The sequence below is a fragment of the Schistocerca americana genome, chromosome X (assembly GCF_021461395.2).
Source record: "Schistocerca americana isolate TAMUIC-IGC-003095 chromosome X, iqSchAmer2.1, whole genome shotgun sequence".
Taxonomy (NCBI): Eukaryota; Metazoa; Arthropoda; class Insecta; order Orthoptera; family Acrididae; genus Schistocerca; species Schistocerca americana.
The window spans coordinates 96,636,548-96,780,726 of record NC_060130.1 but is presented as its reverse complement, the minus strand read 5'-3'; the positions used below and the strand labels follow the sequence as shown (position 1 = coordinate 96,780,726).

Genomic DNA, 144,179 nt, shown 5'->3' with positions numbered 1-144,179 from the left:
TCAGGTACCATGGTATACAGAAGACATTCAATTGCAAAAATCTTTGACAGGGCCGAAACAGTGACCACCACGGACATGGATGGACAATGTGCCATATAGGGGAAACTTCGAATAGGCAGCAACTACAATAAGCCAATACTGATTTAGGAAGGTCCCAGCAAAACTGACATGTAGATGCACCCAAGGGTGTTGTGGTATTGACCAGAGGGAAGATGCCCCACAGTACCACCTCATGCTCAACAAAGTGAGTGCAACTGGGGATAAGCTGCGTAATGTCCCCATCTATGCCCAGTCAATACACATGCCAGCAGGCCAAAGCTTTGATGTGAGAGGTCCCCCAATGATAGACATGCAAAAGCCGCAGTACATTATGGTATAAGGAAGCAGAAATCACAACCTGGGGAGCTGCGTCCTCCATAGCTAACAATATAACCCCATGAAACACATAAAGGTGGGAGAAGTAATTATGCAAGGGATAACAGGAGAGGAAGAGAGCTGACTGGTGCAAACAATGTCCTAACTTGTCCATCACAGAAGCTGAGGGGCTAAAAACAGCAACCAACAGCTTGTGATGCTTGATTAAATGAACTTAGAACCATACAAGAATGCGTGAAATTTCTTGAGGGAGAACACAATCACTAAAGTCTGCTTTTCAGTCTGAGAATACCACTACTGAGAAGGAGTTAGTTTTAGCAGCATAAGCAATGTGCCATTCACACCCATTGACATATTTGTGTGCCAACACTGCGCTGAGAGGCATCTGTAGCCAACACAAGATGTTCATCTGACTGAAAAGCGGCCAGACACAGGGAAAATTGAAGCTTAAGTTTAAGCAAACTGAATGCTTGGTCAGAAGCTAGGGACTAGAAAAACTGCACATTTTTACACAAGAGCATGTGCAGTGGCTGAGCAACAGTTGATGCATCTGGTAAAAACTTATGGTAGTTCACAACTTTACCTAGAAATGCTTCTAGTTCCTTAACAAAGGTTGGCTAAGGCAAAGCCACAATTGCAATGATGTGGTGACACAATGGCTTGACCCCTGTGCAAGAAACCTCAAAAATCTAGGTATTCAATTCATGGCTGAAATAACTAAGATTTTGCAAGGTTGCACTTGAGACCCACAGAGTGCAAAACAGAAAATCCAATTGGATATTGCAAAGGTGGTCTTCATTGGAAGAACCTTAAACAATGATATTATCAAGGTAATTGATGCAGTAGGTACAGAGGCTGTCAGCTGTTCTGAAAAATGCTGGAAAAATGCTGAAAAATTGTGGGCACACTAGTGATGCCAAAAGGCAAGCTTTAAGGTTGGTATAGGATGAAAAGTGTGTTGCCTCATCCAAGGCAAGCTGGAGGTACGCTTACAACAAATTGGTCCTGGAAAAGTAGTGGCCACCTGACTGTTTTGCATGCAAGTCATCAGGTTGAGGCAAAGGGTATGTATCTATTACAGACTGTACATTAATTGTGACACTGAAGTCACCTGAAGTCGCTACAGAGGTGAAGCTTACCCATCGGCTTCTTAATGATGACCAATGATGTAACCCATTCACTGGAAGAAGTTGACTGAATGACATCAAATGATGTCAAATGGTCTACTTTGGCCTTGACAGTCCTGCAACATGACAGGCACCTGCTGTCCCCCCCCCCCCACCCCCCCCCTCCCCACCCCTCCAAAAAAAAAAAAAAAAAAAAAAAAAAAAAAAAATTGCAGAATTTGAGATGACACTAAATTTACCTCATTGGCAATGGAGAAAATGAAAGCATTAAACACATCTAACAGGAACAGGTCTGCAGTATGGGAATGATTCACAACAAGGAAGGTGAGAGGGTGAGCAACAGATTTGTGAGAGGCAGGAGCAGAGAACTGACGTAGGATTAGAATCTGTTATTTACTGTAGCTAGCCAACTTCTGTGAGTTAGGGGGGAGAGGGGAAACCAAGTCCATGTACATTTGAGTGTTTACTAAAGTCACTGCAGCTCCTGTGTCCACTTGCATTTTTAGCAGTTTATTAAACACAGGCAAGTCAATAGACAATTTGTTTGGGGAAACAGTCATTGTAAAGATATACACTGAAGAGCCAAACAAGTTGATACACCTGCCTAATATTGTGTTGGGTGCCCTTGAGCACACAGAAGTGCCGCAGCACAATGTGGCATGGACCCAACTAATATCTGAAGTAATGTTGTAGGGAATTTACACCATGAATCCTGCAGGGCTGTCCATGAATCCATAAGAGTACAAGGGGGTGAAGATCTCTTCTGAACAGTACATTGCAAGGCATCCCAGTTATGCTGAATAATATTCACTTCTGGGGAGTTTGGTGGCTAGTGGAAGTGTTTAAACTTAGAAAGGTGTTCCTTGAGCCACTCTGTAGCAATTCTGGATATGTGGGGTGTCTCATTGCTCTGCTGGAACTGCCCAAGTCCATTGGAATGCACAAAGGACATGAATGGATGCAGGTGATCAGACGGGATGCTTATGTATGTGTCACCTGTCAGAGTCATATCTAGATGTATCAGAGGTCTCATATCACTCCAACTGCACATGTCCCACACCATTAGAGTGTCTTCACCAGCTTGAACAGTCGTCTGCTGACATGAAGGGTCCATGGATTTGTGAGGTTGTCTCCACAACCATATATGTTCATCCACTTGATACAAATTGAAATGAGACTCGGCTGACCAGGCAACATGTTTCCAGTCATCAACAGTCCAATTTCGGTGTTGACACACCAAGGCAAGATGTAAAGCTTTGTGTCATGCAGTTATCAAGGGTACACGAGTTGGCCTTCAGCTCCAAATGCCTATACTGATGATGTTTTGTTAAGTGATATGCACACTGACACTTGTTAATGGGAAGCACTGAAATCTTCAGCAATCTGTGGAGGGGTCGCGCTTCTGTCATGTTGAACGATTCGTTTCAGTTGTCTTTGGTCCCGTTCTTGCAAGATCTTTTTCCTGCCACAGCAATGTCAGAGATTTGATATTTTACTGGATTCCTGATATTTACGGTACACTCATGAAATGGTTGTATGGGGAAATCTCCACTTCTGTGCCCCATCACAGCCGACTATAACATCACATTCAAACTCACTTAAATCTTGATAGCCTGCCATTGTAGCAGCAGTAACTGATCTAACATCTGTGCCAGACACTTGTTGTCTTATATAGATGATGCCTGTTTATATATCTCTGTATTTGAATATGCATGGCTATACCTGTTTCTTTGGCACTTCAGTGTAGTTTATGTCCATTGGTACTACAGTGTCTGCCACATTTGAAGAGGAGTTAAACACCAATGCAATGTGGCCTTTCTTTCGATGCTTGTAGCAAACCATCAAATGCTTAGGACATGCAGCACACTCATATTTTACAAAGCAGTATGAGCAAGGTGGAAGGGGGCCACATGGCTGCTGCTGTGACGTGGCTTGTGCCGCTGTGGTCATAACTGATGCTGCCCCATACAATGCTGAGTTGAAGGCTGTACTGGTGCAATGCCTTCCCTGTCATCCTCAACACTTGAAGCATGTTAAACAGGGGCTGACTGAGCAACTTCTGATACCTCTCGCCAAGCAGCAATCTGATCGCCTGCAGCCCGTGTACTGTGCTATATTGAGCAAATCCGTAAGCATCAGATTCTCACTCTGAAGTGCTTTTTCGCAGACTTCCCTATCTGGGGACAGAAAAATAATATCAAGTACATGTGATTAACATAGGATTTGTGATGGGTACGTAATTTATTTGCTATACATTATCCAACTTCTGGAAAATTATTCTTTTACAGAATTATAAAATTCTACTTTTAATGTTATTTATCCTTTGTTACATTTGAAGATTAGGTGATGACACTAAGCTTATGTTGAAACAGTGTCTGTGAAGTAATATTTAGCAGTCTTGGCCTCAGAAGAAATTTCTTTCCATTAAAACCACTTGAATTTCACATAAAAAAATGGACAATGGGTAGTTTGGTGAAGCACATTGTTTAAATAAAGTTTCTATCAGCAGTCTTCTGTGATAGTCATGATTTTTTGTATATCTACAAGCTGTGGGGCACAACCTCCTAAAAACATATTGGCATCTGCCTTGCCAAGCAAAAGGTGCCATCCTAGTATACCAACAGACAACAATTTTTCAGTTTGGTACACAGGAAGTTGATGATGCTCAGTTGACCGAAACTTGTTGTTTAAATAAAGACATAATCAGCAGTGCAAGGTGGTAGTCATAACTTTTTTTTTTTCAAATTTCTATGAGCTGTGGAGCACCACTTCCAGAAAAGCAAAATTTGCTTTGCAAGAATATCAACGGACAAAGCATTTGAATTTGACATACAGCAGCCACGTACAGCAACCAGATGATTTTGAGTGGAGCAAAGAGGTTTGTTTAAATAATGATTTTATCAGCAGCTCAAGGTGGTAGGCATGACATTTTTAATACATTTACAAGGTGTGGGGCACCACCTCTGAAAAACATATTGGGGTCTGCCTAGTGTGATGCAATCCCTTACTTAATGTCCAAATATTATGAACAATTTCAATATTTATTCTCACATTCTATCAATTGTCTCACAGTTTAGACAAAGTTTAAATTACTTGTAAGACAAAGTGCATTTTATTTGCAGATAAATAGTACTTAATTTGCAAAGTTGATCTCACCGGCAGGGTCTTCCTTTGTTTCTGTATAACCTATCATGAAAAGTTTGTACAGCTTTCATTTAAATGACAAGTCACTGAAATGTTCTGTTGCTGTTAACAATTTTCTTCTTTTATTTACATATTCTTGAAACACATTTCATAATCACATAATTAACGCTTCTTCAAAAGCTCATTGTGCAACTCACTTATGCGATACAAAGAACATAGTCAGAGAGTAGCATGTGTCAAACTCTACAAGTTCTAGTCCCACTCTGACGCATTAGACACAAAAAAATTGTATATATATTACTAACCCAGCTTCCAGTACCTTCTACAACAGGAAAGAGTCCAAATTAGCATTGACATGATTGTCTCAAATGAAATTTATTTTTCAGATTTAATTTAAGAATTGTTTTCTGAAAATAATTACTTAAGTAAAGGTCTGTAGGACTATTGAGTAATAACAAAGGTATCAGATTTTGACAATATGAAACATGGGAACTTTCTGTTAATTTTAGAAGACTGATTACATCATTGAAAGTAAAATTAGAATTTTTTTAAAGAAAACTAAAACATAAAACACTGTCACAGAAGAAGCTGAAGAGCATCATGGTTTAGTGGTTATGATACTAAACTGTTGCATCGAGGGTCATGAGTTCAAAACTCACCCGGACTGTACAGTTTTAATTTATATATTCAGTTCGAATACATTCTAGAAGTATCCACAAATATCAGTATTCATTGTAATGGAATGTTATGTAGCTTTATATATACTGTATGTGTTCTGGCCAGAGGCAGTTTCCTCCGCACTCTTGTACATGCAAGTGCTGAATAAACCTCCGTTAAGTGAAGTTAGTGTTTGTCATTCATCCAATTACATCTTCTTCTACGTGACATTATTCTGGTGGAGGCGCTGGGTATTGGAACTTGTAATGGTGCACATTATCGATGACACATTGGCTCCCATCAGGCCACGACAGAGGCGCCGTTTATGTGGCGAGAAACCAGAGTTCGAGCCATATTCAGCAGATCACAATCTATTGGAAACAGGAGCAGATGAGGATGTTACAATGACAGCAACTGTGTGCCATCATATGCGACATCCTTCCGGGTGATCTGGTGATGATGGCCAAGATCCAAAAAGTGGCTGAAGGTATATGAGCGCACAGCCAAATTTAACAAATGGGATGACACCGTGTGCTTAGCTAATGTATTTTTCTCCTTGGAGGTCACTGCCAAGCAGTGGTATGAGAACAATGAGGAGTTCACAAGCTGGGAAGTATTCCAGGTGGATCTGCACAAGTATATCGGCGACACCCAATGACAGAAGTGCAAGGTTGAAGATAAATTAAAGTGCAGGGCACAGTGTCCAGTAGAAACTACAGCATCCTACATTCAAGACATCTTGGAGAGGTGTAAAATAGTGGATCCTAGAATGAAGGAGGAAGATAAGGTGGCACATCTCATGAAGGGTGTTGCTGAGGACATGTATCAAGCCATACTCCCGAAGGAGGTTTCGACAGCAGACGACTTCATAAAATGGCGCCAGTATATCAAGACAATGCATCAAAAAAGAATTACACGCAAGAAGTTTGAATGGCTTCCAAACATCGTATTGATGTCTGTGATGGATGAAGCAACTGATTTCACAAGTGTTCTTCATCAGATAGTGAGAGAGGAAGCTCAGATGGCACTTGGATTGGATGGCGAGCAAAAATCTGAGACACTTCAACAGGTCATAAGGGAGGAAGTCGAACAGACATTGAACCCAGTCTCTTGTCCTTAATTTCCCTTTAAAACAGTGAAAAAGTTGAGACCCAGGAGGAGTTACATTCCTACAATGCCGCATAAGGAACCTGTTTGGGCACCAAGGAAGACTGACATCTGGAGGATCCAGGATAACCAACCAGTATGTTTCCACTGTGGACAACCAGGACATGTGGTGCACTATTGTCAAGAAAGGTGACCCCCGCGCCACAAGACAGCAGACCGGTCTTAGCCGACGCCAACTCCGGGACGACGAAGATGAACAAGAAGATGTGGGTGCAGGACGACATAGGTCACCATCACCACAAGCTAGCCGCTGGAGAGGATGCTCCCTGACATGCTGATCAAGGTCTCCATCACAGTTTAGAAGCTACAGCTGATCACCTAGTCGCTGCAACCTGGGAAACTAAAGGATGCGACCTTCCTCGGAGGTGAGACCGCCGAAGAGGATTGCCGACCAGTCCAAGCTCTTGTGGAGTCTGGAGCATCATATTCAGTCATTTCGGAGAAGTACCATTGCCAGTTGCAGAAAACCATATTCGTTGACAACAAAACATCTCTGCTGAAGGTGGCTAATGGGAAATATGTAAAAACTACAGGAAGATGTACCATTCGTATGGTTATAAGTGGTCATACACAGCCCTTAGAATTCATCGTCTTACAAGAGTGTACTCATGACATCATTCTCAGATGGGACTTTTTGAAAGCTTCTCAGGCAATTATAGATTGTGGTCGCTCGAAGATTCTGTTACATGAGATGAGATACTGTGGACAGGAAGATACGTATCCGAGTGTGTGGAGACTATGTGTGCTGGATGAAGTGATCATTCCTGCAGTCAGCACTAGAAAGGTAACTGTCACATGTCATGCCATGCAACAACCCATTGATCTTGTAGTGGAATGTAAGAGAAGCATACCACTGAAGAATAATTTGGTCATCCCAGCTTCTGTCATCTCATTTGAGAATGGATTCGGTGAACTGTGGATGCCATTCTAGTATACCAACAGACAAGTCTGCTCCAGTTCGATATACAGGAACCTGATGATGGTTAGTCACCTGAAACTGGATGTTTAAATTAAAATTTTATCAGATCTCAAAGTGGTGCTCCTGACATTTTTGAAACACCTGTGAGCTATGAGCACAACATCCTAGCCAAGCAAAATGTGCTGTCCTAGAATACCAACTGGCAAAACTGTTTCAGTTTGGTATACATTACACTGATGGTAGGTCAGCTGACTGAAACTTGTTGTTTAAATCAATATTTTATCAGCTGCTCAAGGTCAAAGGCATGACAATTTCTAAATAGCCATGAGCTGTGGGACACCATCTCTGAAAATGTACTGTGACATGCCTAGCCAAGCAAAACATGCCATTCAAGTATACTAAAGGACAACACTGTTTCATTTGATAAACAGGAACTTGATTATGGTTAGTCAACTGAAATTGTTTATTTGAACAGAGAGTTTAACAGCACCTCACAGGTGTAGTCATGACATTTTTTAAATATGTAGGTGCTGTGAGGCACTGCATCCTGAAAATATATAGGGCTCTGCATAGCCAAGTAAAGTGTGTCATCCTCATATACCAACAGATAAAATTATTTCATTTTACTATGTAAGATCTGTATGATGCGCAGTCATCTCAAAATGGTTGTTGAAATGAAGATTTAAGCGGCATCTCAAGGTGATAGTGGTGACAATCATCTAATGTCCACTTGCTGTGGGGCACCAATACCTGAAAATATATCAGGATGTGCATAGTCAAGCAAAACTTTCTGTCCTAGGATAAACGAATTCTTCACCAGGACATGGAGGTCCAAGGGATGTGCTCCAGCTGCCGTGTCATCATCCACCTATCGACATCATGGGGATGCAATCATCTAGTATACTAACAGCCAAAACTATTTTATTTTGGTATAAAGGAAATTGGAGATGACAGTTTGACCAAAACCAGTTGTTTAAATCAAGGTCAGAAGTTAAATGTGGTACTCACGATAAATTTCAAAAATCTATGAGCTATGGGGCACCATATCTGAAAATATATTGGGATTTGTCTAGCCAAGCAAAACATGCCATTGTCGTACACCAAAGGATGTAACTATTTTACTTTTGTATAAAGGAACTTGATGATTGTCAGTTGACTGAAAGTGGTTGTTTAAATAGCCAGTTTATCAGTAGCTCTAGGCATTTTTCAAATATCTATGAACTGTGGAGAACAATGACATGAAAATATGTTGGGATCTGAATGGCCATAGCTCCCTTGTATGCTCCAACAGCCTCAGTGCTTTCCGGTAACATATGGGAATGAGTGTATCGGTGGAGTTTGCAATTCTTCCTGCTTGTGACACCGTACCTGCTTTCCAGGCATTCCTGGGCTGTGGCATTGTTAGTGTCAAAATCACATGTGGTTGTGTAGGCCGTGATTAGTGGTTATGTAATATATAATTTGCTAGATTTATTGTGTTTGGAGATTATTGCCTAACTGCTGTTATCTTTTAATGAAATTAAGGAATACATAAAGCATATAATCTGGAAAATATTCTTGTAGTTCACACTAAAATTGTATGGGTTGCTGGCAATGTGGAATATTTGTGCTAAAAGTACATTGGTACTGTGTTTCTGCATGATACAGTAGTCTGAAATACTCTCATTATTCCTCATAGATGCCTCACTGCTGTGTGTTTTTCTGTAAGAATGAGAAAAGAAAAACTAGTGGCATAAGCTACCATGAATTTCTGGTTGATAATGACCTAAGAAATGTGCAGTTATGAGTGATTCCTTGAGAGAGCTCCAGGCCGAACATGCTGTCAAATTCATCAGCAGTTATCTGTCAACAGTTTACTGGGGCAGATTATAAATCTGATTCCAAGGCAAAGATGCTGAAAACAGGCATCATTCCCAGCAGGTTTTCAGAGTATCCTCTCCATACAATTCCAATTGTAGTAATATTAGGTGGCAAACTAAAAAGCAACTTCCCAATAATGTGGTTTGTCATAAACATAAAAGAAGTGGAAGCCCTATGCAAGAAACCCACACAAATGTTCCATTAAATACATTCATGGAAGCTTGAGGTCAAACAGAAAACAAAATGCTTTCCAAAGTCAATGCCATATAAAAAGATCTAAGGTCACAAAAAACTAAAACATTCACATACAAAACCATTACCACTTCAAAGCAAAGGAGAAAACAATGAGAAAATACAGTTTTCTGCTTGTATTGTCAACATACTAGCAGCTATGTGTGAAATGCAATGTAATTCTGTGTGTGTATAATACTTTTGGCTTATACACCTAATAGTATTGATGATGATTGGATTGTGGGGCGCTCAACTGCACAGTCATCAGCGCCCATACAAACTCCCAATATTTTCACAGTTCAATCCAGCCACTGTCACGAATAATGATGGTGATGATGAAACGATGAAGATAACACAAACACCCAATCCCTGGGCAGAAAAAATCTCCAACCCGCTGGGAATCGAACCTGGGTCCCCACTACACCCACTAGTATTAAAATAATCTCATATTAACTTCTTGGAAATGTAAAATTTAAATTTTCCTCAAATAATTAACTTTTTAATAATAATTAAGAATGGATAAACTTAATTTGAAAATGTTAGGCTAAGCATGATCATAAAGAGTTTTTTTTTTCAGATACACAGCTTAATACTATTAAGCTTTCATCATTGACCTGTGTTAGTAGATATGTTGTAATCGAAGTAATGAAGGAAATGTCCTGTTCAACCTGCAAACATCTTATTTCAACCAATTTGCATAAATTTCCATTAATGACTGTGATATATTCCTATGACATCACAGGAAACAGTGTGTGTTACCTGTCAATATCCTTCATGAATTTATTCAATGCAGTGGCAGATTTTGTGCCAAGCTCTTTCCTGTGTTTGCAAACTTATGCTGTAAGAAAATAGTTGGAAATGTGTTTGGTCACAGAGCTAGAAAAGACAGCATGTTTTTGTTGTACTAGTGGAAAAACCATATATCTTGAAAATTCATCTGCCTTGCCAAGCCAAACATGCCATACAACCACACCATCGTACAAAACTATTTTGGTTCGGTATAGAGCACCCTGATTATGGTTAGTCAACCAAAACTGGTTGTTTAAATAATGATTTTGCCTGAGCTCAAAGTGGTAGTTACAACATTTTTCAAATGTATATGAGCCATGGGGCACCACATCCTGAAGCTATATTTAGATCTGTCTAGCCAAGCAAAATGTGTTCTCCTATTATACTAATCAACAAAGCCATTTTAGTGTGGTATACAGTGATGTGATGATGCTCAGTAGAGCAAAACAGGTTTTTGAGATAAAAATTTGATCAGCAGTGACATGTTGTAGTCATAACACTTTTGAAATATTTATGAACTGTGAGGCACCTAATATACCAATGAACAAAATAATTGACAGTCACCTCAAATTGGTTCAAATGGCTCTGAGCACTATGCGACTTAACTTCCGAGCTCATCAGTCACCTAAAACTTAGAACTAATTAAAACTAACTAACCTAAGGACATCACACACATCCATGCCCGAGGCAGGATTCGAACCTGCGACCGTAGCGGTCACTCGGCTCCAGACTGTAGCACCTAGAACCGCAGGGCCACTCCGGCCGGCTTAGTCACCTCAAACAGGTTGTTTAAATAAATATCTCATCAGCAGCTCAAGGTGGTAGTCATGGTGTTTCTCATATATCTATGAACTTTGGGGTAACGCCTGAAAATTGATTGGGATTTGCCTAGCCAAGCAAAACATGCCGTTTTAGTATACCAATGTACAAAACCATTTGAGTTTGATATAGAGGAACCTCATGGTGGAGAGTCGGGGGAAACATGTTGCTTAAATAAAGATTTTATCAGCAGCTGAAGGTGGTGGTCATGAATTTTTTTCATATATCTAGGAGCTGTGGGGCACCACCTTTGAAAATAAATTGTCATCTTTCTTGCCAAGCAAAACAAGCCATCCAAGTATACCAACAGACAAAACTTTGGTATACAGGAAAGTGATGATGGCCAGTTGACCAGAATTTGTTGTTCAAATGAAGATGTGATCTGAGCTGAAAGTGATAATTGTGACAGTTTTTCAATATCTATGATCTGGGTGCACAACCTATTGAAACTGTATTGGGATCTGACTAGACAAGAAACCCTAGGATACTAGTGGGCAAACTACTTGCAAATTCTATCGACGTGAGTACACCAAAAATAGTACACCATAGTTATTTTGAATCAGTCATTAGGTATGGTATACTTTTCTGGGGAAGTTCAAGTAGAGTATCTCGTATACTGAAACTTCAGAAAAAAATTATCAGATACATGTGTACCGCACAGAAAACAGAATCTTGTCACCCATTATTTCAACAACTGCAAATCCTAACTGTACTCTCCATATACATTTATGAAATTATTATCTTCCTACACAGCAGGCAAAAATTATTTGAGGAAAATCATTTTAACCACACATACAACACAAGAAATAAAAAAATAATTTTATGATTCCCACAAACAAATTGAAATTGTATGAATGGTCTCCACAGTATATGGAAATGACAATACATAACAAATTAATGGGCAAAAATATATTTAACATTAAGCCAGAGACCCTAAAAATATGGCTACATCAGATTCTGGGGGAAAAATGCTAGTATTTGATACAAGAATTTTTAGAGGATGACATGATAATTTGAGCTACGGTAATTTAGTGATAGATTTTTAGACACTATTTTCATTATTGTTATTATTATTATCTCTGCCTTTTGTGTATATAAAACAAAATGGTATTATTATTATGATGCTGTATGTAAACATCAGCTTCCTCTGTTTACGGTAAATTTTACCAAACTTTTGACGTGTCTCCCGTACCTGAACCAAATGATTTTTACTATGTATGTTATGAGACTAATGAACCACAATTCACAATTCACTATTTTAATTTGGTATGCACCAACCAAATGATTTATCAGTGGACAAAAACTGGTTCTTTAAAGAAAGATTTTATCAGCAGCTTTATGTGGTAGTCATGACATTTTTTGGGTATCTAAGAGCTGTGAGGTATCACCTCTATAAAATATACTGCATTCTGCTTAGCTGAACAAAAGATACCTTCCTAGTATACACGCACAGAACCACATGAGCTTGATATGCAGCAACCACATGATGGTCAGTGAACCAAAACTGGTAGTTTAAATAAAGATTTTATCAGCAGCTCAAGATGTAACTCATGACATTTTTCAAATACCTATGAACTGTGGTTCCCACCTCCCAAAATTATATCAGGATCCGCCTAGCCAAGCAAAATGTGCCATCCTAGTATATCAACAGAAAAAGCATTTGAATTTGGTACACAGGATGATGGTTGATTGACCAAAACATTTTGTTTAAATAAAATTTTTTATTAGCAACCTAATATGGTAGGCATGATATTTTTAAGATAAGTATGAGCTTGGGGCACCACATCCTGAAAATACATTGTGATTTTCCAATCCAAGCAAAATGTGCAATCCTAGTATACCAATGGATATAACTATTTCAGTTTGGAATACATGAATAGATGATGGGGCAACCAGCCAAAACAGGTTGTTTAAAAAAAGATTTTATCAGCTGCTCGAGGTAGTAGTCTCGTCTTTTTTCATATATCTAAGGGCTTGGTGACTCTACTTCCTGAAAGAACAAAAAAATAAATTGCAACCCTACTGTATGAACAAAGAAAACCATTTGGCTGTGGTATGCAGGAACTTGACGATAACCACCATCTGAAACATGCTGTTTAAATAAAGTTTTATCAGCAGCTCAAGGCAGTTGTCAGGATTTTTTTCGCACATCTATGAAGTGTGGGACACTACCTCTTGAAAATTCATTGGGATCTGGCTAGCAAAGCAGAATATGCCAATATAGTATGCCAATAGGCAAAGCATATGAATTTGACATAAAAGAACCAGATGATGGTCCATTAACCAAAACTGGTTACATAAATGAAGATTTTATTTGCAGCTAAAGATGGTATTCATGACAATTTGCAATATTTATGATCTGTGGGGCACCACCTCTGACAATATATTGGCATATTCCTTGCCAAATAAAATATGCCATCCAAATATACCAACAGACAAAACTATTTCAGTCTGGTATAGAGGAACATGATGATAGTCAATCAACTGGAACTGGTTGTTTAAATGAAGGTTAATCCAAGTTCAAAGCTGTAGTCATGACAATTTTGAAATATCTACAATCAGGGGTCACCACCTCTTGAAGCTGTATTGGGATCTGGCTAATCAAGGAGCATGTACCATCCTAGTATAATCTCAGAAAAAACAGTGAGTTGGCTATTGTTAAAAACCTATACTTTGGTGACACGTATCCATTAGATGATACTGATGCAGCTGCACCCATAAAATCCTGCAGCTATATTTATTGAACATCTCGATACAACACTCGTCCTAGTGATATTTCTTAGAATTTACAAAACATATTTTCTCATTGTGTGCTTGCAGATCTGTTTTGATATTTTGAGACCCATATTTGAAAACAAACACACACACACACACACACACACACACACACACACACACACACACACACACACACACACACACACAAGCAGACATATGTAAGGGCAAAGAGTTTGGCCCCTGAAGACGGAGTGCTTAGCCAAGCAAAACGTTCCATTTACTATACCAACAGACAAAACTGTTTCAGTTTGTTACACCAGAACCTGATGATAATCAGCTGACCGAAACTGCTTGTCTGAATAAAAATTTTATCAGCAGCTCAAGGTTGTAGTCTTGACATTTTTGATATACCTATGAGATGTGGTACACCACTACCTCAAAATATATTGGGGTCTGCCTAACCAAACAAAATTTGCCATCACATACATCAATGGGAAAAATAGTTTCTGTTAAGTATATGAGAGCACGCTAAAAAGTAGTATCTCTGAATTCTCAATGAGAAAACTCTTGAAGCTTTTTAAATGAAACAAATGTTGTTAACATTCAACAGCTTTATTGTTGATATCTACATATTTAATTCTCACATTGGTCACCATGGCAATGAACACATTTCTCCCAACAAGAGGCCAATTTGTTGATAGCATCACCGTAGAATATTTGACATTGCTGATGGAGCCACAACCTCATATCCACTTGCACCACTCATCACTATGAGCAAGAATTCCTTGAAGGTATACTTTAAGTATTAGAAACAGCTGAAAATTGGATGAGCCAAACTGAGATTGTACAGAGGATGATTGATGACAGTGAACACAAGGCTACAGACTGTTGCAGCTGTCACAGCTTTTGTGTGTGGTCTAATATTGTTATACTGAAGGAAACGAACTCTTCAAATTCAAAACCTGATTCCAGCACACTGTTTCCCACAGACCAACATAGTTATGCTATACACATGTGACACAGCAAAATTTAGATTCCTCTAGAAGCAGAGGGCTGCAATTATGCAGACATGAAGAATGAAGATTTAGAACTTTAATAACACCTATTTATTTTAAAAGTCTCATGAGTTCTCTCATAAAAAATTGAGAGCCATAACTTTTCAGTACACACCTGCCTGCATTAACCAGATGGTGATCAGTCAACAGAAACTGGTTGTTTAAATAAAGATGTCAAGATAGCAGTCATGACATTCTTCAAATATCTATAGACTATAGGGTGCCAACTCCTGGAAATACATTGGGATCTGCCTAACCCAGCAAAAAGTGGCCTCCTAGTATAGGAACAGACAAAACTATTTTAATTTTGTATACAGGAACTGATGATGGTCAGCTGACTGAATCTAGTTGCCTAAACAAAGATTTTATCAGCAGCTCAAGGTGGTAGTCATGACTTCTTCAAAATCCACAAGGTGTGGGGTTGCACTTCTGAAAATACATTGAGATGTGCTTAGCCCAGAAAAATGTGTCATCCTAGTATACCAATGGACAAAACTATTGCAGTTTGGTAACAGGGACCTGATGATGGACAGTTGACTGAATCCAGTTGTTTAAATAATAATTTTATCAGTAGCTCGAGGAGGTGGTCATGATTTTTTAAGATATCTATGAGCTGGCAAAACATGTCATCCCAGTATAGCAATGGACAAAATTATTTCAGTTTGGTACACAGGAACCTGATGATGGTCATTTGGCTGAAATTGGGTGTTTAAATAAACTTCTTGTTGGCATTTAAAAATGGTAGTCATGACATCTTTCAAACATCTATGAGCTGTGGGACATTGTATACTGAAAATGTACTGAGATCTGCTAAGCCAAGTAAAATGTGCCATTTAGTGTAATGGCACTACATTGGCAGTGCCAAAGATATTTCATTGCACAACGTACATCAGAGCTATCAGGCAAGAGAAATGAAGGGGAAAAGAATGAGAAGGCAGGAAACAACATGGAAGGTGTGTTCCACTGAAGCACTGACAAAACAAGGGGAAAGATTTTCAGAGACATGAAGTAAGATCTACAAGATGCATAGAGAGAGCCCATCTACAGTTTTGCTCAGGGTGTTTAGATGATAGGTTCAATGAAGGGATAACTCATTTTAAATGGAGGGCAGAGTGCTAGTGTTAATTTGTGAATCATCATGTTGAAACCTGAACTGTTTTGAACTGATGAATATTTTGTGTACTGTTATCATGAAATGGACTTAGTTTTTGGGCATCTTTGATGACTGTTTAGTTTGGGGATTTTGCTACCATTCTCATAATGCTCTCAACATTACTTTACTGAATTTGATAAGTGTATTTTCTGTTTGTGTTTTAACTGAACGCCATAGGACCACTTCCCATTTATTTGAGATGTACTTTCTTAAAAAAAAAAAAAAAAAATATTGGACATAATTCTCTGTTGCCTATATCAATTACAAACATTAGAGTAGAACTCTTGTTATTAAATTATTCATTTAACTTTTACTTTATATTTCTGTGTATTTTATTAATTCACAATTCTATCCAATGCATACACTATTTGATTGCAGGAACATGGCTACAAGTTATAATTTGCAGTGAATTAGCTGCAGGACACGAAAGTAGATGTGCATGGCTCAGCCTGACTACAGTGAGCTATTCTTTTTAAACAGAGCTATGCATAGTCCCAATACCTAAAGTATGAGTAACCACAGATAAAGACGCAACTGGTTTGCTCATATGGGATGTTTTTTGGAAGAGCAACTTCTCAAGCACTAACCGTTAGGTACAGTTGCACTCCACAGGTGGGACTGACAGTTGATGGTGCATATTATCTGTGCTCTATGGCTTTAAGTGCTACAGAATACCCCCTCATTACAAATGCAGTTATGCATTGTACGCCATAAAAGTGAAAGACACAGTGTCCAGAGATTTGGAGGTCAGGATAACTCCCACCTAGGACACCGAAACAGCGATCACATATGTGGATGCAATATGCACCATCAATATGAGGAATCAGTGCTCTGGGTCTCTTCGAAAATGGAACACAAAGACATCTCCTACCCCATCACTGTGGAAGATGAGATTAAATGTAGAACTCATCACCTTCGTATAGCTGTTTGGAAATGCTCCACATTGCTGCAAACTCTTCAGTTTCCATATATTCAGATGTCTTCCATATTTTTGTCAATAATAAACACCACCTCTGTCTTTTAGGTCAACCATTCTGTGTGTTGGGGGAGCAGTTTAGTTTATACCATGTAATGTTCAGCTTTCTGTGAGAATCAATGGATCAAAATATGTTAATGGTTTTTTAGTACCTGAAACAGACCTCAGAGTCATGATAGAAAAATAAAATGTATGGCTGTGTACACTTCTTCATTGTATTACAGCAAAAAAAATTTACACAGGTGCATGCAAGCAACTTTGATCACTGGCCACTTACTCCAATGGACTTCAGAGGCCATTGTTAGATTTGCAGAAGTCTTCAACAGCAAACTGTGTAAGACACTGTGTCTGTTTCATGTTTATGAGAAAGAACTGATCTGCAGTATTAAAGTACAAAAACTGTTATTTGCAGCTTCTTAATCTGGCTGTGATGTGGCCAGAGGAATGGGAGAATATGGATTGTTTTGTATTGAACTCTGTGAACCCTGAAAGTCATATAACATGTCATACTAACTGTGCTTACACATAATGTGAGTGATTGCTTTATTTTTGTAAGTTGAAACTGAATGCCTTATATTTTAGGCTTCTGCTGTAGCTTTTCTTCCGTCTTGTTCAAATCCCCTAGTTTCTCACACACTTGAGGCCCGTCACAAGTAGAGAGCACTCATGTTGTATGGGGGTCACTCCAAATGAACTGCACACTATTTTTGTAAAAATACAGTTTTCATTCTGCATGTGTGAAAGTTTTACAGTGTGTAGATACATCCTTCCCGCTTGTTTTAAAACTTAGTTCAACCTGCTCCTGTGAGTGGTGCCATTACAGCATGTCTTCAAGATGACTGCTACACTTGATGTTCGTCAGAAGCAATGTGCTGTCATAGAATTCCTGTGCTGTGAAAATGAGACAGTGGGAAACATCCACAAGAGGTTGAAAAAGGTGTATGCAGATGCTGGTGTCAATCGCAATACAGTTAGTCAGTGAGCAAGTTACGTTATAAAAGTGGGCACGGTAATATTGGGGATTTTCCTTGCAGCAGCAAGCCTCGTACTGCACACACTCCAGACAATGTGAAGAGAGTTAACAAATTGGTGACTGCTGACAGATGCATCACAGTGAATGAATTGTCATGCTACATTGGGATAGGGGAAGGAAGTGTTTGCAGAATACTGAAAGTGTTGGTGTTAAAAAAGGTTTGTGCCAGGTGGGTTCCCAGGATGTTGACAGTGGTTCACAAAGAAAAAAGGAAAACGGTATGCAGTGAACTTTTGGAACAATACGAGAATGGTGGAGATGAATTTCTTGGAAGAATTGTGACAGGTGATGAAACATGGCTCCATCATTTTTCACCAGAGACGAAGAGGCAATCAATGGAGCGGCATAATACATAGTCACCCAAGAAAAAAAATTAAAAACCACATCTTCAGCTGGAAAAGTTATGGCTACGGTATTCTTCAATTCTGAAGAACTCTTGCTTGTGGACATCATGCCAAGTGGAACCACCATAAATTCTGCTGCATATGTGACGACACTGAAGAAACTTCAAGCTCGACTGAGTCGTATTCGACCACATCGGCAAAAGCAGGATGTTTTGCTGTTGCACGACAATGCACGGCCACATGTCAGTCAAAAAACCATGGAAGCGATCACAAAACTCGGATGGACAACACTGAAACACCTGCCTTGCAGTCCTGACCTGGCTCCACGTGACTATCATCTCTTTGGGAAACTGAAAGACTCTCTTCATGGAACAAGGTTTGAAGATGATGACTCCCTTGTGCACGCTGCCAAACAGTGGCTCCAACAGATTGGTCCAGAATTTTATCTTGCGGGTACACAGGCGCTGGTTCCAAGATGGCGTAAGGCAGTTGAGAGGGATGGAAATTATGTGTAGAAATGAAAATATTGTTCCTAAAGGATGTATCCACACACTGTAAAACTTTCAAACATATAGAATAAAAGAAGGATTTTTAAAAAAATAGTGTGCATTTCTTTTGGGGTGGCCCTCGTAAAAACATAGGCAGTAATCCACACAAATGTTGGCTGTAGTGATGGGCACCAAACATTTAAGGATTGCCACAGGGTTTGTATTACTTGGCTTCCATGTGCTACTGATAAATTGGGCAATTGTGACAGATAGTGACGTGGCTTCCATTGCAATGCAAACATCTGAGTTCTCCACTTTTTTAGCAGCACGAAGTCTCATGGGCTCCTGTGCATTTGACGCAATGAGCACTACTATCATGTTGTGTACTTAAATGGAAATACCTAAAACAACTGTGGCATTGCACAAATGACTGGACATATGGTGCAACCATGCAATGCATAATGAGCAATTGTATATTTTGGGAAGTTGTTGAGATTTACATGTTATGATGCGTATAGGTGTGAGAAGGACTTTCACCTCTCTATCTTCAGTTACTTTTTTGTGAAGCTTCTTATGTTGGCTACTAAAAATTCAGTTATCATTTCTGTAAGGATGTCTTTATTAGGTAATGCAATTTCAACATTGTGAATAGCTCCATACTCCTTTGTTAGAAAATCAGGGATGTAGGCCTCTATACTTTTCTGCCAAAAGACCTGAAGCAACATTAACCCATTTGCTGACTGACCTGTTTTCTTTTCAATTTTGTACCTGTTTCTGCCAACAGCAGAAATATTAAAAAATGCATTTCTTAGGGTGTTACTTCCTTTTAAAAAAATTCTTCCCAGGGCCATTGGATGTAACTTTCCCACATTACCATGTGCACCCTCTACATATACTACATATGAAACCATGTCTGTTAATTGTTGTGTGTTATCTTTGCTAGCATGTTTCCTGTTGCTAGGAAATGTGTTACTGCTTGCAAAAGCATCCAAGTCCTTAATAGCCAACTGTTGGGGAGTCGTCTGCCCATTTCACTGGTGATTTACTGAATTAGCATGCAAATTATAGTCTTTGGCTGCAACTTCCACAGTGTAGGTGACATTTGCAGCATCCATTATATTCACATCTGTTACAACATTACTACTAAGCATTTCACTTCGCTTCACCTGCTTCGGCACATTTGTGCCAGCAGCTGATACCTGTTGTGATGATACTGACTAGTGTCTTGACTTTTGTCACTGTTGATGCTTATCAGAGACTGAACCAAGACAGTTGTATGCAATAAACGCTTTTCCACTTCCATCTGGTAATTCTGAGGGCAGCAATCTTGAAAGCACATTTCAGTGGTGCCAGTCTGTAATTTGCACTGTTGATGGAAATTGCATCACGACTGACTCGATGGTATGGCCCAATGGCTGCACAGTGTATGACTCCTAGCCAGAGTTGACAGGGATCACTTCATTAGTTTTCATTTCAGCTATAGCTACTGAGAGTAATCTCCCAGTGAAGTTATGTAAACAGTTGCTGTGAATGATTCGTGGGCCACAAAGAGAATGTGTCACCAACACTTAAACCTAATGGTGTTAAGTACTTGAAGACTCACTCCATTAATGTTGACAATGATCTTTCTCCATGCTACCCAAGGTGCTGGTTGGTGAAAGATATGCATTTTACTAGCATTCAGATTGAGAATAATCTTTTTGTATCTGGCAATGTATTTACATATTCACTGCCATGTCTAGGGAAGTGAAAGAAATGTTCATATTTTCTTGTGATAATACACAATGGTAGTAAAAAAAATTCTCCCAGTCAGGAAATTTCTCCTGTGGATGCACCATAATAATAGGACTTATCCCCTACATATTATTCTGCATTTATTACTATGTAATTAAGGGATAGGATCAATTTAATGATGTTAAAATTCTTGCTTGAAGAATTAAAGTCTCAATCATAAAGTTCATTGGACTTTAGAGTATTTGGCACAAATATAGTTTAAATCCTCTGTGCAGAACAAAACCTACTGATAATCACCAAGCCTGACTCTGGTAGCAGAAAAAACTGAAACATTAAAAACATGATAGCACTTCATGGTTACCAACAAATTATTTCAGTCCTATTTTTTTCTTTTGAGAAACTACAATATCAGAGTGTAAAATATCCTCATACTTCATTTATTTGAAATACTAAGTTATTGATGTATTGTCTCCTTTAGATAGTGAGAGTTTAGGAACTCTTTCAATTTTCTGAGTATATATCCAAATTGGTGGTGGCCATTTGTTACAGGAAAGTAGCGGGGTCAACAATTTTGTTGTTGTTGAATTTATGGGTTTTTCCTGTGAAATATTCCTTTCATGACTCACTTAGTTCTTCACAAGAATTTAAACAATATTTCCACAAACACTAGATATGAAGGTCTTACAGGGTGCCCTAAAAGAGATACTGTATAAGCTCTCATATTTTTTTAATGGCAACAAACCTTAATGAATTTAACTTAATCTAATCATTTTAGAACACTGAGTATCATTTTGGACAAGGTGTATTAAAAAATAAAAAATAAAACTTATCAGTAGTTACCATTTCATACATATGAACTTCACTTTTCCACTTAATCACAGTTTAGTTCTAAGAAATTTGTGAAACATTATACTAACTTCTTCACTACCTAACTTCTTCAACACCTCTTGCATAGATGTTCTCCACTTGGGGACTGAACCAGTTGACAATAGTGGTCTTGAGTTCCTTGTCATCTGCAAATTGTTGTTGTGTTATTATAAGTTCAAGAAGTGGTAACAGGGCAAATCATCTCCATCTGGTCCATGTCAGTCCCAGAATGCTTGATTTTTAATGCTCTTTGTGTTAGTTGGTAAGTATTTTTGGTACCTTCCTCACTCAAAATTTATGATTTTTGATATTAATGGTGAGTCCAGCACAAGAAAATTCATTAGCCAAAGAACTAATCATTGATTGCTAATCAGTTCAAAGTGTTTGGTCCACTTGTTACACAATTTCATTAATGTAGATTCTGGGCATATCATTCCACTACACATCGCACACATTTGTGTGGCACTTGCAAAGTTTCTGCCTCAGTGTCTAACCTTTCCTTCACCCATTACTGTAGGTCCATTCAAAGTCAGAACTCATGGTGAATGTGAGGAGCTGTAGGTCCCTTGGCACATAAAAATCAAATTAAGGCATGCACTTTGCAACTGGCAGGTGCAACGACGTTTGGAGCAGCTGTTGGTTATCTTCATGAACTCAAAAACTACTGGACCAAAGCAATGACTTGTGCACTTTCACAAACAACAAAATGGGGCTACATTTATGTAACTTTGTTATGAACATCAAACATTTAAATATTAGCAAATGTTCCTACTTTTCAAATATGCCCCACATATTTTAAGAAACATTTTCTTACCTTCTGTCCACATTTGTTGTAGTAAACGTGTTATCCTGGGCTACTTTTGTAATCAAGTGAACTGCATGCATCAAGATTTTGTAATGTTAGAAAAAATAGGACAATTCTCAACTGAAATATTCTGCAAGATCATAAAATGGATTATATAAAGTGGCATACTGTATAGCTAGTACAGTTATAAATGTTGTAGGAAAGTTCAAGTAGAATGTAAGTACTTTGGGATTAAAGGAGACCACTCACCAAAAAGCAGAATCATTCTCGATAGACACAAACAAAGCAAACTTGCTAGCTTTTGGACTTTTCCTTTGATGAGTAAGAGTAGGCTACACAAAGACACACACACATGCATACACACACCTATGCCACTACATGGTGCCAGCTTAACTAACAGTACTAATGCTGTTTTGCAGCAGGTGGATTGATTTTAGTTGGGGTGGTGTCAGGTGGGGTAGGTAGAGTAAGAAGGAAGCAGGAGCCAGGAAGAGGGACTGGGGATGGGTGGTTAGTGGCTCGGAGGGAGGCGTCTGGTTTGCTAGATAGGAATGAAGGAGGGACGGATGGTAGATGTATGGGTTGACAATTTTAGTGGCCAGCGGGAAGCAGTAAATCCTGAAGATGAGGTGAGGACATGAATTGGGAGGAGGCAACAGGAGAGAGGAAGGGGTAACTGATGGGTGGAGGGTGCAGGGACAGTGGGTTACTTGAGATCCAGGGCAGAACAATTACAGGAGTGGAGAATGTGTTGTAAGACTATCTCCTTTCTGTGTAGTTCAGAGAAGCTGGTGGTGGCTGGAAGGATCCAGACTGCCTAGGTTGTAAAGCAGCCATTAAAGTTGATCATGTTGTACTCAGTTGCCTGTTGTGCCACAGGTTGGTAAAATTCATTCTCGACTGCAGTTTGGCGGTGGCCATTCGTCCTGGTGTACAGCTGGTTGGTAGTCATACCAATATAAAAGAGTGTGCACTGTTTGCTGCAGAGTTGGTATGTGACCCTGGTGCTTTCACAGGTACCCCAGCCTCAGATGGAGTAGGATAAACCTGTGACAGGACTGGAATAGGAGGTGCTGGGTGGGTGGATTGGGCAGGTCTTGCACCTTGGTATATGATTCTGTGGCAAGGGGTTGGGTGAGGTAGTAGCATAGGGATGGACTAGGATGTTGTAGAGGTTGGGTGGGTGACAGAACACCACGTTAGGATGGGCGGGTAGAATCTTTGGTAGGATGCTCCTCACTTCAGAGCAGGATGAGAGATAATCAAATCCCTGCCAAAGGATATGGTTCTGATATTCCAGTTGAGGGTGATATTGGGTGATGGGGAGGAGGGGGGGGGCACCCCTCTGTAGCTGATTTTTGGGGATGACGGGAGGACTGGCTATGTGTGAGGATATGAGATGGGAAATCTGTTTGCGAACTACATTTGACGGGTACTGCCAGGTTTTGAAGTCATACTGGGAAAGGGACTTCCTGTCACTACAGGTACATCGTCCATGGGTGAGTGGGATGTATGGGAGGGATTTTTTTGTGTGGAAAGGGTAGCAGCTATCAAAATGCAGGTACTTTTGGACTAAGTTGGCATGGGAGGGTGCCATATGAGTGCCCATGGATATGGCACAGATTGGTTTGTAAACCTTCCCTTCAAAGGAAAAGTAGTTGTGGATCAGCATATTGTTGGTAAGGTGTATTAGGAATGAAGTGGTGGGTTTGGAGTCTGAAGGGTGTTGGGAGAGGTAGTGTTCACTCGCAGCAAGGTCATGGACATGAGGGATATTAGTGTATAGGGAGATGGCATCAGCAGTGATGAGTAGGGCTCCAGGAGGTAAATGCTTGGGGGTGGTGGAAGGTCTGTGAAGGAAGTGGTTATTATCTTTGATGTGGGAGACTAGGTTTTGGGCACTTGGTTGGAGGTGTTGGTCAACAACAGTGAGAATCTTGCGGTGGGAGCACAATAGCCAGCTACAATGGGGCATCTGGGATTGTTGGGCTTGTGGATTTTGGGGAGCATGTAGAAGGTGGGTGTGTGGCGTGTTGTTGGGGTGAGAGGGAAGATGGACTAAGGTGAGAAGTTCTGGGCAGGGCCTATGGATTTTAGGAAATGTTGGACTTAGGGATGGGATCACTCTGGCAGAACCTGCAGCTGGAGTAGTCATACTGTTGGTGGAGGCCTTCCATCAAATAGTCACTACAACTCATCACAATAGTGGTGGAGGTTTTGTCTGCATGGAGAATGATTAGGTCTGGATCTGTTTTCATATTGTGTATGGCTGTATTTTCCTCTGCAGAAGTGTAATGCTGTAATGAGAACTGCACAGTAAAAGTAGCTTGTGGAGGGAATTGAGGTGGTTCTGGGGTGTCTGTGCCATGGAGAGGTGTTCTTGCACTACCACGTTCAAGAGGCATAGGGACTGGAAGAATCTGAAAAGCTGAAGGTCATTGTGAAAGAGGGGTGGGGACCAGAGAAGAGAATTTTTATGGTTAGGCTGTTGGAGAGGTGGGGGATTCCATTTGTCAGACAGCGTTTAAGGAACAGGATGTGACACTGTGTTTTAGCAAGGGAAAGGAATATTTTTCCAAACTGATGATGGAAGATAAACAAAGGGTCCATTGGGGTAGGGATCATGTTAGGAAATGGGAAATAATGCAGGAAACGGGTGAGCTTTCAGGAATTCTTTACCTGCAACTTGACCTCATCATTCTTCCCCAGGTCCCTTCCTAAGAACACTAAATCACAGTAGAAGAAAGGATAGCCACTCACAATTTGAAAATAGATCCAGACCTAATTGTTCTCCCTGCTGACAAAGGTTCAAACATCACTGTTTTGATGAGTCACAGTGACTACTTGATGTAAAGTCTCTGCCAACTGTCTGACTGCTCCACCTACAAGCTCTGTCAGAGTGATCCTATCCTCAAAGCCCAATATAAACTCTGGTCCCTACTGAATCCATATGCCTTTCTCGGAACCTGTCACCTGAGTCCATCTTCCTCTTCAGCCTAACAACACCGCATACATCCACCTTCTACATGCTCCCCAAAATCCACAACCCAACAAACCCAACGCACCCCACTGTACCATTGCAAGAATTTCTGCTCTTGTTGACCAGCATCTCCAATGAATTGTCCAAAACCTAGCCTCCCTCATCAAAGATACTAACCACTTCCTTCACAGACTTGTGACCATCCCTAAGCCTTTACTTCCTGGATCCCTACTCATCACTGTTGATGCCACCTCCCTATACAATAATATCCCTCATACTTAAGGCCTTTCCAATAGTGAACACTACCTCTCCCAACACCCTTCAGACTCCAAACCCACCACTTCACTTCTTGTACACCTTACCAATAACATGCTGACCCATAACTGCTTTTCCTTTAACAGCAAGGCTTACAAACAAATCTGTGGCATAGTCATGAGCACCCACATGGCACCCTCCTATGCCAACCTAAAATCAGCCATTTAGAGGAAACCTTCCTAGCCTCCCAAAACTCCCGACCTCTAGCCTGGTTCAGGTCCACTGATGATACATTCATGATCTGGACTCAGAGCCAAGATATCCTATCCACATTCCTCCAAAACCTCGGCACCCCTTCTCACATCCATTTCACCTGGACCTCCCCTACCCAACTTTTCTGCATGTTGACCTCCTTCTCCCTGACAGCTTAATCCACACCTCTGTCCACATTAAACCTACTAACCACCAACAGTACCTGCATTTTGATAGCCGCTATCCCATCCACACCAAAAAAATCCTTTCCATACAGCCTAGCCACCCACGAATGACTTATCTGCAGTGACAAGAACTGCCTTGCTCAGTATGCTGAAGGCCTCACAAAGGCCTTTGCAGACAGACAATACCCCCCAAACCTAGTCCACAAACAAATTTCCCATGTCATATCCTCACACACTGACAATCCTCCAACAACCCAAAAGAACGCCCACCTTGTCACCCAATATCAGCCGGGATTGGAACAACAGATCTATATCCTTTTCCAGGGATTTGATTGTCTATCATTGTACCCAAGATCTTTCCCACCCCTCCTAAAGAGGTGTTTTGAGCCCACCCAGTCTACAAAACATCTCAGTCATCTCTATGCCACTCCCACTCCCACCTCTTGCCACAAGGTTCATATCCTTGTGGCAGACCAAGATGCAAGACATGCCCAATCCACCCACCCAGCACCTCCTACTCCAGTCCTGTCACAGGCTTATTCTACTCTATCAGAGAGAACGCCATCTGTCAAAGTACCCATGTCATATACCAACTCTGCTGTAAACAGTGCACAGCCTTTTATATTGGTATGACTACCAACCATTTGTACACCAGGATAAATGGCCACTGCCAAATTGTTGTTAAGAACAAGAAGGCAGCTACAGTAAAAAACACACACACAAACACACACACACACACACACACACACACACACACACACACACACACACACACACACAAAACCAGTCTTGCTGCAATAGCATTGGCACTGCTAGCCTAGCTGGCACCACGTAAGGGGGTTTTGTGTGTGTGTGTGTGTGTGTGTGTGTGTGTGTGTGTGTGTGTGTGTGTATTTTACTGTAGCATGTCAAAGGTTAAGTCCAAAAGCTACTAAGTTTGCCTTTCTTTTGTGTGGGCCTATTGACAATTCAACACTTCTTCTTATCAGTTAGTGGTCTCCTTTAACTGTGGAATATTTATATTGTATACTTAATGAAGTATGAGCAGAGTTTTTGTTGATTACATTCAGATTATGAACAACAATAATATACCATAGCACAAAAATTTCAAATCTAAAGAATTTGTTGTAAAAAGTGCAAATTTTGTGATTAAGTATCCTTCAGTTCCAGATTCTTAAATTATGTTGGTGTTCAGTGCACTTGCACTATTGGTGTATTACTAATGATCTAGGTAAACATTAAAGGTTGCTGTATGTGAATTTCACAAGTGCTGCTGAAAACCACATCTTCAACACAGTCTGTCACATGTAACACCAAAGTGCCAATAGTTTTATGAATAATGTGACTTATGGTGTGTGTACTATCATGAGCAGGCATATGCATTAACACTACTGGGGTTAACACCAATTACTTCACTGTGAAAAAAAGAAAAAGAAAACCATTTTACATAAACCATTCTAAAAATATTTTCCAGTAATGACACACTAGATGACGTTAAGATTCAAAGGTTTTCAATAAAGTGACAGTACACTCCAAGTACATATTTTTCAACTCTTTCTATTACTTTGTGCAAGTAAAGTCAGCCAGTGGAACAAAATATTTTCTACAACACAATAATTTTTGCTTTGCTTTGAATGTTATTATGTTAAAAGAACAAAAGAGAATAGAAATATAACGAGCATAAAACAATAAGGTTCATTCTTATGTAAACAATAACTTTTGACTTATGTCTTTTGATTATTCAAAAGTAACCAAATATTACTGATCAAAGAGCACTGAAACAAAAAAAAAGGTCAGCACTGGAAGAAAATGACTGAAATAAATGCCTAGTATACTTTCAAAAAATCAAAAGTTTATTTTGAAATCCGCCAACCAAACATTCAGAATGCAGTCACTGAAGTATACAGGAATTACTCAGTAAGATTTAAGGTGCCTAGAGCCAAATGAATGCAAGTGCAGTTTTGAGTGTAAGGAACTGAGTGAAACACTGAATGGAATTTATGGTTCTCTGTCAGGCGCGGACCGTGGTTTCTATACGGGGGAAGGCTGTGGCATTTATTGATCAGAGCCAACATAGACCTCGGGTTACGCTACAGATTAGTCTGACGTAAACAACTAAGAATTCAGGGGGAGGGGGTGGGCAGATCACGCTCTACCCATAATTTTACGTACTGTATCTTCTATAATCAGGTATTAAATATCATTAGAAGCTAACTTTGTGTTAAAATCTTTGGTTAGTGTTTTTATACGTCATTATTGCATTTTCTGACACTTTGCAGCAAATCATATGAAAAGACGCGTTTCGGAGAGATCTTTAATGCGGGTCTGGAAGCACCAAGTTCTTTCACTTTCATCCTATGGCCGTGTTCCAAGTTTTTACCTATTAATTTGCACACTGAATTCATATTGCGCTTGTTTCACACTCGCGGTATGTTGCAGGTATTCACCAGCAAGTAAAACTCACTAAAATCCTGCAAAATATACTCCGAAAAAGAAACTTGCTAATATCACACGGTATCAACAAAAGCAGTCAGCATCAGCAAGCAAGGAAGGTAAAGTAACGGGACAAATTTCGCGCGTTTTGTCCTCTAACCCAGGCGCGGCTCGTGGTTTCTATACGGGGGAAGGCTGTGGCATTTATTGATCAGAGCCAACATAGACCTCGGGTTACGCTACAGATTAGTCTGACGTAAACAACTAAGAATTCAGGGGGAGGGGGTGGGCAGATCACGCTCTACCCATAATTTTACGTACTGTATCTTCTATAATCAGGTATTAAATATCATTAGAAGCAAACTTTGTGTTAAAATCTTTGGTTAGTGTTTTTATACGTCATTATTGCATTTTCTGACACTTTGCAGCAAATCATATGAAAAGACGCGTTTCGGAGAGATCTTTAATGCGGGTCTGGAAGCACCAAGTTCTTTCACTTTCATCCTATGGCCGTGTTCCAAGTTTTTACCTATTAATTTGCACACTGAATTCATATTGCACTTGTTTCACACTCGCGGTATGTTGCAGGTATTCACCAGCAAGTAAAACTCACTAAAATCCTGCAAAATATACTCCGAAAAAGAAACTTGCTAATATCACACGGTAGCAACAAAAGCAGTCAGCATCAGCAAGCAAGGAAGGTAAAGTAACGGGACAAATTTCGCGCGTTTTGTCCTCTAACCACTTATGAAACTCTCGCTAGATGGCAGTACTGTTACGTTACTGTAGTGTAGTGCACTCTGGCGGGATATTTGCAAACTTATTCTAAATGTGGATAAAATAGCCAATAGCAGAAACAAAACAACTATGTAAAACATTATCAAAACAATAATACTAAATGTCGATTAATGACGCATCGAAGCGTAGTAGAGATATGCAGAGACAGAGATTGGATAGCGAAGTTTCGGCCACTCTACATTCCTTTATTACATCGATAGTGGAACCTGAAAAATATGTGGTGGTTGGTACGACACCCTTAGGCTGCAAGCTCTGAGCCTTCGGGTCGCCCATAAAGAGCAGTACTTTGTAGAAGCCACGCCCCCAAACCGCTACTACATGCAGCTTACGGACGTTTCAAGGTGCAGCCTAAACACTACTAACCATTCGGAAAACATCTATCGATACAAACAGTTCCAAAAATGTTGACCGTCGTTATTTTAATCGGAACGGGAAATATGCGAAATTCGTCCTGATAATTTAAATTATGTAATACGTTCTTGCGAAATTTACTTTAACATATATTTTGGGGCGGCTCCGCCTCAGAGCCTTTAATTACGAGCCGCGCCTGCTCTAACCACTTATGAAACTCTCGCTAGATGGCAGTACTGTTACGTTACTGTAGTGTAGTGCACTCTGGCGGGATATTTGCAAACTTATTCTAAATGTGGATAAAATAGCCAATAGCAGAAACAAAACAACTATGTAAAACATTATCAAAACAATAATACTAAATGTCGATTAATGACGCATCGAAGCGTAGTAGAGATATGCAGAGACAGAGATTGGATAGCGAAGTTTCGGCCACTCTACATTCCTTTATTACATCGATAGTGGAACCTGAAAAATATGTGGTGGTTGGTACGACACCCTTAGGCTGCAAGCTCTGAGCCTTCGGGTCGCCCATAAAGAGCAGTACTTTGTAGAAGCCACGCCCCCAAACCGCTACTACATGCAGCTTACGGACGTTTCAAGGCGCAGCCTAAACACTACTAACCATTCGGAAAACATCTATCGATACAAACAGTTCCAAAAATGTTGACCGTCGTTATTTTAATCGGAACGGGAAATATGTGAAATTCGTCCTGATAATTTAAATTATGTAATACGTTCTTGCGAAATTTACTTTAACATATATTTTGGGGCGGCTCCGCCTCAGAGCCTTTAATTACGAGCCGCGCCTGTTCTCTGTTGAGATAAAATTAAGGTATTCTGAAAGTCCAGCAGCTGCTGAGACCTAGCAACAGATAAAAGTACTAGCTCTGATTTCTGATGTATTACTTAGAGACCAAATGAGATAACTCCACAGACCAATTATTCTGCAATTGCTGTCCCTCTCAGACTGTACCATGATTAAGTGATAAATGTGGGTGCTGATATGGATTCTAAATTTGAAAATGTTTTAGATGGTAAGATTTTCAAGTATAATTGTGGGGAAAATCACAAACAGTATTAGGTAGTAGTGTAGTACCCACAGAAAATTGCCAAGTCATGTGACATAACAAAGCAAAAGTTATGAGACAAGAGATATTGGTCACCTGGATTTTGGAACTGGGTTACATAAAATGCCAGAGGCTCCTAAACACATCAGGGAACACAGACCAGAGGCACCAGGGTGGTGATGGTCAAGTATAGTGATAACACTATAAGCTGTAAAAACAAGAGTGATATAACTGCAGACAAGCAGAAAGGGTAAGAAAGGGATAAAGGAAGAGTGTCTTTGGAAGGGGCACATATATTTCGTGAAGAGCCTACAGCAGGACTAAGACATGATTTAATGACAGATGCCTCACTCCTCCCACTCAGTCTCTGAAGCATAGTGCACAATTAGAAGCAATGAGATGGTGAGGCCCTTTGAAATCATGCCATGGTGGTGGTGGTGGTGGTGGTGGTGGTGGGAGGGGGGAGGGGGGGTGAAGGGGGGGGGGGGGGTCTGAATAAAACTCGGAAGCAGGACACTTTGAGAGGTCTGTTGCAATCAGAGTAGGAAGTTGAAGGCAGTATCAGCTAGGGCAGGTTGAGAGAGTTATCTGCAGTAGTTGCAACACAGATGATGGTATCCTAGTCACTAAGCTAGGGACTTCTGATTGTCATGTCATGAGATCTCATGTCATGGGTGCATGTTCATTTAGCAGTGATGGTTTCATTTAAAGAAGATGGAACAGCACTTGTAGGTCACAATCTCTGTGTAAAGACTTGGTCTTTTCATGGGTACAGTTCCTCTAGAGCAAGTTTATTGTAAGGTGAAACTCTTTTCTGAATAAAGTCAGAACTTGTAACCTTGAAACCTTACCTACTGTAATAAGGGAATTTTAACAACATAGTCAGATCAAGAATCCCTCTCACTTAGGCCAACTGATTACTTCGCTTCTTCCAAAAAGGGTTACTCTATCCGAAGTAACACTTACATTCGGAACATGATGGTGGGGATTAAGGACACGAATGAGCTTCATTATCACCAACAAGAAGTAATTTCTTTGTCACAGAAGTTCCTGCAAACATCACCTTCCACCTTCTGGTGTGAAGTACACTGAAGCATTTAGTGGTAAATGTGGTAGGGAAACAAGAAAAACATCATCATTGTAAAGTTCTGCCATTGTAGTCCAGTCAACAAAAAAAATAAAAGGGAAAAAATTCATGTAGTCACAAATTTTTGTACAGCGTACAGCAGGAGGAGGAGGGGGGGGGGGGGGGTGTCAAGAACAACATACTAAAAAAGCTAACTGGTGGGGTCTCAGTGTGGGGGTAGAGAGGTGTTTAAAGTTCACCTCTTTCTGTTATTCTTGAATATCTTGACAACAGTTGCTTCTAGTCAAAAATTTTTCTATACAAAATTAAACTACATTAAATTTTTGTACAAAAAAAGTTCTATCCTCTTTCTTTGGGAATAACAGTCTCCATGCTGCAAGGGACATAAAAAATGCAGGTTATTGAAAGTAGTGTTTTTGTGGTACAAAAATAACATGTATTTATTAAATGAAGTGGTTTAAGAACAAATATTAAATGTGTGTACCACAGCTAAAAACAGTACAGCTGTATTAATGGCTTTAATGAATAAATTGTGTTCTGGGGGTGTAACAGGGTGGTAAGGGGTGGGTAAGATGGAGGTTAGAAACATAAGGGAAGGCTGGACACTGGATTGTGGTCATGCACTTCCTTCTGTCACAGGTCTGGAAACTGAAGAGCGAGTAGGTTATTTGCCTTTCTCTCTACTGGATCATGCCACAAAAAGCAACTGCAGGATATTCCACAAAGCTATACCGACCCCTCCACAGCTTGCCTCATGAATCATTGGCAATGCAGTGTGCAGACATGATGGGAGTGTTTATTTTGCACTAAGTGCATTAACATTACATGGAATACACATATGAATTACTAACAATACTCACACAAGAAACACATATGGGCACAATCTAAGTAAATCTCTGCACACTGTTCTGCACTGTTAGAGGGAAATTGATTCTTAGTCATCTTTTATGGCAGCTGTGACATCTTCCAGGAAAGGTAACATTCCTCACCATGAGCACTGCTCACTTATCAGCTTACAGACAAACCATACCTCCCCAGCATTTCCTGTTCACTTCTCTGATGTAAGTAAACAAAAGAACTTCCCTGAGCTTGTGTTTATATAGTGGAGTTATTTTCAGTTTACTAAGTGAGTATTTATTTGCAGCTGTTAATTAGCTACTAAGAGCCATATAATACCTCTAGTACAGCTAATTATCTGCTCTGTAAAAACACTCCACAGCTGGAGCTGTCAACTATCGCATTGAAGAATTCATCCTAAGTGTAACATGCTGGCAATATGTTTTCAGTAATGTTGATTTCACTGTGTCCACTATCAGCAGCTGGAATACTTTTCACAGGATGAGTAGTACTGAATGCATCACCTCGCCTAGGCTCTCTCAACATCTGAAGATGTTCAAAGGCTCAAATTTGCTGTCTCTGCACTAGAAGTAGGTTATCTAGGTGTTATGGAACTTCGGATATACCAACATAAGTCAAGAAAATCATTACAGCAGATTACTGATCTCAATTTGAACACAATTAGTCACATTCCATCAGAGATATTGACACACCCACCTTGCAAGATATACTGTGGATGTGTGGTAAGTGGCTCCACTCAGAGCAGCTCACTCTACAAGGGCCAGCAATTCCTTAATGGAAGAAATTTATGCAGTCTATCTTTAACACAAGTAATAGTGACAGAAGTGCAGTGACTTTCTCATCATTCATTAACTCACCACCAAGTGACTAAAATATGTTTACATGATTTTACAATAGGCCACTGACAGAAAGCAGTCAGTCACCATATTTACCAATACAATCCCTTTTCCATGAACACTTATCATCTTTCCTGGAGGAACACTACAACAGCTGTACATGATAACTAAGAATCAATTTCCCCTCTAGTAGTGCTCATAGATTTACATAAAATGTGTCCTTATGTTTTTCTTGTGTCCGTATTATTAGAAACTCAGGTGTGTATTCAGTGTAGTGTTAACACACTTTGTGGAAATGAACACCCCCCCCCCCCTTGGGATTACATTCAGCTGTGGAAGGGTCAAAATAACTTTGTGAAATACCCTGCAGTGGATTTTTGTGACGTAATGGGGTAGAGAGAGAGTGGGGACTTACCTGCTCGCCAGCCGTTGTGGCCGAGCGGTTCTAGGCGCTTCGGTCCAGAACCGCGCGATTGCTACGATTGCAGGTTCAAATCCTGCCTCGGGCATGGATGTGTGTCATGTCCTTAGGTTAGTTAGGTTTAATTAGTTCTACGTTCTAGGGGTCTGATGACCTCAGATGTTATGTCCCATAGTGCTCAGAGCCATTTGAACCATTTGAACTTACCTGCTCACTCTTCAGTTCACAGATCTACAAAAGAGGGAAGTGCATATCATAGTGAAATATGAATTTCATAAACAAGATAATTTCAAATGTACACACCTTTTGTAGGCACAATTCTGACTGTGTGTTTGACATTTCTAAAATTTTTGTTATTTATTTCATAATAGAGGGACAAAGTTTCCAAGCTTTTTCAAAAGTCGATAAATGCACAGATGGAAGTTAAATGTTTTGTTAATATACATGTACACCCCCTCAGATGTGTAGTCAGGATTGGAAACCGGTGTGGGCTTGTAATTAATACATGGTGCTCAGGTTTAGAAAAAGAAACCATATCGGTTTATATGCTCATGGGGATACCATGGTGACGATTGCCAGGAGGATGACAGAAGATAACGCCTATAGCCCCACACCCCTCTCGAAGGAGAAGGGAAAATTCAAAGATGAAGGAACTAAACCATTTAGCATCTACTTTAAGCAGTAGCTTGGAACAGAAAAGAGAGATTTTTTTGGTTGCAGCTCCAAGAGCTGTCAGTCTCACCATTCAGGTGATATGGCAACATAATTTTATTGGCAAGGTTGCTTTGCTGATGATGATTCAACCTATATCAACATGAAACATTCAATTGTTGTCGCGTCAGCTGTAAGGTGATGGATGAAATAGGCAGACACTTTGTAAAATTTAAATAATAGAAATCACTCATGTTCAGGCATGGGGCACCTTGTACATCTCCTCCCCTCTCCCTGAAAGCATCAACCTTGGGTGAACCCTACAGTCTCAGGGGGGCTGTAAATATACAGGATAAAAATATCTGATTTTCATTTAACAATGTAATATTTTAATTTCATTTAACAATTCATACTTGGACTGTGAGAATAATTGTTATGTCACTGTGCAATGTCTACATTTGCCAACAAAGGACTGTGACTGTGGCAATGTTACAAACATAACTGAACGTGGTTTCAGACACACCTTTGAGAAGTACAAGCAACTAAAAGACTTGTATGACAACGTTTAGGATACAATGTAAAAATAATCAATACATTTTTACAGGTTGAGTTTTTAAATTTTTTTTTGCTTTTATTTATTAATGAAGGAAGTGAATGATTGATTTCTAGCATTATTAGAGAAGGTAACACACCCATCGTAGTTTGTAATAGAATAATAGCCACATGATTTTAAGTCAAATTTATTTTAAGTTTGGTACCACCACTGATTATGTCATCTAAGTGACATTGTAACTATCTAATTGAGCCAGTAAACAAACTAAAAATATACTCAATAGAGGGAAACATTCCACGTGGGAAAAATATACCTAAAAACAAAGATGATGTGACTTACCAAACAAAAGCGCTGGCAGGTCGATAGACACACAAACAAACACAAACAAACACACAAAATTCAAGCTTTCGCAACCCACGGTTGCTTCATCAGGAAAGAGGGAAGGAGAGGGAAAGATGAAAGGATGTGGGTTTTAAGGGAGAGGGTGAGGAGTCATTCCAATCCCGGGAGCGGAAAGACTTACCTTAGGGGGAAAAAAGGCCAGGTATACACTCGCACATACACCCATATCCAACCGCACATACCATACTATATGGTACAATGGCAAAAACTATGTGGTGGCAATGTCTCAGCATAGTAAAATAATGTAGACATATGACAAAATCATTCAATAGTAGAGGCAGATACTAAAATATAGAGGAATACGTAAAAGAGTGAAATGAGGCTGGAAAGGGGATACCAGTTAATTTTGGGATAACAGAGAGCGTGTAACATACAAATGTAAAAGTAGTGACACATTAGTTGCACAGGGCTTGCAAGTCATGTGGAACTGAAGTACAACTACATTAGAACACATGGTGACACAGCAGACAAAAGCTGTGTAGCTGGCATTGTTTGATGAAATCCAGATGTCCATAATGGACAGTCTGTTGTCCATAACAACAGTCCAGTGGGAAAGAAGTGTTGTATAGACAGTAGTAATGTTAAACTAACAAGTTTAAAAAATTATAAGGCACAGATGCAACTTTACAAGAACGGCACAAATGCAACACTTAAGCAAAATATTCAAGCTACCAGGGACTGACTGAGGTGAAAAACCAGTCATCATCAACACGGATAAACAATAGACTGACATAGAAAATACTAACTCTACTCCCACCTAAGACATACAATAAAATTTATTCTCAGTCCCTAGACCATAAGTTGTATGGAGAGGTAAAACGTAAATAATAGCGATATGAACTCATTGGTTGCTGTGTAACAGTTTTATTGTCCATTGACTTTTGTGCTGAACAGTTCTTTCTGAGCTTTGATGGGTCCATAACAAGAGATGATATATTGCTATCTTTATATTTGGGTAAGCAATCAAAATAAACCACAATCTTTTGATCTGGGAGCTGTAACTTGGCATTGACAAATGACATGAAACGCATTAGCTGAAATGGTCCATTTCAGAGGCACATAAATTTCTTTGATCTGCCAGGTTTCACAACAGTTTGTCATAACATTATATGATCTCCTATATGGTATAGCAGCATACTAGCATTCTTTTGACAACAGAGCTTGTTGCCTCTGTATCATGGTTGCACTGTTCTGCTAAACTCTCTTCCAAATAAACTTTAATCTTTTAGCCAGGTGCTTCACTTTGCTGGAATTTATTGTAGGCAGCAACTTCTCTATCTCCACTGGGGAGCACATTCTGCAGTGATAAACAATCTCAAAGGGACTCATCCCTGTTGCTTTGCATATCATGATGATGTGCAATGAAATTACATATGCCAATAGCCTAACCAAATATGTGGGTGGGCAATTCATGTGATAAGACAATATTTTTACATGTGTTTGGTGATTGCATTAAATCCTGGCATTACTCTCAGGGTCAAATTGTGTGGTTTCACACTTCTTTACTGTAAGTAGTTGACACACCTGCACCATAACATTGGACATAAAATTTGCTCCTTAGTCTGTTATAGAACCCTCTGTACTTCCAAATGGTGGAACTAAATGACTAACAAAACGCTTTCAGCAACTGTCTCAGCAGTAATTTCTTCAATAGGTATCATAAAATATCAAGAGTAATTCTCTGTGACAGATAAAACATATCTGCTATTTTTGGGTGTGATGGGAAATAGTCTGATTAAATTGAGTGATAGGATCTGGAAAGGCCCTACAACCTCAGGCAAAGTTAGAAGAGCTATTTTTGGTCTTGATGCTTGCACTCTCTTAGCACAGAGACAATTTTGAATGTATTCTTCAACATCTTTATTTCACTCTGGCCACCAATAATGACTTTCGATGTGCACTTACATAGCGCTTTTCCCATTTTGCATGCCTGCCCTATGTTATCAAGACACTGTTGCAGTATGTGTTTACAAATAGCCTTTGGCACATCTATCCACTCTTCAAGAGGTGTTTTCTTATATAAAATGTAATCTCTTGTAAAAAAAAAAAAAAATCTGGTGAGGTAGCCCATTTCTTACACTCAGCATCAGACTTTTGTGACCTTTTTAATTCCTCAACAAGCACCTCATCCACTTGCAGGATCTTAATTTTCCTACTCAAGGAATCTGCAATCTGATTTAACTTGCCAGGCTTGCGTTTGACTATGTAGGCATATTCACTAATTTTAAGGCCCATGTAACAAGTCTGCTGCTGGGATTCTTTAACATCAAAAGTAATGAGTGCCAAAGACAAGTTACAGAACTTCTTTTTCAGTAGTGCAGTAATTTTGTTCAGCTTGATTCAGCTGATGTGATGTGCAACCAATCAGTTTTTCTTTACCATCTTGTATTTGGCACAAAATGCTGCCAACAGCTACATTGCTAGCATCACACGACAAAATGAAAGGTAGTGCAAAATCCAGATAAGCCAAGATAGGTGAACTTGTAAGAGCTTCTTTACGTTTAAAAATGTCATCCTCACGATCGACTGGCCAAACAGAAGAGGTTCCCTTCTTTAGTAATTTTGAGAGTGGTTTTGTGGTGACTGCACTGTTTTCCACAAAACAACAATAGTAATTTGTCAATCTGAGAAATGGTTGCATTTCTTTAACATTCCTTGGCGCTGGAAAATTGTTCACTGCATTTATTAACGGCGGATCTGATCATACACCATCTAGTGCAATTATGTTACCTAGACAACACACTTGTTACTATACGAAACAGCACTTTCATAATTTAAAATTTAGATTAGCTACATTGACACAAGTTAGCAATTTTTTCAGTCGTTCTGCATGTTCTATCACGCTTGAAAAGACAGATATGTCAGCCAAGTACTGTATATTAGACACACGATCAGTTTTAAACTTCATAAAAATAAATCAGCAAAATGCTGAAATGGAGCAGGAGCATTTTGGAGGCCAAAGGGCATCCTTAGGTTCTCACAATACCCGAAGAGCACCCAAAACTGTCTTTCCCCAATCTTTTGGAGATATATGAATTTGATTGTAGCCAGAGGTGCTGGTGAATTTGCATTTGCCAAGGTGATCCAAAGTGTCATCAGTCCTTGGAAAGGGACAAGTGTCCAGTTTTGTGGCCTTGTTGACCACTCACTTATCTACAAAATTGCAACAGGCCTTTTCTTCATTACTGGTTTTCTTTGGTACAATCACTACAGGTGAAGACCAGGTGCTGAAAGAAGGTTAAATTACTCCCGCTTCTAGGAAATGTGAAATATTTTTCTCTGCTATGGGCTGCATGCAAGTGATAAGGGTTCTGAGCTATAGACCTAGCATCAGCTGTAGGAATCTCATGGCATTTTAAGGAGGTTGCCAGAATTTCTTTCTTTTGTTGAAACAAACCTGCAGATTTGTCTAGAATGGAGTACAATACATACTGATCTTCTTTACCCAAGTGTTCAAGTTCCTTTTCAATTTCCACTTATACAGGTGATGCAACTGACATAGAGTTTATGTAAACTGTTCTTTCAGGCTGTTTATTTTCTTGATATGCTGTTATCTGATCAGTATTTACTTCATGCACTTTGGCAAGTATGGTACCCTGGGGAATTTTTTACATCTGCTTCCAAAATTAACTAGGCTCACTGGCAAAAATGTACACTCTTCAGCCGTATTCATTCGAGACAAGCTGCAATTCAATTCACATGCATGCATTTATCATCTAAAACTACAGTTCTTGTTACTGGACCCATCAAGAAAATATCTCCTCTTAAAACATTTTCATTCTCTTCTATCCAAACAGTTTTACCAATTTAACTTCAGTGATGTGGTACGTGGTTCAAGGGGTTGTTGGAATGTGCTCATTCAGTCTGGACTACCTCACATTCTTATAGCGGGAACATTGCCAAAATAGTGGACATTTCCCCCACTTTGGACTTCTTGTTTTCTGAAGTTAATACACCTTGAAAATGGTGCAGGAAATCATTGCCTAAAATAGCATCAAGCTCATGGCCATGCTTCCAAACCACTTCAAATATGAACTGATACTTCCGTCCACCTATTTCCATTTCCCCATATTGAAAACATATTGGATAAATAACCTTTTTTCCCAATCCCCTCGGTCCACAATGCGGCAGTTTTAATTCTCAACCATGAGTAGATTTGACAAACAAAACACTTACATGTGCATCTGTATCTATAATAAAGGTAGACTGTTTACCATTGATTTTACCTTGCAAGGGTACATTTGCCACCTCAGTGAGTCCTACCTCTCTTACTAGATTCTCTTTGTAGAAGACAAGTGGCAGTGGCAGAACCACTCCCATATGAATTTCCCATATTCACATTCCTTTGTGCATCTCTGTAACCTATCTGATCAGCTGAGCAATGCTTTTAAGATCAACAGTTTGCTCTCATGTGTCCAGTCTTTCTACAATAGGTGCATACTGGTGCCAAACACTCAGGAGGCTTGTGACCTGGGCATTTTCAATGAGCGCAGCGCACTTCAGCTATGAATGCATGTTTAGCAAGGTTTATCCTGGTGAGAGACTGGACAAATTGCCATGATTCCTCACATAAAAGTGCAAGTCATACAGCCTTACTTAGTGTGCTCTGCAAAGCACACTTTACCTCAGCACCTATCGGTGGGCCAATCCCACGAATAAGTACATCTACACTGCAACCTTCAGCTTCACTTAATAGTACATCATTCCTTTTATTACTTGCCCCCTAGTACATGTGTATAACATCACACAGCTCATATTTGGTCAGCAAAGTGGACTATATTTGTAAAACTGGATCTAATGAGCATTCCTAGCATATACATCTATGAAACTCTCACTTTCACGAAAAGAAACCCACAACTTTTTGAGGGCAACTTCTTCTTGCATCAATATGATACAAGACATAGAACGAGCTACATGTTACCTACCCACCGTTTAAAATCATATGAAAAAACCCTATACTATATGGGCACGAAATTTGTAAATAAAATATGGAAAGATATGGATGACCCAAATGTAAAAGGCACCAAAAGAGACCTGGAAAAATATCTGAAAGATAAATGTTACTATAGTGTAGAAGATTTCATGAATGGTAACAATGCATTATAATTGTAATTAAAATACCTCTTTGAAGATGTTACACCACGTATATTATTAGTTTATTGTATTTTTCGTATTGTTATATATAGTGTAAAAACTGACAAGTCACCTACGTCACAATCTTTGATTGTATAAGGCATGTTATGTGATAATAAAAATTGAATTGAATTGAATTGAATTGAATCCTCTCTGGAGTTTTGGTATTGGGTGGAAAGTTGGTTGACTGATTGGTTGAGATGGGTTATGGGGCCAAATGACAAGGTCATAACGATAATTAAAAACACACAGTAAAGGCATAAAAGATGAGACCAAATCTAAAAAAAAAAATTGGAAAAAAGGGGGCCATCATGGGACACAGACCGAGAAGACTGTAAAAGAAGTCCCAACCACAACCAACCTGTCCCTGCTCCAAGACTAAAGTAGAACCTTATACCTGGAAACAAAAACCACTTTCACTGAGGGCCAGTTCAACCATCCATGGATCATCTGCTAATATTAAATTTAATGAATTGGGAAGACTATACTTACCACGAAGGGCCAAAAAAAGGGGACATTCCACCAATATGTGAGATATCGTCAGTCTGGCTCCACAACCACATAGTGGAGGTGGGTCATTACATAGGCGGAAACAATGGCTGAGCCGGGTATGACCAATGCATAAACGGCATAAAACAGTGGACTTCTTCTGAGAGGAGTGGAAGGAAGAGCGCAAAACTGCAGTAGACCCCTTGATTTTGCAGAGTTTATTACTATGAGCAGTAGTGCTCCAGATGGCATTCCACTTTTGGGCAAAGAGAGATTTGACTTAGATACGCATATCCGTGGCATGAAAGGAAATGGGGGGGCAAGTATCTGCTTCTCTAGCCACACGGTCAGTCAGTTCATTCCCTGGGATGCCCACATGACTTGGGGCCCAGAGGAAGACAACTGAACAAGCGGCATGCTCAAGGGCAGAGAGAAGGTCATGGATAGCAGAGACCAAAGGGTGATGAGAGTAGCATTGGTCGATAGCCTGCAGGCTGCTCGTGGAGTCTGAACAAATTAAAATACTGTGGAGGGAGAAACAAAAAGAGGGGCCCTGTGAATGGCTAGAAGCTCTACTGTGAACATATTACATGATCCCAGCAATATATGGTGTTCAGTCAATAGGAAATGTGAAAGCGTATCTCACCTCATCGATTGTCTTAGAACCATCAGTGTAAAAGATGGTGGCACCCTGGAACTCTGCAAAGATGGCACATACAAGACCCTGGTAAACCATAGGAGCGACAGAGACCTTAGGACCCTGGAGTAGGTCGGTCCTAATCTGAGGTCTAGGCACCATCCAAGGGGGTGGGGTAATGGGAACAGAGTTCAAGGGTGCCACCATCTTTTACACTGATGGTTCTAAGATACTCAAGAAGGTGGGATGCGCTTTCACATTTATTGCAGTCCAATGAGTGGAGATGGACATCCCAGCAGAGGGAAGAGAGATGCGTGTCAACTGACAATCCCACACGTGCGGGTGTTAGGAGGGAGACACTCCTCATGGGCGAAGACCACAGGGAACAGAGAATGGTCAGGGAACTGGCAAACGGCGATTGCATAAGAAACAAGGAAGTGGCTCCGTCGGATGTTTCGAGGGGGAATCCCTGCTTCTGTGAGGAGACTATCAACACAACTAGTGTGAAAGGCACCAGTAGCCAGACGCATCCCACAATGATGGACAGGGTCAAGGAGTTTCAAAGTGGAAGGAGCTGCTGAGCCATAAACCTGACTACCGTAATCTAGTCTGGACAAGACCAGAGCATGGTAAAGATGGAGAAGAGTGGAACGATCTGCACCCCAAGATGCGGAGAGCATTAAGCTTCCGTATACACGTAGTCTTTAGGTGGCGAATGTGGGGCATCCATGTCAGCTTGTTATAAAAAATAAGGCCCAAGAAACAGGACTGTGCTACAACATCAAGGAGCTGGTTGCCTAAATAAAATTCTGGATCAGGATGTACTGTGGGTCAATGACAATGGGAGAAAAGTGGAAGCCATGGGCAGTGGCCCACTCATACGCCCATTGTATGGTGCCTTGGAGCTGGTGCTCAGCAGATGCTACCGAGTGCGAGCTGCACCAGATGCAAAAATCGTCAATGTACAATGCCGGGGTAAGCAGAGGCCCAACAGAGGTCACAATCCCATTGACGACAATGAGGAACACTTAGCACAGAACCCTGTGGGGTACCATTCTTGTGAGTCTGAGGGTCGCTGAGTGAAATGCCAATTCGATCACAGAAGAGCCAGTGAGATAAAAACTTGTGGATAAAAATCAAAAGGGGACTAGGGAAGCCCCAGACATGGAGAGTAACTAAAATGTGATGGCACCATGCGATGTCATACTCCTTATGTAGGTCAAAGAAGACCGTGACCAGGTGGCGGCGGTGAAAGCCTGTCAGATGGCTGATTCCAATCAGAGTAAATGGTCAGTTGGAGTTCGCCCTGCCTAGAAGCCACAATGATATGGGGACAAGAGGCCCCGAGATTCGAGTACCAAACATAATCTGAAGCTGACCATCCTTTTGAGCAATCTACCAAGTACATTCATCAGGCAAATTGGGTGGCTGCTGTCTAGAGACATTGGGTTTTTCCTGGGCTTAAGGACAGTGATCACTACACCATCTCGCCGTTGTGACAGAAAAGCACCCGTGAGCCAAATGTGGTTGAAGACCCTGAGGAGCAGTTGCCTCTGGAGACTGTCTAAGTGTTGGATCATCTGGTTGTGGATGGAATCTGGGCCTGGGGCTATGTCTCATGAAGAGCTAAGTGCCTGCACCAACTCCCATTCAGTGAAGGGTGCATTATAGGGCTCAACATGGTGTGGGATGAAACAGTGAGGGGTCTGTTCAACTATGTGTTTCTGCTGGAGAAAGGTAGTGGGGTAGGAAAAGGATGACGATGCCATCGCAAAGTGTGTCACGAGGTGTTCTGCGAGGACCAATGGATCAGTGCACAGAGCACCTTGGAGGTTCAGACCCTCGAGAGTTGACTATCACTGGTCGCCCAGAAGGCTAGTGAGCTTGGACCAAACCTGCGATGAACATGCATGTGTCCCCATGGAGGAAACATATCTATCCCAGTGTTCCTTTTTACTCTGCTTAATAAGGTAAAGAGAATTAGTACAGAGACACTTAAAAGAGAGGAGGTAGGTCTGTGAAGAGTGTCGCTTAAATCACTGCAGTGCCCGTTGGCAGTCCTGGACAGCAACTGGAACATCCTTGGTCCACCACAGTACCAGTCAATGATGAGGGGGATCTGTGGATAGCGGGACAGCAGTGCCAGCAGCATGAAGAATAGTGGCAGAGATGCCTTGCATGACTACATCAATGGAACTCAAGAGGGAGGTGTCAAAGTTCACAGCAGACGTAAATAAAGGCCTATTGGCCCTGTGGAGTGCCCAACGTGGGGGCCTGTCTGTCTGGCAGCAGCAGGGGAACAATAGAATCACTGGAAAGTGGTCACTGTCACAAAGGTCATCATGGAATGACCAATGTAGGGAAGCCACGAGAGCAGGGGAGGAGATTGTGAGATCGATGGTAGAGAAGGTGCCATGACTGGCACTGAATGGGTAGGGGAATGATCATTGAGGAGACACAAATCGAGGTCCATGATAAAGCTGGTCAATTAGGATACCCCTACCCATTGAAGTGACACTCCCCCACAGTGGATGAAAAGCATGAAGTCTCCAAGGAGGAGAAATGGAGGAGGGAGTTGCTGGATTGAGGTAGACAGTGCAACGTAAGGAAGTGGGCTACCTGGAGGGAGGAAGACATTGCAAATGGTGATTGCTGGAGTCATTTGCACTCGAACCACTATCACTTCCAAGTTGGTACATAGGAGGATCCAGTCACTAATGACATCGGAGCAAACCAAAGTGCAGACCCCACCAGATGCTACCCCAGGGCCAGCATGGTTCTGACTGAATGCACGATAACCACGAAATGTTGGAGAGTGGTCATCATGGAAATGTGTTTCTTGAAGAACAAAATAGAACACAGAATAGGAGGAGACAAGACGTTGCATTTGTGGTAGGTGACGATTGTATCCATTGCAATTCCACTGGATGATCATGTGGCGATAGTTCAAGGTAGACATGAAGAAGCCAAGGAGGTGGTCAGGTCACTCGGTCAGTAGTCATCAGTGAAAAGGATAAGGTGACATCCATAAATAAGATGTCAGACTCAGGTTGGGAGGGGGCAGAGGGCACCTTCGGGGGCACCAGGGGTGCCTTGTCTTGGGATTTATGTTTCTTCTTCTTATTTTTCTGAGGTGGAGGAGGGTAGAGCAGGGCACAGGGGGAGTATAGGTGTCTGCAAGATCTGGAATTGAAAGATAGTGGGCGACTTTGGGGTTACGTTCTTTCTAATCCAATACTACAATCATTGACTATTTATAAAATAGTTTGCTGGTTCTCATTTCTGGAACAGCATCTACTGCATGCTGTCCATACCTTTCATTGTGTTTCAGTGGTGCAACTGTTTTGGAGTCTGTATTTTACATCTCTACCACAGTACACCTTTTGGAAACTTTGGTAGCTACCTGCTGTCACCGTTCTTGGACACAAATTTCTCTGCGACAATGTTCAATTTTCTCAGTGACGCCGAAATCTTAAGCTCACTCATTGAAGGAATGTCCACTTAGCAAGTATTTCTGTTAACTGTTTGTATCCCTGTGTTGTTCACAACTCACTAGCCCAATAAACAAAGGGCAAAAAAACATCAGAGAAGAGAGAAAATTTGTGGGGTCACAATTTTATTTTACAGTAGTAAGGATGTATGTCACAAAGAGTTGTGACCAGTGGAGCGTGAGAAGAGGAGGGGAGGGGAGGGGAGGGGAGGGGAGGGGAGGGGAGGGGAGGGGAGGGGAGGGGAGGGGAGGGGAGTGGAGGGGGTTAAAAGTCACTTCTTTATGTTTTTCTTTAACATCTCCAAAACTGCAGCTTCTGGCAAAAATGTTCCCCAGTACTAAATTAAACTACATTAAATTTCCAGCAAAAAGAAGACCTATTCATTTTTTCTCTAAGACTAACAGTTGTTGCAGAGGATGGAAAAGCCACAATTATTAAAAATAGCATTTCAATAGCATAACATTGATGTTTGTTGTTAAATGAAGTGGTTAAGAACAAATGATGGGCATTTCTTCAAAAGTCGATAAATGCTCAATTGTTCAAAATTCATATTGTTATGGGGCACCTCCCACATACCAAAATTTCACAAGTTCTACAGATTCTCCTAGCAGATGACACTCCCCTTCCAGTTGCACCTGGATGCTCTCAAAAGCACCTGCACAATAGTGGACGCCTACTGACAGGAATATCTTTCCCCCACTTTTAAAATCTACTTACCAGCACTTCTGTCTGTGTGCGAGGCAGGCATTCTCAGGCATGTGCTAGTAGTGAACAGTCAATGCAGCATCTGCACAAATACTACTACTTTAATTGTGGACTGGGGCTTCCAATGAGGACCCCAGGGTCGCTGCATGATGACTATTCGAGAAGAAATCAGGAGAGTTGGCCCTGTGCATTGCTTAGGCAGACAGCTTGCGAGTGCCACAGTTTTCCGAGCCAGACCAGTACAAACCAGCAGTTTATTGCTCATGTACCGCATCCCGATTTATGGAGGATGTTAATTCCACATGCAGCAACACACGTAAATGTCCTTTATGTTGTACTGCTTTGTACCAGTGCCAAGTGTCGACGTGGAGTGTCCCATTCAGTTCACATAGTTTTTGATCTTCCTTCACACACAACAGTGCCTAGTCACTGTGTGTCTTTTACTTTAATTCATCATTTCTGGTGTCCTCTGCTTGGGACAAACTTTCAATGATTATGCTGAACTTTATAACTTGTGTAAATCTTAGTAAAGGCTCCCACCTACGAAAGTAACATGTTTGTGTTTCTGTACCATAGGTTATGAACTGAGAACCTTTGCTGGGCAAATTACACCTCAATTGTGTACAGATATCTTTCCTTTTATGATATTGTTAAATAATATGTAGTGGCTTGTCTACCTTGATAAATAGTTTTTGTTGTTGTTGTTGTTGTTGTTTTCAGTCCTGAGACTTGTTTGATGCAGCTCTCCATGCTACTCTATCCTGTGCAAGCTTCTTCATCTCCCAGTACCTACTGCAGCCTACATCCTTCTGAATCTGCTTAGTGTATTCATCTCTTTGTCTCCCTCTACGATTTTTACCCTCCACGCTGCCCTCCAGTACCAAATTGGTGATCCCTTGATGCCTCAGAACATGCCCTACCAACCGATCCATTCTTCTAGTCAAGTTGTGCCACAAACTCCTCCCCAATTCTATTTAATACCTCCTCATTAGTTATGTGATCTACCCATCTAATCTTCAACATTCTTCTGTAGCACCACATTTCGAAAGCTTCTATTCTCTTCTTGTCTAAACTATTTATCATCCATGTTTCACTTCCATACATGGCTACACTCCATACAAATACCGGGTGATCAAAAAGTCAGTATAAATTTGAAAACTTAATAAACCACAGAATAATGTAGATAGAGAGGTAAAAATTGACACACATGCTTAGAATGACGTGGGGTTTTATTAGGAAAAAAAACACAAAGTTCACAAAATGTCCGACAGATGGCGCTGGACAGCAAAACGTCAGTGACTGTGCATGACAATTGTGTATAAAAGGAGCTGTAATGAGAGAGAGAATCAGATGCGCCAGCACTCACAGCATGTTGATGTTACCTGAAAAGGCGCTTTTAGTGAAGCTGTATTATCAGAATGGGGAATGTGCTAGTTCAGCGTTACGATCCTATCGCCATAGAAAGGGGATTTGAATGGGTAAAGGTCCGTTGACAAATGCAGCTGTGGTGAGAATGATTTAGAAGTTCGAAGCCAGGGTTGTTTAGACGATAGACCCCGTAGTGGCCAACCGAGCACAATGTGCAATGCTGCTTCGACAGTTCAGGAAGAAATGAAGACTGTAGCGCGTTCGTCTATGCACAGGGAAGTCAGCGTTCGTGCAGTCGCACATCGCACTGGCATTCCATACACTACTGTTTGGTTGGCACTGAGGCATACCCTTCGATGCTATCCGTACAAAATCCATCGGCGTCATGAACTGTTACCTGGCGATTTAGTGAAGCGGAGGGCACTTGCGTTGTGGGTGTTTCAAAAGATGGCGGAAGATGACGATTGGTTGAGGAACGTGTTGTGGACCGACTAAGCTCATTTCACACTCCGAGGGTCTGTCGACGCCCACAACTGCAGAATTTGGACTACCAAAAATCTTACAACTGTCGTGGAAACTCCATTGCACGACGAGAAAGTCACAGTATGGGTTGGATTTACCACATCTACCATTATCGGGCCTTTTTTCTTTGAGGAAATTCGTGATTCTGGTTTTGTAACTGCTACTGTGACGGGTGAGAGGTACGCCGATATGTTACAGAATCGCACCATCCCCAGCCTGGCTGATAAGCACCTGCTGGAACGTATGATGTTTATGCAGGATGGCGCTCCACCCCATATTGCTAGACGCGTGAAAGGTCTCTTGCGCGCGTCGTTTGGTGATGATCGTGTGTCCAGCCGCCACTTTCATCATGGTTGGCTTCCCAGGTCCCCGAGACCTCAGTCCGTGCGATTATTGGCTTTGGGGTTACCTGACGTCGCAAGTGTATCGTGATCAACCGACATCTCTAGGGATGCTGAAAGACAACATCCGACACCAATGCCTCCAGACATGCTTTACAGTGCTGTTCACATTATTATTCTTCGACTACAGCTACTGTTGAGGAATGATGGTAGTCATATTGAGCATTTCCTGTAAAGAACATCATCTTTGCTTTGTCTTACTATGTTATAATTGCTATTCTGATCAGATGAAGCGCCATCTGTCGGACATTTTTTGAACATTTGTATTTTTTTGGTTCTAATAAAACCCCATGTCATTCCAAGCATGTGTGCCAATTTGTACTTCTCTATCTAAATTATTCCGTGATTTATTCAGTTTTCAAATTTATACTGACTTTTTGATCACCAGTACTTTCAGAAACGAATTCCTGACACTTAAATCAATACTCGATGTTAACAAATTTCTCTTCTTCAGAAACGCTTTCCTTGCCATTGCCAGTCTACATTTTATATACTCTCTACTTCGCCCATCATCAGTTACTTTGCTCCCCAAATAGCAAAACTCCTTTACTACTTTGGTAAGTGTCTCATTTCCTAATCTAATTCCCTCAGCATCACCCGATTTAATTCGACTACATTCGATTATCCTCGTTTTGCTTTTGTTGATGTTCATCTTATACCCTCCTTTCAAGACACTGTCCATTCCGTTCAACTGCTCTTCCAAGTCCTTTGCTGTCTCTGGCAGAATTACAATGTCATCGGCAAACCTCAAAGTTTTTATTTCTTCTCCATGGATTTTAATACCTACTCCGAACTTTTCTTTGTTTCCTTTACTGCTTGCTCAACATACACATTGAATAGTATCGGTGAGAGGCTGCAACCCTGTCTCACTCCCTTCCCAACCACTGCTTCCCTTTCATACCCCTCGACTCTTACAACTGCCATCTGGTTTCTGTACAAATTGTAAATAGCCTTTCGCTCCCTGTATTTTACCCCTGCCACCTTCAGAATTTGAAAGAGAGTACTCCAGTCAACTTTGTCAAAAGCTTTCTCTAAGTCTACAAATGCTAGAAACGTAGGTTTGCCTTTCCTTAATCTTTCTTCTAAGATAAGTCACAAGGTCAGTATTGCCTCACATGTTCCAACATTTTTACGGAATCCAAACTGATCTTCCCCGAGGTCGACTTCTACCAGTTTTTCCATTCGTCTGGAAAGAATTCGCATTAGTATTTTGCAGCTGCGACTGGTAATTTTCACATCTGTCAACACCTGCTTTCTTTGGGATTGGAATTACTATATTCTTCTTCAAGTCTGAGGGAATTTCGTCTGTCTCATACATCTTGCTCACCAGATGGTAGAGTTTTGTTAGGCCTGGCTCTCCTAAGGCTGTCAGTAGTTCTGATGGAATGTTGTCTACTCCGGGGCCTTGTTTTGACTCAGGTCTTTCAGTGCTCTGTCAAACTCTTCACGCAGTATCATATCTCCCATTTCATCTTCATCTACCTCCTCTTCCATTTCCATAATATTGTCCTCAAGAACATCGCCCCTGTATAGACCCTCTATATACTCCTTCCACCTATCTGCTTTCCCTTCTTTGCTTAGAACTGGGTTTCCATCTGAGCTCTTGATATTCATTCAAGTGGTTCTCTTTTCTCCAAAGGTCTCTTTAATTTTCCTGTAGGCAGTATCTATCTTACCCTAGTGATATATGCCTCTACATCTTTACATTTGCCCTCTAGCCATCCCTGCTTAGCCATTTTGCACTTCCTGTCGATCTCATTTTTGAGACGTTTGTATTCCTTTTTACCTGCTTCACTTACTGCATTTTTGTATTTTCTCCTTTCATCAATTAAATTCAGTATCTATTCTATTACCCAAGGATTTCTACTAGCCCTAGTCTTTTTAACCACTTGATCCTCTGCTGCCTTCACTATTTCATTCCCCAAAGCTACCCATTCTTCTTCTACTGTATTTCTTTCCCCCATTCCTGTCAATTGTTCTATTATGCTCTCCCTGAAACTCTGTACAACCTCTGGTTCTTTCAGTTTATCCAGGTCCCATCTCCTTAAATTCCGACCTTTTTGCAGTTTCTTCAATTTTAATCTACAGTTCATAACCAATAGATTGTGGTCAGAGTCCACATCTGCCCCTGGAAATGTCTTACAATTTAAAATCTGGTTCCTAAATCTGTCTTACCATTATATAATCCATCTGAAACCTTTTAGTATCTCCAGCGTTCTTCCATGTATACAACCTTCTTTCACGATTCTTGAACCAAGTGTTAGCTATAATTAAGTTATGCTCTGTGCAAAATTCTACCAGGCAGCTTCCTCTTTCATTTCTTAGCCCGAATCGATATTCACCTACCACGTTTCCTACTCTTCCTTTTCCTACTGTCGAATTCCAGTCACCCATGACTATTAAATTTTCGTCTCCCTTCACTACCTGAATAATTTCTTTTATCTCATCATACATTTCATCAATTTCTTGATCATCATCTGCAGCGCTAGTGGGCATATAAACTTGTACTACTGTAGTAGGTGTGGGCTTTGTGTATCTTGGCCACAATAATGCGTTCACTATGCTGTTTGTAGTAGCTTACCCACACTCCTATTTTTTTATTCATTATTAAACCTACTCCCGCATTACCTCTATTTGATTTTGTATTTATAACCCTGTGTTCACCTGACCAAAAGTCTTGTTCCTCCTGCCACCGAACTTGACTAATTCCCACTATATCTAACTTTAAAGTATCCATTTCCCTTTTTAAATTTTCTAACCTACCTGCCCGATTAAGGGATCTGACATTCCACGCTCCAATCCGTAGAACACCAGTTTTCTTTCTCTTGATAACGACGTCCTCTTGAGTAGTCCCCACCTGGAGATCCGAATGGGGGACTATTTTACCTCCGGAATATTTTACCCAAGAGGACGCCATCATCATTGAATCATACAGTAAAGCTGCATGCCCTCGGGTAAAATTATGGCTGTAGTTTCCCCTTGCTTTCAGCTGTTCGCAGTACCACAACAGCAAGGCCGTTTTGGTTAGTGTTACAGGGCCAGATCAATCATCCAGACTGTTGCCCCTGCAACTACTGAAAAGGCTGCTGCCCCTCTTCAGGAACCACACATTTGTCTGCCCTCTCAACAAATACCCCTCCATTGTGGCTGCACCTACGGCACGGCTATCTGTATTGCTGAGGCACGCAAGCCTCCCCGCCAACAGCAAGGTCCATGGTTCATGGGGGGGGGGGGGATAAATAGCTTATCTTGCTGAGAAACTGCCCCCTCACCTTTATGTTGCTTCAATGGAACACTTTCGCATGATGTGTCACTGACAAGAAACATACCTCAATAAAACTTTGACCATACATAGGAGGAACTGCTACAGTGTAGTACAGAAGGCAACTAAAGAAATATATAATGAGATGAACAGAAATAATACTTTTATTCAAAGACAATAATTACACTGAAGTCATGGCTATAATTGATGGCCCACTGGATATTACAAAAATACGGGACATGGTCCTTAATAGCGTTTGTGAACACCATGAATGGCAATGCATGCTCTGCAATGTGTCCAAATACTGGCCACAGGATTGGTATGAAGTTCTTTGGTAGAGCATTCCATTCCTCCAACAGCACAGTTGAAAACTGCTTCATGCTACTTTGTGCATTTGTACAATTTGCAATGTCTTCCCCAAAGCATCCACACATGCTTGATGGGATTTCAGCTGGGGGAACAAGGTCATCCCATTCACTGAATATCCTCTCATCCCTAGAGCTTCTCCACCTACGCCGTTTGATATGGTTGTGCATTTGTCATTCATGAAACTGAAGTAATGCCAAATCCATTCCAGAAGAGATGCATGTGGGGAAGGTGTACAGTGTCACACTAATGTTGACCAACTTCTGTACCATGATTAAAGATTTGAAGGTCAGTAGGCCCACGTAACATTGTGCTTCTGCAAATTATAACACCTGGACCACCAAAGCAATCATGTTCAACAATGCTTCTGGGTGCATTACACACCCATATACAGTGAGAGGTAGGAATACGTAATGCACCCAAAAACACTGTCAAAGAAGATCTTTTTGGTGCTCTAAGTGTTATGGTGTATGGAGCTAAAGTTGCATGGCTGTACTGACCTCCAAATCTTTCGACATGGGACACTCACCACTCAACATTATTGAGAGACTGTACTCCTTCTCCATGTCTGTCTTTTCGGGGGTCCATTCAGCCCTGACTGCACCTCTGTGGATGACAATGCGTGACTGCATCAAAAATGTGCAGGTGGAGCTGCCCTTGGAACAAGAGGATATTCCATGAATGGACAAGATTGCCCATCCCCCCCTTCCCCACCCACCTCCAACAACGCCCATACAGCACATGTGGGATGGGTTGGGAATATGTATTGCAGCATGCTCACATGGACTAACAACAATCCAGCAGCTGTCTGTCACAATGGTGGAGGTACAGAACAGCCTACCACAAAAACTTCTTACAAACCTTGTGGTCAGCAAGGGAGTGTGCTGGAGAGCACGCATTGCCATCCATGATGATCACACACACTATTAAAAATCATGTCCCACCTTTTGTGATGTCCAGGGAACATCGAATTTCACAGTAACTTTAGTGTAATTTTTTTCTTTGGATAAAGCCAATTTCTGTTCATCTGTCTCATTGTGTGTTTATGTCATTTGTGAAACCGTTCATAATTATATAAATCAAACTGCTTCTGAGCTTGTGCACTATAAACACAGATACTGTGTCACAGTGCGATTTTCCACGTCATAGTGATTTATTGTGCAAATGATTCCTGGGTCATGAAACTAACTAGCTGAGTGTCACTGTCTTCTGCAAATGTATTACTCACAGGCATGTCGTATCAAGCCTTACCCTATACTTCAGTTACATATGGCATATTACACACTACAGTTTATCTCATCTCATGGTGAGGAAGAAATCTGAAGAGTAAGACATTTTTCCTCCAAAGCAAAATTCATCAAGAAATGGCCATTCTGCTTAATGACTGAAAAGCATAAAGAATCTGTCATTATCAACAAGAAACTATGGGGGTTGAGGCTGGGCACTGCTGTAATCTATCATTTTTTTAAGGAGTTGTTTCTTAAGAAGAATTGCAATTAACTTTTATGTGAAGGCTAAGAGGCAGCAAAGACATCACGTGATGAATAATAGCACTGTTTCTTATTTAATGCGACAAGTAACTGATACAGGAGTACCCCCTAATGACTGGAAATGTCTATATGCGCACAAAGTGTGATAAAATAGCACAACAGCCAAAGACTTCCACTCCTTCATGCTATGCACAACAGTGTGCCATAAAGTGAATGGAAAAAGCAATATTAATAGACTGCACTGTAACACAAATTGTTTACTGGTTAAGAAAATCTATGCATTGCTGGTGGTACTTTGTACAGTTTCCCATTCCCTTGAGCTACTAGAACAGTCCCAAACAGTTAAATGCACAGAATGTGAAAACAGCATAGAGAAAGTAGCTCCATCCACGGACGGCACGTCCAACAGAAATCACTATGTTTGAAAACTAAACTTTTTCATCTACACTGGCTTTTCTTGTACTGTGCCCGAAAATAAGAAGTATCTGAAAAAAGGCGAATGCCTATGATGATAATTGCCAGCCTGCATTTTACATCTCCTTTACTATGATCATCATGTTATTTTCCTGCCCAGATAGCAAAATTCTACATTTTCATCTATTTCCTTAATCTAATCCCCTGGTGTCACCTCATGTAAGTAGACTAGATCCCATTACCCTTGTTTTACTTTTGTTAGTGTTCATCTTATAACCGCTCTTCCTATCTTTATGCGGTTTCTTCAGTTGTAATCTGTAGTTCATAACTATGCATCTATCACAGAAAAAGTGAAGTAGGTCTTTCCAGCAGAGTATTGAAACTTTCTAGTTAAAAGCAACAACAATTTTTTTTATATACATGGCATTGTATTGCACCTGTAATAGCAGTTAAGTTTTATTAGCATATAGAATAAGGAATTCCACACCATGACACTCCTTGATTTGAAGTTTTGCTGCAATATTCTGAAACACGTAGTTTTCCTGATACACATAAGCATACCTGCGTGTAGTTTTTCTGGGCTGTAAGGTACACATTACACTTATATCACATCAACAGAAAAACTGAAGAAAAATTCTGCCGTATGTAAGACACCATTTTGTAGTTTTGTTATTATCCAAAGATGTTTCAGCGCTTATTGTGCTATACTCTTGGTATATTAGTTTATGTTCTTTCAGAAAAATTATTTTACATCTTAACCTCTTGTGTAGGTTTTATAGATTTTGGGTGAATGGTATTCACACGTATTAAGAATGACAATTAGGTGTCAAATAACTTACATTATTTGACACCTACTTAAAACTCCTTTAGGAATGGAAATACCTTTTAACCAACATTCATAACCTACACAATAGGTGGTGGTGGTTGTGGTTTGATGCAGCTCTCCATGCCACTCTATCCTGTGCAAGCTGCTGCTTCTCCCAATACCTACTGCAACCCACATCCTTCTGAATCTGCTTAGTGTATTCATCTCTTGGTCTCCCTCTGTGATTTTTACCCTTCACACTGCCCTCCAATACTAAATTGGTGATCCCTTCATGCCTCTGAACATGTTCTACCAACCGATCCCTTCTAGTCAAGTTGTGCCACAAACTCCTCCCCAATTCAATACAGTACCTCATCATTAGTTACATGATCTACCTACCTAATCTTCAGCATTCTTCTGTAGCACCACATTTTGAAAGCTTCTATTCTTTTCTTGTCTAAACTATTTATTTTCCATGTTTCACTTCCATACATGGCTACACTTCACACATATACTTTCAGAAAAGACTTCCCGACACTCAAATCTATACTCGATGTTAAACTTCTCTTCTTCAGAAACGCTTCCCTTGCCATTGCCAGTTTACATTTTATATCCTCTCTACTTTGACCATCATCAGTTAGTTTGCTCCCCAAATAGCAAAACTCATCAACTACTTTAAGGGTATCATTTCCTAATCTAATTCCCGCAGCATCACCTGATTTAATTCGACTACATTCCATTGTCCTCATTTTGCTTTTGTTGATGCTCATCTTATATCTTCCTTTAAAGACACTGTTCATTGTGTTCAACTGCTCTTCCAATTCCTTTGCTGTCTCTGGCAGAATTACAATGTCATCAGCAAACCTCAAAGTTTTTATTTCCTCACGATGGATTTTAACTCCTACTCTGAATTTTTCTTTCATTTTCTTTACTGCTTGCTCAATATATAGATTTAATAACATCAGGGATAGGTTACAACCCTGTCTCACTCCCTTCCCAACTACTGCTTCCCTTTCATGCCCCTCCACTCATAACTGCCATCTAGTTTCTGCACAAATTGGAAACAGCCTTTCACTCCCTGTATTTGATCCCTGCCATCTCCAGAATTTGAAAGAGTATTCCAGTCAACACTGTCAAAAGCTTTCTCTACATCTACAGATGCCAGAAACATAGTTTTGCCTTAATTTATCTTCTAAGATAAGTCGTAGGATCAGTAAATGTTCCAACATTTCAACGGAATCCAAACTGATCTTCCCCAAGGTTGGCTTCTATCAGTTTTTCCATTTGTCTGTAAAGAATTCATGTTAATATTTTGCAGTCGTGACTTATTAAACTGATAGTTCGGTAATTTTCACACCTGTTGACACCTGATTTCTTTGGGATAGGAATTATTACATTCTTCTTGAAGTCTTAGGATATTTAGCCTGTCTCATACATCTTGCTCACCAGATGGTAGAGTTTTGTCATGGCTGGCTCTCCCAAGGCTATCAGCAGCTCTGATGGAATGATGTCTACTCCCGGGGCCTTGTTTCAACTTTGGTTTTTCAGTGCTCTGTCAAACTCTTCACGCAGTATCATATCTCCCATTTCATCTTCATCTACATCCTCTTCCGTTTCCATAATATTGTCCTCAAGTACATCGCCCTTGTATAGGCCCTTTATATACTCCTTCCACCTTTCTGCTTTCCCTTCTTTGCTTAGAACTGGGTTTCCATCTGAGCTCTTAATATTCATGCAAGTGGTTCTCTTCTCTCCAAAGGTCTCTTTAATTTTCCTGTAGGCAGTATATCTTACCCTTGGGGTTTATGCTTCTACATCCTTACATTTATCCTCTAGCCATCCCTGTGCTTAGCCATTTTGCATTTCCTGTCTATGTCACTTGATACGCTTGTATTCCTTTTTGCCTGCTTCTTTTACTGCATTTTTATGTTTTCTCCTTTCATCAATTAAAACTAATATCTCTGCTGTTACCCAAGGATTTCTACTAGTCATCTTTTTTACCTACTTGAACCTCTGCTGCCTTCACTATTTCATCTCTGAAAGCTACCCTTTCTTCTGCTACTATGTTTCTTTCCCCTGTTCTTTCAGTTAATCGAGGTCCCATCTTAAATTCCTACCTTTTTGCAGTTTCTTCAGTTTTAATCTACAGTTCATAACCAATAGATTGTGGTCAGAGTCCACATCTGTCCCTGGAAATGTCTTACAATTTAAAATCTGGTTCCTAAATCTCTGTCTTACCATTATATATTGAATCTGAAACCTTCCAGAGTCTCCAGACCTATTTCACATATACAACCTTCTTTCACGATTCTTAAACCAAGTGTTAGCTAAGATTAAGTTATGCTCTGTGCAAAATTCTACCAGGCGGCTTCCTCTTGCATTCCCTTATAACAATGTCCTCCTGAGTAGTCCCTGCCCAGAGATCCAAATGGGGGACTATTTTACCTCTAGAATGAGGACGCCATCATCATTTAACCATACAGTAAATCTGCATGCCCTCGCGAAAAATTATGGCTGTAGTTTCCCCTTGCTTTCAGCCGTTTGCGGTACCATCACAGCAATGCCATTTTGATTGATGTTACAAGGCCAGATCAGTCAATCGTAAAGACTGTTGCCCCTGCAACTACTGAAAAGGTTGCTGCCCCTCTTCAGGAACCACACGTTTGTCTGGCCTCCCAACGAATACCCCTCCATTGTGGTTGCACCTACGGTACGGCTATCTGTATTGCTGAGGCACGCAAGCCTCCCCACCAACGGCAAGGTCAATGGTTCATGGGAGAGGGCAAGGGGGGAGAAGGGGGGGGGGGGGGACAATAGGTTTACATGTAAAATAATATTTCAGATGGAAAATAAACAAAAGACAGAAGATAACAGCAAGTGCTGAAACATGCTTGGGTAATAACAAAACCATAAACGGTGCCTTGCACAAGGTGGATTTTCTCTCCAGTTTTTCTCAGCAAGCACATTCAATAAGAAGAGCTGAACATTAAAAGATGAATAATAACACTGAAATAAATTTAAGTTTTAAGTCTGATGTTAGTTGTAGTCCCATTTCATTTTGCTGTAATTTTTACAATGTGCTTCACACAAAACCAGTCTCTATAAACATACTTCAAAATTATCTTCGTCATCAGTGTGATAACATTTACGTAGTTAGAACATTCTACATTCTGCCAAAGATTCCCTTTATACGAATACCATTTCCTGGAAGCATGTAGACTGCAAAGCAGTGACCCATTCATAATTATTAAAATGTGTGTGTCTTTCCCACCACGGATTCCCATTTGAGTTCACAAAGGATATCCGCAATACTCGTGTATTGATCGAATCTATGAGTAAGAAATCTGGCAGCACACTTGTGAAATGCTTCAATGTCTTCCTTTAATATGACCTGATGGGAATTGAAAAGCAGTTCTCAAAACTGGGTCAAACTCATGTTCTATACACTGTCTCCTTTATGGATGAGCTACATTTTCCTAAATTCTTTCATGAAATAGAAGTGGGCTTTCCCTTTTCTTACTACTGTCCTTATGTGCCGATTCCATTTCATATCGTTTTGCAATTTTATGCCTAAATAGTTAATAGCCATGACTGTGTCAAGCAGGACACTACTGATGCTGTATTTGAATATTCGGTTATTGCTTTTGTTATTCATCTGCATTAACTTACATTTTTCTACATTTAGACCAAGCTGCCATTCATCACGCCAAATTGAAATTTTGTCCTACTCATTTAGTATCCTCCTAGTTGTGCAACGACTTTACCTGACCGTACAACACAGCATCAGCAGCAAACAGCCACAGAATGTGGCTCATCCTGTCCATAAGCTCGTTTATGTACGTAGACAATAAGAGTGGTCCTATTACATTTCCTTGGTGCACTCCTGGTTATACCCTCATCTTTGACGAACACTTGCCATCCAGCACAACACAATGGATTTCATTACTTAAGAAGTCTTCAAGTCTTATCTGGGAACCTAATCTCTATCCTTGAACCAGAAATTTAGGAATATGGAAATGTATTACTTTCTTGCCTCAGAGAATTTAAATCCACAGCAATTTAAGTACTACACACTGACAGTCCTAGTTACTAATAATGCTACCTTTAAAGTTATTGGCAATGTGAACAGTTTTATCTTGGTAACTAATGTTCTTTCCATACGAATGAAATGGGAGAGGATAAAAACAGAATTTCTTTGGTGATTTAATGAAAAAAAAATTTGTATACCATAAGAGTTCATTGCTTCCTTTCATGATCTGATGCGACAGTGGTGTATCTGTATGTCTTTATAGGGTTTGAAATTGTGGGTGGTTAACAGCAACATTAATTTAAAATTGTTAGCAAGAAAATGTTACGCAAAGTTCCACACATACATAGAGTTTTCAGCTTTAAATTCAGGTACTATGTTAGTACATTATACAGATTTTAGTTTTGTCAACTACTTTAATTTTCAGATTAAAAAGAGTCATAAATGAACATCAACAATGGAAGAGTGAAAATAAAATTGCCGTGTCCACAGACGAAAGCACCTGTTAGTCTTGTGCGTGTGCTCTTATGACAGCACCCTTACATCCTTTCAGTATTTATACAGAATTCAAAACTGACTCATGAGAAATTTATGCATATCTTCTCCCTTCAATGTTGTTCTGTTCACTTCTTATACAGAGCACAACAGCGCCAAGAGCTGGACAGCCTCTGTCGCACATGAAGTATAATTTTGTCACTTACTTAACAAAACCTTGTATACATTCTCCAAATAATTTCTTTTTGTGTAGAGAAATTGTGGAAGTTCTAAGAGACAAAAGTGTCAAGATGTAAGAGGAAATATGTCTTTATTTCCAGTAATGATTATTATTTTTACACATTTAGATGTATAAGCATATTCACCACAATTTGTCAGCAACAGTTTTTGGTTCTCAGACGGTTACAATATTAATTACCAAAGAAATGTGAGGGGATCTATACTTTTTCATTTTTCATTACAGTGCATTAAAACTTATTACATGAAATACTTTTCTGTAAGACATAGGTGCTGAGTATTCTTCACATATAAGAACAGATGATTTTTACAATGCTAAAGGAACATATAACACACAATATTACTATGAAACAAACAGTTACCACTTATACAATTTTGTACATCACTGAGGCACAGCAACTGTATCAGAATACAGCAGTCAATAGCATCAAAGAAATATATTACATAAAATATCCACAAACAAATGTTTTACAATTTAACAAATCTACTGGATACTGGGTTTAACTAATGCTGGGCAACAGCTACATGAATTGACAATCTTAAGAAAAGAGCTGTGCTTCAGTATCTCTTAGAACATTCTACCAAAAGGAAAAACCTAGAGGATCATAAGACACACACATCTAAACTTTCAGCTTTTCCCAGGCCAGTGCCATCACATCAGTGGACTGCTGCCAAAATACTGAGAGTTGGGTTGCTGCAACTACCTGGCAACATGCCCTGCTGGCATTCAAGAAGCCTCTTTCCCGGGAAAACACACACAACCACCAGAAGGAATACAACTTAAGCCAGAGGGTACTACTGTTATTTCACAAGAGAAACAGGATATATTATGTTACAGCAAATGGCAACTGGAATGTTTAATGATGAAATAGCTGCCAGATGTTCACAACAAATGAGCAAGGAGACAACAATTAATCACACTGAAACTACTACTCATTAAACAGTCAATTGTGCAGGCAGCAGCAAATATACAATCTGTTTAAATGTTATATTAAGCTTCAGTGGCACCCAGTATTAGTCAGACACAGTCTGTCACTATAATGCAGTCAACATGGGCATAACAAAAAGACTGGAATAGCAATATAAAATAAATCAAGTGTTTTAAGAATAAACACGAAGCAAGTAATTATCAATGTAATTTTAATTGTGCTGAACTTCTGTGGTGGTATCTACCATATACAGGGTGTTAGGGGTGTAAGTACAGATATTTCTGTTAATTACTGAGGACAGTGTACTGAACATTACATCAGTATTTACTTAATTTGCAAACTAATAATTGTATATATTGTGAGTAGAGCATTTTTAGGTTGGTTAGCACCACCAATTACTCCAGTTACTTGTGGCACAAGAAAGCCATTACTGTTTCTTTTCCCCTGGGTAGCAGGTTGGGTACTGAAGTGTGGACACAAAATAGATAGCCTATACTGACATGTGTACTCCACTTCACAGTGTGGTTATCGTGCAGAATAGAGTCCTGCATGACCGAGTAAGCGAGCACAAAATACGAGATGGGGCGAGCACACCCTAACTGGATAGGCTGCCCGCACTAGTTCTAGTGACCGAGCATAGAAGCTGTGACCAAATACGTAGCACGTAACTTCAAACACATTACACGTGTCATTATCCGTGTGAGACCGCAGCCAGTACGGGCTTCTCATTTGTGGTGTGTCTCTCTCTCTGTAATCATGCAGTGCGAGGAAGCCAGTGCAGTAAGACGTAAGATTGAAACCAATGTTTACACATTGAAGAGACGGGAAGGTCTAAAAAGCCAAGTATGGAGCATATTTTTGTTGGTTGTAGACGAAAACAGTGCGTCTACTGGGTACGTATCGTGCATAAACGGCTCCACATTATTGTGTTTCCAATCGGGAACCACTCATTTAAAGAAACACAGTTGCAATAAACCTCACAAAGATACAGCTCCTTCAGGAATACCGGCAATAATAAAAAATAGTATTATAGCAAAGTGTGTTGCAATGTGTGCTAAAGATATGAGACCTTTTAATGCTGTTTCTGGTGGTTTCAGAGAACTAGGCCAAGAATTAATACATCTAGGTGCCCATTATGGAGAAGTTAACGTGGCAGATGTCATGCCATATCCCTCTACAATAAGCAGACATGTCAAAGAACAAGCTGATGCAATACAAAACAACATAATGCCTTCTGTTATTGCGGAGGTTATTAAATGGTTCAAATGGCTCTGAGCTCTATGTGACTTAACTTCTAGGGTCATCAGTACCCTAGAACTTAGAACTACTTAAACCTAACCAACCTAAGGATATCACACACATCCATGCCCGGGGCAGGATTTGAACCTGCAACCGTAACGGTCGCACGGTTCCAGACTGTAGCGCCTAGAACAGCTCGGCCACACCGGCCGGCGGAAATTATTAATAAAACATTTGCTGCGAAAGTTGATATGTGGACTGATTCGCATAATCAGATGCACTATATGACGCTTACAACACATTACATTAACACAGATTGGTCTCTTGTGATCACCGAGCGAGGTGGCGCAGTGGTTAGCACACTGGACTCGCATTCGGGAGGACGACGGTTCAATCCCGGGTCCGGTCATCCTGATTTAGGTTTTCCGTGATTTCCCTAAATCGCTTCAGGCAAATGCCGGGATGGTTCCTTAGAAAGGGCACGGCCGATTTCCTTCCCCATCCTTCCCTAATCCGAGCTTGTGCTCCGTCTCTAATGACCTCGTTGTCGACGGGACGTTAAACAGTAATCTCCTCCTCCTCCTCTCTTGTGATCAATGTTTTATTTACAACAAAATTCCCGGACGTTAGGTTGGTTGGTTGTTTTGGGGAAGGAGACCAGACAGCGAAGTCATCGGTCTCATCGGATTAGGGACGGACGGGGAAGGAAGTCGGCCGTGCCCATTGAAAGGAACCATCCCGGCATTTGCCTGGAGTGATTTAAGGAAATCATGGAAAACCTAAATCAGGATGGCCGGACGTTAGGAAGACGGGAGTAAATATTATAAAAGAAAGTGCTCTACGAATTTAGCTGTGTTACGTACCCCTTCTTGGAAACGTTACTTTTGTATTAAAAAGAGAGAGAGAGAGACAGAGATAAATACATTGTGTGTGTGTGTGTGTGTGTGTGTGTGTGTGTGTGTGTGTGTGTGAGAGAGAGAGAGAGAGAGAGAGAGAGAGAGAGTGAGAGAGGCGTTGGATTTGTACAGTACAGTGCAGCAAGCCGGGGCAAGGCGAGGTGAGACGTCAGCGGTGACAAGTCATGCTCGGTTATCCGCGTGTCCGGAATCCGGACAACAGACATGGAGCGAGTACGTGACCGAGCCGAGTCGTGTGGGGCCGGACACGAGCGGCTCGGTCCCCCCGTCAACAGGCGAGCCGCGACCGGTCAAACAGTGAGCGTTGCAGCACTCTAGTGCAGAATACGTCAGGTTGACATAAGGTAGTAAATTATGTAATGTGTTTGTTGGAAAACAGACACAGAAAAAACAACTAACACACTGAAGTGGCTAAATATTAAGGTCCCAACCATCAAAACATATGTACGTACATCCCTAAATCCCTAACACCCTGTATAACGATGGAGTAAAGCACAAACAGGCCAACTGTATAAAATTTCTCAGTTATTCAAAACTTAACAGGTTTCGGGCACCTATGCCCAACATTGCTTGCTTCAAAGCACATAGCCTCAAATTTTTTATAAATTATGAAGTGTTCACATGCATAGGGGAGAGGGGGAAGGGGATAGTCAAAAACTGGTATGCACATCAGAAGTCAGTGTACCACTTCAACTTTTCTTGCCTGCCAATAAGTAACCTTCCACATAAACCATTCTCTTTGCTTTAATTTCAGCATGGAGAGTAACATTAATCACTAAGATGTTTCACACAGTACAGCATGAGATTACATCTGTTAACAGAAGAGACTAACAGCCATGAATGTAATCTGCTAATGTGGACATAGATACACGAAACTGGTTACTACTTCCAAAAGAAAGTTACACCAGACACTGTTTCAAATAAAATTTCACCATAACATAATAATGCACGTAACATAAAAATTCTGATTAGACTGTTGAACAAGAAGACAGCTGCTACACAAATTATAAATGTAAAATCTCAGTGGCTCCAAAAGATCAGGTATGTGTTAATAATGGATCCAAACTGTTCACAGTTTATACAATTACTACACTGTGTAACAAATGGAGAGCTGAAGTCACAGTAAATGCCATTAGTATACCAACATCACTCCTTCATTAAGCTGGTACGATTTGCTGTATCTTTTCAATACCTTGTTGTAGTAACAAGCTTGAAATGATCCTATATCTGTTTTCTGCACAAATTAGTACCAATGAAAAATGTGTAATAATTTTTACACTTAGTCTTGGAATACTGAAGAAAAACTGTCACGGAGTTCATTCAAACAATGAGTAATGGTTGTTACATTTAGTGAAAATTTTCTATTTAAAAATGTTATTTTTAACACACTTTAGGTAAGTGTGGACAGATAATGTTTGTAGTTACCCATGCCAATTAAAACCTTTCTCAGTAGGTATTTACACTTTATGGCTTATGAATACTTCTCATGGGAAACATAATATGTAAGGTTTACTATATAAACATTTTACTGTCATGTAAAATGCCCCACAAAAAGTCTTTATGCCATTACCTCTACATGCATATGTCTTATACAAGATAAGAAAGAACATGTGATGAAGGTGGTTGTCAAAGAATGAAGAAAGTAAGAGGTAGAAAGCTATCTAACACTAGATTAAGTATAGCAATACAACTGGATTTTATGCTGTATATTATGTCACACACATTCACATTTACTTCAAATTATTATACATTAAAATTGCTAACTAGTATGTGTTTACAAAATTCAGTGGTGTCAGATACAAAAATTCAGTTATCACTGCTAGTAAAGAAGATAAGACTTCTTTCATTCTACTCTCTGCCACATACTTGACACTTAACCACTCGAACATTACCATAAACTGTTCAAGCTATAGTCTGATTGAAATTACTTCTTAGATGAAAACTTCATGACTTGAAACCAAGTTCCTCCAGTCAGACCTCTCACCACCACCTGCAAACTGTCTGCTGATGCCTATGTGCCACAACAAAACTCCAGATCACTTGCAATGTTCAAAAAGTGCAAAGTACATGAGCTGTACATTATTGAGGCCTGCCCACAGTCTGTCACCAACCACAGCTGACAACAATCCATTCTGCAAATGCTGCAAGCTCACTCGCTGTTTAAATTAGGGTCAAAGGACAGCTGCTGTGGCAATGTCGCATAGGGCATGTGACAGGCATCAACAGCAATTAAGACTATAATTTGGTTTCTTGAATCTGTCACCAGTGCCAAAATTTTTAAATACAATGAATGAATCAATATGTATTTGGATCTAACTTCAATTCATCAGTTATTTATTGGGAAGGAATTTGTCTATATTTGCAAAAATACAAATAATTCATGATTTCTTTACCCACTGGATCCTCAACCACCGTCTTCTTCTTCTTCTTCTTCTTCTTCTTCCTCCTCCTCCTCCTCCTCTCCCCCTTCATTTCACTCTCCCACTTCAGTTTTCTCTGCCTCCTAATAACTTTTATTTCTCTTTGTTGATATCTATCTACTGTTCTGTAATTGGAAATTTCTACAAAGGGCAATCACAAAAGTTCGACAGGCAACTATTGTGCAAGGAAGGGGAGTACAAAGGAGCTGTGGCTAACTGGAGGAATACTTAAATTGATTGATGCAAAAAGGAAGTACAAAAATGTCCATGATAAAATAGAACTACAGCAATATTTCTCACTTAAAATGCAATACTTAAGAGGTTCTGGGAAACTAAGCTGAAATGGCTGCATGTAAAATGTGAATAAACAAAGAGAAATGGTCATCAGGGCAGATTCAGCACACAGAAAAGTCATTCGGTGAAATTAGAAGCAAAGGAGTCAGCATTAAGAGTGCAAGAAGAATTCTACTGTTACAAGCAGAAGTGAGAGCCAATAAGTGGAAAGAATACACTGAAAGCTTCTAAGAGGTGGCGGCATGATAGAAGAAGAATAGGAAGTCAATGTGGATGAAACAGACGGTAAAGTATTACGGTCCCTTCGGAATTTCTGAAATCATTGGGGTAAGTGGCAAGCAAATGACTATTCAAGTTGGTGTATAAGAATATGACACTGGACACATACCATCAAACTTAAGAAAACTATCATCTACACAATCCAAAGATACCAAAGACAGATAAGTGGGAAAACTATCATACAATCAGCTTAACAGCTCATGCATCAAAGCTGGTGACAATAATAATTTATAGAAGAATAATAAAGAAAATTACGGATCTATTACATGACTAACAGTTTGGCTATAGGGAAGGTAAAGGTTCCAGAGAGGCAGTTCTGACATTGTGCTCGATTATCGACGCACGATCTTCATAGAATTTGTTGACAAAAAAAAATTGTTCAACAATGTGAAGTGATGTAAGATGTTTGAAATTCTCAGAAAATTCGGCGTAAGCTATAAGGAAAGATGGATAATACACAATATCTACAAGACTGAAGAAGGAACACTAAGAATGAGACACCAATAATGAAGTGCTCTGATTAAAAAGTGTGTAAGACAATGATGCAGCCACGCCCACTGGCTGTTCAATCTGTACATTGACAATGCACTGATGGAAATTAAAGGAGTGTTTACGAATGGAATTAAAACTTAGGGCGAAAGAAGATCAATGATAGAATTTGCTGACGGCATTGCTGTTCTCACTGTAAGCTAGAAAGAATTACAGGACACACTGAATGAAATGAACAGTCTACTGCTCACAGAATACAGAGTAAACTGAAAAACGACTAAAGTGGTTAAGCATAGCAGAAATCAGATTAGTGATCAAATTAACATCAATTATGGGGACTAAAAAGTAGAGGAAGTAGCGGAATTTTGTTGCCAATGTAGCTACCTTGCTGCCTTGGCAGCAAAACTGCCCACGGTGGACAAAGCCAGGACATAAAAGCAGACTAGTACAGGTGAAGAGAGCACTGCCGGATAAAAGAAGGCTCCTAATATCCAACAGTGATCTTAATTTGAGGGAGAAATTTCTGAGACTAGGTCTGGCACACAGCACTGTACAGAAGTTAATCATGGACTGTGAAGGAAGCTGAGAAGAAGAGAATCCGAGTGTTTGAGGTACGCTACCGAATGATGCTAAAAATCAGATGGACTGATAAGAAATCAGGAGGTTCCACACAGAACTGACGTAAGGATAGGAACATGCGGAAAACACCGACAAGAAGGAGGAAGCATGATAAGGCATGTGTTAAGATACCTGGGGATAACTTCCATGGTACTACAGGGAGCTGGAGAGGGTAAAAACTGTAGAGGAAGGTTGTGATTTGAATATATTAACAAATAATTAAAGAATTTGGGTATACGTGCTACTTTGAGATTAAGAGGCTGGCACAGCGACAATGTCATGGCAGGCCACATCAGATCACTCAGACAACTGATGACACGACCAAAAATATTTTGCATTACTTTGTGTAAGTGGTGCTCCACAGCTTCAGAGTATTTGAAAAAGAAAGAATGGCTGCTAAGAAGCTGCTATACAACTATCCATTCAATGACTTGTTTTGATAGCTTGAACTTCATATGTTCAATGTAATCAGTCATGCTGGCTTTGTAGGATGAGCCTTTGTCATTACATGCCATGAATCTTTAAACATCACAAGCATTTATAAACATACTGCCGCCACTGGCACAGTTCAGTAATAACAGATCATATGATATGAACTAATCATTGAATAAGTAGTCACTGACTATGTAGCCACACTGCAGCTTCTACGTGGTCATGTCTTCCTATTCTAGATCATAATACTCTTTTCACTTCTCATTATTTCCTCTCCTAATCCATCTTAATTTTCCTCTATCCATAACTTTCCTCGTCTCTGAACTTAAGCTGGAACAGCAATTACTAGTGTACTATCTTTGGCCACTTGCCCACCTTTTTCCTCACATTTTCATCACACAAATATGGAAGCTAGGAAGGAATATTAGTGTTGAACATCCTGTCAACAATATCATCAGCACAAACTCAGATTACGGAAGAAAATCAGCCATAATCTTTACTAAATCTGGATGGCTGAACAGGGATTTGAACGTCATTATATAGGCTGCATTCCTCTTAGTGTATGTTGCGAGTGACATACCCACCCCCTCCACCCCATACCAAACCTCCCACCAAATGAATAACTTTTTCCTGCCAGAACAAACATCTATTTCCTAAAGCTAGGAGTGCTGTCATCTAGTTTTGTAAATTTCAATTGAAAATAATAGGAGTTGTACATCCCTAAGATAAGTAGTGCCTTGTCTTTGTATCTCTCTTATTCGTATTTCAACTTTATTATAGAAAATAAAATAAAAATTCACCCCAATCACCACACACGTGGTGAACACGTTTAGGTAAAGAAATCAAGAAAATGTGTTCATCCATAAAAATGATAAGATCCCATTCTAATCATTAAAAGCTGCTAACACAGTTAGTGAAGAGTGCTACAAACAAAGGGATGTAAAAATGCATGTCTTGTTAAGCAATGACTTGTATTTTAAAGTTAACAGTTGACAGGCTGAATTTTCTGGGTAATGCCTAATGGTATAAGAAGAAAAATTCCATTCAGAAGTGACAGATGGTGTAAGCAGTACTTACCTTTAGGAAGCTCAACTCCTAAAGCAGTTACAAGAGAGGTACAAAAATTAATCATGACAGTATTCCTTGCTCAAATGCAGAAAAGAGAACGTGGTTGGGGGGAGAGGGGAAATAGGTCACCAAGAATCTTGCTTACTCAGTAATTCAGTGCTGAATGCCTCCAAGGCAAACTGTTTGCCCGAGTGTATTCGTGTTTTTTAATCGTACTTTACAACACGACTCAGGATACCCGAGTGGCTCTTTTACAGCATCGGCCATTTGGATCTCCTCACTCAACACCAATTTAAATGAAGTCTGGAATAACAAATTACTCAAACACGCTCTCTCACACTACCACCTCTCCCTCCATTAGTGCTTATTAAAATTTATATATCTAATTTCTCTCCTTCCCAGCCCTATTTTACTCTTTTTTTTTTCTCTCTCACCTGCTGATTTTCTTTTCTCATCTCTATTCACCTTTACTTATGGCACCATCATTCCCTTGTCTCACAACTAAACTGAAGGTAGCACAATGTCTATTGTTAACATCATCAGTCCCCCTTTCCGACATATGGTTCTTCATCTTTGCCTCCCTTTCTCTGGGGTGGGTCTGTCTCTCAACCTTCATTCTTATTTATACCTACCCACTCTTCTAGCTCGTACTACTTCTTCTTCCCTGCACTGAAGAAGGAATCTGTGGTTGTGACAGCTAAGAAACACTATTTTCATCTGACAAGGGTGCTGGGAGTTATGCCTCATGAAGATAAGTGCTAGCCAACATATTTGCATCCCTGTGGATTTGATGTTAGTAAATTTTCTTTCATGCTTTGTGACAGCTGACAATGGTGAAAGATTGTTTCCACAACAGAAGAGAGAGCACAGATATATAAAGAAGCAGCAACGAAGACTCCAAAATATTGAACAGTGGGTTATTAATATGAAGTCACAATTCAGGGTAACATATGCTACAAATCAGTTTTATCAATAATTAGCAGTCTCCCAATTATAGTTGGTTAAAATAATATTTAACCAATGCTTTAGTCTTAAGAATATCTTACACACACACACACACACACACACACACACACACACACACACACACACACCACTTCTAATCCTGTGGGAACTTAAAATAGGCCCACTTTCCAGACACTCAAAACCACTACACGAGATTTGCAAGTTCAGAAATTTTTTTCCCACAAAAAGACGTCAACATTTGTTACTTTAGATTCATTTACTTAATGTCATTACTCATAACTGTGCCACACACTACTACTGCACTGCTCATTTCTAAGAATATCAGCCTTCCTCTTCATGCTCTGTGCTACCAAATACTTAAGCCACACACATCTTTCAAAAAGAATAGTTAAAAGCTTATAACTGGGTGGCTATACGTTTCCATGGTCTACTGCCTGTGAAATTACACTTAACATAACTTGTAAAATTCACATTCACACTCTTACCCAATCTCTCCAATCACAGCATATGGCTACAGCTACAATTCCAACACTCTCCAGCCAAATGTGTAGCACCAAAAATACTAAGTTTCAAGTAGGAGAAGACAGTTTATTTTCCTTTTTAGTTCTTCATTAGTACTCAACGATGAACAAATGTAGTCCTATGTTTCCTTGTCTGTCAAATTTTCATTGATCTTTGGCTACTTTGGAATACCAAATGTACCCAAGATAGATTCACTGTGCAGTCACTTCTTGACCTTTACTTTCTTCCTTAGTCTTTCTTCTTCTAGCCCTGCTTGTGCGTTTGGTACTACCTGCTGAATTCAGTTTTTTGTTTGGCACACTTCCTCCTTTATTGATGTCAGTGCACATATCCTGCGAAGAAACAGAAGGAACTTCATTTTCAGTACGCTGTTTGCTATCACCTGTGTTTCCCACAGTAGTCTCAGTGCCAGTAATGAAGCATTTCCCATTTCCTTGTGAGCTTATTCCTACATCTGAAGTTGATATTGCCTGTGGTGCACCCTTCATTTCTTTGTGAAAGTTTACACCTTTGGGACCGACCACAGTTTTCTGTCCTTTCTTTGGACTACCTTTATTTGTTCCATTGTCAACAATTTGAGAACTATTTTTCTGAAGAACTACTGCTCCTTTCATTTTCCCCTGTTGGCAACCTTTGTTTAGTTCAAAAACTGCAGCATGTCTAGCACACAGAGAGTTAACATCTCCATGAAATTTATCAGTAGTTTCTTCACACCTGTCATGAGATGTACCTTTGATATTATTATCTGATTTTGGCACTTTCTTTTCATTAGCCATTGTACTTTTCTCTTTTGTGGTTTTGCAGGATTTACTTAATGTTTTACTAGTTTTAACTGAGCATGTAGTAGGTACTTGGCTGGTTTCCGACTTCCGTGAGGCCTGTGAAACACTGTTAGAGATATTTTCTGTACTGTTGTTAGGATCAAAACCTTGTTTGTTAATATGTGCTGAACAAGCATCAGATGGGCTTTTTACTTTTCCTGGCTGACAGCATTTGCCCCCTTTGCCATTTAAAGGACTCTTTCCTCCAACTTTACATAAGTTTACAGGGGATTTCGTTTCACCCTCCTTTTGATTTTTACTTGTGCTGCAGCTACCTGACTTAAAAGCTTTAATTTGGTCGTCCATTTCTGTCATAGTGCTTTTATCTTTTGCTACTTTATAAGATGAACTAGAAGGTGTAACAGTTTTCAAAGTGAGTGAAGAAGGTGCCTGATCACATTCAGATTTCTTGGAAGAAAGTGGAACATTGTTTGTAACATTTTCTGTGGCACTGCTATAGCAAAATTTGTAACTGTTAAGAGCTGGATAATGGTTCTTCAGAAGAACCCCGGGTGGGCGTTTTGCTTTTCCACACTGACTGCATTTACTTCCTTTACCTGAATTGTTCTCTCTTCCTTCTTGGTAAAATGGATTTGGATATATTTTATTTTCTTTGCGAGTTTTGCTGCAGTTACCTTGCGTATAACATTTTGATTTCAATGCTCTTTTTTCATCCATTTCTCTAAACAGATTCTGTGTCTGTGCGAACAGCTGCCCTCTAGTTGATCTACCATGTGTTTTGCCATTTCTGGTCGGTTTAACACTGTTAAATGAGGATGTGGTAGCCTGATTGTATTCAGATTTTTGCAAAGGCTGTAAAATGTTCTCAGCAGATATATCTGTATTAGTTCTAGATGCTAGTTTACCTTCTGCAGCAACACTAGCAGCATGCTTACAAGCTGCTTTTATGGTGTTCAGTCTGCAATAGGTTATGGGAGCCTTTTTAAAATGAGATAGTAACTGAGCTTCTACAGCTTCCAATTCATCAGTTTTATCGCCATTATAATCTGCACACGACGTTTTTATAAGCAAATTCAGAAGATTTGCAACAGCTGAAGTTTCTTTCTGCTCCATTCGTGGAGTAGCACTGCTTCGTGAGTCCTTTGTGCTCGAATTTGAACCATTATCTTTACTAGCTGCACTTCCTGTTGCTCGAGCCATGGGAATTCTCTTTGCTTTTGTATAATTAGCATTCAGTGTGTTACGAAATATGTCTTTCACATCTGTACCACGTGACAGCTTATGTTCTCTCTCACTGGGTCTTCTCTGTAGGTTCTGTGACAGAAAGCTGTCACTAGAAACATTTGTTCTTGAGGCATTTTTGAAAACATGTGCCCCATTAAATTCAGCAGTTGTATACCCTGGATGTTGACTTTTGTTTTCACAAAGCAAAGCCTGAGTGTTTTGTGATATGCTGTGACTGCCACATGTAGCAAAGTTCAAATTTTTACAAGCATCTGGAGCACCATATAAACATTTATTCCATGGCTTAGAAGATAACAAAAGTTCTTTTTGTCGTCTTACTGTCTCAAGTTTCTGCTCAATACTTTGTTCAGACAGTGATTCAGCCTGGAAATCTGAAACACTGGATTCTTGTTTTTTACCACACTTAAAATGCAGCATGTGTTCTAAATCAAAATCAGGACTAATTTCATCACACTTGTATTTTGCATTAAGTTTTTCTGATATTATGTCATCAATGTCTGCAACATCTGATTCATCCTCAACAGCATCAAGGTCATGCAGACTGCTGCTTAAATCTTTCTCCATCACTTCTTTATCTTGTACTTCTGAATCATCACCCTTGCGAATCTCTAAGCATTCCAACAAGACCTCCTCTGGTTGTTGATCAAATGAGATAACATCTTGGAAATCACCTACATTTAAATCATTCAAAAATTTCTCAAAATCATTTCCAAGAAGTTCTTCCAATGTGATCCGATCAGAACACAAATCTTTAGCTTCAGTGAGACAGCTAGTTGATACTGGCTCCTCAGGTAATTTACAAGAATGCTGTGCAGTTCCAACATTTGGCTGTCTCGATTTTCCAGTACTCTGTGCACCACAAGGCAGTGCTGCTTTGTTCTCCACATCGTTGTTATGCAGTAAAACACTTTCCATAGCATTGACAGATGGCTGCAGCTGTTCTGGGCTGATATCAGTTTGTTTCATTTTCTCCAAGTCTTGCTCCCCAGAACACTCTGGTAATTTGTTATTACCTACCACCTTGATGGTGGGCTGTTCTGAGCCTAGCTCTGGTGTATTAAGTTTGTCAAAGGATTGTGCTTCAAAGTATTGTGGTGCTGAAGATCCATTTACTTGTATTTTCTGATTACTTTGAGTTTTTCCTGCGTTCCTGCAGCTCATTAGTTCTTCATCTGCAGTTGCACAAGCAACTTCTAATGACTGTATCATTTTAATAAGTTCTTGTTCCTCAAAGTCTAAAGAGCCAAGATCCAATCCTTCAATGTCAAACACATCAGCATTCCTTGTAGCTGCTCCATCTCTCGAGGCATTTTCTGGAAAATGAACTACACCATTAAAACTGTCATACATAACTGTGTTATGTAAGTTACATTTCTAGCACAAGTAGAGTATGAATTACATTCATTCATAGTACTCCATTAGTTTTCATACCTGAATTTTCCAGTAATCGTGGACCACGAGGAGTAATGGCTGAGGCAGAGCCACATGAGGCAAGAAAATCTACATCTGAAAACAAAAATACACCAAAGACTCAGTCGCTCAAACTGACAGAAACAAGATTATTACAAACTATTAATAAAATGAAGTGAAATGTTTTAATGAAATCCACACAAGGCTGTAGTCCTATCTTTTACTTATAGTATACAGAAACTTTATCATGGCAGCTTAAAGTGCAGGATGTTTCGATCTGTGGCTGTGTAAGACACTGTTAATCATCAGGCCTGAAATACCACATGTTAAAACAACAACCAACACTGTCAACCAATGCAAACAACTGGTGCTGTAGCACTAGTGAATGCTTTGTGTACTCTTGCTGTTCTCTATGGATGTTGCTTGTTATTTTATTTTCTTACACTGAAATTAGTAGACTAGTCCTGGTCTAGGACAGTATGACCCTTACAAGAACAGAAGGCACTGGTGATTCCTATGTCCATTAGGTCTGTTCTGCTTTTGCAAGAACAGAAAACTTTGTTTTGCTCAAATCTGACAGCCACGTTATAGGTTAGTTGGTTGGTTGGTTTAAAAGAGGGGGGACGGGACCAAACTACGAGGTCAGTGGTCCCTTGTTCCTAATAAAACAATGCGACAAGTGAAAGACTAAAACAGACGAGACATATAACACAGAATGGAAAGAAAGGAAAAACCACACGAATGAAGGAAAGGTAATAAACACTAAAAGGAACAAAAGAGGACAAGAAAACATCAGAGTAGAACAAGAAAGCAGAATACAGTGGCTGGCCGACCACAAGCCTCTCTGCAACACATTAAAACCTCCACCGTAAAAGCACTAGGGTGGAGGACACAGAGGGACAAAGGACACACTTAGATCAAATGATAAAACCCACCCTCATGAATAAAACGTAAAACTAAATCAGCCAATGAGGCGTTGTCAGATAAAATTAGCGGCAATGAGTACGGTAAACCAAGATTTCGTCGCTGGGCAGTCAAAGCGGGACAGTGCACCAGAATATGGGCCACTGTCAACCGGGCACCACACCAACACTGAGACGGGTCTTCACGGCGCAAGAGGTAACTGTGGGTCGCCCCAGCAAGGCCAATGCTGAGCCAGCAGAGGACAACTGATTCCCTGCGAGAGGCCCGTATGGAAGACTTCCACACATTCGTAGTCTCCTTAATGACACACAGTTTGTTGTGCGTACTGTTATGCCATACCGTCTCCCAAAGCCAAAAAACCGTAAGTCAGAACGCAGGTCAGGTTCAGAGATGCCCATCTCCAGAAGCGGTTTCCGCGTAGCCTGTTTCGCCAGCCCATCGGCAAGTTTGTTGCCTGGGATGCTGATGTGTCCTGGGATCCACACAAACACCACTGAACTACGGGACCAGTCCAGGGCAGAGATGGACTCCTGGATGGACGCCACCAAAGGATGGAGAGGGTAGCACTGGTCGATAGCTTGTAGGCTGCTCAAGGAGTCAGTCCACAGAAGAAAAGATTCCTCGGGGCATCAACGGATATACTGAAGTGCTCGAGATATGGCCACCAGCCCTGCAGTGAATACATTGCAGCCATTGGGCAAGGAATGCTGTTCAATATAGCCTCTGTGGACAAAGTCAAAGCCAACATTACCATCAGTCATCAAACTGTTGGTGTAAACTACTTCAGAGCCCCAGAACACTTCAACAATCGAGAGGAAGTGACAGCGGAGAGTCGCAGGGTTAACGGAGTCCTTAGGGCCACAGGAAAGGTCCAGGTGAAGCTCTGGCCTACAGCTACACTGCAGAGGTGTACATGAATGGACTTCAAGGAGAGGTGGTGAAGGGAAGGACTCCAGTTCAGACAGAAGCAATCGCACGTGAACCGAAATCATTAGCCCTGACGTGGGCCACCTATGCAGGGGTGAACCGCCATGGCTGGGAAAAGAAGATGGTAATTAGGACGTTCAGGAGAGCTACGAATGTGTGCAATGTAACTGTCGAGCACTTGCGCACGTCTGATCTTCTATAAAGGGACTGCAACCTTCACCAGTACACTTGTCACCGTACTCAACCTATAAGCTGCTGTCGGTAGACGAACTCCGCAATGGTGCAATGGGTCGAACAAACACAATGCTGAGGGCGCTGCCAAACCATAAATCACACTCCCATAGTCAAGGCGGGAGTCAACAAGGGCTCCGTAGAGCTGCAGCAGCATGGAGCAATCTGCACCCCAATTGGTGTTGCTCAGGCAGCGGAGGGCATTGAGGTGCTGCCAACACTTGGGTTTAAGCTGACGAAGATGAGGAAAGCAAAGTCAAACGAGTGTCGAAAACCAGACCTAAGAATCGATATGTCTCCACTACAGTGAGTGGATCGTCATTAAGGTAAAGTGCTGGTTCCGGATAAATGGTATGACACAACAGAAATGCACGAACACGTCTTCATGGCGGAAAACTGTAATCCACGGGCTAGAGCCCATGACTGCACCTTGTGGATGGCTCCCTGGAGGTGAAGCTCAGCAACACTAGTACTATAGCAGCAGTATGAAATGCAGAAGTCGTCTGTATACAGAGAAGGTGAGACGGAGGTGCCAACAGCTGCTGCTAGACCGTTAATGGCAACTAAAAATAGAGATACACTCAATACAGAGCCCTGCAGGACTCCATTCTCCTGGATATGAATAGAACTATGTGAGTCACCAGCTTGGACACGGAAATTATGGAACGACTGGAAGTTTTGGATAAGAATGGGGAGCGGGCCCATGAGACCCCACTCACACAATGTGGCACGGATATGACGTCTCCAGGTCATGTTGTATGCTTTACGTAAGTCAAAAAAGATGGCAACCAAGTGTTGGTGTCTGGAAAAGACTGCTTGGATGGCAGACTCCAGGGACACAAGATTATCCGTGGTAGAGCAACCCTGGCAAAAGCCACCATGACATGGAGCCAGTAGGGCATGTGACTCCAGAACCCAACCCAACCCAACTGCTGACACATCATACATTCCAACAGCTTACAAAGAACGTCGGCGAGGCTGATGGGCCGATAGCTATCCACACCAAGCGGGTTTTTACTGGGTATGAGCCCGGAATGATGGTGCTCTCCTGCCATTGCGGTGGAAAGACACCATTGCACCAGGTCCAGTTGAGGATGATGAGGATATTGTCACTTGTAGTCAGATGAGAGATGTTTAATCATCTAACTGTGGAGCCAATCAGAACCAGGAGCTGTGTTGGGGCAATGTGCAAGGGCACCGAGGAGCTCCCACTCTGTAAATGAGGCGTTATAGGATTCACAGTGGCATGTAGTGAATGAGAGGACTATCCCTTCCAGCCGCCATTTGATAGTGCGAAAGGCTGGGGTAATTCTCCAACACAGGTGCTCGGCAAAGTGCTCGGCAATCATGTTTGCGTCGCTTGATAGCATTCCAGTTATGGTAACACTGGGAACACCTGTTGGGGTCTGGTACCTGAAAACATTTTTGATCTTTGTCCAGACTTGGGAAGGTGATGTATGGCACCTAACGGTCAAGACGTATCTCTCCCAACACTCCTGCTTCTGTCATTTGATAAGTTCGCGAATTCAGGCACAGAACCATTTAAAGGCTATGAGGTGGTCCAGGTAAGGGTGCCGCTTATGCCACTGTAAAGCTTGCCAATGCTCCTTAACAGCTTCAGCGACTTCTGACAATCAACCAAGGGACTGCCTTACACCGGGGTAACCCTAAAGAGCGAGGGATCGCATTTTCTGCCACAGAAACAATTGTTGTAGTCACTTGCTCGACCATCACATCGATGTTACCGTTTGTGGAGATTCAATGGTTACAGCAGAGGTGAAAGTTTCCCAGTCCGCCTCGTTTAAAGCCCAACGGGGCAGGTGCCCGTGGGCCTGATGCCGGGGCAGTGACAGGAAGATGGGGAAGTGGTCACTACCACACAGGTCGTCATGTGCTCTCCAATGGATAGATGGGAGAAGTCCTGGACTGCAAATTGATAAATCAATGGTCGAGTAACTATCATGGGTCACACTGAAATTTGTGGCGACCCCAGTATTTAAGAGGCAGAGGGCAAACTAAGACAGTAAAGTTTCGACATCTCTGCCTCGGCCAGTAAACATGGTGCCACCCCACAAGAGGTTATGGGTGATAAAATCTCCTAGAAGCAGGAAAGGTTTAGGGGATTGGTCAATCAGTGCAGCTAATACATTCAGGGGGTACTGCATCATCTGGAGGAAGATATATATTGCAGACAGTTATACCTATGCGGTCCTTATTCTGCCAGCCACAGCTACAAGAGGGGTTTGACGGGGCACAGTGTCACTACAGACTGAGTTTAGGACATTAACGCAAACTTCACCTGACACCCGATCATAGTCGCTACGGTTCCTGTAATACGCCTTATAGCCGTGGAGGGCATGGGTATGCATTGCTGGGAACCAGGTTTTCTGGAGGTCGATGCAGACAGCACGTGTAAAGCTGAACAGTTGCCATAGCTCAGCCATGTGGCGCAATTCCACTGGAGGATGATGTCATCATGAGACTGGGAATGCATGGAACATTGAATGAGGCAGTTTACACCTCAGAGTCACCTGCTGCCACCGACTTACTGCCTGAGCAGTCTATAGCCATCGCGTCTGAGGGTCTGGCAAGATCTAGGTCCTAAGCAGATGCCAGAATCTCCACCCCATCCTTAGACGCAGAGCTTGTAGGTATCGGTGGTGTGGGTCCACCGCAATTTCCTTGGTCTTAGGGGTCTCCTTTTTGGATTTCCCTCGGTGCTCCTTGGGTTTCCCTGGCTGGGAGGAGTTCACTAGCTCAGTCTCCGGGACTGAGGATGAGTGTGAGGCCCTACAACCAGTTGCTTTTGAGCTCTTCAACCACTGATGGGTGTCATCTTTCCCACTAGCAGAAACCGGGGAAGGGAGTTACCCACAGGACCCCATCCTAGCGAGAGAAGCTGAAGAAGACTTACGCTTCTCCGGTGGTTTAGAAGTGGGGACAGACGACCCCAATGGTTGGGGGGGGGGGGGGGGGGGGGGAGTTGGGGGGGGGGGGTTGGGGGGGGGGGGGGCGTGTTGCTCCCGAAGTACGTGGTGCGGGAGCAACAGACAGGGAAACACCCCCCACCATCAAGGGGGCAGGTGTAGTCTTCAGCTCTGAGAGGTGACGGGTTGGCAGAGCTGATGGTACCAAACCTGTTGTAGCGACGGTGTACGACAATGTCATACGTACAGGATGCAGCCATTCAAATTTTCTCTTAGCCTCAGTGTAGGTCAGTCAGTCCAGGGTCTCGTACTCCATGACTTTCCTTTCTTTCTGGAGAATTCTGCAGGCTGGCGAGCAAGGCAAATGGTGCTCTCCACAGCCGACACAGATGGGAGGCAGGGCACATTGAGTATTGGGATGTGATGGGTGTCTGCAATCTCAACATGTGACGCTGAAATTACAGTGGGAAGACATATGGCCGAACTTCCAGCACTTAAAGCACTGCATCAGGGAGGGATATGGGGCTTTCCATCATAGCTTTAGACCATCACCTTGAACTTCTCGGGCAATGTGTCACCCTCGAAGGAATAGATGAAGGCGCTGGTGGCAACCTGTTTATTCCTTGGAACCCAGTGGACACGCAGGACGAAATTTACACCTCACCGCTCTAAATTGGCGCACAACTCATTGTCATATTGCAAAAGAAGGTCCCTGTGAAATGTGATACCCTGCACCATATTTAAGCTCTTATGGGGTGCATGATTGTTACAGAAACATCCCCCAGCTTGTCACAAGCGAGTAACATCCATGACTAGGCAGAGGATGCTGTTTTGATAAAGACTGACCCAGATCTCATTTTGGAAAACCCCTCCACCTCCCCAAACTTGTCCTCTAAATGCTCAACAAAAAAAACTGAGGTTACTGGAAGATTCCCATCAGCTCTCGAACATACAAGGTACTGGGGCAAATAAGATCCGCTGCCATCCTTAGCCTGATGTTCCTCCCATGGTGTGGCCAGGGAGGGAAACGATTTGGGGTCGTACTTCTGTGTGTTGAATTCAGCTTGTGAATGCTTAGGGACTGCTGGTGTTTCACCACCAGCAAGAGATGATTGACTACACTTCATCACGTGTCATCAACCCTGATGCCACCCACTCCAACCAGGGGCCCTCCCCACGGGCGCCACCCAGCCGCAGCAAAGGCCACCTGGCAGGATGGCCATTGCCGGGAGTCCTGATGCCCCAGGGGGATGGGCATCTACCTCTTGGCATATGTGTGGAGTTAATGCCGCAGGCATAAGCAGAGCGATCCCTGTGTGGTCAGGGGGCTCCACCATAATGGACTGGTTACTGTGCTGGATATCAGGTGCAAAGAAGTCCATGGTCATCGTTGACGCAGAAATCGACACTGCACAGTGCATGGTGGAAAATGCACCCAGGAAGGTGTCCTCACCCAAGAGATGGAGAATAGGCAGGACTGCAATGCGACGACGAGAAAGTGGGCTAAAGATCTCGATGAACGACGGATATGATGCACCTTGTAAAGCGCCCTTCCCCAATTGGCTCGCTCTTCGGGAAAATTTGAAGAATGGAGATCAAACCCTACAGGGGACCACCACATATAAAGGCTAAAACGTGTGAAACTCCCTTTAGGCATCTCGTACGACAGGCAGGAATACCTCGGGCCTATTCTAATCCCCGGACCTGCAGGGGGCTTGAATAATTTGCTGTGATCACTTACTGTACCTTCTAATGACTGAAAAAACTGTGTGCTGAACACTGTCATCAAATGCTAGAAAAATTCAGTTACATTTGGTAAATGCAGTGTTTAGGATTGTAATTGGTGGTGAAAGAAGCTGTATGTATTTGTAGCTTTTCAGATGAGACTCTTCCCCCAAAAATGGAAGAGAGTTACGTATGGCAAAAAGAATGGTCTCCACAGCCTATGCATGTAGTGGCCGTATCACTACTACTATTGTGAATTAGGGCAAGTGTGACTGTCCTAAAAATCTGTACAACCAACTCATTCAGTGTCATGTAAAAATATCTTGAAACTGTAACACTCCCAAAAATCCCTTCCTACTACAATCATCCAAATCTTCATAAAAACTTGTCAGTTTCAGTCTCTGGAACATCTAATGCTATCAGGTAAGGAAAAGATGGATTGCTACTTACCATAAAGGTGACATGTTAATTTGCAGATAAGCACAATTAAAAGGGACTTATACATTAGCTTTTGGTCAAAGCCTTCATCAGGAAAAGAGAAGCAGACACCATTCATTCACACAAGCAAGCACACCTCGTGCATCCATGATCGACATCTCCAGCAGTTCAGACCAGAACTTCCACAAATGCCGGAGATATGTGTGTGTGTGTGTGTGTGTGTGTGTGTGTGTGTGTGTGTGTGTGTGTGTGAATGGTGTGCGCTTCTCTTTCTTTTTCTGAAAAAGGCTGTGGCTGACAGCTAATGTGTGCCTCTTAATTGTGCCTGTCTGCAACATAACATGTCATCTTTACGGTAAGTAGCAATCTACCTTTTCCTTACATTGTTGGTACTCCAACCTGGAGATTTCATTGTTTAATGTCATTAAGTGTCACTCCCTTGATAGCTGAACCACTGTCCACTGCCCTGGGTCCCCTTTACATCCCAATACCAATAGGAACAGTTAGCAGTGACCAATTTGTCAACCTACTTTCCTGTAACTACCTTCAGCCAGTTGCACAGCGTGATATTCATGAATATTACCTGTATTGGACAATTCCAACTGTAATTAATGGTGTTAAACAGTACAGTGTCACATTATGGAGGTTCTTATCTCGGCTGGTTTAAAGCTTTATTCATTTTATGTACATGTATGTGACTACCACACCAGTTAACATGATGAGCAGGGAATCAATTTTTATCACAGATTAATACAAATTTTAAAAACACACAAAGAAAGGCTTTATTTTAAATTCTGAAATGGATGTCTAAAAACTCCCAGTTACAGACAGAACAAACACAGCAAGGGGCGTCCTTTTCAAGTAAAAATCACCACCCTCTGCGAGTATGCAACTTGCCACTTTACATTACACTTACCATAACTGAATTTATGTTTTTAATATGTATACCTACATTTGCAGTCATCAAGCCTGTGTGTGTGGGGGGGATATATATATATATATATATATATATATATATATATATATATATATACACACACACAAAGATGATGTGACTTACCAAACGAAGCGCTGGCAGGTCGATAAGACACACAAACTAACACACAAAATTGAAGCTTTCGCAACAAACTGTTGCCTCATCAGGAAAGAGGGGAAGGAGAGGGAAAGACGAAACGATGTGGGTTTTAAGGGAGAGAGTAAGGAGTCATTCCAATCCCGGAAGCGGAAAGACTTACCGTAGGGGGAAAAAAAGGACAGGTATACACTCGCACACACACACACATCCATCCACACGTATACAGACACAAGCAGACATTTGGTCTTTAAATATGTCTGCTTGTGTCTGTATACGTGTGGATGGATATGTGTGTGTGTGTGTGTGTGCGCGCGCGCGCGCGCGTGTATACCTGTCCTTTTTTCCCCCTAAGGTAAGTCTTTCCGCTCCCGGGATTGGAATGACTCCTTACCCTCTCCCTTAAAACCCACATCCTTTCGTCTTTCCCTCTCCTTCCCCTCTTTCCTGATGAGGCAACAGTTTGTTGCGAAAGCTTGAATTTTGTGTGCTTGTTTTTGTGTCTATCGACCTGCCAGCACTTCGTTTGGTAAGTCACATCATCATTGTTTTTAGATATATTTTTCCCACGTGGAATGTTTCCCTATATATATATATATATATATATATATATATATATATATATATATGTGTGTGTGTGTGTGTGTGTATAACAATAAAGTTTCTTTTCTTCACTTGCTGACCTCATTTTTTGTGTCTAAAGCGCACTTAACATAAAATAACTGCACCACAAAGTGTTTCCTATGCTTTATCCAAGGTGTAACAACTATAACAACAACCACCATCATCACCAGAAGAGCACGACCAACAAGAATGCATCCACAGCAGAAATGGTTGGTAGCAGGCAGAGCTATCTTACTGAAATGTAATGGCATAAGAATATCAGTTCATAATAGCAGCTACTTTCCCCCCTCCCCCCTCCAACTAATCTACAGCCTCGAAATTTAATGAGTGAACAGTTACAAAAAATTCTGAACCATAATTTAGACATGAATCAGTGTAGGTCTAGGAACAGAAAATGATAAAAGGACAAGATATATAAGGGGCAATCAAATGAAACCCTGTCACTAGTGTAAAGTAACAGTAACAATTTCATTAACTCAAAAATGTTGTTATATACAGTACACACACTCAAAATTAGTCGCCAAAACTGCTGGCACATTTATTCCATTGCGACACTAGCCATTCGATTCCATCCTTGATGAAGCTAGTAAGCTGCTGTCGGATCCAGGCTTAGACCCATTCACACACTTCGTCATCTGTTGTGAATCTATGTCGGCAAGCAGCTTGTTTTATAGATGCAAACACATGAAAGTCACACGGTGAAAGGTCGGGACTATATGGTTGCATTTCCCACTGAAACTGCTGCAATGTCGTCTTCACCGCATTGGTCGTGTGTGGGCAGAGGGCATTATCATGCAGGAGGATACCACCATTGGACAACATGCCTCGGCGTTTCGACTTGATGGCTCATGTAAGGTTCTGTAAAGTGGCTTGATAATGCTAGGCATTGATAGTGGTTTCCTGTTCCAGGAACTCGACAAGCAATGGGCCCTTGTGGTCAAAAAGAAGGACATCATGACATCATTAGAATGGTGTGCATGATCTTTGTTTTCATTGGATGTGGTGAAGTCACATATTTACACAGCTTGCTCGAATGCTTGCTTTCCAGTTCAAATTGGTGACACCATGTTTTGTCACCTGTGGCGATATGCGACAGAAAGCCGTATTCCCCCTCATGATAATGTTGCAGATGACTCAAAGACAGCGCCATTCGAGTATTGCACTGTTTGGCGGTCAATTGGTGAACCCACTGTGTGCATATTTTTCCAAAGTTCAAGTGTTGATGCATTATGGTGTGGGCAGCGTCCACGCTAATATAACCGATGGATCTCGTCTACGGTGATTCTGCGGTTGTCCAAGACTAAAGCATCCACTTCCGCAACCATTTCCGGTGTGATGATGCAATGAGCCTACCCAGTGTAGGGCAGCAGCATACTCACGCCTTATAAAATTCACATCAGTCTTTCCATTGTGTGCCAGCCTAGTCCGCTGTAACTAGCTCTGACGTCATAAATATAACTTTAACCATTTTCGAAATTTGGACTTTTTCTGTAAAAATCATTGGCACAACAGAAAAGAACTAGAAACTTAAAAATTTATATTTAGATTCCTTTTGCATAATAATTTAGTAGAAACAGTATTCTGGATCTCACAAATTAAAATTTTAGTTGAACTTCATGATTTTCTGGTTTTTGTCTTAGAAATTAAGGAAGCAAGATAGATTAAGTAGGCGAATAAATAAAGCTAGGATGCTTAAATTTAAGTAGAAGGGAGATCTGCTATAATCATAAAAATGTGAGAAGTTTCAACAGAATAACTATAAAACTATAGCTATAGCGTATCTCCAAAGAGCAAGTTCAGAGCTCGTCTACTGCGTGTAGTGTAATTAAATTAATTCTCTCGCCCAAAATATTTGACTTAGCCACGTCAGACTTTTATTATGATTACTTACTTGTGTGCTGATTGCACAATTAAATTGAAAGCTTCATCGAACATCAGCAAAGGAAGCAATGATTTATTCGATAACTTAAAGTGGTGCATTACTAGCCCAGCAGCTAGTCAGGAGAGCAGATTTGATCAGGCGTTCCCTTAGCCATCCGCACCGCGGCTTTATATGTAAGAACGCTGCACGAGAAAAGGAAGGCCCCAGTTCTCTCCAGATGCCGATTAGCGCACCACTTGTGCCAGGAGTCGCGTCGCGTCGGTATCGTTCATATAAACAGCCTCGGATGCAGTAATAAGTTACTCGGGATACGCGTAACCATGAAATCGTTTTCGAGTGAAGTGTTAATTTTGGGATGATGTTAATGATCTATCTTTAGTTTGCGTATGTCGTATTTTCACGTGCCACCGCAGGACAGACATTCTACCATTATTAGCGTGGCGTTTGATGAACATTATCATCAAATTATGGCGAGCATTCACTTAAACATTTAATTTGAACAGTTATAGTTGCATCAGCGCATTAGACTCTGAACTGCTCTGGTAGTTGGATTGTGTGGATTCTTTTTGGTCTGTGACTTTCAGAATATAGTGAACATTTTAGAGAGAATGGTTTTTGATTATGAATCCCAGACAATCTCCTAATTCCTCAGAGCTATAAAGCTGTAGCTATAAATGTATTTCTCAGATGAAGTTGGCACTAGGAATTCTAATTACAGGCTTCACGTTTTGATAATCACTTTCCGGTTGCCAATATTGTAGTTAGAGAGCCAGTGTTGAGAATGGCAAACAACAGCATTAAATAAAAAATAGGAACATAAACAATTATTCCACCCACCGCCCCACACCAGGACAAGCATCTCCTTCCAGTGACTCGTGCCCCTCAAGGAATCATTTGTGCCATTCCACAACACTTGAATGACTCAGACTGTACTCACTGTACACAGCCTTCAACCGTTGATACATTTCACGGCCTCCAACTCCCTCAGCCGCCAAAAATGGAATCACTTCTCACCTGTATCTCAGCTCACTCACCTGTATGTTCAGTAGTGGATGATAACTTGTGTGACCACCTTCTCTTCGGCGTAAAACCACACTGGCACTATGCAACATCAAATGGTGTGCACGCGTCAGTCTCTCTACCAATAGATGACATCACCATAACTGTAGTTACGAGGAGCCACCTTACGTGTAAGGCAAAGGTAGACGCACTGACCAGGTTTCGTTCGAATGAACCTCATACTTATATCTACAAAAATCACATTTTCAAATCGACTGCATATATTTTTTATCTCGCTATTTGCACTTTCCACATTTTTGAATAAACCTCATACAAGAACTAAAATATAACTAGCCAAACAAAGCTTGAAATGAGCAGATTAGTCTATAGCTGCACAAATCTCAAACAGTAAATAAATAGAGGAACCAGAATGAGATTGGCAGTGAGTTGTGCAAATAAGGCACAAAGAGTCACCAATAAGTTTCTGGAAATATAAGAAAATAAGTCGTCCATTCAGAAAACTGCCAAGTATCCAACTTAACAGGCTCACTGTATGTTGAGACTTAAAAATAATATGTCTCAGATCAACAATAACACTTATTTTCTTATTAGAAAGGAAGGAGGCTGTGATACTTAAGGGCTTTACATCAGTGACACTGAAGTTGTTAGAGCACTAGTCCAGTCACAGAAGGAAGAGGTAAGGAAACAGCAAGAGCCTGTTTAAGGAATGTTATCTCTTAATAATAATAATAATAATAATAATAAGGAAAATCACGATAAAATCCAGATGGCTCGGCTGAAATTTAATTGTACTCCTAATTATGAGTGCTGTGACATGTCACAGCCCTTATGTGTTTGGCATGTAGTTTGACATGCAATGAGACGGTGCACCATCCTATGACAACTCACAAGAAACACCTGGATAATGCACTCAGGAAAGTACAACATATTAAAAAAATATAATTTTTATCGTACATTTTTTCCATTTGAATTGGAAATATAATGAAAACTGAATCTGCAAAATAGTGCACACCTTCCTGTACTGCAACTGTCTGCGAATGTTTTCTTTTCCACTTTCAAAATGAGACAGTGCTGCCAACAAAATGGGTCTTATCTTTAGTCTTTTTACTGGACATTATACCAAATTACAACAAATTGCAGAGGGCATGAATGTTTAAAATTTTCACATAATTTACACTGAAACTGATTCTGTGAGTAGACATGAAATACTCTATATCCAACACTGAGAAAACACTGTTTAACAAGAGTGCGGCAGCTGCTACTGTGCAACAGTGGTGATTGATCACAGAATCTGATGAATACGTCAGTTGTCCACCAAGGTCTACATTTTTGTCAATGTAGGATTATGGAGCCCATAACCAGAGTACATGTGTGTGGCCAGCAGGCTGAGGACGAAGAAACATTTTACATCAAAGGAGCAATAATTATCAATATGTGGATTTCATTCTTGATTTAATGTGTGTCCACACTAGTAAAATTGTCAGCAGTGAACCTGAATGTAACATGGCACTGAAGTTCTTTAAATCTACCAGAGAAAATGCCCTGTCAGCAACCAGCACTGACAATGTTTTAACTAATTATGTATATGAAGATGTTTGTAAATTTTGGTATCTCAGACCAATGTGCATTGTTCACTGAACTGCTACACACAAACACTTCAAGTGTGAAAACCCATAAGAGTAGGAACTTCCACTAAAGAAAACTTGTTAATTTAGATAAAATGGTTTTTGATCATTGCATCCCAACTAACAAAAACTTTGAAAAATTCCTAAATAGTTCCTAGATGTCTTTAATAAAAATTTCCACCTAAAAGCTGGAGCAATAAAGCTACAAATTAAAGTGGATAACCCAGCCCACAAAAATTTCCAGTGTAAGGGAAATACGCCTACACAGGGAACTAAAATGTAATAGAAATACTGATTTAATTGAATGTGTTAGACTATATAAAATTATACAGGGTGAATCACCTAAAACTTGCACTGCAAATATTGTGGAAATGGAAAGTGCTATTGATGTGCAGTTTTCACACAGTAGATTGGTAGTCAGCGGCTTGTACTGTTAGCCAATAAACAGATTACAATAATATTTCGTGTATTTTTGTGCAAACATACACATTTTTAAATGGAGTAATTCCTACTGACATTAACAAACAAAGTAGGGTAAATTAGAAGGTCAGCGATGTGTCTTAAGATTTTAGTGCAAGTTGTTTACGAGATATCATATTTTTAAAAGTTTCCACTCCGGCATTTGTTTGTGCCATTCAACCAGTGTAGTTGCTGGATAAGGTGTTGTTTTGTTTGCTTACAGTATGCTTGTGTGTTCCTTGACTGCATTGCAACTTGCTAGTCAGTCTGTTTCAGTCTAAGCACTAGGTCGTGAGTAGACAATGTGATTTACCAACGCAGAAAAAATTGGCATGCTCATAGTGTATGGAGAGGGTAGGAAGAATACAGTTCTTTCTTCTAAGGCGTATGCAGCAAGATTTCCTAATAGATTTCACCCATTTCAGCAAGTATTTATCAACCTCTTCAACCAGTAATGTGAAAGAGGTAGTGTAACAACTATACAATGTAACAGAAAGAAACAAGTTACAACAGAGTGCTTTAATAAAGTATTTATAAATGTAGCAAAATCTGATGTCGGTGGAACAGTTTATCACAACAAACTAAATTTCTCTATGTTTGACGAAAACTCTGCACACCTTACAAACTTTTTAGAAATTTTCGTGAAAGATGTAGAAAAAGTAATCTAAGCATTAAAAAACAACAATTCTGCAGGTTGGTGTGGGATACCCACTAACATTATAAAAATAGTACACAACATAAAAGCACATCCACTATCTCCAGTAATTAATATTTTGAAGAGGGCTGCTTACCAGAAGTATTGAAGCATGCAGAAGTTAAACCACTTTGCAAAAGGGGATCAAATGGGAGATAATGGGAAATTATCATCCTATCTTAATTCTAAAAGTCATATCTAAAATATCTGAAAAAGATTCTGAAACTCAAATATGAAACTTCATCACAAAATATTCCATTATGCTAAACAATCTGTATGGTTTTCTACAAAGGACAAATACCATACGCAGTAAACAGTTTTGTTCAGAAAATAAGCCCATCATTACACAAGAGCAATAAAGTGGAGGAATGGATCTCCCGAAACATCACATATGCTTCTTAATTCTGTAAACCACAATTTACTCATTTAAAAACTTTGTATTTGAGAGAAGAATGGCATTAGGGGCCACGACATAGCATGGCTTAAACCCTACTTATCAAACAGAATGCGAGGATTTTGCATTACTTTAAATTGGGTACATTATTATTCTGACTAGAAAATAATATCTCAGTGTACTACAAGGCTCCATACTAGACCCAATCCTTTTTGTGTCCTATGTTAACCATTTACCATCAAATATCAGCTACCCATCAGTTCTGTTCATAGATGATAGTTGTGTGTTAGCTGAAAATCATTCTTCAGAAAACACTAAATCTTTGACCATTCTCCTCAGTTCTTTAAAAGTGGTTCCCACTAAATGGGTTGTGGGTCAATCCATACCAAGTGGTCCAGCACTGGTTGCTTGACCATCTCAGAAAAATTTTATATTTGGTGGGTGAATTCCCAACATTTAATAGTCACAAAAATATTTTTTTTAAAAACATTTATTGTTTATTATTTTGAAATGGTGGCCATATTTGTTCCAGGCCACGTGCATTTTTTCGTATTTGCAAGCATCTACATTTTTTCACAATTATTCAATAGTGGATTGTCCTAAGCCTTTCAGATAAAATGCATTTAGTCCAACACATTCTGAGCTACAAACTAACATCATTATCACCTAGTTGAATGTATTCTTTAATATATTTGCAACAGTTCAAAGTTATCAGCCACAAATTAAAAAAACTCAGTTTTTGAACAGTAGTTTTCCAAAGAAAGATTAATTTCTCAGCTTTAATATTTTTTCTGCTATTACAGTGTATAGTATAGTTACTTTTTATAGAGTATTGATGGTGAGGAACTTACACTTAAAAAATACACTATTTTAAAAAACTGATTTTTTTAAATTTTTTCATTTTGTGGGCTGCAATATATTTGTTGGGGGACCAGATAAAAATCTGAAAATTTCACAGTTAATAGACCTTTATGATATCAAACTTCAGTACAAATTTCAACTTTGAGATTCAATTGGAAGTTATGGAAAAAGATTACAAACACGAGTCAAAAACAAATTTTTTAACGTCTGCAATATCTGGTAGGCTAATCAAATAAAGTATACCAATTGCTTAATATAACACACCACATTACACTAGCTAATTATTATTTGTTGAAACAATGCTGTGGTAATTTTTTCATCAGGCTAACAATTGCATCCTCAAGCCTAGACAAGTCTGATTGTTGTCTTTCCCCTTTCACCAACAATTGTCTACTCACACTTATTTAGCTAGAAGTTCTTGAAGTGTGCAGTTGAAAAAAGGTGTCTCGGTGTTCTGTTGGTGTTATTATTAATGAAGCATATCATAAAAGTGTGTATGGAGTGTATCCTAAGGACATTACTTTAATCGAAGATTACAGTGAAGAAGAAAAATTTCATCACCTTTTTGGTCAGTCTTGCATGGACCCTTTTGAGAAACATAAGAAACCTATAACAAAAGGTCTGCAACAAATAACATTTGATCATTATTCTAAAAACAACATCCTTTTTGTCAATCTCATACCAGGAAAATCATTGTGTCCAACATGTTATTCTAAGATGTTTGTAATTCACAAGAGAAAGGACAGTGAAACCTCAGATACATAATTTTGTGACTTATCAGCAACCACTAAAAAAGTAGATACAGCTAGTAAAATCCTGGGTATATTGCCTGCTAGTAAAATTAGAAAACTAAGTCAAGATGAAAGACCATGTGCCTTGAATACAAAAATTGAGAAAGTGGCAGCTACAGTCTGAAAGAATTTGGAAGTTTCATTTCAAAATACAGTTTTTACTAAAACAGATAGAAGTTATAAAACTTCACCAACCAAATATCAGATGATTTGATAGAGAAACTAAAAACTAAATGCAGTACTTCAAACAAAGTTCAATTAAAGTTAAGATTATCAGTTTGTTGCTTAATTCTTGGAGTCGATCAAAAATTAGTGATGAATTTAATGTGTCAGAATGTCTTGTTAAGTTAACAAGGCAATTAGTAAAAGAACAAGGAATTTTAACAGCATTACAAAAGAAAAGTGCATCTAATTTGGTAGATGAAAACACAATCAGTAAAGTTATTAAGTATTATGATGATGACAGTAACAGCCGTTTGATATCTGGCAAAAAATACTGTGTTGCTGTGAAAGAAAATGGTTCTAAGATTCAAAGACAAAAAAGGTTAAGATTGTGTAATTTAAATGAACTATTCACTGAATTTAAAAAAGAAAATCCTGACATTAAAATTGGAAGATCAAAGTTTTGCGAGTTGAGACCAAGATGGTGTATTGTAGCAGGGGCATCTGGCACCCATATTGTTTATGTTTGTGTGTATCATCAGAATGTAAAGTTGATGATAGATGGGCCCAATCCTAGAGTTGGCTATAAAAACCTTCTGGAAGTTATGGTATACAATATTGACAGCTGCAATTGTACGATCAAGGGAAAATGTGAAGACTGTCCAGGCGAACAAGCCTTACTTGACAGGTTTGAAGAACCTGAAGAAGACTATTTGATGCCTGGCAATATAAAATACAAACAATGGGTGACAAGGCAGAACTGAAATGATGACAGTCATAAAATCACGAGCAGAGTATTCTGAAGTGTTGGTGGATAACCTTGAAAATCTGAAAATGCACCATTTTATTGCAAAAGCTCAAAGTAAATTTTTGAAAGACAAAAAGCAAACCTTGGCAGCTGATGCATGCTTAGTTCTTGCTGACGTTTCGGAAAATTATTCCTTTGTTGTTCGAGATGAAGTACAAGGGCACCACCGGGTAAATAAACAGGCCATAGTTCATCCATTTCTATTCTATTATAAAGATGAAGATAAGCTAATCAGACACAGCTTTTGTGTCATAAGTGACTACCTTGAACACAACACTACAGCAGTGCACATTTTTCAACTAAAATGAACGAACTACATTAAACAGCACCACCCTTCCATAAAAAAAAAACTGATTTTCTTTTCGGATGGGGCAGCAAGTCAATACAAAAACAAACAAAAAAATTATTAACATCTCCTTTCATAAAGAAGATTTTGAGTCTGATGTAGAATGGCACTTTTTCACTTCATGCCATGGGAAGAATGCTTGTGATGTTGTCGGGGGTACAACAGAGTGAGCTGTCACAAAAGCAAGTCTGCAGTGGACCAATGACAATCGTATATCATTACACCTCAAGAAATGTTTGAATTGTGTAAAAAACGTATCGCAGGAATTACCTATGTTTTTGTACAATGTGAGAAAATAAAAGAAGTCTATGACAGTGTCTTGAAGGAAAGGTACAACACTTGTCAGAATATGGTTCAAATGGCTCTGAGCACTATGGGACTTAACATCTATGGTCATCAGTCCCCTAGAACTCAGAACTACTTAAACCTAACTAACCTAAGGACAGCACACAACACCCAGCCATCACGAGGCAGAGAAAATCCCTGACCCCGCCGGGAATCGAACCCGGGAACCCGGGCGTGGGAAGCGAGAACGCTACCGCACGACCACGAGATGCGGGCACTTGTCAGAATATTAAAGGCACTATCTTTTTACTGTTTTGTACCCAATTCACACAACTTACTGAAGTGTAAGATCACATCAACTTCGCTGATAGTGAACTTCATCAGAGTGGAAAACTTGTACAACTGGTTCTTCAAAATAAAGACATAATGGCTTGTGTTTCCGACGAACAGTGGTGGATTGGTGAAGTTAATAATATTGACTGTCAAAACCAAGGTGTACATCACGTATTTTATCACCCTCCAGGACCAAGGACATCGTTTTAAAAAACTGAGAAGGATGAAGTTGGATGCCACTTAAAAATGTACTAAGGAAGCTGTCTCCCACGGAATTTACAACTGTGACTGGGCGAACTTATAATCTAACACCCAAACTGAGTGAACAAATTTCTCAAATGTTCAATGAGGGATGTACTAAAAAGAAATAACAAGAGAACAATATAATGTAATTAGTAGGCTTATTTTCAATAAAAAAGTAAGTAATCATAGATATGATTAAATTATATACTGTAACTGATATATTTTATTCAATATACCTAGATATAGCAGATGTTAAACATATTTTCAACTCGTGTTTGTAATTTTTTTCCATAACTTGCAAATGAATCTCAAAGTTGAAATTTATACTGAAGTTTGATATCATAAAGGTCTATTAACTGTGAAATTTTCAGATTTTTATCTGGTCCCCCAACTAAGATATTGCAGCCCACAAAATAGAAAAATTTTAAAAAATCACTTTTTTAAAATAGTGTATTTTTTAAGTGTAAGTTGCTCACCATCAATACTCTATAAAAAGTAATATACTATACACCGTAATAGCAGAAAAAAATATTAAAGCTGAGAAATTAATCTTTCTTTGGAAAACTACTGTTCAAAAACTGAGCTTTTTTAGTTTGTGGCTGATAACTTTGAACTATTACAAATATATTAAAGAATGCATTCAGCTAAGTGATAATGATGATAATTGGTAGCCCAGAGTGTGTTGAACTAAATGAATTTTATCTGAAAGGCTTAGGACAATCCACTACTGAATAATTGTAAAAATGTAGATGCTTGCAAATAGGAAAAAACGCATGCGGCCAGGAACAAAATGGCCACCATTTCAAAATAATAAACAATATTTTCTTTAAAAAAATATTTTTGTGACTACTAAACATTGGGGATTTCACCCAGCAAACAAATTTTTTATGAGATGGTCAAACAACCAATTGTCTTTTTCTTGGACCACTTGGTGTGAATTGACCCTTGTATCTTAACATATCAAGATGCAAGAGACGCAATTCAAAACCAAACAGTCAAAATAAGACATATATTTAGGATTCCTGATGCCCTTGGTCAAAAACCAAAATTGTCAAGTCTGATACAATAGCAATGACAACAAGATAAGTAAGACTATTCTGTTTTGTGATGTGCTTAAATAATTATTTGCTTTACAGCAAAAAATGGCCTTTCTGATGAGCAATTGGAAACAGGAGTAGTCAAGTATATTTGAAGAGCTACACTATGCAATCAAAAGTATCCGGACAACCAGCTGAAAATGACTTACAAGTTTGTGGTGCCTTCCATCAGTAATGCTGGAATTCAATATGGTGTTGGTCCACCCTTAGCCTTGATGACAGCTTTCACCCTTGCAGGCATACGTTCAATCAGGTGCTGGAAGGTTTCTTGGGGAATGGCAGTCCATTTTTCATGGAGTGCTGCACTGAGGAGAGGTATCTATGTTGGTCGGTTAGGCCTGGCACGAAGTCGGCATTCCAAAACATGCCAGAGATGTTCTATAGGATTCAGGTGAGGACCCTGTGCAGTCCAGTCCATTACAGGGATGTTATTGTCGTGTAACCACTCTGCCGCAGGCCGTGCACTATAAACAGGTGCTCAATCGTGTTGAAAGATGCAATCGCCAAAGCCAAATTGCTCTTCAACAGTGAGAATCAAGAAGGTGCTTAAAACATCAATGTAGGCCTGTGCTGTGATATTGCCACGCAATACAACAATGGGTGCAAGCCCCCTCCATGAAAAACACGACCATGCCATAACACCACTGCCTCTGAATTTTACTGTTGGCACCACACACACACACACACACACACACACACACACACACACACACACACACACACACAGTGGCAGATGACTTTCACCGGGCATTCGCCGTACCCACACCCTGCCATTGAATCACCACATTGTGTACCGTGATTCGTCACTCCACACAATGTTTTTCCACTGCTCAACTGTCCAATGTTTACGCTCCTTACACCAAGCGAAGCGTCATTTGGCATTTACCCGTGTGATGTGTGGCTTATGAGCAGCCGCTCGACCATGAAATCCAAGTTTTCTCACCTCCCACCTAACTGTCATAATACGTGCAATGGATCCTGGTGCAGTTTGGAATTCCTGTGTGATGGTCTGGATAGATGTCTGCCTATTACACCCTACAACTGTCTATTACACATTACGAACCTCCAACTGTCGGCAGTATCTGTCAGTCAACAGACGAGGTCGGCCTGTATGCTTTTGTGCTGTACGTGTCCCTTCACTTTTCCACTTCACTAACATATTGGAAACAGTGGACCTGGGGATGTTTAGGAATGTGGAAATCTCACTTACAGACATATGACACAAGTGACACCCGATCATCTGACAAAGTTCGAAGTCCGTGAGTTCTGCGGAGCACCCCATTCTGCTCTCTCACAATGCCTAATGACTACTGAGTTCACTGATATAGAGCACGTGGCAGTAGGTGGCAGCACAATGCACCTGATATAAAAAAATGTAGGTTTTTTGAGTGTATCCGGATACTTTTGACTACATACTGTGTGTTGAAATTTGGGTAAACCTTCTTTAAGTTGCTACCTTTTAGCATCTTATAGAGTTCCAGAAGAGAGTAGGACTGTTTTCATTCCTTGCATAAGAGATGTAGCTTTTGAAGTGTAAACATTCAACTACAAATTCTGAGTGCAAAGATCTTAACTGTAAACTTCCTCATGCCTGGATTTCTAGTGGACTTAGCTTCTTAAACTCTGACAAAAAAACAAATAGTTCACAGGAGTCCTTATAAGAAGAAACTCTCATTCATTCAGTTCTTCAATCAATTTATCCAGAATCAAAAGGGAGGATATCTGTATCTCACCTGATCACTTGTTTCTTCAATGTCGGGATCAGAGACATAAGATATATATATATATATATATTTTTTTTTGGTTGCATTTCTTATCCTGAACTTCACTTGAATTTTATTAAGATTACAAAGTGATTCAAATTTTTTCTGACATCTTGAAAACTTCAATCCTATTTTCATTTCTTCCAAGAAACCAGCCTTCGGAACTGTACAACTTCAGAACAGTGGCTATGACAATGTCTACTGCTTGTGATCGTTAACTTACACTACTCAATCTTTCAACAATTTAATTCCAAATTATGGGCATAAAATTACATAGATTGAAAAGGGGGGGAGGGGGAGAAAGGAAAGGAGTTGCATCGGGACTTAATATGTGGAATCAGTGGTGATGAGTGAAAGTATTGCGGATTCCGCATGGTGCCTGTTCTTTCAGACTTGTTCGAAACAACATACACTACATGTTCTTATAATAGCCATAAAAGATGTCTCCAAACTACACAATTTCTTCATTATGCTTGTAGCTTCAGATTTCAACTAAGACTTTTCACTCTCATTCCCAATTATTGAAAACAGTTTAGTTTGGTTTTGTTTTGTTTTATTTTAGGGCGCAAAAGCAACTAAGGTCAGAAGTGCCCACGTCTGAACCATAGAACATGAAGGCAAAATAACTACAAGCTAAGCCCAATCGACAGAAGGAAAGACAGCTAGAAATAGGGACTTCAAGGAAGGTCCATAAAATACACCATAAAGACAATGGAGGTCCTAACCTAAAGATTAGACGTACTTTGCCATATTGCTACAATGGATAAAAAGTAAAACGCGTTCGACAGCTCAAGCTTCATTCACTAAAACGGCTGATAACACAGACAGCAAATATTTATGAGAATGTAAGTGGTTGAGAAAAGGGCATTCCTTCAGGAAATGGTGAACTGTCGAAGGTTGAGTGCAATGAGCACAAAGTGGTGGGAGATCACCACTTAACAAATGGCGATGGCTAATACACAACCTAGCTAAAATGATCTCACAGCAAGAGGGCCAAGAGGAGGTTGTCCAAGTTACTGGGAGAGGTTTGATTCCCTGGAGCTTGTTCCCATCAAGTGAATACCAGTGGTGATGCCAAAGCGACACCACCTGCAGGCAAACAGCAACCCAGAGATCATTGGAGGGAATGGAAGAACTAGTGGGCCGAGGTACAAGGAATGAAGCCTTGGCGGCAGCGGCAGCAGCAGCAGCAGCAGCAGCAGCAGCGGCCTCGTTTCCCGTCACACCAACATGACCAGGGACTCTCATTAACATTGCAGTGGCTCCATCAAGAGTGATCAAGTGGAAGCTTTCCTGAACCCATTGCACTAAGGGATAGATAGTGCACAGCACACACATGTTCTGAACGGTACAGAAAGTCAGAGCAGATGACAATTGAAAAGCCTGTGTTGCTGGATGTACTGTGTGGTCTGATACAGGGCAAAGAGCTCCACTGTAAATACTGAGCAGTTTTCTGGAAGTTGATAAAATCATTGATGCAAATGACAATGGCACAGCTGAAACCACAGCCTGTCCGAGAGCCATCAATGTACACAAATGTACCATCACAAAGTCCTATGCGAAGGTCGAGAAACTTGCAGTGATAGAGCAAGGCTGGAGTAGCATCCTTAAGAAGCAAATTAAGTTCAAGAGGAACACGGGCCCATGCACAAAGCAAAGGTGGTGAAGGGTTCACATCCATTGGGAAAGTGGCAGACAGCATGAAATTAAGTTGCAGGAGCAATAGCTGAGTGAAATTCAGGAAGTAACATGGAAGAGACTGACAACAGTGCTCTGATGATTGCCTTATCATTTTGTTCGAGGTTCTGCAAGCTACTTCTCTAGCAAACAATGAGGTTGGTAGAGAGGAATTTAACAGTCAAGTTGTCTTTACTGAAAAATGTGCTAAAATGACTCCATCACTAATTAGAACTGCTGAAAAAAATTAAAATTCCTTGCAAAATGTCAAAAAATTATGTTGCACAGTTATAATATTTTGCTGCATTTGAACCCAGGAAATTCAGTGTGTGCACTGAACAAGGAATATAGTAAGCATAAGGAGGGAGAGGGAGAGAGAGAGAGAGAGAGAGAGAGAGAGAGAGAGAGAGAGAGAGCTTTGATCCTAGCTTGCAAGATGGAGTAAATAAATGACATATTTGGTGCATTGTTGTAACTGTGTTCTCTACAGTTCCTTATGTCCAGTCAATGTGTCTCAAGTAAGTGGCGGATTGCATCTGCGGGGTCATGACCATCAGGTCTTGGATTGGATATAAATTCAACAAATCCCTCTTTTGCTAATCCCAGTAGTAAACTGACCTAATGTAACACAGCTTAACTGATCATTGTACACAATACCAGGACTTTAGTCAACAATTACAAAATAATATTTAGCTGCAATAATTTCTGCCACTATTTCAACTACCCTATTCCCCGCGATTTTTATTACATCCTCATATGCTGTAAAAGACAGGTACAAGGTTTTCCCCTTTCCAGAAACCTTATACTGTGACGTGGCTAACAAGAAATAGATCAGATTTAGAGACTAGTTCATTGCACATTAAAAATTTACCATTATTAACTTCATCGCTATGGAAAAGCAGTCCTCAAAAAGAAAGTTTCGTCACATCAGCAATAACCAACACATTATGCTCATATTGCACTTCATTTTCAAGTGGTGAGAACAACTTTCTATCTACCCTGATCAGAGGCAAGCCGCCGTCTCCTCCTCCTCCTCCTCCTCACTACTGATAACAGTGCTTTGAACTGTTTTCATGAAATACAATAACCTCTGGGTGCTCCCAGTCTGAGCCATAAGGTCCTGCCAAGTCTCATGTTCACCCAAACAGAGTACATGACAGACAAAATAATATTCCCCAGCTCTCTGCATACATTAAACACTCTCTATCAGTAATTTCATTGTTTGCCAGCTTTCTCTGAAGGAGGAGGAAAAAAGAACTAGTGCAGCTTCTTGTGGCACCACTTATAAACTGATATTTTAATTTTGAAAAATTACTTTATTTTCTTTCATCCCATTCATTGTGATATAGTCCCAGGTTTATCAGCTTTTTCCCCAATAAAGAATCAGCACTGAGTGTGAAATGTTCCACAACAATGACGGACCTCCAATTTTCACTTTCGTTTGGTGGAAGTGTTTTTCCTTCATCTTTGGTTTTATTTGGGGAGTTTCTTCTCCGTCTTCTACAATTTTACTTGGGTAGTGTTTCTTCTCCACCTGAATTCTCTGTGATTTTATAAAAACGTCAAGTATTAGAACTTTCTACTACTACTAAAATTTATGTTGCAGCCGTAACAGTTGTTTCAATTAAAATTCAAGAGCAGAACATTTTCTTTCAGACAAACTTAAGTTTTTAAAGAAAGTTAATATCGTAAGTACTGTATACAGCTAATTCACAAAACAGCTATGCATTTAGTGCCCCACCCATGGGAAAAGAGAGAGAGAGAGAGAGAGAGAGAGAGAGAGAGAGAGAGAGAGAGTGTGTTTACTTCTTATTTATTTATAAAATGGGAAAAACAATGTCAGCAAAGCACAAGAGACAACTTCAATAAAAGTTGCACAATGACGCCGGTGAATACAGTACCCGTAAAGAAAAAGAAAGAAGAGATTAGAAAAGATTGGAAAACATAAAGGAAGTGCAGGCTTATATATATATATATATATATATATATATATATATATATATATATATATATATATATATATATATATATATATATATAGAACAAAAGTGCTGGCAGGTCGATAGACACACAAACAAACACAAACACACACACAAAATTCAAGCTTTCGCAACAAACTGTTGCCTCATCAGGAAAGAGGGAAGGAGAGGGGAAGACGAAAGGAAGTGGGTTTTAAGGGAGAGGGTAAGGAGTCATTCCAATCCCGGGAGCGGAAAGACTTACCTTAGGGGGAAAAAAGGACAGGTATACACTCGCACACACGCACATATCCATCCACACATACAGACACAAGCAGAAAATCAGCAGTCATAAAAATGCTTGTATGGGAAAACCTGCCTCAAAAAAAGGTTGCAAATAGATTTTCTTAGAAGATAATAAAACCTAATCTTGTACACTTATACGAGATGATGTGCTCAAAATACAAAACTTTTTCACAAGTGATAAAATTAGCAGGCTATTACCTTTTATGAAGGGTGTAAAACCTATTGCAGACCTAGCAACTGGGAAATTAGCTTGCGGGAAGATTACATGAATGTGACAGTAGAGGAAGCTTTTTTTTTTTTTTAACGCAAGAATATCCAGATATTGACATCAAGTTTTCTACTTACACATTGTGTAAACTCTCTCATATATACTTATTCTGAGATGAGGATGAACAGCCATATTTCGAAAACCTGTAGACACACAAATCTTGAAGAAGCTATAGGGTCAGAACCAGCTGTTGAAAAGATCATGCCGAGAACATTTATACAGTTGCAGTTTAAAGCTGCAAGAAGGATATCAGCAAAATACAGGTATGTTTCAATCGCACTGAGGGCTTGTTAAGAAAAATGTGAAATGCAGATTGTGCGTATGAGATCTGCACGAGACACAGCAAAGCTTTATTAAGATGATGAAGCTGTATTCTACATACAGTTTGAACAACTTCTTACTATTCTCCCAAATCCAGACAGTGAACATGTCACGAACAACTTATGTTAAGAATTTTTAGGAAATTTAGACAGTTTTGATAGTGAATGAGTAGTAATCTGCATAGCTTTTTTGTGGTGCATTTTTTAAATTAAATAATTAGGTACTCAGGACTTTAAAGTAATACTGTACTGAAACTTATCTTATTTATAGGTATCAAAATTTTCCTACATGGTTATTTCAACTGGAAGTGAGGTCTAAATATGTGAAATACTGATTCATCTATAAATTAATACAGGGTGTCTACATGGACAAGGAAAAATAATTCCCGAATTTTTCCTGGATTTCCCAGTTGAAAATACACTTTCTCCCGGGTAAAAATACACTTTTTCCGTGTTAAGTGGCAGTATACTTTTTCCCGGCACTTATCAATCCTTTTATGGTTTATGGTTTTATACACCGGCGTAAAATTTCCCGGCACTTTAGAAAATGAAACTCAGGGGAAAAAAAAACATGTTTTGGAGAGATCCTTGATGTGCAGCAACATATACATTGCATATTTCCGTGTTGCGAAGGTATAAATTCGAATTCCACCAAACACCACATGTTACTTTCCGAAGCATTAAAATCGAGATTGCGATGCGCTTTTGTAAGCCAGTCACGGCTCATGTCCCATGATCTTGCCAGCTGATGACAGCATGTGACACGTGATGTAGTCAGCCAATAGCAAGATCACTCTTAAGTAGCGCGAACACACAAATACGAAAAATTAATGGCTTAAATTAATGTACAATTGTTGTTACAAGAAAAGCAAAGCTATCACATATAATATTGGTCTCTAAGATTAATAAGCTGCAAGAGAAGCTAAGCTTCCACATATATTGTTGATCTTTCCTGCGCGTCATACATCACATAAATGTGCCAGTAAAATTTTTTTAATAACAACGTAAATGTCTGATCTTCTGGGCTCGAAACACTTCATATGGTCGTCCCCAAAGAGTTGATTTTTAAATGAGAGTCAAACGCTCTGTGATTTAAGAAATTCGTCGTACACTCTCTCACATAGTTTATCTTACATAAAAGGAAATTTACTTTGAAAGTAACGCTTTTCAAATCAATATTCGCAATATTTTTCCGTGATCTATTAGAAAGGTACATTTCAGCAGTTGCCAGAGAGTGCCAGATAACAGGCGTCACTGCACTTGCGCAGCTACGATGAAGCAGGAAGCCCGCATGTTCGTGCGCGTGAAACATTAAAAGATCTTGCATTAAAACGATTCTAATGTAAAAAAACTGTCACGTCACGCTCATTGGAGGCAATTTGTTGTTAAGAAGCACTGCAGTCTTCCTAAAGCCTTTGGCCGGCCGCTGTGGCCGAGCGGTTCTAGGCACTTCAGTCTGGAACCGCGCGACCGCTACGGTCGCAGGTTCGAATCCTGCCTCGGGCATGGATGTGTGTGATGTCCTTAGGTTAGTTAGGTTCAAGTAGTCTTAAGTTCTAGGGGACTGATGACCTCAGATGTTAAGTCCCATAGTGCTCAGAGCCATTTGAACCATTTGAACCTAAAGCCTTTGACACACTTTGCTGTTGGCAGACGCTTGTATGAGCACTGTGTTTTGTTGTTGTATATGGCACATTTTCTTCGCGACTTAAGTTTTATTTTCGTTCTTTTGTCTCTTTTGTGTTTTGTTGCTGCAGTATTACTCTGCAGAAGCGGAATACAGTAAATTTTTTTGTCAGAGTATTGGTTCTTACCAGTCAAAATCACAAAAATTTAACTGAAAACTAAAACAATGAAAAATTCCCAGAATTTAGAAAGATTCCCGGGTTTTTCCCGGTTTTCTCCCGAATGAAAAAATTCCCGGGTTTTTCCCAGATCTCCCGGTTGTCCCGGGTCGTAGACACCCTGTAATATGATAAAATTAATTTTAACTAGTAAAAACAGGTTCTGCTTCACATAAGACCACCTGTGACAATTCCTTGCCTAATCCATAACTGTCTTTGATTTCAATTTTTATGGAATTTCATCACAGAGAATTATTGCTTTCATACTGTGAATTCAATCTTTTCAAAAGAAAACAATGGCATAATTCACGGAGTTCTTGTAAAATGGTGGGCATTCAATGCTATGTTCATTTACTGCCCCACCCGTGACAAGATTTTGTATATCTATATACACACTCCGCTAGCCACTAAGTGGTGTGTGGCGGAGGGCACAATTCACGCCGAAGTCATATTCCCCCCCTGTCCCACTCGCGGATCGCGCGAGGGAAAAACTACTATCTGAACGCCTCAGTACGAGCTCTAATTTTCCTTACCTTTGAATGGTGATCACTGCGCAGTTTGAAAGATGATGGTAATAATATATGCTCTACATCCTCGGAGAAGATCGGATTTTGGAATTTAGTGAGCAGCCCCTTCCGTTTAGTGCTCCGTCTATCTGCAAGTGTGTCCCACTTCAAACTTTATATGAGTTTTGTAACGCTCTCACAATGGCTAAATGTACCAGTCATGAATCTTGCTGCTCTTCTTTGGACCTTTTCAATCTCTTGAATCAGACCCAACTGGTAAGGGTCCCATACAGACGAACAATACTCTAAGACTGGTCGAACTAACGTATTGTAAGCTATTTCCTTTGTTGAAGGACTGCATTGCTTCAGGATTCTACCAATAAACCGCAATCTAGAGTTCGCCTTACCCGCTACTTGTGTAATCTGATCATTCCATTCAAGATCATTTCGAATAGCCATATCCAGATACTTGACAGATGTTACCGCTTCCCAAGACTGGGCAATTATTTTGTACTCTTACATTAATGGGGATTTTCACCTTGTTATACACAGTATGTTACACTTACTAATATTGAGAGATAACTGCCAGTCATTACACCGCGCATTTATTTTCTGCAAATCCTCATTGACTTGTTCACAACTTTCGTGTGATACTACTTTCCTGTACACTACAGGATCATCAGCAAACAGTCTAATGCCGCTGTCACTACCATCAACCAGATCATTTATGTAAATCGTAAAAAGCAGTGGACCTATTACGCTGCCATGGGGCACACCTTTAGTTATGCTTGTTTCTGTTGAAGTCACCCCATTCAGGATGACATACTGCTCCCTGCCTTTTAAAAAACTTTCTATCCAACCACATACACTCCTGGAAATTGAAATAAGAACACCGTGAATTCATTGTCCCAGGAAGGGGAAACTTTATTGACACATTCCTGGGGTCAGATACATCACATGATCACACTGACAGAACCACAGGCACATAGACACAGGCAACAGAGCATGCACAATGTTGGCACTAGTACAGTGTATATCCACCTTTCGCAGCAATGCAGGCTGCTATTCTCCCATGGAGACGATCGTAGAGATGCTCGATGTAGTCCTGTGGAACGGCTTGCCATGCCATTTCCACCTGGCGCCTCAGTTGGACCAGCGTTCGTGCTGGACGTGCAGACCGCGTGAGACGACGCTTCATCCAGTCCCAAAGATGCTCAATGGGGGACAGATCCGGAGATCTTGCTGGCCAGGGTAGTTGACTTACACCTTCTAGAGCACGTTGGGTGGCACGGGATACATGCGGACGTGCATTGTCCTGTTGGAACAGCAAGTTCCCTTGCCGGTCTAGGAATGGTAGAACGATGGGTTCGATGACGGTTTGGATGTACCGTGCACTATTCAGTGTCCCCTCGACGATCACCAGTGGTGTACGGCCAGTGTAGGAGATCGCTCCCCACACCATGATGCCGGGTGTTGGCCCTGTGTGCCTCGGTCGTATGCAGTCCTGATTGTGGCGCTCACCTGCACGGCGCCAAACACGCATACGACCATCATTGGCACCAAGGCAGAAGCGACTCTCATCGCTGAAGACGACACGTCTCCATTCGTCCCTCCATTCACGCCTGTCGCGACACTACTGGAGGCGGGCTGCACCATGTTGGGGCGTGAGCGGAAGACGGCCTAACGGTGTGCGGGACCGTAGCCCAGCTTCATGGAGACGGTTGCGCATGGTCCTCGCCGATACCCCAGGAGCAACAGTGTCCCTAATTTGCTGGGAAGTGGCGGTGCGGTCCCCTACGGCACTGCGTAGGATCCTACGGTCTTGGCGTGCATCCGTGCGTCGCTGCGGTCCGGTCCCAGGTCGACAGGCACGTGCACCTTCCGCCGACCACTGGCGACGACATCGATGTACTGTGGAGACCTCACGTCCCACATGTTGAGCAATTCGGCGGTACGTCCACCTGGCCTCCCGCATGCCCACTATACGCCCTCCCTCAAAGTCCGTCAACTGCACATACGGTTCACGTCCACGCTGTCGCGGCATGCTACCAGTGTTAAAGACTGCGATGGAGCTCCGTATGCCACGGCAAACTGGCCGACACTGACTGCGGCGGTGCACAAATGCTGCGCAGCTAGCGCCATTCGACGGCCAACACCGCGGTTCCTGGTGCGTCCGCTGTGCCATGCATGTGATCATTGGTTGTACAGCCCTCTCGCAGTGTCCGGAGCAAGTATGGTGGGTCTGACACACCGGTGTCAATGTGTTCTTTTTTCCATTTCCAGGAGTGTATATCATCGGATAGACTGTAAGCGCACACTTCTTGGAGCAAGTGACAGTGCAGAACAGAGTCTAATGCATTTCAAAAGTCGAGAAATATGGCATCAACCTGGGAGCCAGTATCTGGAGCCTGTTTTATATCATGCACAAAGAGGGCAAGCTGTGTCTCGCATGACCGCTGTTTCCTAAAAATGTGCTGGTTTCTGCAGATGATCTCAGAGTCTAGAAAGGTCAAAATATGTTCCATGATTCTACAACAAATTGATGTCAGTGAAATTGGCCAGTAATTATGTGCATCCAATTTTCTAGCCTTTTTATAGATTGCTATGACCTGGGCCTCCTCCTAGACCCGTGGAACTTTCAGCTGTTCCAATGATCTCTGATAGATGATGGATAAGAATGGAGCTATATTTATAGCATAGTCAACATATAATCTTATAGGGATACCATCTCGGCCAGATGCCTTCATGGCGTCTAAGGATCTTAACTGTTTTACAATCCAAGTTACACTAAACACTATGTCAGCCATCCTTGCAGTTATTCGGTAAATGAAGAGGGGGAGGGGGGGGGGGGGAGGGGGCGATAGTGCTGCAGTCCTCTATCGTAAACGAGTTTTTGAAAGCTAGGTTTAGAATTTCGGCCTTCTGTTTCTCATCATCAGTTACATTACCCGTACTGTCAGCAAGAGAAGGTATTTGTAGCGTTCATAGATTTTACATATGACCAAAAATTTTTGGTGTTATTTTTAGTATCTGCATATAAAATATTGCTTTCAAATTCATTAAAAGAATCTCTCATTGTCCTTCTGACAGCTGCTTTTATTTCGCATAATTTCTGTTTGTCAGCAGGGCATTGCCTACGTTTAAAACGACTGTGCAAAATTCTCTGCTTTCTCAGCAACTTCCTAATATGTTTGTTGTACCAAGGTGGATCCTTTCCCTCCCCTATATTTTTGCTAGGCACATACTTCTCTAGCACCTAGTGGACAATACCTTCAAATTCCAACCAAAGATGCTCAATATCTTAGTGTCCCGCGGTGAATGCTTGGAGCTGACTATGAAGATATTCATTAGTGACACTTATTTGCTTTTCCAAACTCTACGCTGTTTCTTTGACTTTTTTGCAACTTCCACTGACATGAAAGCCACAACGTCACCTTCTGCTACCTTCTTCTAGATTAACATCCTCAAAAAGATCAGGTCTGTTTGTCGCCAAGATATCTAATATGTTCCCATCTCAAGTTGGTTTTCTAACCAATTGCTCAAGGTTGTATGTTGAGATTGCTCCTAGAATAACTTCTCATGAATCTTTGCTTCTGCCTTCTGTGATAAATGCATAATTTTCCCAGTCAATGGATGCCAGATTAAAGTCTCTACCTATAACTAACGGATAACTTGGATATTTACTTCATATGTACTAAAAACTTTACCTGAAACGTTCTGCGACGCTTGTTGCAGATGTTTTAAAGATGATTAACAGCTCACTTAGTAAACTTCTTATACTCTGATTTAATGGGAACATAAAACAACTATTTATATGATCAATCAATCTCATTAATTTCTATTTATACCTTTTGTTATATTAGTTTGAACGTACTACAACTTTCCCATCCATAACAATGGACTCCCCAAAGTTAACAATGTCATACTGGTGTGGATGTACAACACCATTTTGTCCACATTGTAACAATTCTATCAGCTGAAAATGAAATGTTCATGAAAGCACTTTCATAAGTTAAAAACAAACTAATTAACATCACTATACCAAACTATTTTTTACCTCTGCTAGTACTAACAAGGATAAACAACACAATGTGCATGTGCATTAGCTAATCTTCCCCAGCAAGTGAGAGATTTAAATTTAAGGAATGTGCACAAGATGTGGAAACTAATCTTCATTGCTAATGTGCATCATTTAATTTTCCCCATTAGCAGGAGATTTAAATTTTAGTAACTTGTTTGAGGCCCATGCTATTTATAAAATTTTACACAAATATTGCAACCCCTTAAAACCTGCCACCCTGGGAAGTTATCCAGTTTGTCAGCCTCCAAATACAGCCCTGGTCAAAACGTAAGCAGATTTAGATTATTCACAAGAATCAACACATAAAAGAAATTGACTCGGTCAAATTCTTAGAGTTAAATTTGGATACAAATTTGAGCTAGCAGGAACTCATTGATTACCCAGCTAACAAAGTAAGAAACTTAGCATTTGCATTGCAAATATTATCAACTACAACTGACATGGACATCTGTTATTAGATGTGGTACTGTGATTCTTCAGTTTCTTCTGGAGGAATTCATGACAAAATAGTTCATGGGCGAATAGTAAGCTGTAAGTGCTCAATGGGCACAATACTTTGGCAAACAATGACATTCCCATCATAGGGTGTGCAGACAAACTGAATGACTAGTAGCTAGCACTAGGTTTATGTAGCCTCCTCTCCCTCTTACCTGGCATTCTGTATAAGGTCCACACCCAGGTGTATCCTCTCTCCACTCCCACTACCAAGTTGTTTGGATATGAACCCCTATTTGTTCTATCGGGGAGAGATGTGGGGACCTTGTCGGACATTGGTGTACCTTCACACCATGCAGACAATTCGTAGAGATATGCACCATGTACAGATGAGAGTTATCCTGTTGAAGAATGGCACTACGATCCTATCACATGAGAGATAACACAGAAGGGTGCAAGCTGTCCATGACATACTATTGCGCTGCCAAAGTACCCTCAATTACTACCACATATGATCTGAAGTCATACACTATGGCTCCACACAGCATGATGCCAGGAGTACCACCACTGCCTCTCCAAAAGATTAGAAAAATGGGACCTTTCACTCAGTTTCCACCATACTCACACACGATAGTTATCCAGGATAGTGCAGTACTACAGTTCATCACTGGACACAGTGCTACGCCATTCATCAGCAGTCCATGCTTTCTGGTCACAGTACCACTACAAACGCAGCTGCTTGTGTTGTGTCAGCAATAACTTATGTGTAGGGTGCTCGTTCCCTAGTCCAGCTACTGTTAGTCTCTGACCAGTGGTACAAGATGACACAAACTCTGAAAGTGTTTCCATTACTTGTTCTCAGATGGCAAGTGCATGTGTGACTGGGTTATGATGAACTTGGCACACTATACGGCGATCAACATGGTCTAGTGGAACCTTTATGACAAGTCCATAAAGCTGAATACTGCACTATTTGAATAGCTAGCCCAATGGAGACAAGAGTATGAAGTATCTGCATGCCCTTCAAAGTGATCACTAAACATCTGATACTTTTCATGCTCCTTATATACCCTAGCAGGCTTGGTAACAACATTAAACACAAATCACATCTAGTGCCAATTGCACATTACATACCGGTGTCTGGATACTTTTGATTCAATAGTATAAATATAATAATTCAAAAATTCAATATGGACAGTTGAAAAGATAATTTTTTTAGTTGAGAACTTAAAATCTTTTATTGTACTTTGCTGCTAGTCCATATGGTGCATTTCTTGGTTGGGCCCACAGCTGTGTTCTTCACTTTGTAGCAGAGAAGCATCTACCAAACAGTTATTGTTATTATTATTATTATTATTATTATTATTGTATTTTGCCAGTTTTACAGCTACATAACTTTCTGCATTGTATGACATGTCGTGTGTAAATCTGTAAGACGACTCAAATATAGAAAAAATTTGTGATGAATTATGAGCAATCATTCTGTTTCCCTTTTGTGGACAGTACAAAATTAAATGTAATTGTGACGGCAACCAAAATTAAAGCATCATCTTAAGGGGCACCACTGCTCTCTATTGCAGCAGAGGACATCAGAGCTCAAAACAATATTGGGAAAAGGCAGACTGCGCAAGCCCCATGAAATATATTTTATGGAGCTATCTGACAACCAAATAGCGTAGTAGGCTCACTCCAGATCAAGATAAACACTTAAAAGGGGCTGTTTATATAGAAAACTTGATTTTATAATTACTTACAACAGGGGCAGAATGATCAAGGGCAGATAAACAACTGAAGATCTCTCGGCATTTTAGGCAGCGTGTACTAATGCTGTCAAATTATTGAAAATGGTAAAAAGAAGACGACAGTTCTTGAACAAAAACTATTCTTTGAAATCAGCGACTGTGTAAGAGACTTCCAGGGAACAACAGAAGGCAGCCTCTTACTGTAGCAATGAATAATATGCCTACAGATAAGCTCTGTTGAAATTATGTTAAATTTGTAAGTATTTTGCAGGAATTACTGTCACTGCCAGCCAGGACTGTCATCAAGTAATTTTGGAAACCGTTCTTTCTTCTTTATTAATAGACATTGTACCATCTGAGTTTATGCACCACTTCTAATGACATTGTGAATGGGAGATCGAAGTGCAGTAGCTAACAGGCTGCCATTGAAGCTAGCCAGATTTCAGTAGGGAATCATTAGTAGTGTTGCAAGTCATATTGATAACATGATTCAAACATATTTTGACACACTCAGCAGTGCCTTGAGTTGTTTCATCTTTCTTCAGAGTCTGAACCATCTCTCAACTGGGGCAGATTCAGAAACAATATGGTTAAAAATTAATTGCCACTTCCTGCAGTGTTTATAGGGACAGGAGACAATCATGAAAGATTAATTGTACAAAATGATTACACAGCAGTGACAGAGTGTGCGTTTGCTTATCTTGGTAGAAGACAATGCTTCTAATGATACTGAGCAAAGTTACTCTGTATTTAGGACAATGAAACCAAATTCAGTAAGATTTGAATTCAAATTCTCATCTGGTTAGCCTAATTTGACTATGAAACTCTCCAGAATGTTAAACTTCTTCCTTCCAGTAAGAAGCCATCTAAAGTTTGACAACTAGTGTAGGTAGTGTAAGGTATGTTCTAAAGAGAAACAGTTAGGAAGGTAAGTAACAAGTGTGATTTCACTGCATAGTACTTTACATGGTGGTAGATACAGGGAACATGTACTAGTAGAAGTACATTTTACTCATCTGTGGATCACTTGTACAAGAGATATTGGGCATGTATTTAAGAACAAAAACTATAATCCATATATGCAGGCATTTACACACTTGCAGGTATAGTATGACAATGATGGGAAAGTAGTTAGCTGTGGCCCTGAGTAGTAACCAGTCTAAAATTTGCCAGCAATAAGACATTAGCGTTATCCATTACAGAGATTTGGTTAACACTTTCAGAAAAGAAAAATGAAAAGAAAGAGTACTGGAGTGTGTTGTGAAATGGCAGGTGTTTCATTATTATTTACTAGAGTTACATTCTGTACCAAACCAGGGCATTATACAACTGCATGTTACAACAGCACACATCTGATATGCTATACAGCAAAACACTCATTAAAGTGTAGTTACATCTTCAGTAATTTCCCTCACTACCTCACACTGCTTGGCTGTGAGCTGACATGGCAGATGTGTAATAATGAGACATCCATCCTGAGAGTTTGGAAGAATCAACATTCTTAAATTTACAATATCCAGAAATTTCCTATTGTGCCAGCAGCCACATGTACCATATTTACATGAGTATAAGACCACCCTGAATATAAGACGAACCTCTTTATTTAAGAGTCTCCTTGAGAACAATTTTTACACATATCCAACTAATCAAAATTACAAACTTTTTACTGATGCAAGGGATCTGTCCAGGATATTAACATTACTTGTAAATTAACGCCATCATTAACTGTCTGTGTAATGCTAATACAAGGAGAAATAAAATAAAAAAATTGTTTATGTTAATTTCTAGCTTCACTGCCTTTTTCCATTTACTTAGCCTGTCATTATTTTTAATCATCAATGTCGTCATCCCAAAAGGACATCTGTGAAAGTTACATTTCTGTTGTCACAAATATTTGGCTGTTTCTTCAAATATGTTGCGATTTCTGAGGTTGTGGTTACTGTGGGACCCGAGAAAATGGCTTTTTTTTTTCTCTTCCTGAACACATAGCGGAGTTCGCCTCTATATTGACGTGAGAATGTTACACTGTCTCTAGCTTCCAAACATATCGTCTGCCTGCTGCTCTCCCACTGGCCATGTAGAACCAGTGGTTCACAAACCACCAACCATTCCTTTCATACCTCATGGTGAGTGACAACAACATTGCTGTACGAAACACATAAGTATGCCACTGGACCCCATGCAGACTTTAGCGTCTCCTGCAGACATGTATGCTATTATTGAGTATTTGTCCAATTTCGAAGTCAGTTCGATTCAGGCAAACTGGAGTTTATAAATACAGTAGATGTTCATAAAAAGCCAAAGTACGCTGTATACATTCCCATGGTTGGCTGCACAATGAAATTTCTGCCTGCTCAACACTCCTCTATCCATACTGTTCGTAGTTCTCAGCCAAGCTAGGTTGCTGTCCCCCTTCCAACTTTCTGTAGTGCTAGGCTTGAGCAACATTGAAACACGGAAACATGGATAGCAATATCTTCCATGGTGCAAATTTTATGTACAAACAGCAACTAATGCATAAATAAAAGACTGAAATCACTATTCAGTTCAATTATCGATCTTTTGCGCATCCTACGATGTAGTGACATCTGTTCATACCATTTCCATAGCGGGTCTTTCCACTGCAATTTATTCTCGCAATAATTACAGTCAGTTTAATATGATTTATTTAGTTTGTTAGCCATTTCTTCTAGATTAACTTTCCTTCTCATTTCATCTGAATGTCACCATCTTGCTCTAAAGTAGATTAACAGCTGGTAACAATTTTCTGTGGTATTCTAACGTGTACATTGACCAAATTTCTCATATGCGACCCACTTGGTAAATCAATTTCTCATAACCAAATAAAATGACAGAATCAAGTAATGGTTTTTGATGGACAAGATTTTCACCTTTGAAAGTTACCTTCACCTAAAAAGCAACATAAACATATGTATTCTGTACCAATACATGTATGACATCATTTATCGAATCCTGTTCAAATACAACAAAAGTTAGTAAGTTGTCGGAATTTAATGTTACTTCCTTCCACGTTTCACAAAACTGTCCATTTTTAAGCAGAGCATTAAGTAGTAGTTGTTGCTAGTTTATTATTTCTCGCGTATTCCTTGCACTAATGCTGCGAGACAAATGTCACATGATTGTTCTTGGAAGATTGATACTGTACCGAGCACTTCGGTGTATCGGGAAATCTCAATCCTATTCGAATACAAGTATTGATTGGTTGCCTGGTTGGTTGGATGATTAAAGGGACCAAACTAGTATGTCATCAGTCCCTTTTCCTTGAACACACAGGTCTACATGACTGTGTATCGGGGATGGTCTACCGCATATAACCCAGAGGGAGGATACCCCAAGGTCTACCAAAGGTCAACGAAGACCAGGTAAGGGACAAAAAAGAACAAAAAGGAGATATAGGGACAAAGGCAGGCAAGCTGCCCTATCTAGCGAGCAGCCAGAGCCCCCACAAGCAGAATGCAATGAGGGGATATACTCCCCCCCCCCCCCCTCTTCTACCACTTACCAGATGTGCCCCACTCATAAATGGCCTACGAAAGACTATCAGCACAGACACAGCAAAAGAACCACAGATAGACATAAGATAAAAAAGTCGATTAGACCATATGAGAGGGTGGGAGGAAGAGTAAAAGAGCAGGATGGGTGAGGACCGGGGTGGACCACCAAGCTCAAGCAACTGCAGCCCAGTCTGGGCAGAGGGGGCAACAGTGTGTTCTGCCAACCCCTCAATGGACTGATAAGGTTAAGTTAAAGAGTGGTAAAAGCCCCCTTCATGAATAAAATTTAAAACTAAGTCAGCTGCTGAGGCATCATCTCCTGATACCAGGGGTAGGTCAGGAAGATCAAGAGTCTGCTGTAGGGCAGCTAGGTTTGGACAGTCCAGCAAAATGTAGACCACCATCAAATGGGAACCACGACAGCACACTGGGTCCTTGTGACAGAGGAGATGACCGTGAATCATCTAAGTGTGGCCGATGAATGTAAGTATTGTTTGATATGCCCTACCCCTTGGGATTGTTCAAAATAAATTTATACAAAACGTCAATAGCCAAAGCTTCATCTGTAAATGTAAGATGACCCCTATATTAATCTATGAAACAATGTAAGAACGTTGACCTCAGCAGCAATAGTTTAATCTGCAAATATAAGATGATTCCGTATTTTTTGAATGATGAATTTGGGAAAAAAAAATTTTATAATCTTATAATATATCTTATATAATCTTATAATCAGGTAAATGTGGTAGATGGTTTTCTTTACTCACCCTTTCCCCACGCCATTAAATGAGAATACCATGGAATGGTTAACAGTGTACAAACTAATGTGACACTTTAATTATTCTTCAGAGAGCAAGTAGTTGAAGGTACGAATTAGTGTCTTGGCACAGACAGGAGGTCTAAGTACTGATACCTGAACAGGTGGCTGTTCAGTTTCATAGAAAATCACAGTAATGTTAAAGCAATCATACACTGGAACTGGCTACCAGCAAAGTTGGTTCTTTGCATCTTGTAAGTCATGTCAGAAGTGTACCTACATTTTAGAATATCATGGGCCACTTAATACCGCAACCCCAGGGAACAAACACTGTACTATAGGATGGTCCTCAAGAAAATGAGCCAAAATGGCCACATAATTCTTAGTAGTAATGTGACCTCACAGGATAACCATGGGGCCCATGAAATATCACAATATGGCTGCCCATACCATCACCCAACCCCCACCATATTTTACTCTTGGGATGTAAACTCTGTCACAAGTTGGAAATGTGTGAAAGAAGGCTCGTCTAACGAAACGACTGTTTCCATTACTTCGCAGTGCAGGTTTTAAAGCTTTGGTACCACATTTTCCTGTTACGAGCATTTGCGTCACTGGTGTGCAAGTTTGTAATTCCAGCTTGCCCTGCAATTTCCAGCTTCTAGAGCTCCCTTCAGGTCACTTTCGCACCGACATGGTTCACAACTGTTTAACACACTAGTTACGTGACTTTTGCAGCCATCCTCATATTTTGACACAATCCTCTTCAATGATGACATCCATCACAATCAGCCAACAAACACTTTCATCCATGTTGTGCCTTAGTGGCTGATGTTTCTCCACTTTCCCTGTATGCAGTATAAATATTCAATTGGTGCCTCTTGAAATGCCAAACACTTCGGCTACTTTGGTTATAGAAGCACCCACCATATACACACACCAATAATTTTCCCATGTACTGAAGTAATAATCTGACAACTACACTGACCAGAATTGACACTTGAAACATATTGATGATAGTGCACACGTGCTGTTCGTGATCAAACAACAGTGTAACCTGCAGGCTGATTAGCATGTGCATTTATGTTAAAGCACACATTTCTCAGTGTTTTCATATTTTTGTTCAGCCCCCGTAGGTGTTTAAGACACTTCCTGAAAGCCCTGGTCCCACAACATTCATTGAGAAAAATTGTCCAGCAAAAGGTTGTTGCAATATTTCTTGATACCGACTGCTCAACAGCTACAACAAAACTGGTAGGCAATGTTCCAGTTGTTCACTAGAATATGTAGGAACAGGTCAAACCATATACAGAAAATGCTTACACAGCAATAATTTCCTAGGATTCTTTTTAATTTGAACAAACTGCATGTGGTTTCAAGAGTGAAGCAAAACCTATGAACAATCACAATTTTAAGTTTTCTATTTTCCATTCTAAAAGACAGTGTTGCTTTACACAATTTGGTTGAAAAATGTTACATGCTGGTTTAATAAGGTAGGATGTTGCCTCTCAGGAACAGAGTAAGGAAGAAAAGATTAAAACAGTACCATTGTTCATATTGCTAACAACTACAGTAGTAACAAAATAAATGCTGTCTGTCTTCATTCACATCTTGTTCGAAAATTCTGTTCCATATTTGATTAATCTGGAGGTTGAAAATGTCAACTGTGTTTGCATATTTAAATGTTTATGTTATAATATTCTGTGAGCTGTTTTACACTAACAAGGGGAAGGAATCAGACGTGGCCATCCAATTTAACTCATATTTGGCAGGTCGCTCGAGTAAAACCTAAAATGAAAGCTCCTAAGATATTTTGGCTGAACACCCCACTGTTTTTGAGAAAATGACCCCTAATGTTCATGATACAGAAACAACTCAAAACTGACGGGATTGACATATAATCGAAAAGTGGCCATTTTTCATCATTATTTATGGGGTTCGTTAACACATATTTTCAAAGACATCATCAAGGGAAGTAACTTTTAGGTCTGATGCATATCACAAGATAAACCCTGTACAATGAAAGTGCCACTGGTGTAGCAACCAAGGCAGTGCCACTGGTGTAGAACCAAGGCATCTGGCAGCTGAACAGAGAACCTCTGTGCTATTCCCAAATGCTTTCTGCAGTTCCTCCCCATCCCCACCCTTCTCCCCCTTTTTAAAACCATAAGTTGCCAATTACTTTGTCCGATATTGGATTCCTGGGATGCACAAACTAATACAGTTATGTATGACAGCACATTTATCAATGGCAAGGGTCAACAGATTTACACAATAGAAGTGATACCGCAAAACCACACACCTGTGCGCCAAACGTATGTTGTTTACTATTATAGCCAAGTCATAAACTTTATTTCAAGGCCTCAAAATTGCAATCTGCTCCTGGAAACTAGCACAAATTGCAGAACTGTGCAGATATAATAATGATTCACAGCATAATGTGTGTTCAACTTTCAGCACTGGTTTTTCACGCAATGTTATCATGTATGTGATACACACCACAATTAATTCCCAAGAAAGAAATATTTTTTAAATGTTAATCAAGTCTGTTTTCTGCCAAATGTAGTTAAAGAAAGATTACATTCTTTAGATGCTCTTTGTGCTGCGAGTATATTTGCTTTGAATGTTTCTATCACAAGCACCATCCATCTAGTTATTTGAAGGAAATTGAGGACATGTAACACAGTAAGTGAAAGAGCCATTATAAAGCAACCATGATTTAATTTTTAATTTTTTACTAAACCAAGTTATTTGAGAAATTCATTTTCCTTCTTGTTACTATTGCTTATTGATTTACTAGCCTTAGTAATCTCCTATGCCTACCAATTTTGAAACAGAAAAAAAAAAGAAACTGCAAAATGCATTTGGAAGTGAAAACAGCTTCTCTTCTTCCCCGCCAGGTGCCTTGGGCATTACACCAGTGGCACTTTCGTTCAATGGCATTTACCATACGGTTACATAAGCAGTAACCTAAAGATTCTTTCCTCAATTTCAATGAAAATATATGTTTGCTGGCCCCAACGTTCAATTTTCAGTTATCTCTTGAGCTCACCAATTTTGAGTCAGTTGCATGTCATGAACTTTAGGGGTCTTATTCTCAAAAGCAGAGGGGTGTCAAGGCAAAATATCTTAGAATCTTCCATTTTAGGTTATACATAAGTGACCTGCCAAATAAGCCAAGTCAGTTGGCCACATCTGAGGCATCTTTTAAGACAAAGTATTCATCTCTCAAGTATCTGTCATTAGGCAATGTGGTGTGCAGTCTCCAATTTCTTGCGTACTGGTATTAATACTTTTAAGCGTACTGAACAACTGCTTACACAGACACTTACCACTTACTGGTTCACTGTATTTGCTTTTAAAACTGATCAATTTTAAAAACTGGCATGCAGTCTACTGTTGAAAAGCTGATTTAATTCACTGTCAAACAAGTGAACTGTGGAACCAAAAAACTTTTTGGCACTTTCCCAGGGAATTAGAAGTATTTTTAAATGAGGAAAAGGCTGATATTCTTCTGTTTGAAAATTCCCACTTAATGGAGCCCAACAGTTCCACCACTTTCGTTGTTACACTGAAATGAGTAAGGCTGCAATTCCTGGACCAGCATGCAGACTACATATGTGGTTGCACACTATAAAAATTTTGAGTGATAAAGGAAATTTGAAGTACAGGAATGTGATACCTCATTGGGTACAGGCCATTTATTTACAATTAATGCATGATTAGCACCACAGAAACCTTCTACCACAAATGCAGTAACAGGTACTGTACATGAAACGAATTAAGACGAGGCAAAAAACAAGTTGTATTCACTATAAGTGGATCACCAGTAGCAATACTGCAACTTGTTTTGCAGCCATACACTATTCTTTTGAAGGTTTTTCTAAATCTGAGTAGTTTGCATCTTGCCATTTGAGTAATGTATTAGTGAGTCTGTATATTTGGTTCCTGCGTAGTTCCAAAGTTGAGAAACACCGCCAGAGCAGCTTATACACATTGCCAAATTTTGTGCTATTAATACTCTAAAATTACGTGTGGGAATAAAAGTGAATATGTTATCTATAAATTCAGAAGCTGGTACAAAAATATAATAAAGTGAACATATAGTCTGGAAACAAGCAGAAAACATCACTAGTTCTGGCTTCCAGTCACACTGGATTACAGGGCATATTCCATGTTCATGTAGACAAATTTTATTTTTGCATAGTTATCTATTGTCAGTACACAGGCCATTATTCTGTAAGTCAGCTACCTATACTACCCAGCTGTTCATATAAAAGATGTTAATTCAAAAGAAAAAAGTAAAATTTTGAGATAATTTTTCTCCGTGTAGGGACTTCGATACCTTAGCTGCTAAAAGGAATTATATGCTATGGCAGAATTTGATTGAAATTTAAAATGACAATATACAGCTATGAGTCTTAAAAGAGTTAGGAACTTACCTTACAAAACCCATTTCTTTGCAATAGAAGTACAACTAACTGTTAATGCGATTAGAGACAGCTAATAAGTACAGCCTTTAAAGCCCACTTTCCTATTAAAGGGACTAACATTAATGTCAGAAATAAGAGCTTAATATGTGGCTCCAAAACAACTTAACAGCGACAGAAAAGCTTTGGTCGTATGTTACAGAAAGAATGAAGGTAGTCTCTCGCAAATTGGCACATTAATATCTATGTGAGGTTAGGAAAATTGTCTGCATGTAACTGATTAATTATTCCTTATCAGGAGACAAGTTTCACTTTTTTGTACCAAATCATGTTCTACACACACACACACACACACACACACACACACACACAAATAATAATAATTTTAACATATTACACTAAAGGCAGCGTACTTATTATTAAGATAAAAATTAAGAAATAATCCTCTGCAAAATTTTAGAATGCAACACACAATACTTTGACGTAAATATTGAAACATTTGTGTGCATGCAAATGAATTTCTTAACCTCATCATTGTAAACCGTAACTATGGAAGATGGGTATAAACAAGAAGAAATAATAATATTTTGCACACAACATACCTGAAGCTGGATTCTCCCTCCCTGTTTGAACAATTACTTCCACGCCATTCTCTACCAGTGGATAAGGGCACTGAAAGCCAACAGATATAACATGAAGTAATGTATTCCATAATTTTTTAAAAGTTCCAAAATATTAACTTACAGACTGCAGGTGCCATTTATCATTATGGAATCAATGTGTGTCAAACAAAGGGAGATTCTGGACTTTATCGTTGCCCATGTAGAGCACAGTTTTTAATCAGATACTGTGCACCTTTTCAGTGAATTACTTCTATATGTATCAGTTTAGAAACCACTGAATTTTTACACCAAAAAATTTACTATGAAGGACACCATTACATAGGACAATGTTCACTGTACCCCACTGTAGAATATGCACATACACTGATGGAAAGACAATGAGGAACCTGAGGGGGGTAGGGATGGTGTAGGGGTGGGAGGGTGTAGTTGGCATAGACTCTTTGTAATCTGAAACATGCATGAAAGTGCATTCATCTGAAGCCCTAACTGTCAGCTCCACTTGATAGTTAACTTCTCTGAGGTAAAAGACAAAAACACCAATATCCACAATTAAAGTCTGTCCAAGTCATTACTTTTCCGTGATAGTAAGCTCGAAAAGAATGCCATAAGGAAGGTGTGGGATTGTTTCATAATTTACAAGAAATAATAAAAATAACTGCCCATTAGCATATAATTACAAAATTTTATGTACTACATTGCACTTTCAAGTGCTATCTCATGTTGTCCATCAGCTGACACAGCAGTGAAGTCCAATGTGCACACACATGAATTTTAAGCACTTAAACATAACAAAACAGTATCAAATCATTAATTTTTTAATAACTTGCACTTCATATCAACAGCTAAACTTTTGCAGCTGTAATTTGTTACACAACAGACTATCAAAGGAAAGAAAGGAAAGGGGACTTTAATTTGTTGACATTGAATATTTTATAACAATTCCTGTTGCACAGTTCTTATGATAATTTTTGAATAATGTACGTTTTGCTGACAATGAAACAGTTCCTTCTTTATTCTACATCTACATAGATACTCTGCAAACCACCGTACGGTGTGTGGAGGAGCGTACCCTGTACCACTACTAGTCATTTCCTTTCCTGTTCCACTCGCAAAGAGAGTAACGGAAAAATGACTACCTACATGCCTCTGTGTGATCACTAATTTCTCGTATCTTATCCTTGTGGTCTTTAAGTGTAATATATGTTGGTGGCAGTAGACTCATTCAGCAGTCAGCTTCAAATGCCAGTTCTCTAAATTTTCTCAATAGTGTTTCTCAAAAAGAACGTCATCTTCCCCCCAGGGATTCGCATTTGAGTTCCTGAAGTATCTCCGAAACACTTTGTTATTCTCTCTAGTTGTCGCGAGAATGCAAAGTGTCTATTGTATGATGAAAACAAACATTTTGCCTATCATTTTGCACATCTGATAAAAGAAAAATTAATGCACTCAGGCACTTCACAGTAATTACTAATTTTACCTGGAAGAAATGGTTGTGGCCATTGTTCTGCATATTGTGCACATACCAAGCACACTTCATCAAATTCATAACATTGGTGATACAAACTGACAATGCAGTAGTGACAGAAGTTTAACAATATTGTTCCACTGCTAAACCTGGAATGACAAAGAACTAATGAAACTATATCACCCAACAATTTTGTGAAAATTGCTTTAGACTGTTGAAAATTTTTCTTATCAGGGGGCTGACACATACTTTCATTTCTGGTTGGAATCCGAATTACATTAACAGTCTTTTTGTCATCATCCTAAAGACCAATGCATCATTACATCCCTTAAGTATCCACTGATACTTAACACTGATGTATACGAATGTGCCATAGCATTCATTGGCTGCGCAAGTGTGTGTGTGTGTGTGTGTGTGTGTGTGTGTGTGTGTGTGTGTGTGTGTGTGTGTCTTTTCACTTTAAATGACTTAGTGTGATTTGAACGAAACCTGACTGACTGGCTTTCACACAACATTTTAGTGAATAACAAGAAGCTCTGTCTTCAAATCAGCTACAAATTTTTCTATAGAATTACCTATTAATGACATCTCTTCTATATGTTTACTCAAGGTAAACTTCATAATTTTGTGACTTCCTTTTCCATATAATTTCCTGAATCTGTCTGAACAGGTCTAAGCAGCCTGGAAATCAGTAATGCTCATCTCACTTGCACTTAAGGGCACCCAGTCTCTGATATCTTCTTTGGTAACAATGCACTGACTTTCATGAGCAGCTTTAAATCTTGCAAATAGTTTCTTTTACGCTTTTGCAAGTTTCATTCTGGCACATATTTACTTTGTGTAAATCTATCTTCCATTGTAAAACTCATGTTCTGATTTTGCAAAACGACACTAGTTTTGTACACTGTTTATGTACAAGCGCTTTCTCTCTCTTTGTTTTCCTAAAACTATTATAGCCTTTTCTCTTACACAAAGCTAATACTGTATATGTTTTCTTTAGGCTTGAAAGGTACTTTATTTTTGTTCTAGACTTTAATCTGCACAACAATCACCATTTGTACCACGATTCACAGAATCGTCGAGTTATTGCCTGTTTGTTCTAATGTTTCCACAATGTCTAACAAAATGTCGCTATCATTTAAATGAATGCCCAAGAAACTAACTAACAAATAATACATATCTAGGTCTTTTGGAGACGTAGATGATTTCAGTTGCTTATCACGTACTTCATATTTCATCTTTGCTAGGTCGTAAACATTAACTGGATTCCACATTACTGAGAAACTCTGAAACCTGCACAAACATAGATGCTATTACCAAGCATAAACAAAGAAATCATGAGGAAAATTAGTTGTTTTATTTCCATTGTTAACACTTAGCAATACCACAAAGGCAACTGCTGATTATTATGGATACGAAATGAATTGCAAATGCGAGTGCACAGTAACTGTGAAAAACTGATTCAGATAAACTATCAACCAAAATCAAAATTTGCTTCACAAATTATGATCACATAGTGCCATGTTATCTGTTTACTGATGTGCCATCAGTCAAGGATATGTGCCTCCCATGTTGCGCATGTGCTATCTGCTACAGCAACAGCAAAGGTATACATTTCTCCAAATGCCTTGCAAACTAGGAATCTGGCAATTTTCAACAGTTTCTAATAATACTTACTCTGTGTCTTAGATAAAATTTTGACGTTGTGTTTCTTTAGACGTATTCTTCCTGTATAAAAAAATTTTTGGGCGGGTTCTTACAGTTCCCTTGTAAGAACGCTATTTCTTTGAGGGGGCAGCTTGATGCCACCAAGTATAATTACATATACGTGACCTTGCAGTAATTAGAGTGGTCTGAAAAATTCATCTTTTCCACCAAATTAGTACATCCAAAAATGACAAATTAGCACTGTTTCTCCAAACTGATTAGCTACAAGAAATGGAGGTGAGTAACCATGGAAAACTTTTAATCTGTTCACCATATTTACCACTAAGTAATAAAGCAGAAACTAATGCCAGTTGAAACAATGATGAAGTGTCTGCCTTGCTGCAGATACAAAGTATCAGTCAGAGACATTTTATTTCACAAGCAAGCTAGCTAATACAGAACAGGGATCACCTATAGTGAATTATCCAATCAGTAGGTGCATTTGTCATAACATGAAAAATTGACCTATGATGAGCTGTACAATAAAGCTTTCACAGGAGACAGATTATCCATTCTAAAACATCACTTATTTCAAACAAAAATAAAATCCCTGAAATATAAATTACATTCAGTCTTTCCTAAGTAACCACCCTGGTTAACAGTTTCAGTATTACAATTTGAAATATGCTTTACAATTTCTGAAAGTGGATCACAACTGTTCCAGTCCATCAAAATTTAGTTGAAAGGGAGGATGGTTAGGGTATTAATTTGACAATTGGGTGTTAACCACACATCCCCAAATGCACAGAACAATGAGTCACCTCTCTTTTACGTAAAATCTTTGTCAAACATCACCACTAACATACAAAGGACACGAGGATCATCTTTATACCTACAACCAAGTAACTCCAACATGCCACAGCAAATAATGAGTGGTCCATCTATGCCTTGAGCCACTAACAATGCAACTGGACCAATTTAAGGCCCAAGTAACAAGCTGTTGCTTGGAGTACCAAACCTAAGAGGGGCACCAGAGACACCAGAACTAAGATTTCTACACAGGACATGTCACAGTAGCAGCTGCTTGGGGCATTGAGATGAGTTAGTTCAATATTTGTAGAGAGAGAGAGAGAGAGAGAGAGAGAGAGAGAGAGAGAGAGAGAGTGTGTGTGTGTGTGTGTGTGTGTGTGTGTGTGTGTGTGTGTGTGTCACAATTTGTAGCAAAAACTGTCACTTTAATGTGTGGAGGGGGTCATCATAATTTGCTTATGCGGAAAAATGTCCTTGCACCACCTCTGCAAAGCAGGTTATGACACCATCTACCTCGACAGAAAATAATTAACTTCCAACTTCAATTAATCTCATAATGTACTGAAAAAATATTATTCAAAGTTGCAGTTCCTGGACATATACGCTTATCTTGTCGCGTTTCAATCTCATAACATGACTGCAATAATCAACAGTAAAAAAACATGCTGGTTATGATCAACTGCAATTCTGATTAATATCTAGGCAGTCATACTAATTTTGGCATACCAGGCAGCATTAATTCCGTCACACCACCAAGCAGTACATAGAATAGTCAAAATCTATAAACTGAAGAAAATGATAACCATGCAACAAAGGCCAAGTCTCTCTTAATGGAACTTGACTAAATGCCCCAGCAAATACCTGAGATTAATTGCACTGAAACTTACTACAAAGATAAAGGTACGCCAGTTACAGCCACAGTGCACTAGTTTACCGAAGTGCACATGAAAGGCCCAAATATTAGGTGGGCCAGATTTCTATAACAGCCATCAAATCTTGTTACAAAAATGAACTGATATACAGTGTCATTCACAAAAAGTCACTTCAATATCATCACATTTTAAGTATGTTTCTTACCAGCACTACAAGATCTAATTTCACAGGGAGTCCCAAATCTATCAGCATTTCAACAGAGCTTGCAGAATATCTATTGCTAAGGTCTTTCCCCAAATTTTTCAAATGTACTGAAAGCTGTGAGCAAGGGTGAAATGGGGTGGAGTGTGCTTAGCAGACGACATTTGCTGGTTCTAAAGCATTTTCTTGCCAGGAATGCTCCCACTAAATTTCATAGGTGCTTTGTGACCCTGTGTTCCAATAGTTTTTATTTCCTTCGCTTTTTCTTCCAATCACCTTCACTTCTGCAATGGAAAGGAAGGAAATAAGGAAAGAATATTGGAGTTCACTGACCCATCAGTGGTAAGTTCATCAAAAGCTCTGATAGGACAAGGACAGGAAAGGAAATGGGCTGTAGTGCTTTTAAAAAAAAAGTCCTGACATTTTCCTCTATTGATTGGTGGGAAATCATGGATAACTTAAAATCTGAATGGTTAAACAGAAGCTACTCAAAACCTGTTTCTTGTTTTTTAGTAAAACTGGCAAAGGAGGAGGAGGATATATCAACAGCTCCCTTTTAGTTGCTTGTTTTATAGCTACTGGAAGGTTTGGTGTATTTAAATACTTCATTAGAAGTACTTTATTAGATTGTAGAGAACAGCAGCCAAATAGGTACCCTATGACATAATGTGCAATTATTGGTGTTTGCATGTGCTTCTATTCCATGGCTACGCAAGTTCTCTACACTGGAGCACACTCACACGGCTGATGGGCAAGAAAGTTCAATACAAAAATCTAGGGTTGTACGTGTGACTAACATGGAGCCATTAGGCAAGTTTAAGGTGAGCATAAAATACTATTATGTTCTCCTTATGTACTTAATCTTAACAACTGGAACCCAAATCTCTTATTATCTATGCAAGTTCTGAGGTGATGAGACAGGAGGTGAGGAGACAGATAAAGTCACAAGTCATTCCTACTTACATGAAAGATCCTCTGACAGACAAACATAACAGTACACCTATCGCTGATTGCAGTCTGTTGTTGCATATTGGAATAGTGTTTGTTCTTATGTTGTTGCTTTAGAGCACAAAACAGCTGAGGTCATAAGTGCCATGAATAGTGTTTGTAGCCACATATAATGAACCCTCTGCCAGGCACTTAAATGTGATTTGCGGAGTATCCATGTAGATGTAATGACCTTTCAGGAGGGAGAAAATCTCATATGTAGGAGCCAACATCGATTTCAACAGCTGATGTCACATGAATTAAGCTGAAGACAACCATCCACATGACTCATGAGGCAGTAGGCAGCAGCTGCTAAGTTCCGAGTCTTGTTTCTTAAATTCCTGACAGAATTCAATAAATATCTACAATGTTACTTAGTCAAAAAATATGAGCTTACAGGAAAGCTATATGATTGTAGTGCACAGAGAAGTTGCAATAAGACCTGCATTACTGAACCAATAAAATATTTAAGAATCTGAGTCTGGCATGACTTAAGGTGGAACAAGAACCTGTATTAACAACCGTCATTCAATCAGTTCTGTAGTATTAATCGTAAGTCTGGGGCTCTTACCAGGGAGGATTATTAGAGCATACATGGTGCTTTAAATTGCCCCTTACAAGCTTCTAGGAATTTTAGAGGGGACCGAGTAGACAATATTTTGAATTGGAACCCATGTTCGGAAAGGCCAAGGTAATCCAATCACACAGCCTCCTCTATCTACGGATATGACTCCACTGGACTTTTTCCTCTGGGGTCAAATGAAGAGTTTAGTTTATGAGATTCCTGTAGAGACAGAAGAAGATGTGGTGACATGAATTGTGGTCACTACAGGACAGGTTGCAGAGACACCAAGTGTGATAGTGTGTGATCGTCTTTCATTGATACAATCTGAGCACAGAACCTGGTGGTCACCATACCGAACCTTACTTTAGTGGATCAGAATGCTACCCTCATTTGAAGAGGATAAAACATGTTTACTATAAACAACAGTGTTTGTGGAAACTGATTAAGTTTCCTTTTTGTTTCTTCAGTTATTAATGAGTGGAATTATGAAAAAAGTCATGTACTGAGTTATGCCTAGCAAATTTAAAAGTGGTTGCGTTACCAAACTGTCTTCAAATAGCTGTAGTATGGAAATTGTACATTTCCAGACATGGGTTCCAAATCAAAATATTTTCTACTCAGTAACCTCTACAAGTCCTAAAAGTTTGTAAGGAGAATTTCAGAGCACCATGTATAGCAGATTTGAAGAAGGGAGGAAGACTGGGATTTAGGTCATTAGAGATGGAGCACAAGCTCAGATTGTGTCAAGGACAGGGAAGGAAGTCAGCCATGCCTATTCCATGATTTAGGGAAATCATGGAAAATCTAAATCAGAACATTTGAAGGACAGTTGTGTGTTTTTTCATACATTCCTTTAATTTAGTAAATGTTTGAGCACCATGATGATGCTCACCCAGCTTCAGTGACAGTTGTTAGAAGAGAGGCAGTATGCATGAATGGGGATATTTTTAAATGCGGAGAACGTACAAGGTCTACAAGTTTGTTTCCACCGTTTAACAATAGGTGGCCACAATGGTAAGTAGCGGTCGAAAGAAACAGATCGCAGACGCCAGGCAGTCAGCTTGGACCTCGGTCAACATAACCTCATTCAAACATTAGTCGATTTGTGTCTGCATCATAAAGTTGTTCTTGATTGAAAATATCAGTTTACAAGCCTAATTCTCATCATTTGTGGGAGGTGTTACTGTTTTGTTTCAATATGAAGAAAACAGCAGCCGAGTCTCATCGAATGCTCTCAAGTACGTACGGTAAGGACGCTATTAGTGAAAGAATGTGTTGTGAGTGGTTTCAACACTTCAAGAACGGTGATTTTAACATCTTAGACCAGCATAGTTGTGGAAGAGAGAATATTTTCAAAGATGCAGAATTGGAGACATTGCTGAGTGAAGACTCACGTCAAACTCAAGAAGAATTGACACAAATAGTGGGAGTGACACAGCAAGCCATTTCAAAACATCTCAAGGCGATGGGCATGATTCAGAAAGAATGAACTTGGGTCCCGTGTGAGCTGAAACCAAGAGACGTTGAACTGCATTTGTGTGTTTGTGAACAGTTGTTTCAAAGGCAAAAATGGAAGGGATTTCTGCATCGCATTGTGACCGGGGACAAAAAATGGATTCATTACGATAACCCTAAACGCAAAAAAAACAGGGGGATATCCCGGCCAAGCTTCCACATCAACGGCCAAATCAAATATTCACAGCTCCAAGATCACGCTCTGCATTTGGTGGGACCAGCTCGGCATCATGTACTATGAGATGTTAAAACCAAGTGAAACAATCACAGGTGCTCGTCATCGAATGCAATTAATGCATTTGAGGAGAGCATTAAAAGAAACGGCCGCAATACAGCAAGAGGCACGATAAAGTGATTTTGCAGCACAACGCCCGACCCCACATTGCAAAAGAGGTCAAAACATACTTGGAAACATTAAAATGGGAAGTCCTACCCCACCAGCCATATTCTCCAGACATTGCTCCCTCTGACTGTCACCTGTTTAGATCAATGGCCTGGTTAACCAACACTTCCGATCTCATGAAGACGTCACAAATTGGATCAATTCGTGGATTGCTTCAGAAGATGAACAATTTTTTTCGACGCGGGATTCGTACACTGCCTGGAAAATGGGAGAAAGTAGTGGGCAGGGATGGAAAATACTTTTAATGATACATTTGTAACCAATTTGTTTCATTAAAGCCTCAAATTCTGGAGAAAAAACTGCGGAAACAAAGTTGTACACCTTGTACTTTCCAAAAACAGTCATGCAACATGTGTTGAACCCCAGTTTCTTTTTTTTTTATATTCCCCCAAACATTAATCTCATGTAACAACAGCAACAATCAGGTGAATTTGAATTTGTGCATAGGTTTACTGAAAGCAGTTTCTCCAATGTAGCATTTGTAACACACAGGGGGGAAAAAAGGGGGAGGTGGACCTCTGCTGCCACTTTTATCACCGACTGCACCACCCTTTTACTACAAGTCCAAACTGCACTTGTCAATTTTATCTGACTGAATAGTAAGGTTCAGTACTGGACCACTTTCATTATTCCAAAATTTCTCACAGTAATGTTAATCATATCACATGTGGTTTATTGTTACCAATAAATGCTGAAAATTTTATTTACTGATATCAAATTAATCAAGCTTTGGATCCAGTCAAAAACCTAATCTGATAAACCTCTTGGTCCTGCAAGGTTCGCAAATCACATAATACTTTTAACTTCACCACTGTTTACACTTTATGATTTCTGTAGGCTACATTCAAGCAGTTTCCTCATTACTCTGTCTTCCACCAAATTTGTGGAAAATTCTGATTCTTAGAGTATCCAATTTCATCAGTGTTATATTACTAGCCCATTATCAGTTTGAATGGAGATATATTCTATTAGTTTTGCCTGGTACTTTTCCTGAACACCTATAAAAACATGGTTGTAAATCTTCTTTCTCATGGTAACCAATTTCTTACTCATACATCACTACCACCTATGAAAGAAAGATACAAATTAAATTCTTACTCCTGCTGCAAAAACAGGATTTCGCTATTCATGTTAACTTTGTTAAAAGGAACCTGCAAACAAAAACTGGGTGCTTATCTTGTCAAAATTGCAGTTATTGCCGCCTCTATAGCAGAGCAAGCCCTCAATCCATGATTAGCCTGCTCAACTCCTGCAGATGGAAAATATTTTCATTGGCAGTACTTGGCCGTAGCATGAAGAGAAGTGATAGTATAATCTTCTGGAACACAGAACCTTCTGCTAATATTCCAGGTTAACTAAGAAATGTCTATGTGTAACTCATCTGATGAGGTTATGCCACACTTTGTAGTCACTCCCCAGGATAAGGGTGTCAACCTTGTCAACAACCCAGTTATAGCACTCTTTCCAATCTCAGAACAGCTGCATAGAGAAGTTGTGCGCACTTGTACCATATTTCACTGCCCTTTCCTTTCTTTTCATTCCATACTCATTAGTTATGCATAAGCACAGGACAAGCACTCATTACAACCATCCGCGTACTACACACAACCATCCATATACTATAGACATACACTTTACACTTCCGGTTAAGAGAATGGCAATAGCAAGTCTCTACACTAGTACAGCAATGCAAGATTTCAGAATTGTTCCCAACACTAAGCAGGTGTGAGAAGAAAGGTGGTGTTAGGAAGCTCCTGATAAATTAATGGCAAGTGGATGGCAGGAGAAAGAAGGGGGGGGGGGCATATCACAATAATGGATTTCCTTTCTTCTCAACTGAGCTTTCGCACAAGCAGTAGTATAACCACATTCTTTAAACATCAATAATTTATAAGGAACAGTATTCAGATAATTAATGCACTTTGAAATATTATGTATCTTGGAATTTGTGATTTACAAAACTCGTTTAAATTAAATTCCTGAAATTCCCTGATTATTCCAGATGAAATGCAATTCCCTGGGAATTCCAGGTTTTCCAGAAGAATCACCAGCCTGAACACGTGACTTAGTTTTAATTAAGGCCATTTTAGCTAAGCACATGCAGAACTGGATAAGAATAGACCAGGGAATTACTATGTCTTTGTTGAATTTACTTATACTGATTTTGAAACACAATGATCTAAGGGAGGATGATCAGGTGACAAATTCAATCCCACTCCTAAAAGTAAGTACCGCATCATAGGTGCAATTCAAACATATGCCTTTAGCACATTTTTATATTTTCTTTCACAGAAATTACAATATTATCAATAATCATTTCATAACACATTGTCACAAACACTATGTAAGCTATAAATGTAATTTCAACTGCAGTGGAAATCAGTGTCACTTTCCTCTGTCAATATTAATTTCTAGGGAAAGCACAAACACACCAGAATCAATTCTAGCATCTTTCCAACCTCAAAACAGCTGCATGATTTTGATACAATGAACAAGTCAGCACTGGTGCAATGTCAAATTCATAACATTTACAACTACTCACTATTTCTTAATTATAAATGAAATTACAGTAGCTATGACAAGTTCTTAAATATCTTCAAAGAAATAGCATTTCTGTACAACTTTTTAATCCAGTGTGTGGGCCACAGTAAACTCATTTCCACACATACAATATAATGTGAAGTGTCTTAACATCTCCAATTTCTCAATAATTCTCACTTTCTTGCAGACTCCCTATTTTAATCTTAAGAAATAAGTCATTTTCCTAATCTCACGTAAGCAGTCAGTCAACCAGAGCTCTAACAAATTTGGCAAAAATTGAAAATTCTCATTTGTGACCCAACCATTAAGTATCGCAGAATTCACATAACATAACAAATGAACTCCAAGAAAAATAATTATGCAAAATTTGATGGCAGTACTTCCATTTACTCATTTATTTACCCCATTAGCTTTGTTTTGATTAACTGCCACCTCACACGATACCCGAAGGAACAATAATCGTTGGCTATCATGCTTTCTAACAGCAGGCGCTGTACACACACTATGATCTGCAAAATAACTATTTCAGCTTTGAATTTGCACTCAAATCAGTGATTGACAGTTTGAAAGGGCATTTAACCAGCAACAATATTTGGAAGTTTAATATTAAGCATCCTGAGCACCTGCTCAGGGTGGTGTCCGAACAACATAACATTGCAGTACAGTTTATACTCCACAAGATTAACTGCTGCTAATATGTATCCATTCCCAGTGCATCCACTCAGCAAATTAATAAATAAGCAAACACACAGGAGGACACTTCTAAAACCATTTTTCGAAAAAGCATGCATTTTTAACCAAATTTCTTATAAATCAGCTTGTCAATAATAGAACTCACATTTTAAAATAGAATGGAGAAATTAAACTGCAATTTACATACATTACATTAGTCATATTCCATAGATCCCACTAAGAGTGGTCTCTGGGAAACAGAAATAAGTCTAGTTATAAATTTAAAAATTTAACCAAAATCCTTAATTTTATAGCTTGCTGAAGATGCTCTTCAATGGGGTAGGAAGAGTTGTCCAACAACGTTCATTAATTCAGTTGAACACCATGTTATTTACATGGGATTTTACACATCTGATAAGTTGTTGAATATATATGCACCCATGTACCCGACTCCTTTCTATACTAATGTTATCCCTTTCAAGTCATATTATATCACACTGCTTCATGCTAAAATATTACTAATCAGAAAAACCATATTAAACCACAAAACTTCAACTTCTGTTGGTGTACAAATGTGATGAAAATTAACTGACACACAATACCAAAGCTTCTGTAAGTTTGAAATAAATTTTATGAAACGAATTCAAAGGCTAGTTTCACACAGTTAAAACTGAAAGAAGTTAAAAATCAATAAAGCACACTTATGTAGGCCCCAAACACTTTATATTGGAATTTGCTACATTAATTACTAAATACTTAATAACTTTGTGGTACACACAACTGAAACACTTACTTTGACAGCGCTTCTGCATCTACCAATTGTAGAACTATCGCACTTAGAATGAGTAGGCGATTAAGGGTGGGGGAGGATGTTCAAGTGAGATGGCATACATGTGTCACTGCCACCCCCCCCCCCCCCCCCCTCCGCCACCTACTCTTCATCAGGAGAGAGAGTTTCACAGCTGCTAAGGTGCAGAAGACACTGTCAAAGCAACAGCATTAAAGCAGTGTTTACAGAGTTATTAAATGTTTAGTAAATTAGGTAACAAATTCGAGTTCAGGATGCAAATGCTTTCTTTGACACTGTTGTTAAGAAGAGACATTTCTATACACACAGCCTGTGACAGTAATAATTATAAAGAAATGCTATCTTTCAGATACTAGTTACAGTTTATCGATATATATTACTGGAACTAACAGTTATATATGACATAACTCACTTTTGGATCCGGGCACATTAAGCATGCCTCTGATAAGTTCAGATGGAAAAAAAGTAATTTAGTGGTGACTCCATTCTCAAGGCAGACTGGGCACAATCCATAGTCTCCCAAATCCATCTGTAATTGAAACAAAACTAACTCAACTTCACAAACATATGTATGTGATATATTGAACATATGAGATCGTTCCTAATATTCCATTTCCGCAGAATCCATGTTCCACAAGCTTCATGCATTACTAAAACACTGAAGTAAATATAATTCCACAATGCCTTCAATTACCGCATTACGTTTGGCATCTGTCATGTATTTGTACATGTACATGGCAGGTATAATGTCTTTCATAGCAAACAAAAACTGATACTATTTAAAGTGACTAAAAGTCCTTACAAGAGCTGCTAATTCCTTCCTTAACGATAGAATATTTAACAATAAATGCGACTTGACAGAACAAATATAAATCCAATGGCCCCATTAACAATACGCGAGGCAGATAAAAAAAAACACTGGGATTCTGAAGTACTCTAACCTACATGCAAGCAAAGCTCTGAAAAGCATTAGCACCTAAGATAAGTCTAATTTACGTTAGCTTCTGAAATCAATCACTGGTTGTATTTAATTCACTACATACGAGAAATCACGTACTCGACATTGAGGTTAGAATTTCCTCACTTTCACACATACGACCTTTTTTTTTATATAAGTTATTGATGATATGTTATTTTTGAGACAGGTCTGAAAATTACCCAACTAAAACAACATGTCCCGCAATGGATACATGAACGAAGTAACTGTATAAATGAAAACTAAAAGAAGCACTACCAAACACTCTACCTAGCTTCTACTCCCTATAGAAAATACTAATCTTATGTAAATAACATTTTTTCACTCACCTTTTAACACTGCATGTAGCTTAAAAGATTTTATTGGTAGGATAGAACGCGGCACAAATAGTATTTATACGTGGATGCACTATAATTTCAACAATAACTGCAGCAGTACATAATTAACACTGGCATAATGAAGTCCGATAATTTAATAACACTGTCATTAGTCGTCGTAAAATGCTTAAATCGTACATTGGTAACATACACTAAGTATTATTACCACCCTCCTCAGTTCTGCTTTCGCAACATAATTGTATATAAACACATATAAGTGGCTACACGTATTGAACTAACATTTTCACTCGTTTATGCGGTTCGCGTAGCCACACATTCACACAACACGGCCACAGGTATCAAAATCTACCAACAATGTCTACCCTCCGCCGATAACCTACAGGGTTGCAACAAGTACGATGGGGCGTGTAAGATCAGAGACAACTAAAAACCGAATCGCAGCCCTCTCACGACAACATGTCAAGAAACACGGAAATGAACAGATTTATTTTAGCAATTACATATCTTGCCTCGTGTATGAAACCGGACTTTCTGTTACGAGTTGAAACTGAAAATTTTGCCAAATTTTGTTCAGTATTCAATAATTTCACACACGAGCAACAAATGCACATCGATGACTACAAAATTAATCCATGTGCTACCGACCATTTCTTCCCACTCAAATGGGAATATGTAGGTGTGTAGTTGAATCATTTTGTCGAACCACCCCCCCCCCCTCCACATTGTGTCATAATCAAAATTTTTGTTCCCATATTCTGATGCCTAGTAAAACTAATTAAGTGATTTTGCAAATGAGACGAATTTAGATGCGTGCGCCATGTGCTACCATCGCCCCCACAGGGAAGCCACAACGTAAGGAAACGGTATCATCAGCGGCGCCGACTTATAAAAAATATTGGTGGCGGGGGGGGGGGGGGGGAGGGAGGGGGGAAGCGGCATAGTGGGGGTCCTGCCCCAGAAAGTTTTCTAAATTTTACATGAAAAATAGTGAGTTTTAAAGTTTTTTAAAGCATTTTAGACTCACATGATCAACATTAGAACCCCGAAAACTGGACTCTTGATAACTCGACACTCCGGGAAACTCGGCAAGCCTGACACATTTTTTGGCTTTGGAAAATAAAACAAAACATAAACACGCACGGTATTTTCGTAGGAAGCTAATTTAACTTACGGTAATAATCATGCTTATAGACTATTACAGAGCAGTGAATATATAGCTCTGTAAAGACTGAAATTATATTTAAATAAATCCTAAACTATCATTAAAAGAATAAAACATAAAATATTTCTGTCGCACAGTAATAGCGCTTTGATTAATAAATGAAAGAGCTAATTTAAGCTTACTTTGAATAAGGCTCGGGGTTCATTAAATAAAAACAATATCTCATAGTTAATGCTTTAATACAGTTAATAAAGGTAATACAGTATGCCTAAAACTTTCAGTCAAAAAGTATGTAAATAGCGGGTTTTAATTGGATCTTACAACCTAAAAAAATTTAAGTTTTTGAAAATAACAAATACAGTACTATAATAATGTAGTAATACAGTACTAAACTAGTACCAATATTTCGAAACTGAAAATTTAACATTATGTATGTATTTAATTCTATATTTTATAACTATTTTAACATTGCTCTAAATGCCATTATTAGGGCTAGAGCGTCTTTAGAAAGGTGAAAATGTCGACCATCTGACTAGATTACTGAATATGAAGAAGTTGATGACTGGTCTGATATCCAATTCATCCAAAACATCTCGGTGGGCATGAAGAACAGCCAAATTGTGCAATCGCTTCTGTCCTATTGTTGATCAGAGATATGACTTCAGACGTCTAATGGCGCTCAATGACCGTTCTGCTGTTGGTGTTGTGATTGGATGATGATGATGTTTGGTTTGCGAGGCGCTCAACTGTACGGTTATCAGCGCCCGTACGAATTCCCAACCATTGCTCAGACCAATCTCGGCACTTTAATGAATGATGATGTGGACAACACAAACACCCAGTCATCTCGAGGCAGGTGAAAATCCCTGACTCCGCTGGGAATCGAACCTGGAGCCCCGTGCTCGGGAAGTGAGAAAGCTACCACGAGACAATGAGCTGTGGACTCATGATTGGAGCTACTTGGAGAACCTTAGTGCACTTTACTACTTCACATAACGTTTCTCCAATTGCAGGCTCTTGTGTAATGTACTTTCTTACATCACACATGTTTTTTAAGACCCGTTGTTTCTCATTAGCGATATCGGCTAACATATTGAAGTGTAAGAACAGTCTCTCAATGTCTAGATCATTTTTGAAAAACTCAGTTGATTTTTCCAAATTTGTTTCACCCCTGTTTACTAAAAACGAGCACTCTTGTTCAACTGCAATGACCTGTATGAGTCCAGTTGAAGCAAACCGCTCAGTAATTCAAGATTCCACCATTTCACAAACTTCAATGTAAGTAGCTTTGTAGTATTCCTTTGGGATTTTGAAAGAGTATGGTGAGCTGGCTTCATTGTTTTCATACTTCTTCAGTATACTTTGATTTCGAGGAAGCATAGGATCATCAACTTCTGAAGGTTTTTCTTTTAAACACAATTCCCAAAAGTGTTCAAAACTATCCACCTTCCATTCAATATACAAATCAGGCCCTCATATATTTTTTCTAAATCGGCAACACTTACATGAGGAAATTGAATTTTTTCATTGACATCCTGTACTGGGTTCATTGCATAATAATAATAATAATAATTTTATTGTCTTTAAGCCATTACAGCAATAGACAAAGTCATACACATAATAAAATACAGTACAGTACATGCTATAAAAGAACAGAATTGTTAAGAACTTTACAGTTTAATATCACAGGTCATGAAATCCTTTATATTGTAGAATGGGTTTACAACTAACCAGTCATAAAGTGTTTGTTTGTATTGTTGCTCTGGTAAATTTTGTATAGCTTGTGGAAGTTTGTTAAATAATTTGTGGCCCATAAGTTCATAACTGTTAACTGATTTTGACAGTCTGTGGTAGGGCGTATAGATAGAGCTGTTTGTCCTAGTGCTGTAACAATGTATATTTGCCCTGCGTTTTACTTTAGGTAAGTTCTTTTTTGTGTAGATTAAAACATAATAAATATATAGGTTTATTACTGTCATGATTTTTTTGTTGAGTAAACGAAGGTTTACAATGAGCCTTGTATGGTGAGCCTGTAATTATCCTAATAGCTTTCTTTTGCAGCAATAGTATATCATGCACACAAGTGGAGTTTCCCCATAAAATGATGCCATAGGATATGATGCTTTGGAGAAATGAGTAGCAAGATACTCTAACATAAGTTTTAGGTACACAGTGCATTAATCGCCTTAACAAGTAGATTACCCTAGACAATTTACCACTAATATACTTAAAATATGGATTCCAAGAAAGTTTATCATCCAAGTATACCCCCAAAAATTTAAAACAACTAGGATCATCTGACGGAAACTTGTCTTTTAAACTAAATACCATCTGCAGGGTTTTGCTTTCATTAAGCAAGAACCCATTTGCTGTAAACCAGAGTGAAGCCTGCTCCATTGTCTCTGTAACAAATGTTTTAAGGCTGTTAAGATCATTACTGCTGTTCAGAAACGTTGTATCATCAGCATAGAGTACTGTTCCGGATTTAATAAATGATGGCAGGTCATTTATCATTATTAGGAAAAGGAAAGGGCCCAGCATGGATCCCTGCGGAACACCTACCTTAACTTGTTCTATACTGGACATTTCTTTCCCAACACAGACGGCTTGCTTACGGTTTTGTAAATATGATCTTAATAGCTTAAGGCTGTTACCTTTAACACCATAAAAGTCCATTTTTTCGAGTAGTAGTGTATGTTCTACACAGTCAAAGGCTTTGCTTAGGTCACAAAAAGTCACTTGAGCAAAGCATTTATCTTAAAATACTTGATGGATGTATTTAACAACATTGTCTATGGCATCAAAGGTTGACAGGTTTTTCCTAAAGCCATACTATGATCCACTTATTAATCCTATGTTATCAAAGTAAACGGATAATTGTTGGTAAATTATGCATTCTGGAACTTTTGAAAAAACTGGGACTGTGGATATTGGCCTGTAACTTGCATGGCAATAAAGACATAAAAAGAAATAAGTCTTGAATTGTAACATTGACTCAAGGTAGCCTCCACATTTGTAACATGCCTCTGTTTTGTCCTCTGCAGAAAATGTTTCAAAAAACTCTAGAAGTTCTTCAAAGTTTTTCAATATTCTCAAGATATTAGAAGCTCACATAGTCCATCAAGTTGTGCAAAGGGCTCATCGTCCAGCTTGATTGTTGTTGCTCTCACAGCGTATTCTTCTGAAAAGTCCCATCCTTTTGTTGGATTCCCTTACGGTGTTTATTAAGTCCCTGGCTAAAGCCATAATATCCCTCATAGACATAAGACGTGCGGAGACTGTCTACAACTGCCAAGTCTAAACTGTCAGCAGTGCAGTGCACATAACGTGCTTTTGGTTCTATATCCAAAACTAACTTTTTTAGTCCTTATGAAGTTGCCTCTCATATTCGAGGCACCATCATAGCACTGGCCACTTAAGTTATCCATTGACAAATCAAGACGGGCAAAAACGTCTTTTAAAATCCTAAACAGAGTTTGTGATTCAGTGTTTGTGGTCTTGTATAAGCCAATAAAGTCTTCATTGATGATTAAGGAATCATCGACAGTACGAATACAAAATGACATTTGTTTGTGAATCGAAGAATCACTTGTTTCGTAAACCATAATAGAAAAATATTCTGTCTTCTTGATTGAAGCCAATACCTTTCTCAACACAGACTTTCCTAGCAGATCAATGATGTCGTTTTGAATATCATGGGACGTTCACTTATACCCCGAATGCCCTAACCAATCTTTGAAATCAGGTATATCATTCTTTTGGAGTTTCAACAATTGAAAAAAAATTAAGTTTACATCTCTGTGTCCTCTAATTGCTAGTTCCTGTCGGCATTGAAATTACACAGTAGTAAAAATTGTCTCAAGAGCTAAACGGTCTTTCTTCATATCACTATCTAACTGTTCATTCAATTGGGAGGCCACACTTAGATTACTGATTGAATTTAGTTTCAGAACACCTTCTTTATGCATAAATATATTTTCATGAAGACGGAAATTTTCCAAAGCATTTTTCCAGTTAGAAAACTGTACTGACGTAAATACATCTTCTTTTTTTTGAAGAAAATTCTAATAGATTTTTAACATCTGCCTTTTTGCAGGTTTGGCAAAGCACATTTTCGGTAGATGCTTCATATTATACCATGCATATCTGATCAACCAAAACTTCTGAAATGATCTTCCCTTACCAGATTGTTCAGGTTTCAGCTCTAAATGGTTCTCGTCTGAAGACGGCGAAGCAACTGATGACACAATAATTGTTGGAGGTTGACTTGCAGTGTCATCAACTACCAAGCACGCCTTTTTGGTAACAAATTTATCCACTGCAAACTTAATTCACAATACACTAAGAGACTAAAGTAAATGAATAAAATGTAGTCATATAAAATAGTCCACTAGACACTAAAGTTGGAACAATAAACATGTCTGCATCATGCACTGAACAAAACTACCCACACTGAATAACTGCGACAGCAGGGTGGGCTTTATATAGCCACGGCATCATAATGTCTCAATGCGTCAAGGCAATGTGAGGCAGTGTGATCCAGGTGCTTCTGTTCCAGTCCTTTTGATGTCGCCACAGAAGCAGCACTGACATGCCGTTGCCCGACTGCCCCCGAAGGTTCGCCCACCGGGACAAATTCTAAGTGTTCTCGCACCACTGTAACACTATCATGATTCATGACACTCGTTTTCAGTTAACCTGCTTACTACCATAATAATTATTTGTTTTAACTCATTACTGAAAGTATTTTAAAAGGTAACTATTGTCAAACACGCAAAATAAAAAATTCCAAAATAATTTTGTGATTTTACAAAACATAATATAACTAATAATTCTCTTACATAAACGAATTTTTGAGGGGGTTCGGGCCCCCTCTGACCCCATTGCGTCGGTGCCTGTGGGTATTGCACAAGTCATAGTTTTCAAAAAGCTGCTGAATTTCTTTTTGTACAGTGTTATACAATTTGATGGCGAGGCAGATGTGTATGCAGGGACCTAGAGTAACTGATTACCAAATGGAATACGTGTATATGAATTAAATTTTAGACATGGTAAGACTCTTGTGTTGTGAGAGAAAAAGATATATAGGTTTGATTTTTATTGGTGCTATTCCCAAGTGTGGTTATGGCAGTTGGGAACTATAATTAAATACATAATGAAAGTGTTAAATTAATGTATTACATTAAAATATTAGAGAACTGTTTAATACAACTGATGAACTACTGACTTATTTGTGAAATATATATATGGTACAGTGTTATACGATGTGATGAATATGCAGACGTGCATACAGGGACCTAGAGTAACTAATTACCAAATGGAATACATGTATCTGGATTAAATTTCAGACATGGTAGGACTGTTTTGTGTCATAAGAGAAAAAGATATGTAGGTTTGATTTTTATTTATGCTATTCCCAGGTGTGGTTTTGGCAGTTGGGAACTATAATTAAAAACATAATGAAAGTGTTAAATTAATGTATTACATTAAAATATTAGAGAATTGTTTAATAAAACTGATGAACTACTGACTCATTTAGGAAATTCAATTATGATGTATTATAACATCATTGAAAGAATGATATACACGAATGCTAAATGTAGGTTACTATAGTTTAGCATTTATATACTGGAGAACAGGTGCAATAAAATTAAATTTTGGAAGAGATTCAAATATCATACAATTGTAAACTCAGATTTTGCAATGATAACATTTCACAGCTTGTACTGTATAATTAGAGATTCATTGAAAGATAAAACAACAGTCAATAATACATAGATTCAGATGGTAGCTTTAAACTGTCTGTGGAACAACTCTATACTTTGTTACACTTGTTAACACCAGTGAGCATGAAGCAATACTACCAGGAAGTCGGGGTTTCGAATAAAATTTTGTGGAGCATAGTTACTCAATAGCTGAACCACAGCCTTTTGCCAATTCATGTTTTCTAGCCAACCTTGTAAGGTTTCCAATCACCATTTATGGATAGTTTAATTTTATAGATATAAACACACTATAAAACCTCAAATTTTTAATTTTATTAACATTCTGCATTAGGGAGTAATATTACGCTGTCCACTCATGTTAATGTGGCCACCTGTCAAAAGCCTGAATAACCATATTTTGCAGTGCAGACCACTGTGAGACGTGCAGGAAGAGAGTCGATGAGGTTCTGAAAGGTACCAACAGGGGTGTGGATCCATGCTGACGCCAGTGCTCTGGGCAGTTGCGCTAGGTTTCTTGGATCAGGAACCATAGTGGGAACAGTCCAATTGAGGTTGTCCCACAGCTTTTCGATTGAGTTTGAATCCAGGGAGTTTGGTGGCCAGGGGAGTACAGTAAACTCATCCTGATGCTCTTCGAACTACACACATACACTGTGATCTGTGTTACACATTGCAGTGTCCTGCTGGTACATGCCATTGTGTTGAGAAAAAAAAACTGCATGTGGTGGTGGATATGGTCCCCAAGGATAGATTCCTACTTCTGTTCATCCATTGCGTCTTCCAGAATGACGAGAGCACTCAAGGAATACCATAAAAATATTCCCCAGACCATGACACTCCCTCCTCTGACCAGTTGTTGCATGGTGTTTGCTTTCTGACGTTTCACGCCGTACAAGCCAACAGCTATCTGTCTGATGGATCATAGAAAGTGATTCATCAGAAAAGGCCACCTGTCGGCACCCAGTGAATGCACAGTTGCAGTCATCGCCAATGAACAGCAGTCAGCATGGGTGCATGAATCAGGCATATTCTGTGGAGGCCTATATGCAGAGATGTTCGCTGAATGCTCTTTGAGGAGACGCTGCCAGTAGCCTCTTGGTCCATCTGGGTGGTCAGTTGCTCAATGGTTGCACTTCTATTTCCCCACACACAACTCCACAAACTTCATTCAACCATATGGCCCATTGTGCATCACAGTTTCCTCAGCGCCAGTTTTGAATAGCACCATTTTGCCATGAATGGTATACTTCAACCACTGCAACACATGAACGGTTTATAAACTCAACCATTTCACAAATCCTTCCACCCTTGGGCTGAATACCAACGATCATCCCCTTTTAGTCATCAGATAAATCACTCTGCTTACAAATTATGACAACGACCCCAATTTTTTCCACAGCCCACTGACATGATTTCTCTATCTTTCACTGCTAGTGCTGCCAACTGCCGTGGTTACTGCATTTTGGCATCGAACATAGGCACTGGTCACATCAACTTAGTTAAGGCTGAATTATTTTTTATTTGCGTTTTAACGAAAACTTTTATTCATCAGTTACAATAAAAGTTTAATGTGTATAATAGTTTTTCACTTTTTGCTTGCATAGCTTTGAAAAATAACCTATCCTTCTGGAAGAACTTCAGTTGAATTAACGTTCACTTAACACAATGTCTCTATTCAAGCATCAGATTAACACTGTCTGACTATTTGATACAGGACAATATGAGACAAAAAACTTGAAGTGGTACACTACATTTAATGCACAGTGTTTAGATTTTTCAACATTGGAGACAGTGACACTGTTTCTTTTTTTCCAGAACGGGACCTAGAGGCAAATCTGTGACATAATGTTCCACCTATACATATTTAGAATCATTTTTGCGATTTTAGATGGCCTTCCTCTTTACATACCAGCACTGCAGTTTGATTCCAGAACTACAGTGACGATTCTTCGGCGAAATGCCTTGTGCTCCAATTTATCAGCATCCTCCCTGTAGCCTGCCATGCATTGTGCTCGGCTACTTTGACAAAAGGTGCAATAATGGGGAAGTACCATTTCTTACCACTTTTAACACCAATGTCGATTGTAAGTAGGTTATACTATGTAACCAAATCTGTAATTATGAAGTGGTTGTTCTTTACTATTTAAGGTCATTGGTTTGTGACAGGAAAGTTAAAGTTTGTAATATATGTATCTCAAATTGTAAAGGATGTTTAAAAATGGTGAAATTTCATGATAATATGTCTATTCACATAGGAAAATTTATATGTTGGAAGCTGGTTCATGTTTATTGAACTTGTCTTGTAAAGTTTAATAGCTGTAGGGAGCCTCCCCCCCCCCCCCCCCACAACGGAAGTGGCTTGGCGAACGGTAAAAGGTGGTTTTGGCGGTCGATCTGGGTGGCTACTTGGTGAGAACACTATGCAGTCAGTGACTAGCCATTGTACGATAAACATCGAGGGTGCCAAGTGAATCATTTGGAAGCGATTTATATGGAAATTTGCCTCGGATGTGGTTTCGGCTGTTGCATGGTGCTCTTGGTATCATGGAATGGCTCTAAAACAAGAAAAATCCGTCGCCAAGAAGAAATTGTAAAGATACTTCAACATCAAGAGTGTGAGACCAGTTAGCTGCCACGTTGCTTGCCACCACTATTTCGCCACATCTCCTCCAATTTCAGTAACACATATATTTATTATAGCATGGACCAGTATATTTGTGTGAGTGTTTTTTCAATAATAATTCAAGTGATATAAACCTGTGTTTGAAACTTAAAGTTATCCTAATCATGAACCGATGCAGGATCCCATCCCAAATGTGCAGAAACCAACTATTCTGTTTCTAACTAAATAGTGATTTGGTTTCGTATTAAATGGCCAAAAGTTCAGTGCCAAAGGGTCTAAATGTTTCTATCTAAAATACCTGCTTCTCAGGTGATGAAAAAGTCACATAACTTGAACTTATATGAAACGTAATTTAGCACTGATTGTTAGCGTGAACTATTTTCTTAGGTCAATTGAGCTTTTTATTTGAGTAATTTGCTTTAAAGGAGGAAAATATAAACTATTCCAAGTGAGGTTATGAATCAGTTATAGTGAATTGCACTTTGGTTTTGAAATAATCACAAAGTTTCCTGGAGAAACAGTATCAGTTTACGGGCCCATTGCAGTTTTTCTCATATTAGACAGATAATTGGGATATTTGTTGTTACTAAAGAAATCCGATGCATTCCCATAAATGAGAGAATAAAAAGAGTATATGTTGTATTATTTAATTTCATTTGTGGTATTTATATGTTAGATAAGTCAGAACTCTTTTCATGCCCAACTTTAGTCCAGTGTTTCATATAGTAACATCGCAGTGCTGTGTTGATTAATGATTGCAATACTAACTATTATTATTAAGAGGGAAGTACCATTTATCTTCCTATGATTACTGATTTGTGTAAATGGTAACTACTGCTACCTAAAACTTAGTTTGCCCTGTAGTCATGTGTATCCAGTGCACTAATCAAAGGGAGTGTAAATGAAAGTCACTTTAGCTACTCATATTCAATTTCCTTGAACATAATGTTTCAAATTATTATGCCTAATTAGGCTGACGACCGTTTCATTTGTATGCACACCTCTACTTTCATTACCCCTAAAGTAAAGCCTGTTAAGTTTTCTATTGATTCCAGAATGAGATTTTCACTCTGCAGCGGAGTGTGCGCTGATATGAAACTTCCTGGCAGATTAAAACTGTGTGCCCGACCGAGACTCGAACTCGGGACCTTTGCCTTTCGTGGGCAAGTGCTCTACCATCTGAGCTACCGAAGCACGACTCACGCCCGGTCTCACAGCTTTACTTCTGCCAGTATCTCGTCTCCTACCTTCCAAACTTTAGAGAAGCTCTCCTGCGAACCTTGCGAACATTAAGTTAATCGTTATTGCAAACGTGAATATTTGACGTAACGAACTTGAAGCGACCCTTGGATATTGCATTAGAAGCTAAAAATGTTGCGTACATCTATTGATATCTCCCAATACATGTCTTTCCTTCGTAAGACAACATAACCACTAAAAAGGAAAAAAGCTAAAAAACACTTCATTTTCTCTACAGAGCAATCTCCAAGTCTGTTCCTCTTCACAGCATATTGGTTTGTGTGTTTCACCATCATGTTTAATTAGGATGATGGTGAAATACACCAATCAATATGCTGTGAAGATGAACAGAATTGGAGATTGCTATGAAGAGAAAATGAAGTGTTTTTAGCTATTTTTCTTCTGTCAAAAAGTAGTTCAAAATATTCTAAAGGTACCTTCAATAAGTGTTTTACAGTACTCATTTGTGGCCATTCTGTGGTTGTAGGTGGAAAATGTTGTTTTACCTAGTTATACTTATGAGATGGTTTAGTGTATTTTCTTCATTTTGGTGCAGCGAATTCTCTAGGTGCTGAACAGGTTAGTGCAGCAGTGTATGTGGAAGGCATGGAAACTCTACTTGTTGAATAGTCAATATCCATATCATTTGTCAAAACTGATGAATTTGGAATTTTTATGTTGTTAGAGAACCCCCCCCCCCCCCCAAATTATGCTGAAGCTTTCAACTGACTTGCAGGAATATGCAGTTGTGCTCTATAGTATTTTCTTGACTTCTACAATTTCATCAGTTATTCTGATATAGTTTACTTAAGGTGGAGGTAGGCAGAGTATTATTTCCTACAGCATTTAGCATGTTCACGTCAGATGACCATTTTCTGCTCACCTCCTCAATGTATGTGCAGAAGATTTGCGCATATCGAGGTTTATGTTCTAGAAAGTAACTAAAGGAAAGCACCAGGATAACATGGTCGTTGGAGTGCAGGGTGAGAATAATCAGTTCCAACACAGTCTTGTGGTACACAAAAGATAATTGTTTAACAAGTTAATATTAGATTGTCTGTTGTGAGATAGGTCTTTGCCATTTATCAGACATGAAGACTCCTTAGGTGTAAAACGCACATCCTCATACAAGGAACGTATAGTTCAGAGGATAACATCCCAAGGAGTTCCTGGTAGAGCACGATCTCTGTGGCTTCTTTTGAAAGCCACAACAGTTGGAGTGTCTTTGGGTATCTTTGTTTGAAGCCAAACTGATCGTTTAGTAGGAATTCTTTTGCTTTATGTTATTGAGGTGGGGGACAGTTTAAGATACTGTTGCAAAAATAACATTGACTGAATTTAACCAAAACAACAAAATAATAACTTTGGGGGCCACTGATGTTACCCTGGCTTGGGGATTAACACCATTTCCGGGAGTTTTCAGCATGTAAAGTTATGGTACAGTATTTTAATATGTCCAATACACGACAACATCTTACCATAAATTATGCATCATGGGCTACAAATTTTCTGATCAATGTACCACAAAACGTAGCACCACTGTTCAGAGACTATTCCACAATGTACTATATCTCCAAAAAAATGCTATTTATTGCCTGCAGCAGAATAATTATTAGCTTAACCACATTGCAGTTGGTTGCATATTACTAAATATCGCTGCTGTTTCCAGAACTGTAGAATATAATTTAAATATTACTGTGTGGTATGTATTAAATAACTTCTTTGATACACAAATAATTTTTTGAAGGTTCATTCCAGCACTGATGTAAGATGCAAGTAACATTTCCTCAGTATTACTTGGTCTAGTGCACAGGATTGTGTAAAAAAAACTGTTCTTAATAGTTGTTAGCAGGGGTATAGATAGAGGATACGGTGGGTGGGATGAGGTTTCAACCCCTCTCGAAAAATGAAGCTGCTTTCTGTTTTTTAAAGTGTATTTAAAGTCGCTCACACTGAAATATTGCAGTTATTAGTTATAACGAATATTAAATTAAATTTTGCCCATTGAAGCCTTACAATGACTGCAATGAGTGTTAGATGGCAAAGTTTGGCAGCCATGAGAAGTGGCACAATAGAGTAAATTGCAGTGATAAACTGAGCTTTGGCTCTCTACTTGTTGTCAATACACTTCGTGCTGACTATCTTTACATTTCGACTGCTGCCCACTCCAGTGATCTAACTGTGGTACCACTATAGTAGCATGACGAATGCATGTTGTGTGTGTCAACACAAAAGTAATTAGTGTAACGAGTGTGTTTGAACATGAACAACTCTATGAGATTGTCGCAGAAGAAGCCAAGTAGCACTGTGCTGTAGTGGTTATGATACTAAACAGTTGCATGAAGAATCGTGAGTTCAAAATTCACCTGGACTGTAGAATTTTAATTTCTATATTCGGTTTGAGTACATTCTAGAAGTATCCACAAATGTCAAGAATCATTGTACTGGAATGTTCTGTAGCTGTATATATGCTATATGTGTTCTGGCCAGAGGCAGTTCGCTCCCCGCTCTTGTATGTGCAAGTGCTGAATAAACCTTCATTAAGTGAAGTTAGTACTCGTCTTTCATCTAATTACACCTTCTTCTACGTGACATTATTCTGGTGGAGACGCTGGGTATTGGAACTTGTGATAACGCACATTATAGACGACTCAGTGGCTCCCATCAGGCCACAACAGAGCCGCCGTTTA

The 144,179-nt window shown here is 39.7% G+C and overlaps 1 protein-coding gene across 1 annotated transcript; it reads right to left on the bottom strand.

Moving 5' to 3' along the window:
* Positions 1-68,759: 68,759 nt before the first annotated feature.
* On the bottom strand, positions 68,760-131,093 carry LOC124555263. Its single transcript, XM_047129131.1, has 5 exons — positions 130,731-131,093; positions 129,838-129,954; positions 116,918-116,987; positions 72,867-72,941; positions 68,760-72,748 (listed from the first exon to the last, which is right to left on the bottom strand). The coding sequence occupies exons 2-5, from the start codon at positions 129,952-129,954 to the stop codon at positions 69,600-69,602; spliced, it is 3,411 nt and encodes a 1,136-aa protein (XP_046985087.1). The 5' UTR covers positions 130,731-131,093; the 3' UTR covers positions 68,760-69,599.
* Positions 131,094-144,179: the final 13,086 nt, after the last annotated feature.

Bases quoted from the DNA above. Each gene is read 5' to 3' on its own strand.
- LOC124555263 (XM_047129131.1), bottom strand. From the start codon at position 129,954: ATGGATTTGGGAGACTATGGATTGTGCCCAGTCTGCCTTGAGAATGGA. The intron at 72,942-116,917 runs GTATGTTGTGTG...TTTTGTTTTCAG, and splicing joins GAGGGAGAATCCAGCTTCAG to ATGTAGATTTTCTTGCCTCA. The intron at 72,749-72,866 runs GTATGAAAACTA...TTCATTTTCCAG, and splicing joins ACGATTACTGGAAAATTCAG to AAAATGCCTCGAGAGATGGA.